The 143,375-nt window shown below is 39.2% G+C and overlaps 4 protein-coding genes, 1 long non-coding RNA gene and 1 other non-coding gene across 10 annotated transcripts; 3 read left to right on the top strand and 3 right to left on the bottom strand.

The window, feature by feature from the left end:
* Positions 1 to 5,480: 5,480 nt before the first annotated feature.
* Positions 5,481 to 10,364, bottom strand: snapin (SNAP associated protein). Its single transcript, XM_077590459.1, has 4 exons — positions 10,198 to 10,364; positions 9,987 to 10,033; positions 9,334 to 9,452; positions 5,481 to 6,192 (listed from the first exon to the last, which is right to left on the bottom strand). The coding sequence occupies exons 1-4, from the start codon at positions 10,317 to 10,319 to the stop codon at positions 6,085 to 6,087; spliced, it is 396 nt and encodes a 131-aa protein (XP_077446585.1). The 5' UTR covers positions 10,320 to 10,364; the 3' UTR covers positions 5,481 to 6,084.
* A 20-nt stretch (positions 10,365 to 10,384) lies between these two features.
* chtopa (chromatin target of PRMT1a) lies at positions 10,385 to 20,569 on the top strand. Its single transcript, XM_077590458.1, has 6 exons — positions 10,385 to 10,681; positions 11,806 to 11,895; positions 12,829 to 12,979; positions 16,251 to 16,422; positions 16,507 to 16,653; positions 19,965 to 20,569. The coding sequence occupies exons 1-6, from the start codon at positions 10,668 to 10,670 to the stop codon at positions 20,153 to 20,155; spliced, it is 765 nt and encodes a 254-aa protein (XP_077446584.1). The 5' UTR covers positions 10,385 to 10,667; the 3' UTR covers positions 20,156 to 20,569.
* Positions 20,570 to 22,539: 1,970 nt separating this feature from the next.
* On the top strand, positions 22,540 to 30,029 carry LOC144067304 (uncharacterized). 5 transcript variants are annotated; one of them, XR_013297902.1, is made up of 10 exons: positions 22,540 to 22,642; positions 23,312 to 23,361; positions 24,853 to 24,902; positions 26,152 to 26,201; positions 27,471 to 27,818; positions 27,885 to 27,973; positions 28,324 to 28,351; positions 28,527 to 28,578; positions 29,101 to 29,558; positions 29,778 to 30,029. It is a non-coding gene; the product is annotated as an uncharacterized LOC144067304 (long non-coding RNA). The 5 variants fall into 5 exon arrangements; XR_013297899.1 differs by having other exon boundaries at positions 27,471 to 27,973; positions 29,101 to 29,156; positions 29,284 to 29,558; XR_013297901.1 differs by having other exon boundaries at positions 27,471 to 27,973; positions 29,101 to 29,395; positions 29,515 to 29,558.
* LOC144067588 (small nucleolar RNA SNORA8) lies at positions 28,830 to 28,967 on the top strand. Its single transcript, XR_013297997.1, has one exon. It is a non-coding gene; the product is annotated as a small nucleolar RNA SNORA8 (small nucleolar RNA).
* Positions 30,030 to 39,067: 9,038 nt separating the features above from the next.
* On the bottom strand, positions 39,068 to 42,891 carry txnipa (thioredoxin interacting protein a). The gene is made up of 6 exons (XM_077590724.1): positions 42,388 to 42,891; positions 41,767 to 41,842; positions 40,951 to 41,098; positions 40,514 to 40,873; positions 40,082 to 40,366; positions 39,068 to 39,999 (listed from the first exon to the last, which is right to left on the bottom strand). Exons 1-6 carry the CDS (start codon positions 42,638 to 42,640, stop codon positions 39,952 to 39,954), a joined length of 1,170 nt encoding a protein of 389 aa, XP_077446850.1. The 5' UTR covers positions 42,641 to 42,891; the 3' UTR covers positions 39,068 to 39,951.
* Positions 42,892 to 67,212: 24,321 nt separating this feature from the next.
* gatad2b (GATA zinc finger domain containing 2B) lies at positions 67,213 to 139,359 on the bottom strand. Its single transcript, XM_077590358.1, has 11 exons — positions 139,212 to 139,359; positions 100,112 to 100,492; positions 94,282 to 94,411; positions 91,085 to 91,216; positions 81,576 to 81,701; positions 80,162 to 80,320; positions 78,744 to 79,107; positions 77,773 to 77,975; positions 75,789 to 75,896; positions 73,569 to 73,776; positions 67,213 to 69,156 (listed from the first exon to the last, which is right to left on the bottom strand). Exons 2-11 carry the CDS (start codon positions 100,489 to 100,491, stop codon positions 69,020 to 69,022), a joined length of 1,947 nt encoding a protein of 648 aa, XP_077446484.1. The 5' UTR covers position 100,492; positions 139,212 to 139,359; the 3' UTR covers positions 67,213 to 69,019.
* Between the last annotated feature and the right edge of the window lie 4,016 nt (positions 139,360 to 143,375).

Genomic DNA, 143,375 nt, shown 5'->3' with positions numbered 1-143,375 from the left:
TGTGTCGTGTAGTTTTGACTTTCAAACCTGCTATGTAGTATATATTAATTTAGTATGTTATTAATAATTCATTAATTCATTTTCCGTACCGCTCATACTCACAAGGGTCACGGGGGCTGCTGGAGCCTATCCCAGCAACCTATGGTAGGCGGGGGACACCCTGAATCGCAGAAGACGTGAACCAATTCATTTTCTGATGGCCATTACTCGACATTACTTTTTTTAGTCTCGTCGCCACCCGAATTGGTTTGCTGAACGTCTATCTCTTTTTTTAATACTGGATAAGAGACAATAATATCGTCAATATTGCCATGGATCATCTTCAGATGTTGTTTTTCAGGGAACATTTATTATTTAGCATTGAGCTACTGTGCCGTCTAAAGTGGAAGATCGTCTAGTGTAAGTTTTATTACACATCAACAAACACTGCTGAATCAGGTGAGTGGAAATTTTTGAGTTTTCAGGAATCGGCTCAGAGTTTCGGAAAAATTGGACAAATCTTTAAAAATAGGTCACTTCCTACTATTTCGGGGCATTTCTGATTCACTTCCTGCTAAAATGGGGCATTGTGGGTCAGTTCCTATTATTGTCAGGCATTTCTGAGTTACTTCCCATTGCGTTCCGGGCAACTCTCTCCTAAAATATTGAAATCAAGCTGAATACCCAGAAAATTATTCAAATTTTGCTGTCTGACAACAACTTAAAAAGTGCCCTACAAAGGGTTAAAAGCGAACTTGTACACGCCACATGAAAAGGTTGGGACCCACTGGGGATTGATCCTTTGATCTCAGAACTGTGAGGCAGACGTGCCGACCAGTCTTTCACCAGAATGCCCTTATATAATTTTTAAAAATATTAATCATTATAATTTTCGTGTCTAAATAAAATTAGACATTTTCTACAGGTACTCCGGTTTCCTCCCACATCCCAAAAGACTTGCAGGGTAGGCTGGTTGAACACTCTAAATTGCCCCTCGCTAGGAGTGTGAGCGTGAATGGTTGTTCTTGTCCATCTCCTTGTCTCCTCCAATTGGTTGGCCATCAATTGAGAGTGTCCAATGACTAGTGCCCATAGTTTGCTGGGATACGCTCCAGCATCACCGGTGATCCCGCAGTATGGAAAATGAATGAATGAACAAAAACAGACCGGCCCAGACGGTCCCAGCTCTGGGGTCCTGGGTTGAAATCCAGGCCGGTCCACCTGTGGGAAGTTTGTATGTTCTGCCTCGGCCTGCGTGGGTTTTCTTCTGGTTCCCTCCCACATTCCAAAGACATGCAGGGTAGGCTGATTGAACACTCAAAATTGCCCATAAGTAAGAGTGTAAGTGTGAATGGTTGACTGTCTCCATGTGCCCTGCAATTGACAGCCCACCAATTCAGGGTGTCCCCCTCCTCTTGCCCGATGTCAGCTGGGAGAGGAGGATAAAGCGGTTCAAAAAATAAATGAATGTTTGTCATCATCATCGCCATGCAATGCACGTTTTAGCAAACAGATGGCCTCTAATTTGTGCTGCCTTGCTCGATTTGGGGATTTTATATGCTTTAGTAATACCACCAACATCTGAAGTTATTTTAGTTGTCCAATAAAGCAAGAAACACTGATAAAGAGAGACTCCAGGTGTATTCGTTCATTTATTCATTCATTTTCTGGACCGCTTTATCCTCCCGAGGGTTGCGGGGGGTGCTGGAGCCCATCCCAGCTGACTTCGGCTAGAGGCGGGAGGCACCCTGTATCGGTGGCCAGCCGATCCAAGGACAAGACGGACAACCATTCGCACTCATACCCATACCTAGGGGCAATTTAGAGTGTCCACTCAGCCTACCAGGCATGTCTTTGGAATGTGGGAGGAAAATGGAGTACGCGGAGAAAACCCACACAGGTCCAGGGAGACCATGCAAACTCCACACAGGTTGACTGACCTGGATTTGAACCCAGGACCCCAGAGCTGTGAGGGCAAAAACTCAAACCGCCAGGCCGCCACTCCAGGTGTACCCAATCAGATTGTAGAGTCTAAACACGTGATGTTTAATTTTTTCACAGCTCATTGACTTATTTGCAATAAAATCCCTCACAATTTCTGCAACAGCCCAATTCTGAGCTCAAAGACTAAAACCCATAGCTAAAGCAATGACAAAGCCAAACATAGCCAGGGTGGCCATTATGCGGCCTGAGCACTTGATTTTACTTGAGATCACGCAGAATCCTCGTACTAATCGCAGCCTCAAGGGAGGAGGAGAGTTCCATGGATAGCCATCAAATGCTGTAAATCCATATAATACACAAGCTTCATCTTATCTCATTTATCTTCACTAGGGTCACGGGGGGGGGGGGGGGGGGGGGGGGGTGCTGGAGCCTATCCCAGCTGACTTCAGGCCAGAGGCGGGGGACACCCTGTATTGGTGGCCAGCCAATCGCAAGGCATAAGGAGACGGACAACCATTCACGCTCACACTCATACATAGTGGCAATTTAGAGTGTCCAATCAGCCTACCATGCATGTCTTTGGAATATGGGCGGAAAACGTAGTACCCAGAGAAAACTCACGCAGGCCCGGGGAGAACATGCAAACTCCACACACGTCGAGCGACCTGGATTTCAAACCAGGTCCCCCACTGTGAGGCTAACGCGCTAACCACTTAGCCGCCGGGTCGACAATATACACATGTTACTAATTGTCATATTTTGTTATTTGACATGTTATTATTGACAGATTTAGAAAGAATTTGTAATGTATTGTTCAACGACAAAAAGATATCTGATACTGTCTTCCATAGTATTGTTTATTTATTGACTTGGAAATTAATTAATTTGTTCGTTCATCCGTCCCTCCATCCATTTGTTCATTCGTTCATTCGTTCAGCCATTCATTCATTCATTCATTCAGAAAGGGGGGTGCCAGAGCCTATCCCAGCTGACTTCGGGCACGGGGCGTGGGACACCCTCAATTGGTGGCCAGCCAACCGCAGGGGACAAGGAGACGGATAACAATTCACACTGACACTAATACCTAGGGGCAATTTAGAGTGTTCAACCATCCTACCATGATTGTTTTTGGAATGTGGGAGCAAACCTTATTAGACACAGAACATGCAAACTACACACAGTAGGACCAAGCTGGGATTCGACCCAAGAACTGTGAGACCAACTCACTAACCACTCATCTGCCTTACTGACACCTTTGATCAATAAAATCACTTGTTTTAACATTAAATGTGTTGGAAAAAGTGTCAGAAAATGAACATTGGGACTGCTGAATATATTTTGGGGTTAATCATAGGGACCTTAAATGATGTCAGGCGTTCGCTAACCGATTAAACATTTTAGATGTGATTGCTTACAACTGAACTTCAAAAAGTGTGAAACCCCAACATCCCAGTTTTGTATTTTCAAAGTGGGAATGTTTTAAAATGATGTATCTTGTCTTCATATATTGTAGGTAACAAAAATTTATCATTTAAACAGGTGTGTAGACTTTTTATCTTCACCATGTCATCCTCAATATCCGACCACATGTTGGGTCAAGGCTGGAGTTCATTGTCGTATTGCAGATGTCTGGAGTCGACACACAAGATAGCGAGAGAGAGAGAGAGCGATGACTTTTTCCAGTCAGCAACCTGAAAGTGCATCTAGATCAGATGGATGTCGAATGGTCAATATAGTAACAAAATGATGATTTGATGAATGATGAAACGATTTAGACGACATCTTATGACGAGTAAAATAAATGAACTACGTTTTCCCTGAACGTGGATCACATGGGCCCCATTCAGGACCCAGGCCTGGAGGCAAAAAAGAAGTTCAGAGTATCCACCCTTTTTGGATTCCCTGGAAAGGGTGCAGGCGAGTGCCTCTCCTGGGGACTCGCTAGTTCTGCTGGGGGAATTCAATGCTCACATGGGCAATTACTATGAGATGACAGTGAGACCTGGAGGGGCATGATTTGGAAGAACGTCTCTCCTGATCTGAACCCGACAGGTGTTCTATTGCATAACGGTGTCCATATGTGGACTTGGCAACAGGACACCCTAGGCCGCAGTGCGATGATCAACTTTGTAGTCATGTCATCGGATTTGCAGACGCATGTCTTGGGCATTCGGGTGAAGAGAGGGGCGGAACTGTCAACCGATCACCACCTGATACTGAGTTGACACCAATGGTAGGGGAGGATGCCGGTCCAGCCCGGCAGACCTAAACATTTCCTTCTGGGACTTCCAACCAACCTTCTACATGTGTTTTGCGGGCTTGGAAAAGGTGTTCGGCTAAGTTCCCTGGGGAGTCTTGTGGGGTGTCTGACCGGTGTCAGACTCTGGTCCCCATAGTAAGTCGGATCCATTTGCACTGGGGGTTGGACTATGACAAGGCTGCACTATGTTGAGCCGTTGAGGGGCTCCAGTTTGATGGCCTCAGTATTACATCCCTGCTTTTTGCAGATGATGTGGTTCTGTTGGCTACATCTCCAACTCTCACTGGAACCATTTGCAACCGGGTATGGAGTAGTTAGGATGAGAATCAGCACCTCCAAATCTGAGACCATGGTCCTCAGTCGGAAAAAGGTGGCATCCCCACCCTAGGCCACAGATGAAGTACTTCCTCAAGTGGAAGAGTTTAAGTTTTTTGGGGTCTTGTCCATGAGTGAGGGAAAAATGGAGCGGGAGATTGACATGTGAACCGGTGCGGTTTCTGGAGTGATGCAGACTCTGCATTGGTCCATCGTGGCGAAGAAGGAGCTGAGCCGTAAATTGAAGCTCTCTATTTACCCGTCAATCTACGTTTCTTCCCTCATCTATGGTCACTAGCTGTGGGTTGTGACGGAAAGAACAAGATCCAAGCGGATACAAGCGGCTGAAATGAGTTTCCTCTGCAGGATATTCGAACTCTCCCGAAGACATAAGTTGAGAAGCTCAGTCATCTGGGAGGGTTGCTGCTCCGCTGCTCCTCCGGATCGAGAGGAGTCAGATGAGTTGGCTCGAGCATCTGATTAGGATGCCTCCTAGATGCTTCCCTAGTGGGGTGTTGCAGGCACTATGTTGAGCCGTTGAGGGGCTCCAGTTTGGTGGCGCCTCTGATTGGAATGATCACTGCCAGCCTCTTCCAATCACAATCGATTGGGCGTCAAACACTGTCAATGACACTAAAAGATGAGTATTCACATCTAGTCCACACAATGTAAATTAATTGGACGTTATGACTGTCAATGGAAGGCAAAGCATTATTTTTTAAAACGTTTTTTGGGGGAGGGTTCTCATACCCAAGAATGTATTCCTGGTAAGGTGTTCCAGGCACGCCTCACCAGGAGGAGGACACAGGGCTGACCCAGGACATGCCGGGGGGATTATGTCTCCCGGCTTGCTTGGGAACGCCTTGGGATTCTCCTGGAAGAGCTGGATGAAGTGGCTCGGGAGAGGTAAGACTGGGCTTCCCTGCTGAAGCTGCTGACCCTGCGACCTTACTTCATACAAAGAGGAAGATGACAGATGGGCGCATAATCATTAATACTTTATTTGTACTTGCATCAAAGGTAAACATTACAACCTTTCATTGAAAAACAATATTTATTTGTCTAATTATTTTGCCCATGTACATCCCAAATGTGGATTTGAATTAAACAATCAACATGGAATTGACTATGTAGGCCCAATTAATGATTTGGGCATAAAAAAAATCAATTAACAAATCAACAAAAACAATTTTAAAGAGTGATCATGCCTTTTAAAAGAATGCGGCAAACACAAATATCAAAAGTATTTCTCTTTAAAATGTCTCGTCTTTTGCAGCATCACAAAATGAGGAAAAAAATTGAGGCCCTACTTAATAGTCACCTTGGTCTTAATATCCAATTCTGCAGTGTGTAAGGGTGAATCACAAATACTCCAAGTATTTAGCCCTAATAATTTATCAAATTGTTATTAACATGCAATCAGGATTGTTCGAAATGCTTTCTCGTGAGACATAACTCATACAATAATGCAGTGCAGTACATCAATATATCAGCAAATAGCAGGCTTCGGGTCATTGGAAGATTGATCTTTTATATGTATAGGTATTTGAGTTCTTGTTGATTGAAGCAATCCAAAATTCTGAAATTTAAGGTTTACTGGGAGAGCGTGAGGTGAACACTCCAGAGGCCTCCAACATGGTTTTTCTTCGTGCAGTCTCTTTGGCTACATTATGGTTTAATCTTCTTAGACGTTCCTGAGGACAAAATAACATGGGTATTTCAATGCTTACTTTACTTTTTTTGCAGTTGTTTCATCTGGTTGTCATTTCTATACATTTAAACCTTTATGAGGCACTCATTTAACTCATGGACTGCCATTAATGGCACAAGACAATCCACGGTGATTGTTCATTAAGAAATTTATTGTGGACTGACAGGGAATGATCACTGCCAGCCTCTTCCAATCACAATCGATTGGGCGTCAAACATTGTCAATGACACTAAAAGATGAGTATTGACATCTAGTCCACACAATGTAAATTAATTGGACATTATGACTGTCAATGGTAGGCAAAGCATTATTTTTAAAAACGTTTTTGGGGGGGTTCTCATACCCAAGAATGTATATTCCTGTTTTAATTTTTTTTCTATAGCAGCCCAGCAGGGGAGTGGTTTGCGCCTCAGCCTTACAGTTCTGGGATCGAGAGTTCAATCCCAGGTTGGGATCTTCCTGAGTTGGGTTTGCATGTTCTCCCCGGGCTTGGCTTAGCTAGACTTGGAGACAAAACATTAATATTGGGGTATAAATAAACCCAAATGTGATGTCCTCATATGTAAACTCCAGGTAAGTCTTTGTGGATTTTTTTATTTATTTTTTAAATGACCCAAAATATTCACATGCCCTGTATCGGGTTAAAAGATCCTTCAACAGTTAGAAATCACAACATACTTCAGTTGTTAAAAAGCTTTCGTGAAATGTAGAATTATCATCAAAATGAAATGTCAAATGGTCATACGAAACCTAACTTTATAATTTAAAAAAGTTTTGGGGCATGATGAACTAAACTAAAATAAACTTACCCATGTTGACTACTTCTTAATTATGTTGACCATTTATTTATCTATTACTATTTATTGATTATTTATTTATCATGACTATATATATTGATTATCTGTGTTTCTTTGTTTGTTTGTTGTGGAGTCCATAGAACTGAACAACTCAAACACCATGGAACTCATCCTAGACTTCAGATGGAACAAGGCCGCTCCGTTCTGCTGATCTCTCTTGGACTACCGAATTTATTCGAGTATAAAGCGCAACATTTTGTACCAAAAAACTGAAGCAAAGTTTGGGTGCGCATTATACACGAATCCCGGTGAAACACTGCCCTCCGCCAGTGAAAAAGTCCCCTCAGCAGGCGTTATAATGGGAGACGTACAACCTGTATTTGTCCGCCAGATGGGGCGCGAGAGCCCGTTCTATTGGCCGGTGCTCAACACTTAAAAAAAGAACTCAAGACTGGAATCAATTGTTTGGTGAGTCCGATGATGATGAATCAGACTTTGAAAAAAATTAAATATTATAATGATGAATTAGACTTTAAGGATTTAAAATTCTAAATTCCATTTGAGATGTGTGTTCATATTGGTAGTAGTTTGTTTTACCAACTTTCGTACCATACGTTGTGTATAAATATTTTGTCATGGCGATGTGTTCAACATTTGCCAGTTACCAGTACCCGTGCAATCCTTGGTGAGTTGAGAAAAAGTGAAAAAATTATATATAATAAAATATAACAACTTTTAGTCACAAATTATGGGTGCGCGTTTTACACGTGTGTGGGTTATACAGTCATACCTCGTCATACGGCCGCTCGTCATACGAAATTTTCGTGGTACGACGAAAATTTCGATTGAATAATTCGCTCGCGATACAATTAAAATTTCGAGATGCGACCAAGCCAGGTGGCCATGACATGAGAGGCTGTTTATCATTGTAGCGCACTGTCTTTTTTGCCGCATGTCTTTCGTGTATAACAATATCTACGAGCACTGGACGATTAATTCAGACGAGTTTCTCCTACGCATCGACCAGGAAACGCACAACGCGCATGCGCGGGCAAAAAGAGGGCTTTCTGGGTAATTAAGTATATTCGTGCACAACGCCGATAGGCAATGGCACTCTTTCTCAGAATAAAACTTCATTACCCACAATCAATACGTGGGTAAGCTCAGCTGTTGCATTTCCTGTTATTATTATCTAATACGAGGAGTATTATATTACTTTCCGTTCGCTGCTCATAAGAACATCCAGCGGCACTGGCTCGCAATTCCCTCTTTGTAATATTTCTGGTCGCAACTCTCTCTCATAGGCGCCGTTCAAAGTGGTTGCGAACAGAGCTATTACAACGAGGGAGTTGCGAGCCGGTCCCCCTGATGTTCTTATGAGCAGCGGAGCGATCGCTAATATGTACTACAAGACTATTTCTCGTTGGCAAGTGGTCGTGGGTTATCCTATTGTGAGGACATTTGTGTGCATCATTTTCGGAATATTTTGAAGGGAATACGTAGTACTGCAGCAAACAGCCCATCGATAGCGAACGTGAGGGTGGAGGCGTGGCAAACAACTAACCCGAAGAGAATGAAGGTAAAAAAAAAAGATTAAAACAAAATTAGAATTCAGTTTTGTGTAGTTATATTAAACGTATGTTTGAGTGTGTCTGTATATATTAATCCAAGTTAATTTAAATTTGTTTGTTCCGTTAACGAGTGCGCTGTCGTGGGGAAAAAAACGCACCCCCCCCCCCCCACACCCCCAAACATCTGTCTCCCGTCGGCGAAATCTGCCCAATTTTAGTTAGATTAAACACATTTTATTACTATTAAACCACTAGTTATGTGTTACTTTGTTAATAGATGGCGCATTAGAAGAAATAAAACATTTTTTCCAATCTAATATCCTGATTTTGGTGTTTTTTCAGAGGGTTGGAACGAATTAATTTGTTTTCAATTCATTTCAATGGGAAACGTCCGCTCGAGTTACGAAAAGCTCGTCATACGATCTCAGACTCGGAACGGATTACGATCGTATGTCAAGGTACCACTGTATAATGACATTAAAAGCATTCAATTCAATAAACTCAAATGTATTTATACAGTGGTTTCAGAACAACTGCAGCTGAAAATCTGGAATGCCATAAAAGACAAACATAATACAATCAATGTAACACTTAATTTTCTTCATCTTCATGTGTATGATTTGAAGTCCCTTTTTAACAAATAATAAAAAATATGTCAGTGGTGGCAGTGTGCATGACGTCACTCATCTACAAGAAGATAAATGTCCTGTTTTGTCCTTTCAAGCTGTTAATATTTCAAAATCACACAGCACTAACCTGAGCATTCTGCAGTATGTTGTTGACAAGTACCACTCTTCGTCTTGCATTGAGAAGTTTCTTTACATATGGATCCAGATCTAGCACTACCTTTTGATGTTCATTTATTCTGAGTAATTCTGTAGACAAAGCAGATCAAACAACAATAATATGAATATGCATTCAGTGTATATTTTATAATAGATGTAAATGTAGACTTTTGGTAAAGCAAAATCTGTTGACTGTTTATAGTTCGTGTTTTTTAAATTTGTGAGTCGTGGATGAGGGGAGCCCGGTGTCTGAGTGGTTAGCGCGTCGGCCTCACAGTGGGGGACCTGGGTTCAAATCCAGGTTGGTCCACCTGTGTGGAGTTTGCATGCGTGGGTTTTCTCCGGGTACTCCAGTTTCCTCCCACATTCCAAAAACATGCATGGTAGGCCGATTGGACACTAAATTGCCCCTAGTTATGAGTGTGAGCGTGAATGGTTGTTTGTCTCCTTGTGCCCTGTGATTGGCTGGCCACCAATTCAGAGTGTCCCCCGCCTCTGGCCCAGAGTCATCTGGAATAGGCTACAGCACCCCCCGCGACCCTAGTGAGGATAAAGCGGTTCAGAATATGAAATGAGATGCGTCGTGGATGAGACATTCAGCAAATTTAAAATGACAATAACTACCTGTGGCAAGATTATCTATGTGCTCCCTTAGTTCGACTTGACTCTCTCTGTAGAGAAGAAAAAAATGCCATTCAAAAAAAATCTGCTTTCGTCGAATATCAAACATTCTTGGGAGACACGAGATGTGTCACGAGACCATTGATTAACAGCAATGTGGGAGTTATTACGTTTTAATAAAGTAAAATGAAATGAATAATTTTCGTGTATATACCTGACAGAGTGCACATGTAGGTCGAGCTGGTGAATGGCTGGTTCTAAGAGGTCGAGCATCCCCTCAGCAATTGCATCTTTGCCCGAGGAACTGTCAACAACAACCGCGGAAGCCATTTTCATTGTCAATGAAGAAAAAAACACGAGGAAAACCTACAACGGAAGTGACGTCGTCGTGACGTAGGTTATAAAGCTTCTCCATTTTCTCCCAGTGATACGTTCAGCTTCATAGGGCATAGGCAGTACCATTTTATAAATTCACTCCTTCTGAGGTCCTGTTCCACTTTTCCGTTTCGTTGTAGATAGTAAACCTGACGTCAATCCATACTTGTTTTTTTGTGGCGCTAAATTTGGTGGAAAATTGTTTTTCGTCGATCTAAAGGGACAAAACCCAACACCTCTCTCGGCCTGGTAGTGTTGGTTCAAGCTAGCTCTTGAAGCTAAATTGAGCCTACTAGCTTTTCCTGACCAATGCAACATTCATTGTAAGTCAATTATTCAATTCTTTTTCACTAAATGTCGTATAGTCACTTACGCTACATTTAAAAGTGCGTGATTTGTTTATACAACTTGTATGTAGTATATTTTTTTATAACAGATGAGTGAGTAATCAAAGCCTAATGTGCTAATGTGTGGGAGTGGTGGGGGTTATCTGTTGTAGTCTTTAAGAGAGCCAATTGAATGACTTAAACAGGTGATATTTAACCAAACCTTTATAGGCCGAGTGACACTTTTTTAAAACAACAGAGAAAATGGAAAAAGGAATAACTTAACCTTATAAAAGAGACCCTGCGTCCACATTCGTGAAAATCACATTTTGCGTAATGTACTGTAAAGTTAATATCTTGTGTGTGGCCAATATGCTGCCAAGGTCTAATTATTTTTTAAATGTATTTTTTTAATTCATTTATAATTGAAATGTCATGTTCTCCAATAGTGTGTGGAAACACACTAATAGTTAAGAGTTTATTAGTATTTAACTCACTGCCTGCTATTGACAAAAATAGATGTGCCATTCATTTAAACTGGCAGCTCAGGCTGTGAATTCTCATGTTGTAGTGCCATTGATGACAGAGGGCGCCTCCGTCGACCCCATTTCAGGAGTGCCCTTGTCCCATTTCCGGGGGATTTCCGGAGTGAATGCGATTCACGCCAAATCGATATAACATGTAAAAAAATAAATAATAATAACATAGGGCAATTTCAATCAAAATGTTATCATGTTTTTACATTAATTGAAATATTGTGTTTTTGCCAACTATTGAAAAAGTACACATAATGAAAATATATTTATTTTTGTGTTTGGGTCCTATGTGCGTTTTACAGTCAGTAATTCCACCATATGTTACGCTGAAGTCGCACTTGCAAGTTGTCCAATGTGCAAATGTCGGTCCTTTTGGAGACTGCTTTAACATGGGATATTTCGTTGTATACGGGGGGGGGGGGGCTTCGAAATTTCGGAGAGGTTGCCAGCTCTGTGATTGAGTGACGGAGTGCGTCATAGAGGATTAACTGACTCTGTTTATCTTTTCGTAATGTTGCCGTCCAACTTTCCGTTTATTTTTTTGCAACCCAATTGAATGTCTCTGTATTCAATTTTTTTTTCCAGGAGCCTGCAACAGAATTCATTAAAAATGAGTGCTGCATCATCTCAAAAAGTGGTCCTGAAGAGCACCACCAAAGTGTCCCTGAATGAGCGGTGAGACGCCATGCACCCTGTCTCCAGTTTATCACCAGACCCAAGGGCCATCCTTGTTATTTTGGAGGTCTTTGTGCTCTCTGAAGAAGGCCACTGTCAGGGAGCTGTCTCAAAATGGATGCCGTTTAGAATGTCCCTGTCTGTGTACTGCTCACTCAGCTTCGTTGGACCTGTGAAACATTTTGGCTGCATAAAATCGATTAAGAAGGTAGCAAGCCACTAAACATGTTATCCAGTCCACGTTGTGTGTGAGCAGTACACAAAAGGCCTGGAAGTGGTACTTGCTAGACCTACAATGGCCTTGAACATTGTCCTGAAAATTCCATGGCACTTGCACTCCCTGTAATGTACATGGTACTGTGTACATAAAGTATAACCCATAAAAGGGAGTGGATATGCACTTTAATAGTCTAAAAAGGTTTCTCTCTCAAACCAGCCAAAGTTGAGCACTTCTTGTCTTTCTAATCTGTTTCTTTCACTTCGTCTATACACGGTACTTAGTCCTAGCTTGGACGTGACAAAGCAGCCTTCCCTGCTGCGCTTCATCTGTGTCATGGTCCTTGCTGTAAGAGGCCAAGTTGCCAAATAGTCCATGGCCTCTGCGACTGCAGGACGACCCAATGAACCAGTCAGCTTGGGGCCAGTAAGAGGCAATTCTACTCTATCTCTCTTCCTGTTGAATTCACATCTTTGGCTCTTCTTTCTCCCTCAGTCTACTTTGCTCCTTGTCTTTGGTTTTGAATAAAATGTTTTGACATTCCAAAGAGAGAAATTAGTGCCTGCAAATGGAATATAAATCACATACGAGCCATGGCAGTAAGTGTGGCCACATCCATGACGTGAGAAATGACTTGATGTGGAATCCTGCTTCCTCCTCTTCTGTGTGCCCTGTCCTCGTATTTTACGTCCTCTTTTCCCTTCCACCTTCTAAAGCTTCACTAACATGCTGAAGAACAAGCAGCCCACTGCGCTTAGCATTCGAGCCACCATGCAACAGCAGCATATGGCCAGTGCTCGCAATCGCCGGTTGGCCCAGCAGATGGAGAATCGACCGTCAGTGCAAGCTGCCCTGAGTCACAAACAGGTACGTGTCCCTAGGGTCGTTGGACTTTTATAAAATCATTTGTATTATATTTTGTCGTGTTGGGAATGTATGGCCCGTGAGCAATGTTCCCTCTAATTTTTCGTTGGTCTGAGCAGAAAGTCAACCTCCCTGAGCGCACTGAGTACCAGTGTGAGCGACATCATCGGTACTCGGATGATTCGCCTAAAGACGTTTCGCCGACGGACGTTTGACAGACGGGCAGGTCGCCGAATGGACGTTCCGCCGAACGTTCATTCGGCCGAACGGAGGTTTCGCCGAAACGGGATTCGCGCGCTCGCCCCGCCCCCGGATCGTGTGTGTACAAGTTTTTCAACCTCGGCCCGCGGGCCATATACGGCCCGTTAGGATTTTTAATCCGGCCCGCCGCCGGTGTTGTCCAAATTATAGTAAAAATCAATGTTAGTCTACCATCAATGGCAGCCCGGGAATAAACACTCTTGGGCGGGCAGATGTAGCAGAACCGAGCCGTAAAATGACAGCAATCGGGTCAAATCCATCCTAAAACAGCATTTAATGATTAAATACAAATACTGGAGCTCTTTGGACATTAGAACCGAGCCCAGGGAAGTGAATTCCTCGGTAAAATGTCGCGATGATGTCGCGATGGAGGCAAAAAAATGTCCATATACGTCCATTCGCCAAACGGCTTAAAATGCTCTCAAATTCGGTCAAATCCAGCTGAAAACAGCGTTTAATGATTAAATACAAATACTAGTATTTGTATTTAATCATTAAACGCTGTTTGAACGAACGTTCATTCGGAGACCTGTCCGTCTGTCAAACGTCCGTCGGCAAAACGTCTTTAGGCGAATCATCCGGTCACGACATCATCATTGCTCGCTATGGGCACACCAGTATCACACATAAGTGGACAGAGCTACTGCCACTGGCTGCTGCTTAAACGGCGCCATCATGAAGAAAGGGGTAAAAAAAAAAAAAAAAAAAAAAAAAAAAAAAAAAAAAAAAAAAAAAAAAAAAAATATCAGTTTTTTTTTTTTTTACTGCGCGCCATAGGATTGCTGCTGCGCAGAGGAGACGAGAGTAGTGCGCAATTGCGCACGCGCGCAGCTTAGAGGGAACAGTGCCCGTGAGCCATGTTTGGCTCCGTTGATGAGCACCTCTTGCTCTCAGACCGCATCGCATCCGACATTTTAAGTGGGGAACTGGTTGGCTGGCTTGACATAAGAGTTTTGACAATCCGCCTGTTTATTGACACATTATCTTGGACACTTGAAATGTGTGCCTTAAGCATACGTACGCTTACATAAGCATGCAGTCTTTTGCATACCTCAATAGTAACGAAAGGTTGAGTTACTGTTGCCTTTCTATCACCTCAAACCAATCTAACCTTAAGCATCAACAAGGCATTTTTGTCCTGAGGACTGCCACTGACTGGCATTTTTTCAGCTCATTCTTTTTAAACTCGAGATATTTGAGAATGAGGCTCTAAGTAGATCAGTAGTTTCTGAAGAAAATACTGAGATCAGCCCATCTGGGACCAACAACCATGTCATGTTCGATCACTATATGTTCCAACTGGAACATCCAGTTTAGCACCGTTGTTCAACACGTTTTTAACAATAGAAGATGGTCTTGACAATGTCTAGAATAGACCATGAATCATGCGTGGATTTATTATTTATGCTTTTGTCGGATTGTTTTATATTGATGAAAATCATGTATTTATGTGTTACGGATCCCACACATTCCCATTGATTATTATTCCCGTAAACATCGCAATCTTGGATTAATAAAATTTTGATTCCCATCCCACAGGAATCCGGTTACGCCTGGGATTTCACAAAATAATTCATGTTGTAGTCAAGATGCCTAAATGGATTGATTTGCTGTCATGTGTTTAGCAATTGGAAATGGTGTTAACAAGCCATTGGATGTGTGCCTCATGAAGCGGCTGAGGAATGTATGCGGTACAGTAGTATAGTAACCCTTCGAATATCGCGGATAATGTAGACCAGATATGGCTGCCATAATCGGTTAATTAGCATGAAGTGTATTTATTAAATATGACAGCTATAAGCATATGAAAAGACTAATGTATTAATATATAAATGTAATCTATATATAAAAAAAATTAAATGCTTTAAATACTGTACTCGCAGCTAAAATAGTTCCTCTCCGCTTGATATAAATAAATAAAAAACAGGTTAATGGGAGTTTTAGTCCAAATCCATTATACTTGTGTAATGACAATAAAGGAATTCTAGTCCTCCTGCACTGCAGTAGAAGGAGGACCTTGAAGGGCAGCCCCCTTTCAGCGAGGTACAGTGTCATGTTCAGGATGAAATAGTTTAAGAACCAGTCTTTTGTGAAGGATTTCATGATTTAGGCTTTTCTGTTGCTCATCCAGTAGACGGGCATCAAGGCTTTGTTCTTGTCTTTAAGCATGAGGACGGTCGAACTTCTCGATTAAGACTGGCTTTACCATCATTCCCACACGATGATCCTTATGTTCAGTTCATCTTTGAATAAGAATGCCCATGAAGGCATCCTCATTCATGTTAAAAACTCGTTCTCGGCGTAGAGTTTTGCTGCCTCCTGGTCTCCCAAGGAGACACTGGAACGAGGCTGAAGTTCATCTTCGTTGTCTTCGTCAGGAGCTAAGCTATCGTAAAAGTTCTTTGGTTTGGTTCTAATCATGTTAGTATCCAGAGGAATCATCTCGCAATAGGCCATTTTCCATCTTAACGATGATTTTATTCCTAGTGGTTACCCAATGTTCGCTCCTTCTTTCTTGATGTAATGCACTGTCCATTCATTTATGATGCATTAGATGACACAGGACACTTAAGAGGCATTTTCAACCCTGATTCAAAATCCATACAGTGCTAAAAGAGGCTCGGCATAGTATAGGTGTGAAAATACGGTGTGTGTGTGTGCATACCACAAATATTCCGACTTGAAATTGTAGCTGGACATTGTATAATCTACAAGCTATAATTCACTGTTTTTATTCAAACTGTTTAAAATCAAGGTGTTTCTGCCATGTTTTGGATGTTTACTTGTTTAAAATCAAGGTGTTTTCCAAGCCTGGAAAAGAAGCACAGGAGGGAGACAATTAAATCATGCAATAGCTGACAGTACACACTAAAGCATCTCATTTTTCTAGTCACCTTCATGAGTTTTCAAGCCACTGTCTTGCTGCTTGCCTTCCTGAATCCTGAATTTTGATCAGTGCTATTTGAGAGGCACATTAAACAAAAGTCCTCACATTTTTTAAATGATTTGTCAGAGCCTGAAGCAACGACTGGGAAAGAGCAACATCCAAGCCAGGTTGGGTCGTCCAATTGGCGTGGGGATGCGCGGTGGGGCCATTGGTGGTAGAGGAGGAATGCGTGGGATGAGCAGAGGACTCCGAGGAAGAGGCAGAGGAGCAATGATGAGAGGTGCTCTTTCCCTGAGAGGTGCGTATTCAGATCTTGTGTTCTCCAAATCTAAGCATCATTTCCACAGTTTGGGCTTTTATTTTTGTATATTTTTATATGTAGGAAAGCGGATGGCTCCTGGTTTTCCCATGCGCGGCCGTGGATTTGCTGGTCGTATAGCGATGCGTAGAGGTGGCCGCCAACGTGGAGGAATTCCTGGACGAGGAGGAGCAATGGGGAGAGGAGCACCCCGTGGAGGAATAGTCAGAGGTACACTTATTTCAGTGTTGCTCAATTACCATCATTGGTGCACAAATTCTCTAGTGCAGGGGTGGTGAACATGTGACTCTTGAGCTGCATGGGGCTCCTGGCCAAAATGAATGTGGCTCTTGGCTTCTTGTCATATTATTTTTATTCTCGCTTAAAACAGTCAAATTTCTCAAAAACATAATAAATTATAGTGATTTGTAAAGTTTGCCTAAATTAAATGATTAAATATCAAGTTACAAAATATTCACATTTAATGGTTTAGAATGATTTCATTTTAAATATGAAATCTTGTTTCATTAAACAAGATTTTTTTTTCGTATGTAGAATAGTAGAGATCAAAGTAGATAAAAGTCAATTTCCCGGAATTATAGAAATAATCAATTTTGTCAGACTTTTAAATGAATTTCCTATTTTGTAAGTTTTCTTCTGGTCACGACGTGTAATGGTTCAATGCAGCGCTATAATGAATACATTTGAGTCCATTTCGTTACCGTAATATCTTAATAGTAAACTGCTATTCTCCACTGATCTGAACCCTGGAGTTATAATCCATTGCTGCTTAGTCCTGACTTTTTACAGGTTAATGCACTGCATGTATTTAGGGGTAAATGGCCCATATATTACAATATGGGTGTCTGCGGTTGAGACATGTGAGGAAAGAGTTTCCTTGTTAAATTCCGTTGCCGGTCGACTCTCACTGAAGATGGAGGGAGGCAGCTGAGACCCGTCTCATTAGCAACAAAGGGCGCTGAATTGAAGCATAATCGCGGGAAGTGTCTTTGTTAAAGATAAAAGATCCCTTAACGACCAGGTCTTTTACTATCAGCGTGGATGTGAATTGTGCATGACACAGCAGGCAGGAGAAAGAGAAGAGAAGCGTGGCTGCATCTGAGCTGAAATAACCCAGTTTTAAATCGGGTTGAAAAAAAGCCAATATACATCAAAATCCCAAATATTGGTGTCATCATAGATCCGTCGCCAATTTTACTGTGGTTCAAGTGTTCTTTCATCACAATGGAAACCCTCCATTTTATAATTAACGCAAATTTTGTTTCATCATTCTGCAATGCTATGTTTCAGAATGAAGCTATCATCCATTTAAAATTTGTGGCTGGTCAGTTGAATCTCAATTCAGTAATTAAATTACTGTGGAGAAGCTGAAAAAGTAGAATAGTTTTTCACCAAATACATTTATTGTGGCCAATTCATATCGTGATATAAAATGGCCGACATTGTGGTAGTTTTTTTCTTTGTCGGACAGCACTAATAATTGTTTGTCTTTAATTTCTCATTATGTTGATCACAGTGTAAACTAGCAGCCTCAACAATATCTTTTTTTTAAACCAGAGGTGCCCAATTCTTGTCCTCGAGGGACCCTAACCAGTCTGTTATCCATGTCTTGCTACACCAACACACCTGAATCAAATATTCAGGATCGTTGTTAATCTTTTGGACAGCTTGCTGGTGAGTTGATCATTTGATTCCGGTGTAGTAGAGGAGGGGGATTTGGAAAACTGACTGGATAGGGGCCCTCAAGGACCGGATTTGGGCACCTCTGCCTTAAACCATGATGTTGGTCTTTTTCCTTCACATCATTTGAGACCTGTTTTGAGGCATCTACGCTGCCACTCTTTGTTGAAGATTGAAAGAAAAGCACAACAAGCAATTCGCCACCTCAAATTTTCTCATTGTTTTTTTCCCTCCGTTAGGTCGAAAGCATGATAAGGTCACACCAATTTTGGTTTTCAATTCTCCAGTGCTGAAAAGTTGCAGGTTTACACAGTGTCTCCCAATTTTTGCCCTTGTGTACTGTATTTACTCGCATATAAGCTACATTTGTCGGACAAAAAATGACTGTTTCAAGGGTACGGCTTTTTTGCGCATAAACAGACGACAAGCAAGGAGACAGACGAAACGCCATAACGCAAGACAATGCGGATGATACGGTCATTTATTTTGCAATAGAGAAAACAAACAGATAAAACGCTAAACTTTATTTTGATGTCTATGAATTAAATTCAAGGGAAAAAACTTTTGCATAAAAGGTGAAATACCTCACTTGTGCCTGTCACTGCTCGCTAAGGGCGTTGCCATCTTACATAGGGCACCGCCTAGTTAAATGTGCTCTGACTGGCCAGACGCGAGTAGCCTTGATGAATGCGTTTGTAGCGTTTACCATGTCAGCACATCCCAATAGTTGTTAAGGCTGATCGAAGATCTTGCGGTCGATCATTAAAATATCAGCCTTGATACCTGCGTTATGTGTATCTCATGCTATTATTGCACCCAAAGACTTGGTGAACACTATACCGCTACAGACACACTTCCTAGTTGTGCTTACGTTACTTCCTTTTTGAAAGGAAATGATTGTACCTTTGTGGTTATGAAATAAAACAAAATTCCGCATTGCTTTTTATTTTTTGTTCGAAAGTGACAACTATTGCAGTAATATGAACCATCGGGGAAAAAAAAAGAGATTAAGACATAAGAAGCAATTTGCCCACCACAGCATCTTAAACTTCTGGTAAGAAAATTGTAATTTCTGTCATTAAAAAGCATCAGGATCTCATCAATATAGACTTTTTTTTTTTTTTTTTTTTTTTCAAATTAAATATTTTGATATTTTGCATTTACAAAGACCGGCATATTAACTTCCTTTACTGTATTGACCCTAATGTGCTTTTGATTCATATAGTATCTCAGAAATACCATGTGCGATGATTTTTCTTATGATTTTCCCTTCAAGTAACACATTTGTACTTCCTATTAAAACTATGAATATGGATGTGAAATTTGTGAATCGGGGTGGCTTCTATGCGATAAAATTGTAAAATTCAACATTTTAAGGCAATTTTAAGGGTGCGGCTTCTACACAGAGGCGGCTTATATGCGGGTAAATATGGCGGATCTGTTTTAATGCACACTAAACATCTGTTCTTCCGATAAATCTTTTAATTCTGATTACTTTGTCCATTTTTATTTATGTTTTTATATCAAAATGAAATTGCTGATTATACTATTGTACTCGTTTCAAGTGTATTAGCAAGCGGTATCATTTTTCGGAATACGATTTTCTCCATTATGACAAGTCTGAACAAATGCGGTATTTGCATACCTTATATACTTGGAGCATTTTTTATTGTCATTCAAACTAGGTCTTGCCTTTTCCTTAAATGTGTTGACATCGCACTCTCAAAACTTGAGTTTAAACTGGAGCTTAACAAAAAAAAGCACAGAAATTGGCTACAGTTTTCTTAACATAAGGTTCTACTTCCAATTAATCTTTCCACCTTGTATTGTTTTGTGCACAGGGCGGGGTGGTCTGCGTGGACGAGGTGGATTTGCTGGAAGACGGGGCCGTGGCAGAGGTGTCGGCCGACCTTCGATGACTCGCGAGCAACTGGACAACCAGCTAGATGCCTACATGTCAAAGACCAAAGGTCACCTAGATGCTGAATTGGATGCCTACATGGCCCAGGCAGACCCAGAAAGTATGGAGTGACACTGGCCTTAAGTTAATGCAAGAACTGTACAGATCCTTTTAAGACATACTGTGTAGTGTTATCGACTTGTTCTTAGTAAATGGGCTCATTGGTTTTGATGAGAGAATAAACAGTCCTGGACTCTTTCGACAAGCAGAAAATCACTAACGCTGAATGTGCTTTCATCCTACATGTAATTTCTACAGCTTTTCCTATGAAGCCCCTTTTAGTTATACTTAACAGTTTAAAAGGACTTTTATAAATCTTGACTGTTTTTAATTGTCCTTTTAGAATAAGTTCAAGGTTTATCACTGTTGGAAATTACGTTTAAGTCACCTTTTGACACAGAATTTGTTCCACGTTCATTTTTTTGTTTGAAATGTTTCATAAGTTCTGTAAAAAAAAAAGTGAAAACAAATCTTTCTTTGTAGCAATCCATTTATTGTTTTTTTTATGTGTGGATTTTAAGACCTTTTGAGGAGCTGAAAACATTTCCAGCTCAATTTCAATACACTTGAGATTTGACATTTTTTATTTTATTTGGAAAAAGAAAAACTTATTATTTTCAGTTCAATTTCAATGTCATCCAAACATTATCAGCAGAAAAGCAAGTTAGTACGTACATGTGATCATCTCATCCGTGAAGTCAAAATGGTCTTGGGAAAACGTGAGCAAAAGATCCTTAACTGTAAGCATAACATAGAATAACAATTGTTGGCCAATGCGAGAATAAGAAGTTATAAAGATTAAGTCCAGCCTTTTCTTGTTTAACGGGAGAAAATTAGAAATAGTCATCTCAGGAAACAGGTTCTCTGAAATTAAGGCAGACATTTTGTCGGTGCACATGCCGTTGTAACCAATGTTCCCTCTAATTTTTTGTTTGTCTGGGCAGAAAGACAACCTCCCTGAGCACACTGAGTACCGGTGTGAGCAACATCATTGCTCGCTATGGGCACACACCAGTATCACACCTGCCATAAGCAGGTGTATGTCTACTACACATTAATGATTTAGTAATAATAAAATGTAATGATTAATATCTATGAATGGGCGGCCCGGCGGATGAGTGGTTCGCGCGTCCACCTCACAGCTAAAAAAAAAAAAGGGATTTTATTTTGTGCGCTCCATATGATTTGCTGTGCGAAGAGAAGACGAAAGTAGTGCGCAATTGTGCACGCGCAGATTAGAGGGAACATTGTAACCAATCATTCATTTAAAAACTACCTTCTTAAGCATGTTCATGTACTGCAAGACAACACCTAGTAGAAATCAAAATTCTATTTAAAAGACTCAAGGTCTATTTAAAAAATGTAAACGGAAAAAAAAATAACAGTTTATGGGCATAGCTGTTTGTGATGTTAGTGAAACAAGGAAGGATGAAAAATTTGGGATATGTAATCACATTCGATTAGTTGAGACAGGGCAGCCCAGCCTCACGATCTGAGATCCAGGGTTCAGACCTTCCTATGTGGATTTTGTATGTTCTCTCCGGTACTCTGGTTTCCTCACACATCCCCAAAACATGCGTGGTAGCCTGGCTCAACACTGAATTGCCCCTAAATATGACTATGACTGAATGGTTGTCCATCTTCTTGTGCCTTGCGATTGGTTGGCCACCGATTCAGGGTGTTCCCTGGCTGATTCTCATAGTTGACTGGGATAGATTCCAGTCCCCCATGACCCTCATGAGGCTAAGCAGTTCAGAAAATGAATATTAAAATAAACTGTTGATAATTATTGTAGGGGTGGTCCGGCGGATGAGTGGTTAACACGTCGGCCTCACAGTGGGGGTCCTGGGTTCAAATCCAGGTCAGTCCACCTGTGTGGAGTTTGCATCTTCTCCCCGGGTCTCCGTGGGTTTCCTTTGGGTACTCCGGTTTTCTCCCACATTGCAAAAACATGCATGGTAGGCTGATTGGACACTCTAAAATTTAGAGTCTAAATGGTCTCTAGGTATGGGTGTGAGTGCGAATGGTTGTTCGTCTGCTTGTGCCCTGTCTCTGGCCCGAAGTCAGCTGGGATAGGCTCCAGCACCCCCACGACCCTAATCAGGATAAAGCTGTTCAGAAAATGTTATGTAAAAAAACTATTAGTTTTTCCATGTGCTGATATCATACAAATATGCACCTAATTGGTTCAGGTTTGAGTTAGATAATTTAAAAAATAAATAACCGGCCAGCCCTACCTAGTGGTAAATATTACTACTACTCGTATAACTGGTCACCATGGTAACTACAAGCGTTTTAATAAATTGTTCATAATTGGGATGGAGACACTTCAAATAACACTATAAATCCAATGCAGCGGACTAAAAACTCATTTAAAGTAGTAACGTAAATCATATAATATATTAGGATCGAAGAAAAGAACAATTGCGCATTTAACGTAAAGTACTTCTAATTGTCGCAACACACAGTATAAAAAGCTTTGCAACACTGCCAGTCATTCTTTTCGAGTTCGACTCGACGCTGTCTACACCACCTCTGTGTTACAAAGATAGTAGCAAAGTAAGTACCGACCGAGGAGCAAACGCCTTAGCTTTAATGTTATTTTGGCTGTTTGAATGTATATATTACGGTGAACAAAATTGTTTTGATTACGTTTTTTCACGTTTCCAGTGCCAATGTTGTTCGCCACTAATGCTTCCCATCAACTAGCCTAGTCGTTAGCTTACAACGGAAGTTTAAGCCGCATTGATTGGTAGAGAAGTTTAACTACATCCACAGAGTTAAACTTGCAATGTGTTTGCATGTTATTGTTCATTTATTTGAGGGAATGCTGAAATAGTTGGGTCGGAAGTTGCGGCCTTTTACACACGTGTTTCATTGCTTGCTAGGGACCCAATTGGACACGCTTTCAATGTTACTCAAATTAACCCACGTTGGATCTCAAATTAACAGTTTGTAGGCAAACTCAAATAATTCCGCAATAAACATTTAATTTCCCATTTAACTGCCACATAATTTTTCCAATTTTCGGACTGTCCTGTTCAGTGGGTTTTTCCCGTGGTTAATGTGGCCATATTACATCAGGTTTTTGCTTGCATCGCTGCACTACTGGTTGCTGAAAGGTGTCAATGAGGCCTGATACATCAAAATACAATGTTAGCAAAACATTTTTGAAAGTATTTCCCAAACTTTGCTATATCAAAACCTTAAAATGACGTTTTCTTGCAGATTGTGGTCTTGTTACTTCTGCGACTGGCTGTTGATCATAACCTTTTGAGGTAAGTAGCTTACGTATGTTACAGTAATACCTTGAATGAGTGCCCCAAAATACTAGGGGTTTGAAATGAGTAAAATTCCGAGAAAGTATTTGCCTTGAGATACAAGCATACAAAACAGCCTGGTGACTCGTTGGGCTGCTTATGATTTCAGCGCACTCTTTCTTGCCACATCTACCTCGTGCAAAGATCTCTACGAACACTGGGCGGAGCGATGCATTGTTTTTTTTTTGCGTTTTTATTCATTGATTTACATTTTGTGCTAGTCAATGCAGAATTAAGAGAAACTCAATGGGTCTAAAGCAAGCTGTTTCAATGAAGGGTAGTGTGGAGAAAAGGCAAAGGAAGACAATCAATATTAAGCACGAAATAATGGGGAAAAAAACATGAGTAGTGTACACGTGATTGAGCTGAGTTGCCAATATGTATAGAGAAGTTGGAAGTTTGCCTCGAAAGCCGCGGTTCACTACATTAACCTCTTTGCCTTGGTTATTGCACAAGGTTTAAATTTAGTGTGCTGAAGACTAAAACTTTAACTTTTTTAAGTGTGCAGGAATTTAAGTTTACTAAGTTAAGTTTAAAGTTCATGCTATGGGTGCATCCCTCAAGTCTCTCCCATCCGCAAAAAAATCCATTGTAATATCCAGTTATTTTTGAGGGGGTGAGACCAAATTAATTTGTATTTGGTTCTTTTTTATGGGAAACATTGATTTGAGATGAGCAAATCGACATACAAGCTCAGTCCTGGAATGCATTAAGCTAGTATCTCAAGGCATGACTATTCTTTTGGGTATATTGGTGCCCACTATTGTTAAAATGGGAATATGTATGCTGGAAGTTTCTTTTTGGCACAGCAGAGGCAAAATGGTCCGGTTTGGTGGGCCACCAAGCAATTGCAGTGCAAAGAGCAACTCATTCTCTTGCAACCACTGCAGTGCACTCTTCTCTGTAGTGTTACTAGGATGAATGACATGTGTTATATTTCCTTTTTTTCACCCTTTTTAAATCAATAATTGCCGTTTTTATTCCATTTCTTTTGTTCAAAATGCATTTTGTAAAATCGAAAAATAAAATCTTTAATATAATAATGAAATATTTCTTTTTTCCACTTTAATGTTGATCAGGATTAAAAAATCTATTTTGTTTCCTCTTGAAATGGAAAGCAAATGATAGACTTCCCTTATGATTAAAAAAAGATCAAATCAACATTGTTGTACATCTATAAAAAAAACTAGGGCTTTTGATCTGGTTCTTTTAATCTGATGGGGAAAAAAATTAAATATCTGAAATCATCTAGCTCACATGGAATCGAGTTGATGAATTACCCTGCGAACATATTGCATCAGGTTTTGCTTGCACCGCTGCACTACTGGTTGCTGAAAGGTGCCAATGAGGCCTGATGCATTAAAATACAATGTTAGCAAAACATTTTTGAAAGTATTTCCCAAACTATTTCATTTTATATCAAAACCTGAACATGACGTTTTCCTGCAGAGTGTGGTCTCGTTACTTCTGCGAATGGGTGTTGATCATGACCTTTTAAGGTAAGTATCTTGGGTGTGTTACAGTAATACCTTGACATTAGTGCCCCAAAATACTAGGGAATTGAGATGAGTAAAATTCCAAGAAAGTATGTGCCTTGAGATATGAGCATACACAACAGCCAGGTGGGCGAGACGCGACAGGCTGCTTATGATTTCCGCGCACTGTTTTGGACGCATCTCCCTGGAAAGATTTCTCCGAGCACTGGGCAGAGCATTACATTTTTTGTATTAAGTTTGTTTAAGTTTATGCTAGGAGTGCATCCCTCAAGTCTCTCCCATCCACAAACTCCACGTTGTACTGAATAAACTCATTTTAGTATTGAACATCATAACCACTAGTTATTTGTCACCTTGTTAGATGGCAAATTACAACCAATTAAAAAAAATCCATTGTTATATCCTGTTATATTTCAGGGGTTGAGAACAAATTAATTTGTATTTGATTCATTTCTATGGGAAACATTGATTTGAGATAAGAGCAAATCGACATACCAGCTCAGTCCTGGAACGCATTAAGCTTGTATCTCAAGGCATGACTATTCTTTTGGATATAGTGGCGCCCACTATTGTTAAAATGGGAATATATGTATACTGGAAATTTCTTTTTGGCACAGCAGAGGCAAAATGGTCCGGTTTGGTGGGCCACCAAGCAATTGTAGTGCAAAGAGCAACTCATTCTCCTGTACACCACTGCAGTGCACTCTTCTCTGTAGTGTTACTAAGACGAATGACATTTGCTATATTTACTGGTTTTCCCCGTTTTTATATCAATAATTGCCATTTTTATTCCATTTCTTTTGTTCAAAATGCATTTTTTTTAAATCCAAAAGTGAAATATTTAATATAATGAAATATTTTCTTTATCCACTTTAATGATCATGATTTTAAAAAATGTATTTTGTTTCCTCTTGGAATGAAAACCAAATGATAAAGACTTTCCTTACGATGAAAAAAAGATCAAATCAACATTGTTGTATGTCTATAATAAAATAACTAGGGCTTTTTATCTGGTTCTTTTAATCTGATTGGAAAAAAAATCTGAAATCGTCTAGCTCACATGGAATCGAGTAGATAAATGACCCCGCGAACATATTACATCAGGTTTTGCTTGCACCGCTGCACTACTGGTTGCTGAAAGGTGCCAATGAGGCCTGATACATTCAAATACAATGTTAGCAAAACATTTTTGAAAGTATTTCCCAAACTATTTCATTTTATATCAAAACCTGAACATGACGTTTTCTTGCAGATTGTGGTCTCGTTACTTCTGCGACTGGCTGTTGATCATAACCTTTTGAGGTAAGTAGCTTAAGTATGTTACAGTAATACCTTGACATGAGTGCCCCAAAATAATAGGGGTTTGAGATGAGTCAAATTCTGAGAAAGTATTTGCCTTGAGATACGAGCATACAAAATAGCCAGGTGGCTGAGACGCGACAGGCTGCTTATGATTTCCACGCACTTTTTTTTGCTGCATCTCCCTCGTGCAAAGATCTCTGCGAGCACTGGGCAGAGCGTTGCATTGTTTTTTTGTGCAAGTTCATTTAAGTTAAATTTAAAGCTTATGCCAGGAGTGCATCCCTCAAGTGTTTCCATCCGCAAACTCCGTGTTGTACTGAATCTCTCATTTTAGTATTAAACATCATAACCACTAGTTATTTGTCACCTTGTTAGATGGTGAATTACAACCAATAAAAAAATCCATTGTACATAGTTATTTTTTAGGGAGTGAGAATAAATTAATTTATTTTTGGTTCATTTCTATGGGAAACATTTTCAGATGAAAGAAAATCGACACATGCAAGCTCAGTCCTGGAACGCATTAAGCACGTATTTCAAGACAGGACTATACTTTTGGATATAGTGGTGCCCACTATTGTTAAAATGGGAATATATGTATACAGTGGTACCTCGTCATACAACTGCCCCTCATACAATATTCTTGTCTTACAACGGAAATTTCGATCGAATAATTCGCCCGTGATGCGGTCAAAATTTCGTGATGCGACAAAGCCAGGTGGCCATGGCACTGTCTTTTTTGCATATCTTTCGTGTATAAAATGTCTACGAGCACTGGGCGGACTTAATAATTCCACACCCGTTTTTTTCCCCCCACTTAGTCTACATTTACATACCAGGTAAACAACAATGGATCGGTAGAGTTTTGCAAAGAAAAGATCTGGAATATAATATAGACTCGGTAATCAGACACGGAAGCGGCAAGTTCCAAACAACTCTTGATGCGTTTTGAAGGCTCCGGCGGAACGTCAGGGAGGGGTCAACCCGTTACAAAGGTAAAAAAGATTCAAACTAAATTAGAATTCAGTTTTGTGAAGTTTCATTAAACGTTGAGTGTGTATATATTAGTTTAAGTTTGTTCGTTTACGGGTGCCGTGGATAAAGTCCCCCCGAACACCTCGCCCCGCCTCCGTGTGTATGTCGCTGTCGATATCCCCGGCGAAATGCGTCTAATTTTACTTCTATTAAACACTTTATTACTATTAAACCACTCGTTATTTATTACTTTGTCAATACATGACCTTTTACACGTGTTTCATTGTTTGCTAGGGACCCAATTGGCCACGGAAATTGTGGCCAGCTTCCGCTGAAAGAGAATTTGGAACAGCGGCCCCTGCTGCATATGATGAACTAATGGATGATATCATGTCACTTGGAAATTCTTTGGGGCTGGAGGTTGATGAGGCAGATGTGAATGACCTAATCGCCGAGCACCACGAAGAACTCATGACACAGGATTTAATCAACCTACAGGAGAGTGAACATTTGTTGCCGGAACTCAGTAGCGCTGAGGCGGTGGAGGAGGTGGGGCCCCTGGCTACAAAAGATATTAAAGACATGCTCGCGAAGTGGCAAGAGGTTTCGGATTTTGTAGAAAAGACTCACCCTGACCAGCTGGCAAGTGGTCGCGCATCATCGTATATTGATGACATTTGTATGCGACATTATCGAAATATTTTGAAGGGGAGACAAAAACAAACAACTCTTGATGCATTCGTTTTGAAGACTTCGGCGGAGCGGCCAGGTGGTGTCAACCCATAGAACTACGTAAGGTAAAAAAGATTACAACAAATTTAGAATTCGATTTTGTTTGAAGTTACATTAAATGTTGAGTGTCTGTATATAGTTATCTCGTCATACGATCTCAGTCCCGGAACGGATTAAGATTATGTCGAGGTACCACTGTACTGGAAGTTTCTTTTTGGCACAGCAGAGGCAAAATGGTCCTGTTTGGTGGGCCACCAAGCAATTGCAGTGCAAAGAGTAACTCCTTCTCCTGCAAGACGCTGCAGTGCACTCTTCTCTGTAGTGTTACAAGGACGACTGACATGTGCTATACGTGTGCATTTTTTGGGTCACTTGATCAACTTGTATGCTAACGTTCTCCCAATCCATTATACAGGCACAAAGGCAAACTCCCAGCCACCTGGGTAAGTTTTTCCTCATTAAAGTTATTACTTGATACTTGATTTGTATGATGATTGGCTAAAAATGTTCAACTGCTCTGACTTGTGATGATATGTGCCTATCTGAACAATATTGGGTATTCTTGACTCCTGAATATGGTTGTTTCAAAGCTTCACCCTCACCTTTTTGCTTTTACAGGGGCCTGTGCTGGAGTATGCCCTCCTGACCTTCACATGTGATGCAATTAAATGTAATTACAATTCTTATTTAAGAAGCCAAATTGTCAGCATTACTTGGGCAACAAAAGGTTGGCTCAAAATTTCCAGGAAGTGGCTCAGTTATATTGGCAATGGTGGTACTGTTTTTACCAATCAAGGGTTGGTATCCCAAATAACCCACCCTTCCTCGTAGCACAATTCTTCACCTGTGAGTTTATATTGGGGTTGGGAACTGGCTTCATACAGAAATTACTGTTTGAAATGTCACTTGTTTCAAAAGAACTGCACCGTATGGTATCTGCAGCCAGCTGCTTCATCAGCAGGCCTGTTCAAAAGCTGGTGCGAGAGCAAAAGTCAGCATGTAGCATCGTTGGTCACCACACTTTGTGTGTGGAGTCCTGGTATGATTGCTGACATGTTGCCCCTTTTTAAGGCTTCCTAGTTTTAATTGTTTCAGGCATAGGGATTGGCATTAATTTCAGAAATGAAAGTGATTAAAATGAGCAGTGAAATATATTGTAACTCCTTTACATGGTCTGTATTTTTTGTCTTAGGTTGCACTGAATCTGCGTCCTAACTGGTACTCTCCATCAGGGATATCGTCACCAGGGTGAATAAACTGAAATGTTCCTTTGATTTGAATGATCTCTAATTATAGTGATAACTTTTGGGTGTAGTTTCAGATAAACGGTAATCATGAACTAAATTGTTGGTATCTATTTCTTGTATTCAATCAGCACTTATGGGTTTCTGCAGCTTGCTGTTTAATCGGCAGGCATGTTAAAATTGAGTGCGAAAGCAAAATCAACGTGGCCTCGTTGGTCTCCTCACTGTGTGTTTGAAGATCTGGTATGGCTGTTGATACATGCTCATCCTCCACACTCTATCATATTGTGGAAAAACCAAATTAAATTCTCTATTCTTGTGCTCAAATGACCATTGTTTGATTCTGTATTTTGGTCTTGCAGGCAACTGATTTTGTCCTGGGCATTGTGCTGACATGGCTTAAAAGGTATGCAGTTCCTGGATTTCTTTTTATACATTGTGTGCATTGGTCATATACCAAGGCTTTCAGGTAGTTCTGTTCCTGACTTGCTGTGGACTTGACCAAAAATTAAAAAAATCCAATGGACTTCTACAGCAGTCTGTGCTGAGTTGATCCATTGGGAACATGTTTTCTGCATCTCATATTTTCTAGTTTTATAAGTCTTATTTTCCCCCCCTTGCTCAGCATCTGTAATTGAAGAGGCCTTTAAGTTGTTGCTGGAACAAAGAATTGACCCATCACTGCAGAACTTTTCAAGCATTGGCTTAAAAGGAGTTTTGCATGGCTGTAAAAAAAATAATTTAAAAAAAAATTATAGTAGTTGGCACAATGTCAGCAGAGGTTTTGGAATTGTAAGGATTGCCTTGTTTGTCAGTGTTGTGGGTAGAAGCCCAATATATTACTTGGAAGTAAATAAATTTGAGTGAGTTATTTAAACCGTGTCTTTGTCTTAATTAACAGGAGTGCAGTGATAAAGATTTGTGGTACTCTATTTTCCTTGGAAACATTTGTCTGGTCCACAATGAACATTTGGGGTTGAACACAAGTAAGCATGCCAAGTCAGATGAGTGAGATTTTGACACTTCTGCTGGAGTAGTGCATGGGGGAAGAACGGACAGTAACTTTAAGACTCCGGTCAATCTTTGGCTGTTTACGTTCTCCAATATCCGACTACTTTGTGCATCAACAGTTCAATTAGGTCAAGATTACGTGACATGCAAAGTCTCAACGATAAAGATGCAGGGCTGTGGTACAGATGAAAGAAAGCTCTGATGCGGATGAAGGTTGTGACAATTATTGAAAGCTATGACACGTATTGAAATATTCCTTTTATTTTTCTTAAGATTATTTCACAACATTTTTAAAGGTTTTTTTTTCTCGAATATTTTTTTACAGATACTATTCAAGCTGATGTAGTACATTATTCTGTCCAGCGTGTGGCGGTGCATGGTAATGGTGGCATTCTAACCCATTCATATAATTTCTGTATATTAAGGGCTTGCTTTTTAGACGGGTGAGATTTTTAGGCAAGGGGTTGACAGCCATAGATCCTGGAGTTACCAACGGCTCTTTAGCACTGTCCTAGTGACTGCTGGGAGCTTTTTCAAAACTAGAAAATGGAGATAAATTTTTTTTGTTCTGATATGGTTTTTGTAGGAAGGACAAATATGTTTTCCAATACTATAAGAATGTTAAGAATTTTAAATTTCAAAAGTTTTCAATGGAGATATGCCTTAAACTGCAATGCATTACTATTAGGAGGGTGGGATGCTAGGCAGGTGCCTATTGTAGAAAAAAAAAACTGGCAACTGATTTGCTATGTATCTCAAGTGGTAAAGAGAAAAATAATGGAGGAAAACGGAATTAATGTTTCTTGGGTTGAACATCAGCATTCATTGACAATGCAGAAAAAATCCGTTGATGTTTGCTGTGTACAATCATGGCCTAAAGTTTTCAGAATGGCAATACATTTTCACAAAGGCTGTTCTTTCAAGATCTTTAGGTGTTGGCCAGTTGTTTCTATGGTATGATGACATATAATTAGAAGCATTTCACAAGTATCAAAAGCTTTTGAGACTCATGCAATAGGTAAATATTTGCAGTGTTGGCCTTTTCCCCCCTCAAGACTTCTGCAATTCTCCCTGGCATGCTGTCAATCAACTTGTGAATCAAATCCTGACATGTCTGTCCATTCTTGCATATTCAATGGTTGGAGTTTGTCAGAATTTGTGGGTTTTTTGTTCTCCCCCTGCCTCTTGAAGATTCTCAACAGGATGAAGATCTGGAGAGTTTCCTGGCCAAAGGCCCCAAATCTTAATATTTTGTTCCCTAAACCATTTTGTTATGACCTTTACTTTATGGCAAGGTACTATGATTGGATTGGATAATCCAACGGAAACATCCCGTATTTGGGACATTTCATTGTGACAATAGCAAGAGGGTTATTAGACAGAACAACAAAGCCAAAGTACAAAGCAAATCACAGTAAATGGGATAATTAAGAATCACCAAGTCAAATCATTAAGACAGAAAAGCAGCGAAAACACAAAACGAACAAGAGTGGATGGAGCTACCGCTGCTGGCTGCCACTTGAACAGCGCCATCTTGGTTGAGGTAGCTAAAATGGATACAGACTCAAAAAGATGTAAAGTTGGACAAAAACTGGAACCACACACAGGAAGTCTTCCACAAGATAGGGAACTTCTGCAGACTGACCGAGGTAGAGAATATGCAGAGTCACTCTTCCAAGCTTATCCACACAGTTCCTCAGTAGTCTGGAGCTGAAGACAACAGCAGCAGAGCAGAACTCCTCGACTCCGCTTCTGGCCTGGTAAGTGCCAACAGCTCTTCCATTTATCCAATGATGGAATGGTTGGTCAGAAGCGTTGCTTCTTCTCCCGGCACTTTTGTCCAGCTCCGAATTTCCAGCTGGATTGAAGTGTTGCTCCTGCTGCGTATTGTAACAGCTAGTCCCATGTGTATGAGACCTTGGGCATGGCTGAATGGTTCCAAAAAAGAAGTGGCAGAAAGAAGCTAGGCTAACAGAACAAAGAAAGTTGTAAAAACAAGGGCTGTAAAACACGAAAAACAAATAAGAGTGGGCAGAGCTACTGCCACAGGCTTCCGCGTGACGGTGCCATCTTGGGGAAAAAAAACATGATGACTTTACCCCAGTCCTTCTAATTAATGTATAATATTCTGTCCCTGATGTTTTTGCTGGAGAGGAGTGGTTTCTGTGCTGCCCTTGTTGACACCAGGCCTTCCTCCAAAAGTATTCACCTTACTGAGCATGCAGATGCACTCTCGCCTGCTTGCTGCCATTTCTGAGCAAGGTCTGTACTGGTGGTGGTCCGATCCCGTAGCTGAAACAACTTCAGGAGATAGTCCTGCAGCTTGCTGGACTTCCTTGGACCCCTTGTAGCCTGTTTGGCACCAATTCAACCTCTCTCCCAACCATGCAGAGGCAATTTGGTGATGAAGAATGCCTTTAACAGCATGATGGAGCACCTTGCCATTAAGCAAAGGTCATAACAAAATTACTTGGGGAACAAAACATTAAGATTTTGGGCCCTTGGCCAGGAAACTCTCCAGATCTTAGTCCCATTGTGAGCTTGTGGTCAATCCTCAAGATGTGGGTGGACAATCAAGAATGCACAGATTCTGAAAAATTCCAAGCATTGATTATGCAAAGATCGATGGCCATCAGTCAGGTTTTGGTTACGAATTTGGTTAACAGCATGCCAGGGAGAATTGCAGAGGACTTGAAAAAGAGGGGTTAACACAGCAAATATTGACCTATTGCATGTAAATCTCAAAAGAAGCTTTTGATACTTGTAAAATTCTTCTAATTGTATGTCATCATACCATAGAAACATCTGGCAAACACCTAAAAGCCTTGAAGGAACAGACTTTGTGAAAATGTAATGCGTATTTGTGACATTCTCAAAACTTTTGGCCATGACTGCAGTGTGAAGATGTCAAAAACAGCCATGTGGAAAGACATTTCCAGGTAAGGCATGCTTCATTTGCAAACGAGTACACCGTTGGGAAAGGTAGTGTGATTGCATTTCTTTAGAGGATCACAAAGAGATTTATGAAGTGGATTGCATCTCCAAACTCCACTACTGTTGCAACCCTGGAGGTGAAGCGTAAACAACCATTCCCAGTTGGCCAAAGGGCACATTATGCCCGTTCCAGTTTCTTGTGGTTTTGTCAAATCTTCAAAATAGCATTAAAAATCAGATAAATATTTTTTGCGTTTAATTTCATCAAAGCAATAAAACTAATTAATATTGTCATAAAGTTACACTTGAAGTGCCGTTCTGTACAGAATGCAATACATACAGGGAAGATAAACATTTAATCATGAATGCCCATCATTTGTAGCCAACTTAGTCATTTGATAGTAGCAGACAGAATTTGTTGCCTGCATTTGGCTATTAATTTTTTTCAGGCTCCAGACTTTTTTTTTTCATTTACTTTGGGTTCTCGACACCAGGAATGCGAAGGCGACATGGAGGTTGTGGGCATTTAGGTTTTCCAAGTCATTTTTTTCCCAAATATCAATTTGACTCATTAAAAATAATGGGTCAAAGGTCAGATGAGCTTGTGGGCCTTCATTTCAAAGCATGTTTTAGCAAATATTTAAAAGTTGCTGACCCTTACCTTAGCGATTTATTGATTCGCTTTAAAGGAAACAACAAGATACAATTGGATATACCTTCTCAAATCTCTTCTGTAGCATTACCTTGATTCAAAAACACAACTATTGTGACAGGCTTAATTGCTTCGGAGTTGTCCGACCTTTATTAATAATGTCCAGCTTTTTTCCTTGAAAAGTCTGTCTTGAAAATGGTTTTGACAGTAAATCTGCAAACAAATCCATTTCTTCTTCAGCCATTGGGGGTTGACAAAACCGCTATTAAATCAACAAAACAATATATTTGCTTGTGCAGCTCGCTCCAGATACAGTTTGGTAGCTCTGGCTAGTCCACTCTATCACTAGCCAATCATAGTTGGTGAAAGCGATGACGTATCTCTACGCCTGCGAGAAGCCAATGACGTATCCCTACGCCGACGAGAAGGCATTGGTGTCGCCAACTCAAAATCTGATTGGTTAAAGCAACAGTTTTATCAACGCTTGTTTTATGCACCAGAGCCTGCAGAACTGATTGTGAAGGCCTCAAGGTCGATTTCTGACCCTGGCAACAAATAATAGCTGAAATGTGATGCTTAAATATGAAAATACAGCGCAACCAAGGGAATAGCAATGAAAGGAAGCTAACAGACAATTTGGAATTATTAATAAGTATTCATGGACAAAACATAATTAACATCAGTCTGTGATTCAGATTTTTTTTAGGCCAGCAGAGAAGGCCTTCCAGGCCCTGACGGTCCACCACTGCTGTATTCAAAAACAAAACTAAAAACTCAACAAAGTAATCTAACCACTTACAGTCACGCAAAGTTCACAGAATGACCACATTTTTTCCTTTTCTCAAGGCAGGACTTCTGCTTATGGAAAGTTGCAACACATGACACTGGCCAGTTCTTACTCAAGTGTCATTTACACTCAATGTAACCAGTATATCATAAACATGTTTAGGCAGCAGTTTAAGCTGTTCCAAATATATTTGGTTAACTTATTTGTCCTGCTCCCTAGTGGTCACAGACAGTAGGCTGCTTTTTTGTAAAAAAAAAAATTTTTAGAAAAGAGTGACAGTCCGCTTGACCACCACGTCAACATGCTTGCATTCAAGTGGCATTTCCCCCCACGCTTTTATACAAAAATAACGATCCCGCTCCCCGCCACTCCCATTTACGCTTGCACGTCTCTCACGATTGTCAGATTTCATGTAGATGTATAAATGGATATACAGTTAGTTCCTTTGTTTTTTTGTTATATATGCCGAAGACATTTAGATTTCAGATAGAAAGATGAAATGACAAAGGGGTCCGGAGTTCTAGTTTTCGTTTTGTGGTTGTTGCATCGGGATGTGTTGGGCCACCCAGGAAAGATGAGCTGTCAAGGTAGTCAGACACAATAGCGAGTGTGAAATAATTGTTCTCACTTTTAGTTTCTGTCATTCAATTTTGCGCAAACAGATGTTGTTGTTTTTACATTCACAACTGCGCACTGCACGTATCATTTCAGAAGCGGAGGACATTTTATGCACATCCTTCAAATACTAAATAATCATACAAAATACTGAATACATGCACTTTTTGAGTAAATTTACTCTATCCTTAACTTTTGTCTAAATTAAGAGAGAGCTTGAAAATCGATTCTGAATACAGTGATACCTCGAGATACGAGGTTAATTCGTTCCGGCACTGAGCTCTTATGTCGATTTACTCGTAACTCAAATGAACGTTTCCCATAGAAATGAACTAAAAACAAATTAATTTGTTCCGACCCTCTGAAAAAACACCCAAAACAGGATATTGGATTGGAAAAACATTTTTCTTTGTTCCAATTCGCCATCTATTAACAAAGTAACAAGTACTCAAATGTGTTTAATATTACTAAAATTAGACGGATTTTGCGGAGGGGAGCGAGACGGGCGGGGGCGGGCGGTTTGCGCGGCAACGCGCTCGTAACATAACAAATAAATTTAAATGAAATTGGATTACAATGCAGATGCACGAAGTAATATATACTCCTCGCGATCGCTCCGCCATTCGCACTGTCTAACGGAAGAAAAAAAAAAACGAAAAAAAAATGCAACGCTCCGCCCAGTGCTCGTAGAAGCATTACACGAGGGAGTTGCGACCAGAAAGATAGTGCCCATGATGTTTTTATGACCAGCCTCTCGCGTCCACTGTATGCTCGTATATCAGAATTTGTCTCGTATCTCAAGATAAATATTTGCCTGAAATTTTATCTCAAATTGATCGTATGTCGAGGTACCACTGTATATATATTTTTTTACCTCAGTGCTCAGTTCAAGTATCAAGCGGAGGACAGGGGAGTGGCTCCTGCTTGCGAGTTTCACCGTGGATTTTCACATTTTTATGAACTTACAAAAAAATATATTAAAAAAAACATGAATCAATCCAACCCTCAAAAACTATTTTATGGCTATAAAACCTCTACTGCAGCTATAGCTGCGACACATAAAAAAGCATCAATCATAACCTCATACAATTGAAATATTATTTAGGAATATAGCCATATTTTACTCACCAAAAATCCTTTTTACCTGTACACAATACCCATCGTCCTTTCTTTCCTCCTTTTTTATCGCAATCTAAGCTAATGCTGAAAGTCGAGCCTGTCCTGTCGTATTTCTGGCATAAGTTTTTATTCGATTTAGTGCTGGAAATGTTCATTCCCGGTTGTGACAGGCTTGCTTGCTTCGGAGTTGTCCGACCTTTCTTAATAATGTCCAGCTTTTTTCCTTGAAAAGTCCGTCTTGAAAATTGCTTTGACAGTAAATCTGCAAACAAATCCACTTCTTCTCCTGCAGCCATTGCGGGTTGACAAAACCGCTATTAAATCAACACAACAATATATTTGCTTGTGCAGCTCGCTCCAGATACAGTTTGGTAGCTCTGGCTAGTCCACTCTATCACTAGCCAATCATAGTTGGTGAAAGCGATGACGTATCTCTACGCCTGCGAGAAGCCAATGACGTATCCCTACGCCGACAAGAAGGCATTGGTGTCGCCAACTCGAAATCTGATTGGTTAAAGCAACAGTTTTATTTAACGCTTGTTTTATGCAGCAGAGCCTGCAGAACTGATTGTGAAGGCCTCAAGGCAGATTTCTGACCCTGGCAACAAAAAATAGCTGAAATGTGATGCTTAAATATGAAAACACAGCGCAACCAAGGGAATAGCAATGAAACGAAGCTAACAGACAATTTGGAATTATTAATAAGTATTCATGGACAAAACATAATTAACATCAGTCTGTGATTCAGATTTTTTTTTTAGGCCAGCAGAGAAGGCCTTGCAGGCCCTGATGGTCCACCACTGCTGTATTGTGTTATGTACTTTTAAATAGCAGTGCCACTAATAAAAGCCTAAATTTGGATTTGAGCCTGGCATCCAATGCTAGTGTTTCTTGGAAAGCGGATACATGGCCTATGCACTGATTCTCCACTGACCCAACAAGGTCTATCCTCAAACCCACAACCTTTCACCTAATTCACTACACCTGTTTTGTGTGCTCCACATTACATAACATTATGTTAAAGAACCAAAACATTGTAAATGCCATTTATGTCAGAGTTTGTCAGCCAGAATCCAAACTCAAAAAGTGAAGAGATCTTCTTTCCATGTTCCATTCCGCCTTAAGAGTCAAGGGTAACTTGAGTCGATCCTATCTTACTTAACAAGACCTTGGACTGGTTGCCAGTCAACCACAGGGAACATATAGAAAAACAGACTGTGAAAAATTTGGACTTGGTCTGAAGCATATTTTTGGAAGGTGGCAGGACACTGGAGTGGGAACAACTGTAAACCTAAAAGTAAACAGTATTGAAAATGGGAAAATGGATGGATCACTGCGTTGCTAAATCAACAGTTACTGGTGAAAGAGGTAGAGACAGCCATGTTTCAGTCATTTACGAAAACCACCATGCAAGATATCTAAAAAAAAAGTCAGAAATACCTAACCTACCTAACCTACCTAATGATGTATCTACACTGCGTGTTATCTGTGTTATGGTATCCATTAAACATTTTCTTACCTAGGTCTACAATGTCTTCTGTGTCTGTGCTTGCTACTGTCTTGCTACTGCAACCAAGGGAATTTCCCAAATACAGGATGAAATAAAGTTCGAATCTAGTCTAAAGTGGGGCGGCCCGGTGGCTGAGTGGTTAGCATGTCGGCCTCACAATGGGGGATCTGAGTTCAAATCCAGGTTGGTCCACCTGTGTGGAGTTGCACATTCTCCCCAGGCCTTCGTGTTTTTTTTTCTCCAGGTACTCCGGTTTCCTCCCACATTCCAAAGACATGCATGGTTGGCTGATTGGACACTCTAAATATAAAGTTGAAGGTCAAGCAATTATACAATAATTGTAACATTTGAAAGTGCCTTATTGCTTATCTTTTTGAAACCACTAGATAAAAACAACCATGGAATTTCCCCACCTCGGTACAACTTGTATCGTGGAGTTGGAGTGCGGATGGTTGTTTGTCTCCTTGTGCCCTGCGATTCGCTGGCCACCAATTCAAGGTGTCCCCCGCCTCTGGCCCAAAGTCAGCTGGGATAGGCTCCAGCACCCCCCGAGACACTATTGAGGATAAAGCGGTTCAGAAAATGAGATGAGACTATTGGAATCATTACAGAGCATGGCAAAAATGTTACCGTTAGCCAATCTATAAAAGGCGAAGTGCTTCAGCTCTATCTTAAAACAACTCCGTCACCCCCCACCAAGTCGGAGCATACTTCTCTTTCTTGCAGTTTACAGTGTTTCAGCATTAATGAGCAGACACAGATAAACAGCTGCCTTATCTGGCGTGCAGCAAAATAGAAAGACGTCAGGAGTGCACAGCAGGAATTCGTAACCCTCTTTAGGGTTTAGCAAGTAAAAAATGCTCTTCAATATTAATTACATTACATCTAAACCTGTACTTTGTAGTACTCATGCTTTTAATGTCTCAGGAAACTCATTTTTAATTCTAGTAGGGAATAGAGGAGAGAATAAATTGATATGGTCATATATCGCTATATTTTGTTTCCCAACAGGTTTTCATCATGTTCGTGCCATGAATTGATCATAATAAAAGATGTCACTTTATAATAAGAGAACCAACAAGTTGCTTCCAAAATTTTCCACTATAGTGTCTATGTTAACGTGTTGGATTTCAGTGTTCAAATCCACTACTAAAAGTTAAAACGAATTACTTCTATCGTCGTCAATGGCAGGTAATAAGTTTGGAAAGATACTCAAGATGTGTTTTTGACAAAAACATTTTGATCAATGTAATGATGAAATGTTAGGAAATCAGTCAGAAATAGATGGATTTTTTGATAACTTTTTTTATTATAAAACATACAAAAATATCAAAGAAGCATTCCAAACACAATTTCTTCTTTTAACAAATCAGTCTTGGTTTTGTCTTGAAGACAGCAAGATGCAAAAAGTATCAACAACCTCAAGGTGAAATGTTGTCTTGGACAACAGAAACAGGTAAATTGTCTTTTTTTCGTCTTCTATTAACCCGACATTTAATTACCCAAATGTTAAATGGAATATATGGCAAATCGATCAAAAAGTTAATGATCTTTCAATATTGTGTTTGGCACTGATGGGGTAGAGAAAAGTGCATGCGGTTTTGCAAAGGTAACATAGGTTCCACACGTCTTGACCTACATAAAATTCCACATCAGATTAAAACAAAAGCGCTTTAGGTCAAAAAAAAAAACATCAAAAAAGTGCGACAACTTTCAAGAACAAACCTCTTCAAACAAGACATGTTAGAATATGTTCATGAAGACAAAGAAACTAACAATGAGGTTTTATCATCATCCAGACAGGTTAAATCCACCATTAACAACTTTCCTTCCCAAACAAATGCTAACGGTAAAATAAAAGGAGGGTTTTGTTTACTGATGACCCTGGAATGACTAAAGCAAAGTGAGGAAATCAACCCTCCCGAATCGAACAGAAGACAGTCGGGGCTGCCCTCGCGCCCAAGCATTGAAGTGAGCCCCCGACGAAGACAATTTGGACAGCTTATTCAGAAGAGTTGGCGTGCCCCTCGGTCGATCAAGTGCACAGAGAACAGCTCACACGGCAGGCAAGCTCGCTTCTCGCCCAACGCATCTCTTGATGCTTGGGAGTTTCTGTTTCCATTAGCCTGTGTTGAACAGTCTGAACTAAACCAAAAAAAAAAAAACGCACTTCAACACACTGGCAACATGTGAGCATTCAGGTTGAACTCTTCCTCCGTCTGTAAATGAAGGAAAGTCTTGATTAAAACAGGTCCAATTATTTGCGGATTGGATTGTTTGTTAAAGGCTAAAAACGCAAACCTCTGAGTAAACGGGAGGAGGCGGGAAACAGAACGTGGGCGGGTTCATGAAGATCGGGCTGTCGTCGCCGTCAAAAGAATCGAGGAGCGGCGTGAGCGGCTGATCCATTCGGATGTCGCGGGTGATGTCGTTGTAGCTGGGAAGCTCGGGCATGTTGAGTGATACCCAGCTTACTGAACCTTCCTGGCTGCTGACGCTGCTGCTACGGCTGCCCAAACCGGCGGTCCCGATAACCAATGGCAACTCCAGGATTAGCTTTTCACTCCCGGGGATGTGGACATAAATCTTGATTAAAAAAAAAAAAGAAAAACATTGATTATTATGACTCTCTGGGGTTCGTGTCAGATAAAGTGTATGTGTGTGGGGCTCAAAAACGTAGCAATCCGTCAGTTATTTGTGTATTTTAAACATACTCTTTCAAAAGAATCTTACCATTAATGCGTACTCCATCCGGATGAAGTCACAGTCCAGTTTTGATGGCTTGATCTTTGGAACTCGGATGCTTTTACCCTGCCAGGCGTCGCACATTCCTGAGATGATGTGATTCCCTCGTACCGACGAGAGCTTCTGGCGGAAGACTTTGGTCCGGCCATTGGCCTGGTAAGTGTGCTTGGCGATGATGGCGGCCTTGGGAACCACGATACGCGAGCACGTGTTCTCGAACTTGGCATTGATGCAAATGTCCTCGCCCTCGCAGAACCCGCGTCGGTCTATTTTGGCATTGAGCGACACCTGACCGTCTGGGATGAACATGCAGGTGACTTTCTTCTCTTTCATACCACCGGTGGGACACTGCAGAGACACGTTAGGGGTTTAAAAAAAAGGCAATGTTGCTGGCTCATTTTTCTGATTTTGATTAGTGAATTTACCAGCAGGTCTGGTGTGTTGACATCGAGGGGTTCTTCTACTTCAAAGTGTTTCTTGCATTCAATAGTGGGCTGCTGAGGTCTTTCCAGTTTAGCCTTTACAAAATAGTGGACATAGCCAAACTTTCCTTTGTAAGATGACACAAGTTTCCTATAAAAATACAGACATGACAGTTAAACATGAATGTTATGACAGTCTGATATCACAATTTGACAAACGTAATCAGTGTATAACCCTTCATAAGGCCCATGATTAGCAGCCATTGACGGTGCTAGGTGTCCAAACTATTTTAACTGGGAGGTTTGAAGGCAATCTATCATTGTCAGTGGCAGGAAATGAAGTAACCACAAAAAAAAATTCACCTCAAAGTTTTCCTGGTTTTAGTCATTATATTTTGTTTAATTTTCTGTTTATTAACATTAATAATTTGTAATTGTATTGATAAAAGGAAAAATTAATCCAAGAATGGCTTATATTGACAAAAAAATAATTATAATTCAGAGCTGACATCTGTTTTGAGTCTTGTTTACCAGATGTTAACGCATTGTTGGCATTGACGGCCCTATACGGTCTTCAAATGGTTAATTGAAGTTTCTATGTTGATCCAAAATTGAGTTAATTAGTATAGAAAGGGTTCTGTGTCCACCTGCTGTCTTTCATGACAACAACCAGGTAGGCTCACATTGCAGACTGCATCGTCAAACACGTGAATAATTCAAGAGATGTTGGTTATAGATCATTTCGTGAATTTGATGTGACATAACTGGATAACACTAGTGAACTATGTTAGCGTCAACGACAACACAAAAATAACTTACCCGTGTTGGGGGAGCTCGAAACTGAAGTTGTAATCATATTTGTTCCCAGGTCTCAAAACAAAGGAGCCATCAGAGTCTGAAAAGAAGAAAAAATAATGTGGATAAGCATCAGTTATATCAAACCTAGTTTACTAATAAGAAATATAGCGCATTTTCTCGCATAGGAGCCATATTTGTAACTAAAAAAATGATGACTGAATCAAGGGTACGGCTTATATGCGCACAAGACTTCAGCGTTGCTATACTTTTTCCCCAGTAGATGTCGGCAAATTAACATTTACTATCTGTTGGTTCTGTTTTGCAGTAAGAAAACAACAATTACTGGATGAATTACTAACTTCCTTGTGATAATGTGCTTTTGATTTATACAGTATCTCAGAAATAACACTTCTAAGTAACACATTTGTCCTCCCCATTAAACCATGAATATGGAGGTGAAAATTGTGAATCAGGGGGTACTTATACACGAGAAATCGTACAATTAAACAATTTTAAGGTGCTTATATGCGAGAAAATACAGTTCAAAACGGCTGTTTTCTTAGCTAATGTCAATGAAAGTATACAGTAGATCTTTTTAAAAAACATGCACAGTGCATTAAAGCGTAAAAGTGTTGTCAGTACCTGTAGGTTGATCCTGAAGAGATAAAACTGCTTCATGTCTGAGGTATTCGGCCTCCTGTCGACAACGTTGCTTCCCTTTAGCGTATTCCACTTTGGCGCATCCCAAACCGAGCAGCCTAATTGCGGACACTCGGGTCACTTCGTTCACTTCCACTTCTACTCGACCGGACAGCGTGTCCCCGCCGCAATAAAAAGTCTTTGTGTCAGACAAAACAATCTGGAACAATTTCACTCGCTTCAGCATCGCCACCATGTTTAGTCGTTAGGATAGCTGACGAGAAAAAGATGGGAGTAGCGTTTCTAGCAGAGCACCGCAACGTAGCAGTAGACTTGTCTTTTGAGCGTGGTGTAAACAAGGCTTGCAGGTTTGTAATCACTCGCCCCAGCTGTCCATGCGGAGCGAGCGTGAACACGCGTGTACAGCGCTGTAATTGGTGCAAATACAGTGTTTTCCCTCGGTTCAGCCAATCAGCGGCCGGCGTCGACGCGTGAACAACGCGTGCTCTGATGATGGCCGAGGCGTGCTCAGCTCATGAGCACAGGAAGTTGACGAGGGTTGCCAGATACCGAAAGTACATTCGAAGTAAACAGAGATGGGGCAGTCGCTGTGTTTGATCGATGACGCATCAAAGGCATTATTGCCAACTGGAATAAAGGTTACAGGGAACTGTTGTTGCGCCTTGTTAATTGACTTACAGGAAAATAAAAACATTTCATCGCTTTATAACAGAACCGCAGTGAGAAGCAGTACAAAATGAGTTAGCCCTTTCAAGGACAGTGTTCAGCTATTTAAACAGCCATACTTAAGACATTTATAGAGCAAGTGACTACTTTTGGTATTAAAAAAAATGGGGGCACACTTAAGACCTTTAACCGAGGGTGTCCAAATTATACAGCCCCCTGCCTGGTTTTTATTGACCTGCAGCATATCATGAAAATATTATTGAACATTCAACCCCACAATAAGCTTAAGTTCAGCCTACACCTGTTGCACGTCTCAGTTTTAAAACTACATGGAGCTGGGTCAAAACCTGACATTTTGAAGTAGCTCAAGGAAAGAGTAAAATTTTAGAATTTTGATTTATATATAGTTACATTAAAAATCCAATTTGATCATTTGAGCTGTCTTGATTGGGATTTGTTGATGTTATGCTTACCACTGCAATTTCTCTTTCTGCAACGTTTTTCTTTCAGTAGTATAAATATAAAAACTGCATATATTTTTCAATATTCCTATACCTCTAGATTACCGTATTTTCTCGCACATAAGCTGCATTTGTAACAAAAAAAACGAGGACTGATTCGAGGGTACACGGTGCACAAGACTTACAGCTTTGCTATACTCTTTTTCATCAGTAGCAAATTAACATTTACTGTTTGTTGGTTATTTTCTGTTTTACAGTAAGAAAACAACCATTACTGGATGAATTCCTAACCTCCTTATGATATTGACCCTAATAATGTGGTTTTGATTCATACAGTATCTCAGAAATACCACGTGTGATGATTTTTCTTAGGATTTTCCCTTCAAAGTAAAACATTTGTACTCCCTATTAAAACCATAAATATTGGATTGGATTGGATAACTTTATTCATCCCGTATTCGGGAAATTTCATTGTGACAGTAGCAAGAAAAGGCATAGTTAAGTACAGTCGCAAAGGCCGCACAACAACAAAGCAAAAGCAAAAAGCACAAAGTACAAAGCAAATCAAAGTCAATGGGATCATTAAGAATCACCAAATCATTAACACAGAAAAGCAGCAAAAACACAAAACGAGCAACAAGTTTTGGTAGCAAAAACGGATAGGCTCAAAAAGACGTAAAGTTGCACAAAAACTGGAACCACACACAGGAAGTCTTCCACGAGATGGGGAACTTCTGCAGGGAGGTGAAAATTGTGAATCTTATACACGATAAATTGTAAAACTAAACGATTTTAAGGCAATTTTAAGAGTGCGGCTTATACTCGGGGGGCGGCTTATGTGCGAGAAAATACAATATTTTAATTACTTGCTGCTGTTGACAGTTATGGACATCAAAACAATTTCAACTGCAAAGGCTAGCTTAAATGTTTTGATTACATTCATATAGGATAGGGGTCTCAAACTCTCGGCCCAGGAGCCAATTTGGACCCACCGGATATTTTGCGGCAAAATTTCTAATCCAATTATAGCATTAGAATTGCCTGCATGTGTTTTACAATGTACGATAAAAAATATCAAAATAATTTTAAATGAAATGAGTGAATTAATCAAGGGATCAATTTTGTGGCGGGGAAAGAACATTAAATTAAAAAAAACAATTAAAAACATATAAAAACCAAGAGTAATAAAAATCTAAATTAATGAAATTAATTTAAAAAAAATAAAATAAAACAAATAGTAAGAAACTGAAAAAGGAATAAAGACGAATTCAAACAACTGTTTATTTATGTTGTTTTGTTTTGTCTTGTGTATATCACGACCTCACGTATCTTAATTCTTTGGCTGCCTTGATGAAAATAGACGTCCAAACCAATATAACCGAAAGGGGCTGGAGGAAATTGAATGATCACAGAGTATGTGTTGTGATAGTTAGCAAAATTGATATTTGAAATACCAACTGACCTTTAAATGAATGTTCATTTATCGTTCCCAGTTAAATATTATTGGACATCCAGCGCTGTCAATGGCACCAAATGAGTGCTCTGCGAGGGTTAAAACCCCCCAAAACAAAACATCATTTGTGCATGAAAGGGTTAAATATTGCTAAACAAGATTGTTATTTGTACTCAATTTTTAGAGAGTCCACACCACCAGTCTAAGTTATTCGGAACTATTAATGTTTTCATTCCTGACTAAAGCAGCTGACAAAACTGCCCCAGCACAAGGTCAGCTTACAGGCATGTTGTGACTCTTATTTTGGCCGTAACTGTGCTTCTCAATGAAGATATCTGTTGGCTCATGGAAAACCCAATGTTCAGGGACTATACCAGTAAAATGACTTTCACTTGGAATTTCTAGCCACAAGAGACTGTTATGAATTATTTTCTACAAGCAGCTGCTTGTTTAGAACCAAAAGACAATTGTTGCGCTATTAAAAAAAATTCTCTTTTGAAAAATGGTTATTTAACAAATAAAAGATTGAGTTTACACACTTGGAGACGGTGAAGAAATTCAATCGGTTCCGACAGCCGTTTCTGGCCACCCCCCAAAAAACAATTCAACTGTATAGGTTGCACGGTTTGGACAAAGATAGCGAGAGAATCTTAACATACACACACACTCACACACCCATAAATCACGCTTTATAAGGATTATGGACAATGTTCCCTCTAAGCTGCGCGCGTGCGCAATTGCGCACTACTCTCGTCTTCTCTGCGCACAGCAAATCATATGGAGCGCACAAAATAAAATCCCAATTTTTTTTTTTATAAAAAAATTTGCCCAGACAAACAAAAAATTAGAGGGAACATTGATTATAGATAAAAAATTAACTTAAGGGCGGCCCGGCGGAAAAAGTGATGAGCTGATTGAGCAGTGAACCAGCTTGTTAGTATTCTGTTGTTTTGATCAAAACATTGAAATTAACACTGCTTTGACCAAATTACAAAGGAGGAGTTTCAATAGTAGTTAACAATAACATTGGAAGAGAATCAACAAAGGATTTGGCTGGCGTTGTTGGCCAAAAGTGAACCAGTAAAAAAACTTATTTTTTCTCTCTGTTATGGTAATGTAATTCTGCCTTTAGTTTGAACCTGTTTGGAAATATCTCCCCGAATCCAGAATAATTTTCTTCAGGACTTAATTTCTCGAGTTTTGTATTACAACTTGTCGCACGATAAGGACCAGTTAGGACAACTGTTTTCCATTACAAGTCCATACGTTTGACAATGTCATTGATTTCTACTATGCAGAGGCAACCGTTACATAAATTATTTTTTGTACAATTTCTTTAGTTATGGATCTGTCTGAATCTTTATACTAATTTTATTTTTTAAATACTTTAACAAGATTCTACGATGGAAAAACTTGTGACCCTAAAACCTATTTAGATTGTTGAAATAGTTTTAACAAACAAACAAAAATACAAAGCAGGGGCAATGGCAAAGAGCTGGAAGGTTTTTTGGACCAAAAAAATGTAGCCATCTTTCAAACTTGTTGTTAAAATGTGGTTAAAATTTGGATACTTTTAACACTTGGCAATAAACACCAGGCTAATAAAGCTTTGCGGGAAACCTTGATCTGAACTCATTCAACAATTATTTGTGTGGGAAATGAGGAAACCATGCGATAAATGACTGGAATAAACAAACATAGATAATGTCATGTTTGTAGACTTAACAGCTCTGTCCTAATAATAATTGACCAAAGGTAAAGACATAATAGAATGTTTGTGAACTGTTCATTTTTTGGCAATACTAGAAGAAAAACATTGCATTATATTCTGCCTGTTGACATTTAAAAGGAGCCAAATATTAGAAAAGTTTGAGTAGATTGCTTGGAAGCGATTAAATTCAATATTGCATTTAGATGGGCCAGAAATAAAACCTCTCAGATAACCTTTCCCCGACTGACCTCCTTTTTAAATGTTGCGTTCAGTATCCTTTTCAGGCACGTTAGAGGAATTTACTGACACTGTCTCTTTACTAAATGGGAATAATGTTCTTTGCAGTTTTTGCTTCATCCGCATTTAGCCGGTTATTATTTTTAATCATACGTTTAATGTTCGCTTCTTTTAATATCTATCAACAGTTGTAAAAAATACTAATGGTGACATCACACCGGCATGTTTCGCCTGCTCTATGATTGGCTAAGACTGCCTGTGCATGCGGATCCTTTTTAGGCGAAGCTGTTGTTCACACAAGGTTGCATTCAATGGTTGCATGGCCACTCCCCAGGCAATTATTTTCCTTCCTGCCTATAATGACTTCCGGTCTTTGTTATCCTGATGATGATTCGTCATGGGTACAAGCCTGATCACGAACCTTAAGTTCCCAACACACGAGTCCAGTCAATGAAAAATCCACATGACTCATGCTTTTCATTTTTTCGGGACAGACTGTATTCTCGAGGTTAGTCATGAATTCCGGTTATGTGCTGTTGATGGAATTTTAGAAACATTTTAGAGAAAAATACAGTGAACTGCGTAAACATTGTTTGGATTGCGCTGGCAAATAAAACATCGATATAAACCTGGTGTCTTTGGTGGGTGAGAAGGAAATTAGTATTAGCTCCTAAATACCGTATTTATTCGAGCATAATGAGTATATTTTGTACCAAAACACTGAAGCAAAGTTCTGCCACCCCCTGCATGAGTCTGTGGAGTCCCTCAGAAGCTCTTTTAGCAATAGACTGCAGCACCCTCATTGCAGGAAGGAGCGCTTCCGCAGATCCTTCCTCCCATCAGCTGTCAGGCTCTTTAACAAAAAAATGGCTGCGTGTTAAGACCTACCATATGCATGCATGTACATCTATGTGTATGTACATATATATGTGCTTATATATGTGTATGTATATGTATAGGTATAGGTGTATGTACACGTATGTGTATGTGTACACATTCTTCAGAGACACGCTTATTTATATATATATATATATATATATATATATATATATATATATATATATATATATATATATATATATATATATATATATATATATATATATATATATATATATATATATATATATATATATTCATGTATTTATTTATTAACTTACTTATTACCTATCTATTTATGTCTGAAATGCCTTTCCTATTTCTGCTCCAAATACAGTTTGATAGCTGTCTCGTAGTTAGCGCACTGAAAATGGCGCACACACGCTTTTCCCGGCTGTAACAGGCTTGCTAGCTTCAGAGTTGACCGCCCTTTCTTAATGATGTCCATTTTTTCTGGAAAAGTCCGTCTGGAAAATAGCTTTGTGAGCAAACCTGCAACCAAATCTATTTGTTTTCCTCTGTCGGCCATTGTGGGTGGAGTTTGCGATCTCTGGCTGCCTCATTCTGGCTTTGGCCCGCCTACTCTCTATAGCTAGCCAATAATAGTTGGTGAAAGCAATGATGTATCCCAGCCAGCAAAATGGCAATGCCTGCGAAAAAGCATTGTGGGGTTGCCAACTCGAAATCTGATTGGTTAAAAGCAACAGTCTTGTTTAATGCAGCAGAGCCCGCAGAATTGATTGTGAAGGCTTTGAGGCAGATTTCTGATCCTGGCAACAAATAATGGCTGAAATGTGATTGGTTAAATGCTTCAATATGAAAACACACATCTGGAAGCAGTGCAACCAGGGGGAAAAACAATGAAAGGAAGCTAACAGACCATTTGGAATAATAAGTATTGATGGACAAAATATAATATGATTCAGATATTTCTTAGGCCAGCAGAGAAGGCCTTGAAGGCCCTGATGGCCCGCCACTGCATAACATGGACATGAGCATGACAAATGAAGACGATCTGATACAGACTGACAAACACAGGGTTTAAACAGACAGACATGGGTTGACGAGACAATCGGAAACATCTGGGTCACACAAACAAGAGGAAGCAAGTGAACTCAATGAGCAATCACAGGAACTGGTCACATGGGAGAAAAAGACAACAAAACCAATCTCTAACACATAATTTGAATGCACCATACTGTACTGCTTTCGGGGTATGCTGTAATTTAATAGTCAATGCTTTCATTCTTGTTGGATTTACAGCAGGTTATGCCCTCAGGTGTCTTTTTACGTGTGGTTTGGGCGCATATTTCTCTATCTTCACATTCTTCTCAAGACTACGCTTTCAAATGACGTAGAGACATGTCTAATTATTTTACTTTCCAACTTCTTGCATCAGATAAGATGAAAGTAAAGATAAGAGAAGAATTTGAGTTAGCCAAGGTTGGACAGGGTACACAAAACCTGTTTAACCATTTGACGAAAGCACAATCTCAACTTGAATCAAGAAAGTATGTTGAGAGTGAAGTCGACCACAAAAAAAGAATAGAAAAATAGCATAAAGAAAAATGTCCAAAAATATTGTAAAACTGCAAATTAAAAAACAAAGTCCTTTCAAGCATAAAACGTTTACCGGTGTGGAGTATGAATAATTTTAGGCTTAATTAGAGTGTAGCATGTTTCGGTCCACGGCTCTATCTTTTCAAGACCACCTATCCTTGGCGAGGTCACGTGGTGAAGGAGCCTATACTAGCCGACTTCAGGTGGGCAGCAGAATACAATTTATGGACAATGTAGATATACTAACAGAAATCACACATTGGCTTTGCTCGTAAGCGGTGCCATTCATTTTTATTTTCAATTTCCATGATCAACGGTCTATGATACTTTGCATAATTATTTCATAAATGAGATATGTCTGTTTTTCCAAATAGTGCCACTCTGGATAATAATTTGATGCTCTCGTATCATTCAGTTTTACTACTACACAAAATAAAAAAAAATAAAAACAATGTAACAAGTTTTAGATAAAATTAATGAATTTCTGAAGGATCCATTATGGGTAAAAAGTTATTTATTTAAATAGTAATAAGTAAAAAAAAACAATGTTTAAAAAAGTCATCTATAATCCATATACAGTTGTGGTCAAAAGTTTACATACACTCGTGAAGAACATAATGTCATGGCTCTCTTGAGTTTCCAGTTATTTCTACAACTCAGATTTTTCTCTGATAGAGTGATTGGAACATATACTTCTTTGTCACAAAAACATTCATGAAGTTTGGTTCTTTTATGACTTTATTATGGGTGAACAGAAAAAGTGATCAAATCTGCTGGGTCAAAAATATACATACAGCAACACGAATTAGCAATTTTGGTGACTTAGAAAGTTGTGTCAGTGAAATGAGCTTCATAGCATGGCCTCTTAACTTCTTGTAAATTTTAAATTTTAAATTGACCGTCAGTTTTCCTTACTTTTTCCTGTAATTGACTGAAATGTTCTAACCCATTTTTCCCCAATTTTTTTTTATAGTGCAACAACTGTCTTTTGGTTCCAAACAAGTAAGGGCACGTGCTTGTGAGTAATAAAATACATATCTAAATATAATTAATTCAAAAAAATAACTATTTCAAACATGCATTTAAAGCAATTGTAATAAAAATCGGCGTGCGTTGGGGGATTATAAATTCAAAGCCGGTTTCCTCCCACTTCCCAAAAACATGCAGGGTAGGCTGATTGAACACTCTAAATTGCCCCAAAGTACGTATGAGTGCGAGTGTGAATGGTTGTCTGTCTCCTTGTACCCTGCGATTGGATGGCCACCGATTCAGGGCGTGTGCGGTCGATTGGTCGTCGGTCTTTTGGTCGCCGTCTTTTGCTCGCCGTCTTTTGCTCGCCGGTCTTTTGGTCGTGGTCTTTTGGTCGCGGTCTTTTGGTCGACCCGACCGCGACAATGGGCGACCAAAAGACCAGCGACCAAAAGACCGGCAACCAAAAGACCGGCGACCAAAAGACCGACGACCAAAAGACCGGCGACAAAACAAGGTAAAACAACACGGTCTACGCATCGATAAAAGCCAACAATGGCCATGAGCAGTTTCACTGAGTGTATGAGTTTGTATGTATTGTCCCTTTAAGAAGCTACGTCAGTCAGGGTCTTAACAAGTTCTCCAACAAAAAACAATAAAAGTCCGGGAAATTTGGAGCTTTTCTTTAGCCTAATAATTACTAGGGCGTTAAGTAGGACTAAATAGTAATTCGCAGTTTTTATTTAGGGAATTTGAGCAACGATTTAAATGGTAATGATCACTTACCTTCCAGGCGACCAAAAGATCGGCGACCAAAAGACCGGCGACCAATCGACCGTGTACCGATTCAGGGTGTCCCCCACCTGGTGCCCGTTGTTACCTGTGACAGGATCCAGCATCCCCCGCAACCCTTGTGAGGATAAACGGTTCAGAGAATGAATGAATGAGTTTTAGGTTCTTAAATGACTGACAAAATATACTGGACATTTATGCAAGATTAGTACGTCTAGTATAAATTTTATTAAATTGTGTTAAATCCCACTTTCAATTTCACACTAAGTACATAAAACTGTTGTGCCCTCATTTAGCTATATTTACTGAAAGCACTTGGAAGACATAACTACTTTGGAGCTTCTCTCTGTGAGGGAAAACACATTATGCAATTGCTGTGTCGGTCACGCTTAGTTCTAAGAATCGTGTTCCGTACTACGAAACAATGTGTTACCAAGAGGTGTGGCTTGGAACATGATGCCTGTTTACCACAGGTCTATGTGAAGGACATGTTGTGGACAATTTTAGACATGCATGGCAAAATGCCCTGAGAAACTTTTGTATATTCTCAGTCTGTTCAGTCAATGTGGACTTGGTCACAAAACTATATTCAAAAAGTTATGGTCATCAGTTTTACAGGCAGTCAGGGCTCTCTAGTGATTCCAGGCCATTTTATTCTGATTCAATTAAAAGTTCACTTCAAGTTGACATAGCCTCTATGGAATTACAGTGTGTTCAAACACAACATAGTGGTATCAATACAATGAGACAAACAACAGAGTGGTTGGAAGGAAGGGCAAAAACTGAGGTCAAATGGGGGTTGTTCTTTGGGCAAGGTGGAACTTGTTTTGGTAGTCTGTTTGTGGAAGGTACCGCAGGACATTTTGCACTCCCTTTGTTGATACCACGCTTTCGCACTGGCACATACGCTGGCTGACTGCACGTACACACTTGTTCAAGATCCACACAGGGTTATCAACAATCTTTGAATCTGAAGTATGATGGCTACGTCATTTTGTTTGGTTTGTGTTTTGAGGTGATGAAAATGTGCAAAAGTGACTTTGTGCTCAGTTTTGGGGAATTAAGCCTAATGTGCATGCTTGAGAAGTAATGTAATGGTATGAAAATATTAATGTTGCACACATACAGGTACCAAAAGGGGCCCCGACTAGGGATTAGGGTTATATAAAATTGTATCGATGAAACATTACATTTTCATCTAATTTCTCAGCTCATTTACTGAACCGCTTTATCCTCACTCGGGACATGGGGGGTGCTGGAGGGTACACGGTCGATTGGTTGCCGGTCTTTTGGTCGCGGACTTTTGGTCGCGGTCTTTTGGTCGCCGGTCTTTTGGTCGCCGGTCTTTTGGTCGCCGGTCTTTTGGTCGCCCAAATGATCGGCTACTGCCATCTACTGTCAATTTATTAAAAAGAAGACAAAGCAAATTCACAGACGGTGTTTTTATTGAAGCAGTAAAACTTACAAATTCTAGCAACCTTCATTCTCTCTGGGAGAACTAAGAGCACTAATTTAACACATTGGCTGCTGCCATCGACTGTCATAGGCGTCCAATGAACTCAGAGGACTATGGAAACCCGGATCGATTCGCGAACAATGTAGTGTACCTGCAAGTCATTGCATACAATTTGTAATAAAAACTCCCATCTGTGAATTCCCTTTGTACATAATTCATTAGTTTGTAGTTGTAATTTTTGTACATAATTTGTAAGTTTTACTGCTAGAATTTGTAAGTTTTACTGCTTCAATAAAAACACCATCTGTGAATTTGCTTTGTCTTCTTTTTTAATAAATTGACAGTAGATGGCAGCAGCCGATCATTTGGGCGACCAAACCGCGACCAAAAGACCGGCGACCAAAAAGACCGGCGACCAAAAGACCGGCGACCAAAAGACCGGCGACCAAAAGACCGGGCGAGCAAAAGACCGGCGACCAAAAGACCGGGCGAGCAAAAGACCGGCGAGCAAAAGACCGGCAAGCAAAAGACCGGCGACCAAAAGACCGGCGACCAATTGACCGCACACGTGCTGGGTACACGGTCGGACCAAAATACTGGCGACCAATCGACCGCACACGTGCTGGGTACACGGTCGGACCAAAAGACCGCGACCAAAAGACCGGCGACCAATCGACCACACACGTGCTGGGAGCCTATCCCAGCTGACTTCGAGCCAGAGGCGGGGGACACCCTGAATTGGTGGCCAGCCAATCGCAGGGCACAAGGAGACAAACGACCAGTCATGCTCACACTCGTACCTAGGGAGAATTTAGCGTGTCCAATTAGCCCACCATGCATGTCTTTGGAATGTGGAAGGAAACCGGAATACCCGGAGAAAACCCACACAAGAACATGCAAACTCCACACAGGTGGACCGACCTGAATTTGAACCCAGATCCCCCACTGTGAGGCCAACGTGCTAACCACTCAGCCGCCTGGCCACTCACATTAAATATTATACAAAACGGGGGGTGCAGGAGCCTATCCCAGCTGACTTCGGGCCGGAGGCGGTGGACACCCTGAATTGGTGGCCAGCCAATCGCAGGGCACAAGGAAACAAACAACTATCCACGCTCACACTCATACCTAGGGGCAATTTAGACTGTCCAATGTGGGATGTTCTTTTCTTTGTTCTGAACAGTGGCGGTCCGTGCATTTTGGGGTGGCGCCTTCTGCTATCGGAATCAATCCAATCCTCAAAAACTATTTTATGCCTATAAAACCTCTACAGCAGCTACAGCTGCGACACATAAAAAAATCATCAATAATAACCTCATACAATTGATATATTATTTAGGAATATAGCCATATTTTACTCACCAAAAATCCTTTTTAACTGTACACAATATCCATCCTCCTTTCTTTCCTCCTTTTCTATCGGCATCGAAGCTAATGCTGAAAGTCGAGCCTGTCCTGTCGTGTTTCTGACATAGTCCGTCTTGAAAATGGCTTTAAATCAACACAACAATATATTTGCTTGTGCAGCTTGCTCCAAATACAGTTTGGTAGCTATTTGTAGTTAGCGCACTGAAACTGGCGCACACACCCTTTTCCCGGCTGTAACAGGCTTGCTAGCTTCGGAGTTGACCGCCCTTTCTTAATGATGTCCATTTTTTTCTGGAAAAGTCCGTCTGGAAAATAGCTTTATGAGCAAATCTGCAACCAAATCCATTTGTTTCCTAAGTCGGCCATTGTGGGTGGAGTTTGCGATCTCTGGCTGCCTCACTCTGGCTTTGGCCCACCTACTCTCTATAGCTAGCCAATCATAGTTGGTGAAAGCAATGACGTATCCCAGCCAGCAAAATGGCAATGCCTCTGAAAAAGCATTGTGGTCTTGCCAACTCGAAATCTGATTGGTTAAAAGCAACAGTCTTGTTTAATGCAGCAGAGCCCGCAGAACTGATTGTGAAGGCTTTGAGGCAGATTTTTGATCCTGGCAACAAATAATGGCTGAAATGTGATTGGTTAAATGCTTCTATATGAAAACACACATCTGGAAGCAGTACAACCAGGGGGAAATCAATGAAAGGAAGCTAACAGACCATTTGGAATAATAAGTATTGATGGACAAAATATATAATTCAGATATTTCTTAGGCCAGCAGAGAAGACCTTGAAGGCCCTGACGGCCCGCCACTGGTTCTGAAAGATCTGGTGAAACAAGAGGTAACAAAAATATAGGCAAGACATTATTGAAGCTTCCATGACCAGTTCGCTTTATTGGCTCAAGAAAAGACGAGATTCTCGTTATTCTGACTCCATTTTTAAAGCCTTCATTGCCTCCCCCCAAAGTGGGCGTTGCCTTAAACATTTGTTGAGGATGTCAAGACAGGTCAGGAATGATCAAATTAGTAAAAGCTTCACAACTGTCAGAACACAGCTAAATTGTTTATACAGCAAACACCCAAAGTTACCTGCTGTTTTTCACACACATTGTTGTGAAGACTCCGCCCAGTCACAATGATCAAATTAGTGACTATCACTTTGGTACACAAACCTTTTAAGTTAATTTTTATACCAAATAATTCATAACAATCAGCCTACCATGCATGTCTTTGGAATGTGGGAAGAAACTGGAGTACCCGGAGAAAACCCACACAGAACATGCAAACTACACACAGGTGGACCAACCTGGATTTGAACCTAGGTCCCCCACTGTGAGGGCGACACGCTAACCACTCATCCGCCGAGCCCCCCTCTTTGTCGACAATCTATCTTTTAATCCGTGTTTATAAACTCATGATGATATATTATGGACATTTGGGAAATGAAGGGCGAAAACTGGACTGATGCTCATTGTTTGGTGGTTGAAGGAAATGACATCATGGTCAGGAAATGGTGATTAGAGAGCAATGTTCCCTCTAATTTTTTGTTTGTCTGGGCAGAAAGACTACCTCCCTGAGCACACTGAATACCGGTGTGAGCAACATCATCATTGCTCGCTATGGGCACACACCAGTATCACACCTGCCATAAGCAGGTGTGTGTCTACTAGACATAAATGATTTAGTAATAATAAAATGTAATGATTAATATCTATGAATGGGCGGCCCGGCGGATGAGTGGTTCGCGTGTCGGCCTCACAGCTAAAAAAATAAATTAAAAAAATAGGATTTTATTTTGTGCGCTCCATATGATTTGCTGTGCGCAGAGAAGACGAGAGTAGTGCGCACGCGCGCAGTTTAGAGGGAACATTGTTAGAGAGTAATGACGACAAATCCTGCCAAGTCACCAAATAATCCAGATGAGGAGCCAAACTATGATCCAAGGCTAGAATTAGCAGGGTTTGTTTATCTGTAAATTTTGTCTATGCCTAAAAAGGCATAATAACTTAGAGACACTAGGGCGTGTTGCGTTTCCCTCTGTCTCCTGTCTTTTGGAGTGAGACTCAGGGGGGACCCTCCAAGATCGCATGATACTGGATTGATTGTAAGCACTAAAATCCAGAGATAAAAATTGTTCTTAATATTATTCAAATCATTTTTTAATGCTTTTAAAATCCTGCAATTGGCTGTCCACCAAATCAGGGTGTTCTTTGCTTGGTGCCCATAGTTGGTTGGGTTAGGCTCCAGCACCCTCTGTGACCCTTGTGAGAAAAAGCGGCCTGGAGAATGAACAAATTGCCTTTTACATTCCAGAACAACTTACAAAATGAGTGTGACATTTACAAATAGAAGTCAGAAGAGCAGCCAATGCACACACAGTGCCAGGGGAAAAACACAAACCACACATGCACACACCCAAACACGCAGGCATAAGTACACGCACGCACACTCACAAACAGAGGTGCATGTAATATTGGTAGTGGTTAGCGCAGGGTTGGGCAAACTATTCGGTCCGGGGGCCACATTGACTTTAAAAATTTGACAGGCAGGCCGGGTCAGCACAAGATACGATACATATTAAAAACTGCATCCGTTAACAGTACATATGAAACATAGCCAGAAAAAAGGACTAAAGTATGAACATACTTATCACTCATCTGGGATTTATGGGGTGCTTTCTTGGTTTTCATCAGACTAAAGGTCTGTCCACACACATATGTAGAGCCAAATAACACCAGAAACCTCTGTGCCATCTTCTGGATGTTTGGAAATTTGGCTGCACTTAATGAAGCCTAAAACTCAGAGACTTGACATCAGGGAGTTGAACTTGTCACATTGGAGATCAAATCCGTGCGTCGGCTCTACGAGATGACGTAAAATCCGTGCGTCAAAGTGAGTTTGACAATGCTTTTTTCGATCGAAAATTTGTAATTTATTTTATTCAATTCAATTTCAATTCAATTTATTTGGCAAGAAAAAGCACCAGGCTAAGGGCCATGTAACAAGACACAAAAAACAAAAAAAAAACAAAAATTAGTTATTGATTATAACACGCACCCCCAACTATTGGAATTAATTATATAGCAAAAATCTGCGTGTTATATTCGAGTAATTACGGTATATATATATATATATATATATATATATATATATATATATATATATATATATATATATATATATATATATATATATATATATATATATATAAAAATAAATAATAATTTGGACAACGTCGGCGGGCCGGATTAAAAGGCCTAACGGGCCGTATATGGCCGTAGTTTGCCCATGTCTGGGTTAGCGTGTCGGCCCTGACAGTGTGGGACCTGGGTTCAATCCAGGTCAGTCCACCTGTGTGGAGTTTGCATGTTCTCCCCCGCCTGCGTTGGGGTACTCCGATTTCCTCCCACATTCCAAAGACATGCACTCTAAATTGCCCCTAGGTGAGTGTGATCGTGAGTGGTTGTTTGTCTCCTTGTGCCCTGCGATTGGCTGGGCACCAATTCAGGGTGTTCCCTGCCTCTGGCCCGAGGTCAGCTGGGATAGGCTCCAGCCCCCCTGCCAGCCTAGCAGTGGCGGGCCGTCAGGGCCTTCTCTGCTGGCGTAAGAAATATCTGAATCATATATTGTATTTTGTCCATCAATACTTATTAAATAATTCCAAATTGTCTGTTAGCTTCCTTTCATTGCTTTTCCCCCTGGTTGCACTGCTTCCAGATGTGTGTTTGTATATTGAAGCATTTAACCAATCACATTTCAGCCATTATTTGTTGCCAGGGTCAGAAATCTGCCTCAAGGCCTTCACAATCAGTTCTGCAGGCTCTGCTGCATTAAACAAGCGTCGATAAGACTGTTGCTTTAACCAATCAGATTTTGAGTTGGCAACACCACAATGCCTTGTCGCAGGCGTAGGGATACGTCATTGCCTTCTCGCAGGCGTACGGATACGTCATCGCGTTCACCAACTATGATTGGCTAGTCATAGAGTAGATCAGCCAGAGCTACCAACCTGTATCTGGAGCGAGCTGCACAAGCAAATATATTTTTGTGTTGATTTAAAGCCATTTTCAAGATGGACTTTTCAAGAAAAAAAAGCTGGACATCACTAAGAAAGGTCAGACACCTCCAAAGCAAGCAAGCTTGTCGCAACCGGGAACGAACATTTTCAGCACTAAATCGAATAAAAAAAGTATGCCAGAAATACGAAAGGACAGGCTCAACTTTCAGCATTAGCTTCGATGGCGATAGAAAAGGAGGAAAGAAAGATGGATGGATATTGTGTACAGTTAAAAAGGATTTTTGGTGAATAAAATATGGCTATATTCCTAAATAATATTTCAATTGTATGAGGTTATTATTGATGACTTTTTATGTGTCACAGCTGTAGCTGCAGTAGAGGTTTTTTTAGCCATAAAATTGTTTTTGAGGGTTAGATTGATTCCGATAGAAGGTGCTACTAGAAAATGCACGGACCGCCACGGCAGCCTAGTGAGGATAAAGCGGTTCGGTTAAATGAGGTGAGATTAAACATTATATTGTATGATCACAGAAACAGGGATGCAAATTAGTACTAATATTCGCATTTTGTCAGGAGTAGTTTATTTAGATGTTTACCTTTGTGAGGATAAGCGGTTGAAAAAATGAATGAATGACCTGTATGCTCTCATGATGTTTTTCATTTACGACCATAGGACAATTTAGGACGACATATCGTATGTACTTGTGTCCTTGATAAGATGGACAGGTCCCAGCCTGCCATCTAGCTGCATTGAAGTAAAGAGAAACACTTGCAAAATGATAAACTATGCAGGTGTAGACACAATAGCATTGCCAAAGTTATCCGTTTTTGTTATTTTTACACCCAAATCATTCTAAAGAACAGCAGATATCCAAACCGTGTATTATTGGCTGATCTGTTTTTTTTTTTAATAATCTCTTTCACAGAAGTCATTAAGGGCAATTAAGACTACTTTTAATAGCAGTAATTAGGAAACTAGTTTCAGCATTTATGTCACTCTGGTTTCAATATAACCAACCAACAGTATAAATCACAGTGCTACTTCAAATGTAAAAAAAAAAATCATTGCTTGAACCATCACTTGAAGAGAAATGATAGTAAGAAATACAAATTTAGAAATAAAGAATGATGATCAATTTCAGAACATTTTTAGGTCACAGTTTGGATGCTAAGATAAGATATTTCTTCTATTCCGGTTTGTAGTATTGCTACTACAATTCTCAAACATTATCCACACATAACAGTGAAAATTTGAAGTCAAACTTGGAAGCAAATTGTTTCAACCTTTATTAAACATAGCTTGCAAGATAAATATTACAAAGTTATTTCCTCCAAAATTAGCTTATTTTTTTTAATCAATGCATAATTGTCAATCAATTGGCAGTATTCAAACAGCATTTATTTTCATTGACTTTTTTGTTTTTTGAAGACCGTTAAATATCAAGTATGTGCAAAAGGTCAGGATTGATGTCAGCAAACAAACAACAACAAAAAAAGGACGTAAAATAACCTCTGCTTCATGTCGTAATTTGTCTCACTTCCCAGATGTTTTGCAGCAATACAATTTGATTAAGAAATAAATTTGAACCCAAAATTTCCCTGAAAGTGAGTTAAAACTTGGGTCATGAATAAAAAAGATGAGTTCCGGTAGAGTTCAATTTTAGCAACAAGTACATGCATGGTTGGCTATGGTGCAAAGTTCGCAAAAACACCATTTCTGAAGCTTTAGAAGCACAATTTAACGCCTGCAGGCTCATATTAGGGTGCCTTGGCACATTCACAACAAATCCTGACAAATCTTTACACTTTAAAATAAATTTGTTAGTCATTTTATTAAAGGGATAAACAAAACAGGCAGCAATATCTGAATATTTACTTCATATCTACACCGTATAAACAGTGATGTAATACAGTTAGAATTGGTTCCCATCGTTTTAGATAGAAGACAACGTACTACCAATTTCCAATGTTATTTGATTATATTTGATTCGATTAAAATTTTATTTCAATTTCGTATTTGGGAAATTTCCTTGGTTGCAGTAGCAAGACAGACACAGAAGACATTGTAGAGCTAGGTAAAAAAAAATGGAGCCACAGGGTGGGGGACCTTCTGCAGACTGAGGGAGGTTAAATATGCAAAATCACTCTTTCAAGCTGATCCGCACACATCAAGTTTTGGAATTAAGTAAAAAAAAAAAAGCCTAAATGCACTAAGTGCTCAAAGATAGGAAACTTGTGAAAATTAAAATAAGCATTCGGTGTGTCGTTCACAGATATTTTAAACCAACGTATTTCAAGAATTGCCGCTTCAAGAAATAAAGTATAAGAGTTAGTGTTAGTCTAAGCCAGGGGTCACCAACTCGTTCTTGGGGGGGTCCCTATTCAGTCTGTTTTTCATATCTGAGATATGAAAATGATCAACTCATCAGCAAGCTGTCCAGAAGCCTGGAAATGAGCCTGATTTGATTTTGGTGTGTTTGAGGAGAGAGACGAGGGAAAACAGGCTCGATAGGTACCCTCGAGGAGTTGGTGACCCCCGGTTGAAACTACTGAGCACCTTCCTGCTAACCCAGACATGGGCAAACTACGGCCCGCGGGCCATATATGACCCGTTAGACCTTTTAATCCGGCCCGCCGACGTTGTCCAAATTATTATATATTTTTTTTATGCGGTCAAAATACAGGAAATCATTGGATGACCTGCATGAGCAATTCTGCCGTCGGTTTTGTGATTTTGGAAAAATTGACAGCTGGTGTCATGTCCTTTCTCACAAGACGCGGAAACGGTTCAACAGGAGTTGCAGTTGGAACTGATTGATCTCCAAATGTGACAAGTTCAACTCCCTGAAAGTCTCTGAGCTTTAGGCTTCATTAAGTGCAGCCAAATTTCCAAACATCCAGAAGATGGCACAGAGGATTCTGGTGTTATTTGGCTCTACATATGTGTGTGAACAGACCTTTAGTCTGATGAAAACCAAGAAAGCACCCCATAAATCCCAGATGAGTGATGAGTATGTTCATACTTTAGTCCTTTTTTCTGTTTATGTTTCATATGTACTGTTAACGGATGCAGTTTTTTTTTTATATGTATCGTATCTTGTGCTGACCCGTCTGTCAAATTGTTTAAGTCAATGTGGCCCTCGGGCCGAAAAGTTTGCCCAACCCTGTGCTAACCGGATGAAAAAAAGAAGAAGAATCAAATACACCCAGGAAGTCCATTTTGAGAAGCAGAGGTAAAATTTGGGAGTGTATAAAAAAAAATCCGAAACATTTTGCACATTTGTTACACAATAATACACAGTGATCACAAAACGAAATGACAAGCTTCACAATATTCATGGCTTTTTGTTTGCTTTTCTACACAATATACAACCATTTAATTTTTTTTCAGTACAAGGGAGGAAAATGCTTATGTACAATAAGTCATTATTACGTCAACCTAGCAAATATCGTGTCATTTATCTCATAGTCATTTGTTTATTTTTTTTTAGAATGGCAACAGAAAGTAAAGAGAACTCAGAAGAGCAATTCAGTCGCCAGAAATAAAGACTTTTGGAGGGAAAAAAAGACATTCAAAATAATCTGCAGTCAAAATACAAAGGTGTGGATGCAAAGAAAGAGAAATCCAGAGAGAGACAGGAGCTTCTTTTCAGTATTATAAATTTCGCTTGCATGAAAATAATTTCCAAACCAAACAGCGGGTGAAATTAAGACGAACTCCAAATTGAGGAAAAAAAGAAAACGCGAAACATTGGAAATTTTGGGGGCAAAATTTAAAAAAAAAGTGTCTAAATGTAAACTTGAGTTTACATTGCTTCTTTTAGGTAGTTTCGGAGTCTTGGCCTAAGACTTTCCTCGGCGTGGATTGTTCAAGCATCATGTTCATTATTTTAATCATCATCATTGTCACCCCCACATCCTTCTGGTTACTATTTTGACTGGAAAAACTCAAAGAACTGGCAACCATAATGACACATGGAGACCAATGGAAATGTGTAGAACTTAGGGATGGGCATAATGAAGGGTTGAGTGCCTTTAATATCGAAAGCAACTGTAAAAATATACATGAAAAAAAAATTCAAGGATTTTCTTTAGTATTTATGCATGTAAAATAAAATATATTCAAAAAATCAGTTCATTGATGCGTAATTTAAACAAAGAGGGGCATTTAGTCATTTGTGCATCCCTAGTAAACACTGCTTGTTACGTTATTATTTGTTGAAATCTGGCTGAGGCAGGCAAAAGAGGCTGTTGCAGTATAATTCACTTTTGTTAGGTCAACATAAACCAAGTTGGAGCAACAATTATTTAAGCACTTTTGCATTCACACGAAGTTAAATTGTACGGAAAACCCCGTGGACATTAAATGTCAAGTCATGACAATGAAAGCGAAAGCGTAAGCAATTTTCTGTGGGTTGCTCATTAAAATTAAACGGTAGCTATGATACTTTGGGAGAAGCATACACATCACAGTGTTATGGATTATATTTTTTCAATTTAGCCTGTATGAAATCTCGAAAAAAAATGATTCGAAAGCATCATTTTATGATTTAGCTTGGCTAAATCGGCTATTACACGCTTATGACTCTCTAGCTTAAATAAAAAAACATTATGACTGCAGAGCACTGCATACACAAGGAAAAAAAGTGCTCAATTTTTTTTCTTCTTGTTTAAATGAAACAAGAAATATTTAGCTCTTTACAACAAAAGTTTGAAAGTAGTGCTTTATTTAGCTAAGCTTCAACTGCAAGCCTTCTATAAAAAGATGGCTTCTTGAATGTTTGCATATGCTTAGTGCCTCTGTCTATATTCCTCCAATTTATTAAAACAAATCCTAATTATTTCTTTAGAAATGTTTAGTGCTTTAGTTTTACTTTCTAATAACCAGCACAAGGAGGAAAGTTTTAATTAATTGCTACTTAAATAATTAAAAAGATTTTCATAATTTGTTTCAATCAATCATGTACAATATGAAACTACTTCTGAGCCTCACAATTTAAGAAACGCACCAGCATAATATGTTTTTATGTCCCCAGACACTAATGTGTTCACACATGACAGGGTTTGGTTGCATTTAAAATTAAATCTGATATGATAATTACAGACTTTGCGGTTTGTTTAATAAGGTGTGTCTGGCATGTTCTCTGAACAAATTAATTGTTGGATGAGACTTGTCTAGGATGGCTTGAGATAGAGAAACAAATTTTGAAATGTTCCCCAAACACAAACTAAAGAGCAATGCACAGGCAAGATGCAAAACTGTTGTGAGTTTATTGCTGCGTTCAGACAGGCTGCAATTTTGTTCTCGCTGCGCCATGTGTTTGCATACAAAGTCGATGAAACTGTCCGTGGAAGGGCGAGAGGCGTGGCAGATGTGATGTGTTAAAATTTTGCAACAGAGGTTTTCGCCATAATCGGAAGCTTCCTCAAAATCCAGTCAACAAAAGTCCAAAGAAGAAAAAGATAGGATTACAAAAGAAGTCATATGTTGTAAAGATACAAGAGAAAAATCTAAATATAACGAGATTTAAGTCCTTAGTCGCGAAATTAGTCATGGTGTTAAGACTACTCGTTGTTTTGTTGCTTATTTTTACTTAATGGAACTCAGGTCTGAATCAACAAACAGGTCTTTTGGTTTAGTATTCACGAGATTTAAGTCAGGAAAAAGAAGTAATCAAATTATGAGATTAAAGTTCTCATAATAATTGTTTTTACTTTGTGGGCAAACTTCGACTTTTGGCGACCAAAAAGTTTGGTGTGAACCAATGTTCCCTCTAAACTGCGCTTGTGCGCAATTGCGAACTATTCTCGTGTTACCTGCGCACAGCAAACATGGAGTGCACAAAATAAAATCCAACCTCAACTGTACAGAAAATAAACATTACAATTTTTTTCTGTGCCATTTTGCAACGCAACTCAAAAGAGTGGAAGCCTGTCACTGACAAACGACAAGAAACGGGTAAATTATGACTAATGATATGACGCAATTTACATCACATGAGCAAATGTTAATGACATTGATTGGCTGCATTAGTTACGCGTCTGATTTGCAGGTTAGCATATAGCTAACGCTTCGGTGGAGATGCTGCCAAGCCTTTACCATGGTGAAACGAGCCAAAGTAAAAAAGAAATGTGGTTCTTTTTAGATGGAATGGCGGTCGGAGTATGTGCAAATAGAAGAACAAGTGGTGAAATTGGGTGAGAAAAACATGCAGCGAAGCTAAAGTCGTAAGCGAGTGGAAAAATATTGCATACAAATGGAAGCTTGACTATTTCAAGTGACACATTCAGCAGAAAAGAACATTTAAACGAGAATGAGAAGGATCAATGTGAAAAATAAGATAAAATTTGAGTCAGATTTGTGCATAATTCTAATGTCATTTACATACCTGTCAACTTATACGTTTTTTGATCATTTCAAATTATATACGCCGTATATAAAATTTTTATGGGATAGTAATTTTTTTTGTAAAACCCATCTCTTTTTACCCATTTCGGCTCTAATCCGGATCATCTTGGTCACTGGTATTAGATGAAAACGTCATTGTTGGTTTTTTAGCAAGATCGCGCACGCGCATTGCCCTTTAACCCCTCCGCCTTTTCACAGTCAGCAAGCAATTTACCCAGACTGTCAGCGTCATACCACGACATCTATCGAATCTTGAATTTAGTGCATACTGATTGGGCACTCTATCTACCTTGTAGAAAATTTTAGACTTCCAAGTGTGGCCCATGTGAGTAAATATGTGCTGCGTTGCATTTGTACGTTTTTTAATCGCATAATAAAGGGAATTGCAATCATTAATAAGGGGAGCAATTGGCCAAGGTTGACAGGTATGCATTTATCAAGATGTTTTATTCATAGATATTAATCATTATATTTTATTATGACTAGATAATATATATGGGTAGTTGACATGCATCTGCTTATGGCAGGTGTGATACTGGTGTGTGCCCATAGCGAGCATTTATGATATTGCTCACACTGGTCCTCTGTGTGCTCAGGGAGGTTGTCTGTATACCCAGAAATATGAAAAATTAGAGGGAACATTGGTGTGAACACAAAACAGTTTTGGCAAATGGCTTCGTGCGAGCGAAGGAATGAAAGGAACGAATAAACACTAGTTTTCGCCTTTTATCAAGACTAGAATATCAATTAAATGTGTGAAAACAGCCCAAGTACTAGTTCAAAAAAAAAATCGAATAGTCAGATTAGTTCAAATTAGCTCGCCACAGCGGATCGTATGTCACCAAGATGAACACTAACAGTCAAGAAGTCAATGTAGGTCATCCAGCAGTTTGTATTTGCTGTTCTTAGAGGAAGCTTTGTACTCTAGTTCCCACAAAAGTGACCATAGTCACATAGGGCAATATGTCCGGCGTCACTTCTTAAGGTACCGTAGCAGTGTTGGTGCTATAGAAAGTTATTTTTGTGCTCTGAAAATGCTTTGGAGAAAAAAATGTGCATAATGTACATAATCAAAGCAAACCGATAAAACGGACTACGTCTTGCCATATAACGAAACACCCCTTTCAATCTCATTTGTCACATCTGCTCAAGCCTGAAGGTAGACGTTGTTGAAAGTTCAGCATTGTCTCTCTTGGTAACAAACTCGTCTTGTTTTCCCCACTAAAACTCTGCTGTTTCTGGTTGATATATCAATAGGAACTTGTCTAATATCAATACAACCTTTGTTGAATATTAGCTTTGGATCACAAAACTAAAGGAACTCTTAAAAGTTCCAGTGAAATGTGGCTGGCCCCCACCGAGAACTGTCATTCCCCTGATACATAACACCTCAACCTAATTGTATCCCAAGAAGAATACTGCTGTTTGTCTGAACACTGATTGCAATGCTACTGTACCATAAAGTTCTTTCTATTCTTTCTAAAGATCAGTGAGTACATGGTAAATGAGTAATATGCCAATATAAAAGATTTAGAGCAACTTCCCAAACCTGAAGACCACACAACAGTGTGGGTAGTCAACAATGTAAGTTCTATATAACATATAGTACTATGTATTGTTGGCCTGAGGGAATCATAAAACAAAATTTGTTGAGGTCTGAAGAGTTTGAATATTTTTAACACAAGCAATTATCAGTAAGACAGGTGTCGGAGTTCAGAATGCGCTGCCTCGGAAAAGCCTACTTAAACTGCGGTAACTGGTCTAGCCTTCTAGAGACCGACCCTTATTCTCTTTGACAATGATGTTTGATGGTTGAATATTTTTGCGTAAGTTTTACAGTTTTGACCTAGATGTCGGATGACTGAACATCAAATACAGTTCAAATTGAAATTCACTCTTTGTATACGTTCAGATGACTGCTTGTTCAAAAAAGAGAAAACAATAGCTTCAAGTTTGTGTGTAGTACATGTACATGGAGGCGGATTTGAATAAGTGAAAATGAATACTAAACAAAAAACTTATTGGTGTCGCAGTTGTTCCTGATCATTCATTCATTCATTTTCTGAACCGCGTATTCTCACGAGGGCTGCGGGGAGTGCTGGAGCCTATCCTAGCTAACTATGGGCACCAGGAGGTTGACATCCTGAATCAGTGGCCAGCCAATCGCAGGGCACAAGGAGAAGGACATCCATACAGGCTCACATTCACAGTTAGGGGCTATATAGAGTGTCCAACGAGCCTACTAAGCATGTTTTTGGGATGTGGGAGGAAACCGCAGTACCCAGAGAAAACCCATGCAAGCCCAGGGAGAACAAACTCCACAGTCAGAACTGACCTGGGATCGAACCCTCGCTCCAATAACTGTGAGGCTAACGTGCTAACCACTCGTCCACCGGGCCACATTGTTCCAGAAATTAAGTCACTAATTTCACAAAGCCTTTTCAGTAGCATGCTATGCTAACAGCTCGAGATACTCGCCAATATAATTGCCTCAGCAATTCATGTTCAAAGCCTGCTAAAGCAATACCAGTAAAAAACTTTGAAGCTGAAATGGACCCATTTTAACTAGCTAAGAAAATGTTAGTATAGCTGAGGCATGTTAGTTGAAAAGAGACACTGTGTGGATTCTCGCAAGCCAAACTCAACTTTTGCGATACCATGAAATTTCGAATCGATTCTTATTGTGGATCAGCTTTGGTCTAGGGTCCGTAGAATTGGACTCGGATAGATTTGGGCGAGTGTACACATGCTTCTAACTTAGCTCAAAGTAGCTTTCCCGTAGGCGGGGTCTACCACACCTCAACAGGGCATGCAACTTGAGGTCCAACATTCCAAGAACAACATCACCAAAGAACAGTAGAAGTAAACCATAATACCTGTGACTCTGATAGGCCCTAAGCCAGCTTCCAGACCTTAAGAGACTCTTAATTGTAACATTCCTCCCCTCTTTTTTCTTTTCTATTTTGTAAAAAAAAACAAAAAACAAAAAAACAAACAAAAAGAAAATTTCCAATTGGAAATATGCAAAGTGCTCCTCTGGAGTGAGGCAACTTGTGCGCACAACATGCACACAATGATTGATCCATGTCTCTCCCATAAAAGATATAATCCACATCCTTTGTTTTGTCCCTCTGGCGCTAGGTATCTATACATAATCCTTACAGATATTTTTTTTGTTTTTGTTTTTAGCTTTGATGATTATTATCGTCTCCCGAAGGCTAATACCTCTCAGGTTCGCCAACGTTTCAAGAAGAGACGCCGCAAAAAAAGAAGAAAAAAAAAGGGAATACAGGTCTGGGAAAGGTTTCGGGTTGGCGGGGGGATAAGAATCCGAAAATATAATCCCAAACATAAGTAAATGAACCAGAATTCAAGATTTGTAAGTACAGACTCTGGTTTGAGTGCACAAAATGTGCTTCCACTTTCAAGAGTGAAGTCCTTTTCACATTGATAGAACATGTGATGTGAAACAAGAGTTGCTGGGTACAAAGGGTCCAGTCTGTGCATAACAAAAGGTAGTTAAGGGTGATGGAATTGGGTGGGATGGAAGTAGGAGAGTCATCACATTCGCTTTTGTAAAGCCTTGTTCCTTCTTCGGAATCCTGAATACGATTCTTGCTGATATCCTCTGGTAGAGTTGCAAAGATGGCCAAGCTGACAGCCCTCTCCTCTCTGGAGTAAATTGTTCTGCCAGAGCTGCGTTGCTCAGTCCTGATTTGTAGAACTAGCGTGTGTACATCCATTAAGACTGGAGTAGGAGACAGCCGTGGAACTCGGGAATAAGCAAAGCGGAGACGCGTGACGGGGGATAATGGCAGAAGCCGATGAGCAAAGGAAAATGTTTGATCAGGTTGGATTTTCTTTTCGAGAGGCCAGCACCCTTCTGTCAGTCATTTCCTGTTCATTAGCTTTTATGTGGGACAGGGGGGGTTGTAATACTTGTGATGCCCTTAACTATGTCACTTGGATGAAATGATGACAACATGGAGGCTCTGTCCGCAGTGTCATGTGCCCCTAAAATAATACTCTTTTAAGAGTAGACTCCTCATCTTCTTTTGAAGAACAACTTTTGAAGAAATTGTCCGGGTCAGTTTTTTTCCTCTTTAAAATTTCCAGAGAGCATTTGCTGCAAATTCTGAAAGTTGCATAGTAACCAGAACACGCACCCGATTGATCTTCTGTTACTAGCAATACTTCAACTTAAGCGTTATATATGAGAGAACTTAAAAAAAATGTCTAAAGTGACGCAACAATAACTTATTACCTGTCACTTCTTTGAGTAAAGGAATGACCGTAGAGAAACATTAAATGATATTTTTTGAAAAAAATAATAGTACCAGAGGCAAAAAAAGGTAGTTGGATTTAAAATATAGTGACTATAATGGGAATTAGAATTATCAACAATGCTAATTCAATTTGAGATGGTCTGACATTTTATTGTCTTTGTGTGACTTGATGGTTTTTCAACAGATCAGTTTAAGGGAGGCACATGGACAGGCACTGCATGCGATGGGTGGGGTCTCGGGGGGGAGGGGCGGGGCTTATATTGGCTGGTTTTTTTGGAGTGCTTCATGTGGGGTAGGACATTAGGCCCCAGCGTGGGGTGTCTTCAGATGGGCCATAGGGCTATTCAGACCTCATTTCTGCCCGGTGATGGACTGCGATATGGATCGGGGCGGGATCATGTCCAACAGGTACTCTCTCTGCCGATCTGCTAAGCTGGAGCTCTTATGGGTGCCAACTGCCGCTGGGTTCAAATAGGCAATATTTAACCCTGTGGGGAAAGGTAGATAGATACATTAATGTACATGAAAACAAATCGATTTACCTTGAGTCTTTGAAGTGTGAATACAGTGGTCAAACGACCTCGACATACGAGTGCCCCGACATACGAGCAATTTGAGATACGAGTAAAATTTCAGGCAAATATTTATCTTGAGATACGAGACAAATTTTGATATAGTGGTACCTCTACATACAAGCTTAATTCGTTCCGGGACTGAGCTCGTATGTCGATATTCTCGTAACTCGAACGAACGTTTCCCATTGAAATGAACTAAAAACCAATTAATTCGTTCCAACCCTCTGAAAAAACACCAAAAACAGGATATTGGATTGGAAAAAATGTTTATTTCTTCTAATTTCCCATCTTTTAACAAAGTAACACATAATTAGTGGTTTAATAGTAATAAAATGTGTTTAATAGAACTAAAATTAGACGGATTTCGCGGAGGGTAGAGAGGGGGTGACTTTCCACGGCAACGCACTCGTAACAAAACAAACAAATTTAAATTAACTTGGATTAATATATACAGACACTCAAACATACGTTTAATGTAAATTTACACAAAACTGAATTCTATTTTTTTTTTTAAACCTTTATTTTCCGAGTTGACTCCACCCGGACGTTCAGCGGGAGTTTTTAAAAGGAACGCATCAAGGGTTGTTTGTTTTTGCCTTCCCTTCAAAATATTTTGAAAATGACGCACACAAATGTCCTCACAATACGATAACGCACGACCACTTGCCAGCTTGTCAGGGTGCCTCTTTTCTACAAAATCCGAAAACTCTTGCCACTTCGCTAGCATGTCTTTGATATCCTTTGTAGCCAGGCGGTACCTTCTTCCACCTCCTCCTTGCTACTGAGTTCCCGCAACACCTCCAAATGTTCACTCTCCTGGAGCTCGTTTAAATCCTATGTCATCAGTTCTTCGTGGTGCTCGGCGATTAGATCATTCACCAGATGTGACTCGTTAACCTCCAGCCCCAAGGAATTTCCAAGTGACATATCATCCATGACAACGAGCAAACTCTGTGACACGTACCCCACTCTCATATTTTTCAATTATTTCCCGCTTAATATTGATTGTCAATGTTCGCCTTTTCTTTGCACAACTCTTCATTCCAACTGTCTGCTTTTGATCCATTGTTGTTCACTTTGTATTATGCATTGACTAACGGGGGAAAAACACGGGAAAATGCAAGCTACGCCCAGTGCTCGTAGATATCTGTTATACACGAAAGAGATGCGGCAAAAAAGACAGTGCGCTACAATGATAAACAGCCTGTCATGTCTTGGCCACCTGGCTTTCTCGCATCTCGAAAATTTTCTCGTATCTAGATATAATTATTTGCTCGAAATTTTACTCGTATCTCGAAATGCTTGTATGTAGGGGTGCTCATATGTAGAGGTACCACTGTACGAGCATACAGCGGACGCAAGAGGCTGCTCATAAGAACATCATGGGCACTGTCTTTCTGGTCGCAATTCTCTCGTGTAATGTCTCTACGAGCACTGGGCAGAGCGGTGTATTTTTTCAGTCTTTTTTTTCTCCGTTTGTCAGTGCGAATGGCATATATACTACTTCTCGTAGGCAAGTGGTCGTGCGTTATCCTATTGTGAGGACATTATTGTGCATCATTTTTGGAATATTTTGAAGGGAATACAAAAGCAAACAACCCTCGATAGGTTGCATCTGAAAGTCAGGGTGGAGGCGGGGCAAATAGAGCCAACCCGGGAGAAGAATGGTATCAAAATTTAAAACAAAATTAGAATTAAGTTTAGTGTAAGGTTAGATTAAACCTATTTTTGAGTGTGTCTGCATCGTAATCCAAGTTCATTTAAATTTATTTATGTTATGTTACGAGCGCGTTGCCGTGCAAAAAGTCCCACCCCCTCTCTGTCCGTCTCTCTCTCCCCTCCGCAAAAGCTGTCTAATTTTAGTACTATTAAACACATTTTAGTACTATTAACCACTAGTTATTTGTTACTTTGTTAATAGATGGCGAATTAGAACAAATAAAAATGTTTTTCCGATTCCAATATCCTGTTTTGGGTGTTTTTTCAGAGGGTTGGAAAGAATTAATTTGTTTTTAGTTCATTTCTATGGGAAACATTCATTTGAGTTACGAGTAAATCAACATACGGGCTCAGTCCTGGAACGAATTAAGCTCGTATCTCGAGGTACCACTGTACCTGCAAGACGCTATGCCAGGAATGGCCAACTCTGGTCCTCGAGAGCCGCTATCCGGTCTGTTTTCCATATCTCCCTCCTCTACCACATCAATTGATCAACTGATCAGCAAGCTGTCCAGAAGCTTGATACTAATCTCGATTATTTGATTCAGGTGTGTTGGTGGAGGGAGATATGGGAAACAAAAAACTAGTGGTTTAGTCAGCCTTGGTAATACTTCCCTTATGAAATAAAAAAAACTAAAACGAAAATGTTTAAGCGATAGGGGTTGCTTATGCAATCGATTCTGAATCGATTGCCACACTGAAGTTGCACAAGACGAATCATTTGTCAAAACTTGTAACTCGGAGGATTCACAATGCACTCGTGTTACCGAATTCACTCTGTTCACCCGCATTTAAATTGGAAAATTCGTAGTTTTCCGAAATGGTTGCTTCAAAAAAAAATTAAGGGACAATTTGGGGGGATTTCCGAAATTTAGGGAGCCTGTCCGGAGTCCCGGAGTTTGCCTTACTTGTCCGGGTAAACTCCGGAAATTCCGGAGAAGTTTGCAGCTCTGCTGTATAAACATTCAGGTATGCTTCTGTGACAAAGCATGGTTATCTGAGAGGACACCGACCATTCCGAAGAAAGTGGGGATTCCTGCTGTTACAAACAGGCTTTCTGAGACTCGCTTAGTTAATGGCAAATTCTAGTGACAATTTGTTTGTAATTGACAAAATAATTTCAAGTTAATTAATTGTTTCCCCCTCAAATTTTCATTGAAACAAAATAAAAGTGGGGCTTTTAATTACTTCAATTACATAATCCACACATTTTAAGGTTCTCTCCAAATCTTCAGGTCTTTGGACGTTAATGTGTTTACATAGTGGAAGTCTTCAATTTATGTTTCATTCATGTTTGTGTCCTTTTGCCACCTAACCTACCTTTATTAAGTACTCGGTGTAAAAGGTTTGCATAAGTAACGTTGTTCCAGAGAATGTGTAAAAATAAGCAGTGTTTATACAATTACTAACAAATTCAGGTGAATTTGGAATTAGCACAAACAATTTCAAGCACCCTCAATAAGTTATCCCTTTCAATTAATTCAAAGCTGATGAACTTCTTGCATTGAGATGGCTGTGAAACAGAGGAGCTCGTATACAAGCAGTGTGGGTTGCCAATTCAGCCATTTGGTTTCTATATTTAGTGACTATTACAGTGCTTGAAGGTCTCCCACTTCACTCCTAAAAAGGTGGATATTGACATAAGCTCCTGCTAAGAAAAAGAAAACACGAGAAACTATTTTAAGATAGTTTTCCGCATGATAAGAAAAGATTTGGAAGAAATTGAGAGAAAGACAACACAAGAAAAGACTTTAAACGGGCTGGCAACAGAAATATAAACCTGCCATAAAATCAAGTTTTATTTCATTTTAATGTGTAAAACTGTTGAACTTTTAAAATTTTATTATATAAAGTATTGTGCTTATTTTATGTTATAGCAAAAGGCAAATTCTTCCCAAGGGGAAAGAGTGATTTCTTCATTACAGTATAACCTTGAGATATGAGCTTAATGCGTTCCGGGACCGAGCTCGTATGTCAATTTACCCATAGCTCAAATCATATTTTCCCATCAAAAACAACTGAAAACAAATTAATCCGTTCCCACCGCCTGAAAAAAACACCCAAAACAGGATATTACAATGGGAAAAAACATCTTTTTATTTGTTCTAATTCACCACCTACTCACAAAGTAACAAATACCTATCTAGTGGTTATGATCTTCAATACTAAACTGTGACATTTTTCAGTGGCCAGATGGTAGCGTCTTAACGCGGACGAGAGAGAAAAAAGACAGGAGAGAGACTTGACGGCAATGTGCTCGCAACATAATAAACTTCAAATTCAACTTAAATTAACGTAGATTACTATACACGTACAGTAAAAGTACAGTATTACCTCGACATACGAGTTTCCCGACACACGAGCAATTTGAGATACGAGTACAATTTTGAGCAAATATCCTGTTTTGGGTGTTTTTTCAGAGGGTTGGAACGAATTAATTTGTTTTTAGTTCATTTCTATGGGAAACGTTCATTTGAGTTACGAGTAAATCGACATACGAGCTCAGTCCCGGAACGAATTAAGCTCGTATCTCGAGGTACCACTGTAGTGGAAATTTTCCAGCCCTATGAAATCCTAAGTAGAAGGCCAATATGTGGTTAAAGTACCTGGGATGTTGTAGATCTGGCGACGGCTATCATGCTGCAGTCTGCCGCTGCTACTGCTGCCGCCTCCACTGCTGCCACAATGCTTAGCACCGCTCATCCCCATGAGGCTGCTGGCCACTGACAGCTGTGAAGCCTGGGCAAAGTTAGACAGGACACCCCGCGCAGAGTTCGACAGACCTCTCTGCATAGAAGCCTGAGGTTGAGGAGCCTGAGAAGAAATTAAATTGCTCGGCGTAACTACGATGATGAAAGAGGGCAATAACCTTAAGCTTAACTCAGGTAAATGTAGTGTAGAGTAATTCATCTACTTTTTTCTCCCAACCTTTAATATGACCAATACAGTAATCCCTCAAATATTGCGGCTTCAACTATCGCGGTTTCACTACATCACGTTTTTTTTCTTTCTGGGGAAATTCATAAAAATCTGAAAATCCACGCTGAAACTTGCAAGTGGAAGCCACTCCCCTGTCCTTCGCTTGCTACTAGAACTCAGCACTGAAGTAAAAAAAATAAAATAAAAAAAACGTATTTTCACGACCATAAGGCGCACATAAAAGTCTAAAATTTTCTCCAAAATAGACAGGGCACCGTATAATCCAATGCGCTTTATATATGGACCAATACTAAAATTGTTATCACGATAAAATAAAATAAATCAGTCGATAGGACAACTACGCCAAGCAGCCCCAGACTACTATTTCCCGTAGATAAAGTACTGTGCAGTGACTGCTGGGATATAGAGTTCTTAATACACCCAGTTCTTCAATACACTTAGTATGACGGCGAGCACACTAATTTGGTGCTCGCCGTCATTTCGGGTGTATTTACAAAAGAAATCCTGCCGCTAGATGTTGGCTTCAACGGTAGACTGCGAACTATATATATATATATAATAACTCGGAGCTTGCCGTCATTCCCGGAGGCTTAAGAACTACAACCGCGGGACCCGGCGTTTTGGAAGACTCATTTGGGCAATTGTTTAATTCGGACACAGAAAATGAGGACTTTTTGATGGATTTGTGGGTGATGATGACGTGAGTAAGTTGTAAAATGTCTAAATAAAGTACAACCGAACTCAGTTTTGCTTCCGTTGCCTTTTTAAAAACGTGTTTTTAGCGTGTGGGTGTAGCGTGCAAGAACTATATTTCCCAGCAGTCACTGCGCACTGGAACCCGGAAATAGGCTACTTCCGGTAGCCAGCGCTATTGCGTTTCGATGTTCATCCATATATAATATATATGCGTCTAAAAAAAACGGTGCGTGCTTTGTGTGTTTAAAATACAGAAATAGCACTCGTTACTGACACTGCGGCTAAAAATACGATGCGCCGAATAGTCGTGAAAATATGGTATATACATTTTTTTTTTACGTTGGGGTGACCCTACTTCGTGACCCCTATAATAACTACCTTTTTTTCAGTGCTGAGTCCTAGTAGCAAGTTGAAGACAGGGGAGTGGCTTCCGCTTGCGAGTTTAAGAATGGATTTTCACATTTTTATGAACTTAAAAATAGATAAATAAATAATAGCAGGAAAAAATAAAAATAAAATAATAGCAGGAAAAAAAAATCACGCAATTCACGATAATCGAGGGAAGACTAAACCGTTTATAGAATTTATATCATAATTGAAATCGCCTGCTCTGTTCCCCTAGGCTTCAGTTTTTCAATTGCCCAAGTTGGTTCAAAAATAAATCACATGCTTTGCGAAATGGCTTCGCGATGACTAACTGTCATAACACATCTAACTTGCTCAGGTTAGAATAAACCGGAGTAAAGTGCCTTCTCTGTTGCCTCAGGCTTCCCCAATACAAACAGCATTGTGACATTCCCTTTGACTTGCTCAGGTGAGTTTAAACCAGACGAAACCGCCTACTCGGCTGTCCCGGGTGTTACGATGACTAACAGTTCTCTAACATAACACTGAACCTGTTCAAGTGAGTACAAACTGGATCTAACCAGCCAAGCCGCAATGACGTGAATCAAAATTGTTTTAGTAAAAGCTCATCCAGCATATTCTCTTAGATGCTGTTGGCGCGGACGTTCGGATAAATATAAAACATCCGTTGAGAAGGGAAGTTGTGGTTTTGAACCAGAGACATTAAGCAGTTATAATGTGAGTGATCTTATAAAAGATACCTACATTCCACTTGAGAATTAAGTTTTAAGGTTAGTTTTTGCAATAGTCAAAAAGCCAAGGGTTTACGATTTATAGTTGTGTACCTGGCGCAAAGCATGATGTCGGATCAAAGAGTCAGTCTTGGAGGCGTTGGGGCCGCTGGGGGCTGAGCTTGGCGAAAGGGCTGCCTGTTGCAGCCTCTGCTCAATCTCCTGAAATGGAAACAGTCACCTTAGGGAGCACGTAGCATACTACAATCGCTCTTTAAACCATGTGCAAACCTGTGATAACCAAATTTAGCATCTGTGGCATGTGAAAATACGTGGACCCCTCTGTACGACTACTTAATAATTATGCTTAAATGTTTAGTTCCTATTATTATTTAAAATACCATGTAAGTTTTCACAATACAGAAAGGAAAAAAAACTAGGAAGAAGAAGAACAGGTTGAGTTTTAAAATGGAGTTCATTGGTTCTCAAGCTACAGTATTTTCAGCAATTTAATTTGGTGTAAAAATCTCAAATGAAAAAAAGGATCACTATTTGAAAAGCTATGTATTCACTGTACTTGGAAATGCAGGGTTTGTACTTGACAATGAAGACGTAATAGGTGGAAATTCAATTTATAAATTGGAACCACCAGGAGGAATTTTTGACCATTTATTATTATAGACAATGTGTTACTGTGATGTTAAGAGATACTCATACTGTGCCTTTTGTACTACAACAACTCTAGCTATTCTGGGAAGCTTTCCTCCAAGTTTTAGAGGTCTGTTTATGTGAACTGTTTCACCCAGAAGCAATTTGTGATGTTACAAATGTTGAATGAGTTTGAATGAGCCTGAGTTTTCAATTTGTGCTTTAATTTGTATCAAACAAAGCTCTGTCATCTTAAGGCCAGGATCTTACATGCAAGGTAATTTCCCTGCGGTGACGTAGCATTTACTCGCATACAAGTCGCTCGCGCGTATAAGCCGCACTCTGAAAGTTGCCCTGAAATGTTTGAATTTTACAATTTCTCGCGTATAAGCCACCCCCCCCTGATTCCCAATTTTCACCTCCATATTCATGGTTTTAATAGGGAGTACAAATGTGTTACTTTGAAGGGAAAATCTTAAGAAAAATCATCATGTTATTTCTGAGATACTGTATGAATCAAAAGCACATTATTAGGGTCAATATGCCTGTCTTTGTAAATGCAAAATATCAAATTATTCAATTTGAAAAAAGAAAGTCTATCTTTGATGCTTTCTAATTCTAAAGAAATGACAATTTTCTTACCAGACGTTTAAGATGTGGTGGCAGCCATATTGCTTCTAATTTCAAAATATCTCCATTCTTTCGATGGTTCATATTACTCCAATATTTGTCACTTTCGAACAAGAAATACAACGAAAAAAATGAAGGTGGAATTTTATTTTATTTCAAAATCAAGGTTACTCGCGTCTCGCCAGTCACAGCACGTTTAACTAGGTTTAGACGTCAGCGCTCTAGTTAAGATGGCTGCCCTGGGACCTAGGTAAGACGGCTGTTCCCCGAGCGAGCAGTGACGGGAACGTGTTTTTTTTCACGTTTTATGCAAGATACGTACGTTTTTTTTCTTGAATTTCATTCATAGACGTCAAAATACATTTTGTTTAGCATTTTATCAGTTTGTCTTTTCTCTATTTTGAAATAAATGACCGTATCGGCATTCGCTTGCGTCATGACGTCATAGCGCATGCAATGGCGCCATTTTGTCATGACGTCATCGTGTCATGGCAACTTGCAGTATTTTTGCATGTCGTGTTTTTATGCGCATATAAGCCGTACCCTGGATTCAGTCATCATTTTTTTGTCCGACAAAAGCGGCTTATATGCGAGTAAATACGGTACTTGCATTTAACATTTTTGCAAAATCACAATTCAACTCTGTTGGGCTATCATCAAACCGCTTGCTTGTTTTGCAGCAAGTTTTATTTTATCTGTCTTGGGTCAACAATAGCATTAAAATAACTACATCCGAAACAACCATACATCAAACAGTCACTATAGCAGGAAGACTTTTACGTATAATTAGGAATGTCTTAGAAAACGCTCTGACACTGACCTGCTCCTGCTGCAGGGCCTTCACAAAGGCATTCTTCAGCCTGTTAGTATGTTCTGCCTTAAGAGCTTTTTTCTGATTGGACATCATGCACTGCTCACACAGGATTCGCCCACTCTTCTCCTGCTTCCAGTGTGGTGTAAAATCAGTTCTGCACTGAGCACAGAAGAAAGGCTCCATACGGGAAAGCGTGCCTCGTAGTTTACCTGTCGATCAAAGAGGAGGAAAGTGACTTTCAGACTGATACCAATATTCACTGCATCATTTTTTCTATATTCTACAGGTGGGTAATATTCATCTTGAATTTCTGTCATCTGACTAGTGGAAATCTTAAAATTTCAGTGACATAATCTGGGTAACATGCAAAATGTATCTTGGGTTTATATAGCAGTAGTTAACCTCGGTAAGAATAAAGAATAAATATCAAACCTATAATTAACCACAAAGGCTGACAGAAAAAAAACTACAATTTAGTTTAAAACAACTACAAAAAAATATTCAATATAGATAACTATGGTTACTAGCAATGCGGTTTTTAAAGTTTAAACTTTGTTTAAAAACTGATCAGTGATAGTTTTGGGGCAGCACTTTGTCAAGTTAAACCAAACCGTCATGACAATAACCAAACAAATCAAGACGAGAATAAAGTCACAAAAAAATATTTCATTTTATGAAGGCCAGACCTAAAAATTCTACCCAAACTAGGTTCTTTTTTTTGGACAGAAGATGATTGAACTTACTTTCTCAATAGGTTATTTCAAGGTGAGTGACAATTTTCCAAATCCACAATAGATGTCAGACTGCCTTGGAATGTATGTATAAAACTATCACATGTCCTACCTACAGTGTTTGTGTAACTATCTGGACATAAACAATCACTCAGTTAATGTATTGTCATTTTTCTTTTGAAGCCTGTACAATCGCTTAAATTGATAAATTTTTAAACATCCAGATTTGGGGATGCGTATGCTTACCCTGACTGTCCAGAACGCTCTGTACCACCTCCTCAAGGCCCACCATGTAAATGAACTCGCTGTTTGCAGCTGATGGCAGAAAGTGGAGGAGTGGGGCAGGGGGTTTGGGCGGGGGAATCTCCAACAAGGTTTTCTCCAGCTGCTTTCTCAGGGCAAGCTTTGCTGCAGCTTGGCTGCTGGCTTGGTCCGCAATGGAGTTCACGCCGCCGCTGGCTGAGCCGGACAGAGTGGATGGGCTGACGGCTGAGGCGCCACCCAAGCTGCCTGCCACGCCGCTGGCTCCTGCAGCTGCCTGCATGTGGGCAAGGTTCATGTACATGGCACTGGAGCCTGATCGCTGGGAAGCCGCCACCTGCTGGCTCGCCTGTGTATAAGAATTCTTTTTGTTAGTCCAGTTGACCAGGAAAGTTGTTGTTTTGATAGCATAAAAGGCTTAGGCAATACCAGTTATTAGTACCAAATGCTATATTTTTTTCTACTCAACTGGTGAAAACCAAGAGTCTAAATAATTCTTGCCTTTTCTTCTTGTTTTAACTTGTATTGTGATTGAAAATGTAAAAACAGCTCTGAAAATAAGCAATCTATAATCCTTATAAAGCGTTAATTATGGATGTGTGTGTGTGGGTATGTTAGGATTCTCTCACTACGTTTGTCCAAACCGTGCATCGTAGAGAGTTGAATTTTTTTTTATGGTGGCCAGAAACGGCTGCCGGATCCTAATAATGATTAAATTTCTTCACCTTGTGTGTAAATTCAATCTTTTATTTGTTAAAGCTGAAAGCAGAGTTGATATGTGCTATGCGTGTAACTGAAATTTTCCTTTCTCATCTAACCAATTTTTCAAAAGAGAATTTCTTTATAGACAACAACTATCTTTTGGTTCTAAACAAGCTTGTGCATTAATACATTAACTATATATTACAACCCAGACAGGATTTTTTTTTTAAAAATGCTGGGTTTTGAACTAATATATACATAGTGTATTCATATATACATATATTTAATTATGCTTGTTAAAGCGCTGCACACACAAGGAAAAATGGAAGGACACAATTTATAACTTGCTCTGTTTTATCCGGTCACAGTAACTTACCTATATAACTTTAGTGAAGAGACTAAAATTTCACGTAAACACAAAACTGTCATCGACAAATGTTACAGCAGTAATGATAATTTAGACGTGTATATTATTTCTTTTTTTACCTGACCATTATATGGAGGCAAAAAGCATCCTATTTCTCCAAACATTTTCCGCCTCACTCAAGGTATCCACTTGCCTCCTTGTTTCAAATTGAGGGATCAAGGACACAGGAGCTCACAAATAACAGACATGCTTTGAGGGCTTATATCAAATTGATAACCGGATCTCTGTGCAATTTAAAAAAACAATTTGTTGAGATCTTAAATTTCAAAATTACCTGCTGGTAGCTTACAGCGTTGCCCATGCTGGAGCGAGCCATTCCAGGTTTGGAGAGTCGTTGGCCTTGCAATGTGGCGGGATTGGGGGCTATAACCCGCTGGGACATGAGCATGGGTGGCAGGTTGGCGTTGGCTCCTGACCTGATAACAGTGTGACCCTGCAGAGATCGAGGAAAAAGCACAGGGGTTTAAATAATGTTAATTCTAAATATGCTTATCAAAAATATACATCATAGACTAGCAGAGCTGCCAACTACTCCGGAATTTCAGGAGTTTACCCGGAAATGCAACGCAAACTCCCATATCTCCCTCCACCAACACACCTGAATTAAATAATCGGGATGAGTTAGTTGATCATTTGATTGAGGTGTGATGAAGGATAGCGGCTCTTTAGGACTGGAGTTGGCCACCCCTGGACTAGTTTGTGAATAACATTGAATCAATTGACATACATCAAATTGAATGGCAATTAGTGGTTTTGAGGGTCTACTAGTGCAGGCAATACGATGATAAATATCGTCAAAGGGCTTGATATAGAGAAGGAGGATAATCTTGGAGTTTGTCATCTATTTCTTAATAATCCTGAAATTTGAATGAAGTAAGATTGTACTAGAGCTTGATGTACATTTGTATTACTTTAAGTTTATTTACTGAAAAAGCTAAATATACTGTATAACTTGACACTTTCACACGTCCGCCATTTCACTATATAAATATAGCGTGTCAGCAAGCAATGTACCCAGACAGTCAAGCTACCATCGTCATACAGCGACATCTACAGAATCTTGAATTTAGTGCATACTGATTGGGCACCTCGTCTACCTTGGAGAAAATTTGACTTTTAAGTCCGCCCTATGTGAATAAACATGCTGCATTGCATTTGTACGTTTTTTTAATTGATTAATAAGGGGAGCAGTTGGCTGAGGTTGACAGGTTTGCAATATCAGTGATGGTTGACTAGACAGAGGAACAAATGTTTTTAATTTGTTATAAGGTGGTGCTATATTCAAAAACACCAGCAGAGGGAAGTCGAGGGTTAGTGCATCAACTAACAAACCAGCAGTGCATTTCAGTTAATACAGAATGAGGCGAAAAGACGGCATCCCCCATCCCGACAACCACACACACATATACACACACACACACTGAATATTTAATACAATCCCAACATGTAATGGCGGAGAAGAGCTACATATTACAAGAACAAAGGCTTCTTAAAGGAGATAGGCTCATTAGCTCTCTCACAGGAATGTATTATAAGTCTAAAGCTGACACACAATTATATTTCTATCTGCTGTGATTAAAAAGCAGTACAGTTTTGAACGTGCTCTTGTTGAAAGTTCATGCTATGAATGTGGTAAAATGAACATAACCCCAAAACATAAAATTCCAGCGTACACAATATGTACCAACCTGTGCAGTCCGGAGGTTCTGGGGCTCCGGGTTATGCATGCCTGGCCTTACTGGGAGCTTCCCCAATCCAGGGGAGCCATGGATGGAAGGTTGCCCAGAAGAGGCAGCATTCTGAACCACTGATACCTGCACACATTTTAAATGACAAAAATGAGACCTCTAGTGAGAAGTGGTTACATGCCTGTATAGGTATCACAAGACATACCTACATAACTGTAGGTGTCAGGATTAGCAAGTACCAGAGCTGTGCGATAAAACGATAACGATAATTGTCGTGAAATATTTTCTGTCAAGAATAATATTTTTTTTGATAAAAATTAGATAATTTTAAACTGCAAATACACCACCCGACAACCACAGAGAACGGGGGCGCTGGTGCGAGATGAACGCTAGTTCCAGACCAGGGGTCCGGAACCTTTTTGACAGAGAGAGCCATAAACAATTCATATTTTCAAATATTATTCCTTGAGAGCCATACTCATAATTTAACATACATGAAAAATGTGCGCCTTTTTAAAAACTAATTTCACCCCTTTGAAAGTACAAAAACTCCCTGAATTCTTTTGCCAACATTGTTACGCTGTTGCTTATCACTGTACGCATAAAGAGTCGTCTAATTAAAAGAATAATAATTAAAGCGGCGCTAGATGTAGCGTCAATGCCACAGACTTGATGCTCGTATTGGTGCATTGAGAACTCCATACATTAACTGACAGGTTATCTGGGAGCCATATGCACCAACCAAAAGAGCCACATAAGGCTACCGAGCCATAGGTTCCCTACCCCTGTTCCAGACCAACGCTCAGGCGAAGGAGAGGATGATGAGGAAATGTGTTTTTAGCATGTTAGCAATAGAAGCTAACATGGAGCTTTAAAGCAAAAGGACAATAATACGGCCAAAATAAAGCGATTATGAGATGCGGGACAACACCGAGCTGACCCACTAAAAGATCCAAGAGAATTCTCCCTGGCGTTTTTTTTAAATGCCTCGTAAATACCTGTGCGCAAAGAGAACCCTGATTAAAAATGTCTTTAACCCACTGTCCTCATTTGAGGACATTCTGTAATATTTTTCTTGCTTGATATCAAGGTGTTTCCCCATTTTATGTAAATGTTCTGAAAACGTTGCAAAAATGTAAAACTTGTTATCTTGGGTTGAAATGGGTTAAGCTCGTCCACCCTTTTTATTTTTTATAAACGGCCTCTAAACGGTTTCTTTTTGTGAGGCTGAAAATAGTCTGCTTGCCAATGGTGATAATGTCTTCTTCAATTGAGAATTTTATTTATTTCATATTGCACAATAACTTGTGGTTTGAAGGAAAATTGATAAAAATAAGACGCCTGTCAAAATTTCTGCAGGTTTTATTCTTTTATTTTCATAGTGTAAGGAGGATGTTGTGTAATTTTATTGCACAACAGAACAACAAAAATATTTTTTTAAATCATCATATTTAATATTCTATTTTCTTATAAAGTAAGGTAACATAGTTACTTTCATATTTGAATGAGGAGGAAAGTAGTTTATTTACTTATTCACAGAAGTTTGAAGTTTCAAATTTGAAATAAAAAAGATGTGCTAATTATCATGATAATTAACGATAGACAGATTTTTATTTTTGATAACAATTTTTGTCACATTGCCCGGCTCTAGCAAGCACACGGTCAAATTTAGGATGTCTTAACACTAGTACTGCTTGCGCACTCTCTTCCCTCTTGCTGTTATTGGTTAGAAGGGTAGTAATAATCAAGTTTTCAATGCTTCCTATATCTACTTAGAATATAGAATACATTAAATCATATTTCTGTCTCCTTATTTCTCTCTCTCCTTCTCTCTAAACACTTTTCTATGCAGCTACATTTGTGAATACCATACAACAGACACCCTAGAAACAACCACAGGGGTGCACCAAACTCTGAACACATTTAAGGCACTAACATTTGCAGGCATAATAAATATAATAAGAATAAATAAATAAATAACACTTAAGTTAAAAGTCATATCAAATTTAGCTTCACTCCAACAATCTTAGTCTAAAACCAATTTGTATTGTTTGAACAATGCTTCCTTCACAACATTGGCAATGTCTGTTGCGCCCTCTTGTGGAATGTATCATTTGAATAATTATTCCATAACACCCAAGGCAAAGGCATTGTGCCGTGACATCATGTTGCGCCATCTTTTAGTGATACCGAAAGACCGCAGGAGAGTGAAGATGAGAATACATTTTACAGGATATTATGAAAAAAAAAATGAAATAAGGGTTTAAACCCTGAATCGGTGGCCAGCCAATCGCAGGGCACAAGGAGACAAACAACCATTCACGCTCACACTCATACCTGGGGGCAATTTAGTGTCTCCAATCAGCCTACCATGCAAGGTTTTGGAATGTGGGAGGAAACCGGAGTACTCGGAGAAAACCCACGCAGGCCCGGGGAGAACATGCAAACTCCACACAGGTGGACTGACCTGGATTTAAACCCAGGACCCCAGTGCTGTGAGGCCAACGCGCTAACCACTTAATGCGCCGGGCCTTCCCCAGTGTCAATGTTTAATTAAATTACAATTGATTAATTGATTAGCATCATAAAATTCCAACAAAGGGTTTGGATTATTATACCAACCCAAAATGTACGAGAAATTTATTTTCTTAATTTACAGTTGACAGTTAGTTAACATCAGAGTTTGATAGACAAATAAATGACACCAAGCATTTATTTTTCCAGATACACCTTTTCTTTTACCAATAAAAATGGAAATAAACTATTCGAATGGAATGATTCAAATCAAGTGATTCAAGAAATAGACTTAGGCCCCCGACTTTTTGGTTTACTTGATTGCCCATGCAAACAGATGGGGAAGCTCATCGACTCCCGTGATCTCCTAGCGCAGGGGTAGGGAACCTATGGCTCGAGAGCCACATGTGGCTCTATGGAAACCGGTGGTGAGAGAGCTGAGTCCCGAATGCACCAATAGGAACTTCACGTCGGCACTGTGGCATTGACTTTTTTTCTTTCATTAAAGTCTTCTGCATCTATTCTCTCATTGATAATCATTGATTAGCAACAGCGTAACAATGTTGTCAAAAGAATTGAACGACTTTTTGTACTTTAAAAGTGGTAAAATGACTAAAAAAATGGCAAATTTTCATTTTTATTTTGACTTTTAAATTGTGAGTATGGCTCTCAAGGAATAACATTTGAAAATAGGAATTGTTTATGGCTCTTTCTTTCAAAAAGGTTCCCACTTGTTGCCCACTTGATTTGCAGATTCAGTGAGGACTATATTCAAATAGATTAATTTAGCACACGTAATGTGATTAATCAAATCTGAGACCAATTGCGGTGGCTGATTTGGCATCTTTAAATACCATGCCTGAATGGCAGGCATAGAGGCAAAGAGAGACGCGGCAGGAATAATGGATCTTTTCTGCTCGTGTATTTTTGAAACACCTAGAACAAAAATAAAAATGACATTCTCCTCAATAACCGGATTTTATAGATTCTGAATGAAATAAGGAAGTGGTTCTTGTTGAAGGTACTGAACTTTAAACATTACATTGGAGGACAATTTACATTCTACTATTCAAATTTTCAATATTCCCCCTAAAAAATCCTAAAACTGCAGTTTCTGAATCAATTTACTCTCACTGAGTCAAAATAATAATAATAATAAAACAAACCTAAGAAAAACTACTTCAAAATAAAAGAACCCTAAAAGCCTTTAAATGCCCAGTAGGCTGGGTGAACACCCAAATTGCCCTTATGTATAATAAGTGTGCATGAATGATTGTTCATCTCATGGTCCCCTGCAATTGGCTGGCAAACAATTCAGCGTGTCCCCCATTTACTGGTCACAGTTGGCTGGGATAAGCTCCAGCACCCTTTGACCATTTTGAGGATAAGCAGCACAGCATAAGAATGAATGAATGAATGAATTTGTAAACTGTGCACATGCATACAAACCAGTGACTATAACCTGTTTATGATGAGAAGAAAGCAGTGAAAAACATATCTTTGACCAGACATCATCACACAATTTCCCAAAAGACTCAGAAGAGCAAATTTAAGTATTTTTGTATATTTTTCATATTTTGATAAAATAGTTAGCCTTGATTAATGTGGATCAATTTAGCATATGCAACCATTTTGTTTATATCATCAGAATAAGACCATTTATTATTATTAATAATAATAATATCATGAGGATTATGATTATTATTATTATTATCACTATCATTACCATTATTATCATTATTGCTATTATTATTATTACTATTATCATCATCATTATTATTACCATTATTATCATTATGCTATTGTTATTATTACTATTATCATCATTATTATTATACTTATTATTATCATTAATAATAATATTATCATGAGAATTATGATTATTTTTATGATTATTATTATCACTATAATTACCATTATCATTATTGCTATTGTTATTATTACTATTATCATCATCATTATTATTACCATTATTATCATTATGCTATTGTTATTATTACTATTATTATTATCATCATCATTATTATTATACTTATTATCATTAATAATAATAATATTATCATGAGAATTATTATTATGATTATGATTATTATTATTATCACTATCATTACCATTATTATCATTATTGCTATTGTTATTATTACTATTATCATCATTATTATTACCATTATTATCATTATGCTATTGTTATTATTACTATAATTATTATCATCATCATTATTATTATAATTATGATTATTATCATTAACAATAATATTATCATTAGAATTATGATTATTATTATGATTATTATTATCACTATCATTACCATTATTGCTATTGTTATTATTACTATTATCATCATCATTATTATTACTATTATTATTATCATCATCATCATCATTATTATTATCATTAATAATAATATTATCATGACAATTATGGTTATTATTATGATTATTATCATCACTATCATTACCATTATTATCATTATTGCTATTGTTATTATTACTATTATCATCATCATCATCATCATCATTATTATTACCATTATTATCATTATACTATTGTTATTATTACTATTATTATCATCATCATCATCATTATTATTATACTTATTATTTCTTATTTATTTACAGTAATTTAACCGCCAATGGTCAGCGCGTCAACCTCACAGTTCTGGGGTTTCTTCGGGTACTCCAGCCACACCCCAAAAACATGAATGGTAGGCTGGTTGAACACTCTATTTTGTCCCTAGGTATGAGTGTGAATTGTTGTTCGACATAAAGGTCAGTCTAAACACAAAACGGCATTTGGCGGCGGGCATTGTGTGAGCGACCTGCTGTCGCGCGACAAAGCCGGGCCGGTCTGAACGCAGCATTATTTCTCAGGTGTACTGCCACAATTATTAACAGCAAAGTTACGGAGGATGCGCAGGTAATCCAAATCCCCATGTCAAATTTCATTGAACAAAACTTGGCTTTTATTTGTTTGCTGTCATGCAAAATTTACCTTGGTTATTACTCTTCCTTTACTGATTTTGTTTGTCTCTTCCACTAAACCTCCTCACCTCAAAATCCAGCACTTGAAATTCAATTTGAGGTGCTCCCTCAAATTTCCCATGAAGAAAAAAACCCCAATCAGTGTTACAGAAAATACAAAACCCTCTCTTAAATTATTCACTCCCAGTCATTTTTAACAAGACATCCCCTTCTTTCAAGCACCAAAGAAGATTGTGTTCTATGAACAGAGAACATTCAAAAAAAAGAATGAAGGCAGCACGGCAGCAGAGTGGTTATCGCATCGGCTTCACAGTTCTGGGGTCGAGGGTTTGATCCCAGGTGGGTCCTCACTGTGTGGAATTTGCATGTTCTCAACGGGCTTGCGTGGGTTTTCTCCAGGTACTCCGGTTTCCTCTCACATACCAAAAACATGTAGGATAAGCTGGTTGAACACTCTAAATTGCCCCTAGGTAGGAGTGTGCCAATGAATGTTTGTCTCTCCTTATGCCCTGCGATTGGTTGGCCATAGACTCAGACTGTTCCTTGCCTGGTGCCCGTAGTTAGCTGGGATAGATTCCAGCACACCCCAAGACCCATGAGGGGATAAGCGGTTCAGAAAATGTATGTCTCATCTCATTTTCTGAATGGCTTTATCCTCATTAGGGTCGCGGGGGTGCTGGACCTCGGTCACAGTCCCAGCTGACTCCGGGCCAGAGGCGGGGGACACCCTGAATCGGTGGCCAGACGATCGCAGGGCACAAGGGGACGGACAACCATACACAATCACACCCATACCTAAGGGCAATTTAGAGTGTCCAATCAGCCTACCATGCATGTTTTTGGAATGTGGGAGGAAACCGGAGTACCCGGAGGAAACCCACGTAGGGCAGGGGAGAACATGCTAACTCCACACAGGTGGATGTGACCTGGATTTGAACACAGGACCCCAGAGCTGTGAGGCCGACGTGCTAACCACTCGCTCCACCGGGTCGCGCCTCTATGTATGGATGTAAAAAAAAAAAAAGAATGATTAGATTTTCAATATTTATCATAAAAAGGCATGTTTCCACTCTTTGTTTGTTCTTTTCTTATGAGTTGAACATCATAAACAAACATTGTTTATACATCGTTTGTAGTGAATAAGTTATAAATGATCAGCAACAATTTAAGACCGTACCTTTAGTACTAATTCAGTCCAAGAGCTTGAAACCTAGTTGGGGTGCAAAATACAGTAATCCCTCGAATATCTTGGTTTATGTAGACCAGACATGGCCTCGATAACGGGAAAACCGCGAAGAAGGATCACCCCAATTATTAATACCACAATACATGTTTTCGTGCCTATAAGAAATACAAGTACAATTCTCAAAAAGTGTATATTTATTAAATATTACAGCTATAAGAATATAAAAAAATCCAATGTATTATAATATCTAAATATAATCTAAATATATAAAAATGAAAATACTTTAAATACTTTAACTCACTGTGAAAATAGTTTCTCGTCGCTTGATATAAATAAATTTAAAATAAAACAGGTTAATGGGAGTTTTAGTCCAAGTCCTTGAAGGCGAGGTACAGCTTCGCGTTCGGGATGAAACAGTTTGTGAAGGCTTTTCGGTTTTTCATCTAGTATACAGGGAGCAAGGCTTTGTTCTTACTTGTAGTTCTTGTACTTCCAAGATGGCGCTGTACACGCGGGAGCCAGTGGCAGTAGCTCTGTACACTCATGTTTTTTGTGTTTTACAGCCCTTTTATCTTTTTTTTTAAATTACATTTGAATATTTCTTAATACATTCCTTTTTACTTTACTTTGTACTTTATACTTTAATGTTTTTACAACTTTCCTTGTTCTGTTAGCCTGGCTTCTTTCGGCGACTTCTTTTTTGGAACCATTCAGCCATGCCTATGCTGTCACACACATGGGACTAGCTGTTACAATACGCAGCAGAAGGAGCAACACCTCGGTGCCGCCAGAGATTCGGAGCTGGACAAAAGTGCCAGGAGAAGAGGCAACGCTTCTGACCAACCATTCCATCATGGGATAAGATGGAAGAGCTGTCGAGGCTTACCAGCAACGGAGTCGAGGGGCTCTACTCTGCTACTGTTGTCTTCAGCTCCAGACTACTGAGGAACTGTGCGTATAAGCTTGGAAGAGTGACTCTGCATATTCTCTACCTCGGTCACAGTCTGCAGAAGTTCCCCATCTTGTGGAAGACTTCCTGTGTGTGGTTCCAGTTTTTGTCCAACTTTACAATGTCTTTTTGAGTCTGTATCCGTTTTAGCTACCGCAACCAAGATGGCGCCGTTCAAGTGGCAGCCGGCTGCGGTAGCTCCGTCCACTCTTGCTCGTTTTGTGTTTTTGCTGCTTTTCTGTCTTAATGATTTTATTTGGTGATTCTCAATGATCCCATTTACTTTGATTTGCTTTGTACTTTTGCTTTGTTGTTCTGCGGCTTTTGCGACGGTATTGTCTAACTTATAACTATGCCTTTTTCTTGCTACTGTCACAATGAAATTTCTCGAATACGGGATGAATAAAGTTATCCAATCCAATCCAATTAAGTTTATTTTGTTTTCTTGTGGCCATGTCTGGTCTACATTATCCGCGATATTCGAGGAAATATTCTGCTCGCCTAATGGAAACGCCTAATGTCAGGTAACAAAACGACCTAGAAAACACTATTGTCTGTTCTGAACAAATCAGTCAAACATTAGCTTTGTTATTTTTTAAAGCATGAGGATGGTCGAACTTGTTGATTAAAGCTGGCTTTACCATAAAGCCAGGCAGCAGCATTCCCACACATGATGATCCGCACATTCAGTTAATCTTTGAATAAAAATGTTCGGGAAGGCCTGTTCTGGCCGGGGGCGGGTCACGGGGCAGACCTCGCTCGCTGCCGGCATACAACGCAGGATTGCCGGCCGACGCAACCGGCATGCGCCGCCGGATGGCCGGCCGACGCGGCTGGCATGCCTCACCGGCTGGGAAATGAAACTTCCACTTCGCTACTCCGTGCCGTCCAACTGTCAATTAGCTGTCCAGCGAGCTCTATTTTTGGATAAGTGCAACGATGTCAGCCCACTGCCCGGACTTAAATGCAATCTCAACTTCCACCGCGGCGTCCCGCCATCCTCGGCAGCCAAAGTGCTCTATTTTCGAACAAGGCCGATGGCGTTGGGCCGTAACGTTGTCCGGAGCTTGCACTTTTGCACATTCCACATTTCTGAGACATTCCACCGTCAGCCCCACTACTACAAGGCTCCCAGAGTCCGCTGAGCGAGGTCTATTTTTGCTTTAGTTGTCTTTATGGCATCTGCCATAACGTCGCCCGGGGCTCGCATTTCTGAAAAAAATCTTCGTTTGCCGATGCTTTCTGCTGTCCAATTCGCAAGTTCTATTTTCAAATAAGCGCCACGAAGTAAGGTCGCATGGGGCTCGCATTTCTGATAAAAAATCACCCTCACATAGGCCCAGAAAGCGCAATTTTTGGATAAAAATGACAGCCGCCGCCCACCATTTTATCATTTGGTGATGAGTGACAGACCTCAGTCCTATGCCATTTTCTTAGTGGCAAGCTGAAGACAGGGGAGGGGCTTCTGCTTGCGAGTTTCAGCGTGGATTTTCGGATTTTTATGGACTTTTTTCCAGAAAAAAAATCTGCGATATAGTGAAGCCGCGAAAGGATCACAGTAGTTCAGTGATTCGTCTCAGCCTTAATATACGCCACCTACCTACATTATTAGAACCAGCAGCAAGAACAAAAATACCAAGAAAACTAATAATTTCCTAATATGCTAATTGGGTTTATAGTTAATGTACTCATGTAGCTGCTGCACATGCTTCAAAATATTAGTAGCATTACAGAGCAAACTTTCACAACATTTTCTACAGTTTCGTATCATCTTTTGTTTGACGGAGCAAGTAGACAATTTTGTGGTCCACCCTGAACTAGTGTGATTCACAAGTACAAATATTTGCAAAAATGAATCTCTCACTCCAAAACTACTGACCTTCTGCACAACATTCTCCTTCTGCATTTGACTCTGTCGCAGCTTCTTGAGCAGAACCAGCCGAGCTTCTTCCAAACGCAGCTCCTCTCTCAGGGCTTTGATCATCTGCTGTCTCTCTTCTCCAGTCTTACCCTACAACAAACAAACACAAGTGAACATTACGTTAAGCAGAAATTATAAAGATGATAATGATTGATGCCCTGTATTGTCCAGAGTACAAGTCAAACCTACAAAACCACTTTCAGACATAATAATCAGCAACATTATCGTGTGATGTGACATACAATCTACCCAGAACGTGGCTTTCAGAATTGAATTGAATTATTTTATTGTCATTATACAAGTATAATGAGATTTACCGCTTCACCACAAATTGCACAAATAACAACAACAAAGAAACAAATGAACAACGAATAAATAGTAATAATCAATAAATAAGTAGTCAACAAAATAAGTAGTTTAAAACCAAGAAGTAGTTTTACAAACTCAGCGACTTTCAGCAGCATAAGACTTGGCCACGACGTCATGCCTGTTAACTTTTTTAGATTTTACATTATTTTAACGCACTGTACCGATCTGGCCACCTGATACTTTAGTGGTTCACTCGCCTGACTTCCGTGCGGGCAAGCGCGGGCTCGATTCTTGCTGGTGGCGGTATATTTGTGAGTGAGAATGGTTGTTTGTGTCTCTGTGTACCCTATGGCTGACTGGCAACCAATCTAGGGTGTAGTCTGCCTTTCGCCCGAAGTCAGCTGGGATAGGCTCCAGCAACCCCCGCAACCCTTATGAGGATGCGTGGTTTGGAAGATGAATGAATGGACGGATTTGACAATTGTAACAGACCAGACTAAACAACGACATGTTCGCAATCACAAAATTATTTTTTAAAAATGAAGAAATACTCTAACTGCCTGTGGAGCGAGTGGTTAGCGCGTGGGCCTCACAACTCTGGGGTCCCGGGTTGAAACCTGCGTGAGTTTTCCTCCGGGTACAGATTCATGTTCGGGATGAAACAGTTTAACAATCGGTCCTTTGTGAAGGTTTTCATGGTTGCTCATCCAGTAGACGGGGAGCAAGGCTTTGTTCTTGTTTTTTAAACCATGAGGACGCGGTCAAACTTGTAGATTAAAGCTTGCTTTACCATGAAGCTAGCAGCATTCCGCATGTTCAGTTTATCTTTCAATAAGAATGTCCATGAAGGCATCCTCTTAAAAAAAGGCCAGTCTCATCAATGTTAAAAACTTGCTCCGGAATATAACAAACCATTCTCCTGAATTATGTGAGGGAAATCTTCCTTGACATAGCGCTTCGCTGCCTCCCAGTCTCCCGAGGAGGCTCACTCGCGGCAATGGAACGAGGCTGAGGTTCATCTTTATCGTCTTCGTCAAGAGCTGAGCTATCGTAAAAGGTCTTGGCATTGGTTCTAATCCTATTGCTATCCAGAGCAATCATCTTCTCCATCTAAACAATGATTTTATTCCTCGTGCTTAGCAAATGTTCGCTTCTTCCTTCTTGATGTAACACATGCTCAATTCATTAATGATGCATTTGATGACGCAGGACGTTTAAGAGGCATTTTTAACGGCAATTCAAAATCCATACAATGCTAGGAAAGGCTCGCCGTTGTCTTTCTGTATGCGATGCAAAATGTATGTAATGTAATCCGAAGAAAAGGCCTGACGTCTTTCTCGGCTGTTTGTATTATCGGCGCGTCATTCTTCTTCTACAGTGAGATTTAGGGTTGTGTGCCACCCATTTCGTTGCCGAAGAAGAAGCAGTGCCCTGACTTGTGCCATTTTTCATCTTCTGTCTTCCTCTGTATTTTGACATAAAGTTTTTTTTTAATGCATAAGATAAAATCCGCGATGTACTGAAGCCGCGAACGATGAAGCCGCGAAGTGGTGAAGCCGCAAAGTGGTGAAGGAGTAAATCACATTTTGGGGGAAATTCATTCTATCAGAGACCAAGAATTAACATTATACATTCTAGTAATAGTAATGGTAAAATGGAAAAACATCAGACTAACCCGCCTGTTTGCCATTTTAACAGATATTACGATAATTAAAGCCTGCACATCAAAACATAACTGATAAATGCTCGACAGAGCTGCCCACTAATGCGGAATTTCAGGAGTTTACCTGGAAATGCAATTCCAACTCCGCCACTCCGGACAACCTTTCTAAACTCCGGAAATCCCAAAAATTGTCACTTAAATTTTTTTTGAAGCAATCATTTGGGAAAAGTACCAAATTTCCAATTTAAATGCCTCGAAATTCACACCATCACTACGGCTTTCGCCATCTTGATTCAACTTCACAGTAAACCGGAAGAATTCAACAACACGAGTGCATTGTGAATCATCCGAGTTACAAGTTCTGACGAATGATTCGTCTTGTGCGACTTCAGCGCATATCGATTTTGCGTGAATCGCATTCCCCCCCGACGGAGGTTGGCAGCTCTGGCTCGATCTCAGTCCAAGTCAGTTGCAAATCTATTAAAATACAATACTTCATAAGAACTTTGCCAACCTTAGAAGGGATGCCTAAAACATCCTCCTTCTGGCTGTTAGTGTGAAATGAACTCATAAGATCCTGCCCAAAAAGTGAATTTGTAGTTTGAAAAATTTGCTAATATGTAATTAAAGCACAAATTATACATATTAATCCAAAATAATTAAGTCAGAACTTCTTACAGCGCCCCCAATTACATGTATATTAGGGGTTGAAACCGATGTGCAACACAAACTACATTACTAATTGGCTGAATGTTAAGACCAACCATATGTATACATGTACATCTGTGTATGTATGTATATATAGATTTATATATATATATATATATATATATATATATATATATATATATATATATATATATATATATATATACACATATATATATATATATATATATATATATATATATACATATATTTCAGCAACATGCTTATTTATTTATATATTTGTTTAATTATTAATTAAGTTATTTATTACCTATTTATTTGTCTAAAATGTCTTTTCCTGTGTCTGCATTCTCACCCTTTTGCTACCGTGACAATGAAATTTCCCGAATACGGGATGAATAAAGTGATCTAATCTAATCTAATCTAATCTAATCTAATCTAATCTAATCTAATTAGCCAATGAACATTCTGCATGCTAAGAGGGTCCTCTGTTCATGTGAGAGAAGTATTTTACCTTGAACATGTCCAGGTTTGCATGGTTCAGGCGCTCTTCTGGGCGAGGTGTTGTTCTCGGACTAGTTGCCTCATTGTCTGACAGAATAATGACATCCGGAGATGGTGTTCGTCTATCGTGGTCTGTGTCACTGAAAGGGTAAAAAATATATATATATACACACAACTTGACTTAGTGTTACATGCTAGGAAAACTTGGAAGGTACATTCAAGAGGCGACATGTTAAATGTTTGACGGACTCAAATACTGAAGACAGAAAGTAGAGTACAGTAGTTGGTTGGTGGTTTGCTTATTCAAAATACAGGAGTCCAAAAGACATGAATTAAAATCCAATTTGACCACATTATGTCAAAATATATGCCTCAAAGGGTGCAGAAGAATTTGGAACATTCTGGTTTCTTGCCAGGAATTGAATGCGGCAGGCTTAAAAGTCAGTGAAGTCATAGGTAATCTTAGCGTCTTCTTTCTTGTGCGGTAGAAACAAAGAATAAGCGGCGTGAATCCAATACACGAACCAGATGGTAGTGAAAGAAAAAAAACATGGAATGCTGGGACCGATATGTGAAGTTCCATTGAGTCATTATGTAATTAATTACCTGTTTGGTGGAAACCTTGCTGTTGTGTCAACGCATCTAAAAACAAGACCCCATAGGTTCTGTGTCCAAGAGAAAGTCTGAGTCTGATAAATACCTGAGGTACACCTACGGACAAGGGTTTTGAGACACTTCACCATTGAGTAGGATTAGAAAGAGCGTCAAAACCTTTGACCGTGGGCGTAGTTTTACTCTTCAGTATGGTTGTTTGTGAAAAGACTGCGCAATATAGGCTTATTATGATTTCCAGCACAGTGGTACCTCGACATATGAGTGCCCCGGCAATTTGAGATACGAGTAAAATTTCGAGCAAATATTTATCTTGAGATACGAGACAAATTTTGATATAGGAGGATACAACGGAAGCGAGAGGCTGCTCATAAGAACATCATGGGCACTGTCTTTCTGGTTGCAACTCCCTCGTGTAATGTCTCTACGAACACTGGGCGGAGCGTTGCATTTTTTTTCAGTGTTTTTCCCCCCGTTAGTCTGTACGAATGGCGGAGCGATCGCGAATATGAGAGGAGTATACGCTAATTCTCGTTGGCAAGTGGTCGTGCGTGCGAGGACATTTGTGTGCATCATTTTCTGAATATTTTGAAGGGAATACAAAAACGCTCGATAGGTTGCATCTGAGAGTCAGGGTGGAGGCGGGGCAAATAGGGCCAACCCGGGAGAAGAAAGGCATCAAAATTTTAAAAAAAATTAGAATTAAGTTTAGTGTAAGGTTAGATTAAACTTATTTTTGAGTGTGTCTGCATCATAATCCAAGTTCATTTAAATTTGTTTATGTTATGTTACGAGTGCGTTGCCGTGTAAAAAGTCCCCCCCTCTCTCTCTGTCCGTCTCTCTCTCCCCTCCGCAAAAGCTGTCTAATTTTAGTACTATTAAACACATTTTAGTACTATTAACCACTAGTTATTTGTTACTTTGTTAATAGATGGTGAATTAGAACAAATAAAAATGTTTTTCCAATCCAATACCCTGTTTTGGGTGTTTTTTCGGAGGGTTGGAACAAATAAATTTGTTTTTAGTTCATTTCTATGGGAAACGTTCATTTGAGTTACGAGTAAATCAATATACGAGTTCAGTCCTAAAACGAATTAAGCTCGTATCTCGAGGTACCACTGTATTCACGATTGATTGCTAATATTTTACACCTGTCACAAAACTGTAGAAATTGCGATTACAGTTACAGTTTGACTTATTTTTAAGTTTTTAAAAGACTGTTTTAAAATCCGTCCAAATTAGTGTCCTGGACCAGATTGTGTTAGCTACTAAACCAATTGAGTGGCTGTACTCCTGTTTACTGTGTTACATTCATCTTTTTAGAGTTTATTGGCGAGTTTCAGTGTGTTACGCTAGTATGATGTCATGCTATTTATATAACTGATGCAGCCGTGGTGGGTTTTATTACTTCGTGACTTCAATTAAAAGTTGCATTCTATCTGAGAGGTTATAATTCCAGTTTCGGCTCGTCTACCAGAGACTAAATCTGAAGCAGCATCTTTATAGAACTGCTCAATTAAAACTAATCTCTAGATTTTAGGAATTGTAGTTTGATAGGAGGCCTGGATGAGGTTATGTTTGAACCACAATATTGTGATGTACGCATGCGTAATACTCGGATCGTAGGACGTGCGATCCTTTTTTAATTTTTTTAAATTAAAGACCATTGTGAGTGAGACATATCTGGCTCTTTTAATGAGCACCTCAGGCACACTACTGACAACTTCTTAAGGCCGCCTTGCCTGACAAACGAGTGGTGATAGCTGCTCGTTAAGTGATACAATGATCTTGGACAATTTAAATGTGTGCCGCAATTATATGCTCCAATTCGGTCCCCTTTGGTGGTGATGGGATGGGAGGTGTCATCGACTCAGTCCCAAACTTGGATTAAACCGCATTATATGAATAAATGTGGTCAAGGTGGGTCAACCAAAGTCTCTCCAAAAAGAACCATTCAAGTCATTTGGTGAATAATCTTTGATTTCTAATATCGCAAACACACACATTTTTTTTTCAATATAACTAATAATAGTTGATATTTTGCAGGTCAGTAAATTTAAATATTTGCTGTAACTGCTATATTATCATTACTTGCATATTATTACAACGCATACTATAAAAAGAGGACCCAATCTCATGCACAAAAAACCTTTAAAATGTATGACCATTATGCTTTAGAAATGTAAAATAATGTAAGGAGGACTTTGTAGTGCAACAGCGTGGTGAATGTGTCTCTGAGAATCAATCTTTGTGGTTGTCAGCAAATGACCATCAAGTGGCAGGACGGCGCGTATTCAGAAAAGTAAAATTATAATTTGATAGTTCAAATGCATTAAAACTAATATAGAGTAATGAAAAGAATATGCAATCCTAACTAATTTTTAGCTTGATGCTATAGATTTCGAATACATTTTTCCTACAAGAAATAACACTAATAGAATAGTGTGGAATAAAAATAAAGCAACAACAACGAAATAACATTGTATCAGCAAAACAAAAAATACACACTGAATAATGTTACTGGCGACGTTATGGCAGACGCCGTTGGATTAATGTAATTTGATTCTTTTATTTGTATGTTTTTACCATAAAAATCTGTGAAGTGTTGAGGACTTGAAGATGAGATGAAATTTATAAGTTATATGATTTTTCTTCTCTTTATGGGTGCAACTTTCATTTCCATAAAATATTCAGTACACACTAAAAAGGACAGCTTTTGTTTTTCTGTCCACATACCACATGGACAAGATTTTGTTGTTTTGTTACCTCATTGCTGTATGGAAGTGTCAAATTCAAAGCACAAGGGCCAAATCCAGCCTGCCACATCATATTGTATGGCCTGTATAACTAAGTCAGTTTCATGTTTCAAGGTTAAATAACATTTACAATTTACATAACAATTTTATTTAGTTCCCAATGAAAGGTCAAGGACCAAAGAATTCAGATTATAATGACATCTTTTGCTTAATTTAAACAAAAATAAGCATTTTTAAAATAAAAAATATCAATTAATATTTAATGTTTCCATTTTAGATTTTTAATGAAAAATTGAAGAAAAAGTTAAATTAAAAGGCGAATATTAACCATTTTCAACTTTTTTTTTTAGATGTTTTCAAATTGTATTTTTTCCGAGTTTCTTATATTCTGTTTTTGATGAATAACAGGGCCTGCTTATTCATTTTTCGCACCAAAAATTCCAAATAAAGAACTCTGTGATGACAAATGGTGGGCAAAAAGAATTGTTGTTGTAAGTTGAGGGAGGCTACAAGTGGAAGTAAAGCAGGCCGCAATGTTACTGGGACAATTTTAAAATAAAATAATGGACACAGGAAATGCATTTACATTTTGGGGGATTTTGTAACTTGAATCTGTTGAGACGGTCATTTGCATATTAAAGGGTGTCGTAACCTGAAAATTTCGACCTGGCATTTGTAAGTAGAGGTAAGACTGTACCCTAAAATGACAAGGAAGTGACGCAAAGTGAACTCATTGCCTGCCAATGACACGATGGATGTCCAACTCAATGGCTGTGGATGCTCATCTTTCAATGGCATTGACACCACTAGATCTTCAATCCATAATGACTGGGAATGAGTGCATGTTAGCACCATAAATAATCGGCAGCAAGTTACGTTTTTATCTTCCATAGCGCTTATCCTCACAAGCGTTGCGGGGGGTGCTGGAGCTTATCCAAGCCAACCATGGGCAATGAATTGGTTGCCAGCAAATCACAGGGCACAATGAAACAGACAACCACACATGCTCAAAATCGTTCTGCCACCGAGTGGGAATCGAACGCTGACTGCCCGCACCAAAGTCAGGCGGAAGAACCACTGTACCATCGGGTGGGCCCGTAAATTAAGATAAGGCCGAATATAATCTAAGATCTAGTTGGCATGAATGTGGCATACGAACTGGGAATCCCCAAATTTGCATGCCACTGTTCTAAGTCAGTACAGTAATACCTCGACATACGAGCAATTTGAGATAAGAGTAAAATTTCGAGCAAATATTTATCTTGAGATACGAGACAAATTTTGATATACAAGCATGCAACGGACGTGAGAGGCTGCTCATAAGAACATCATGGGCACTGTCTTTCTGATCGCAACTCCCTCGAGTAATGTCTCTACGAGCACTGGGCAGAGCGTTGCATTCTTTTCAGTGTTTTCCCCCCCGTTAGTCAGTGCAGAATGGCGGAGGAGCTTGCTCAATAATACGAGAGGAGCATATACTACTTCTTGTTGGCAAGTGGTCGTGCGTTATCCTATTGTGAGGACATTTGTGTGCATCATTTTCGGAATATTTTGAAGGGAAGACAAAAAACAAAAAACCCTCGATACGTTGCACCTGAAAGTCAGGGTGGAGGCGGGGCAAATAGAGCCAACCCGGGAGAAGAAAGGTATCAAAATTTCAAACAAAATTAGAATTAAGTTTAGTGTAAGGTTAGATTAAATTTATTTTTTAGTGTCTGCATCATAATCCAAGTTCATTTAAATTTGTTTATGTTATGTTACGAGTGCGTTGCCGTGCAACAAGTCTCCCCCCTCTCTCTCCCCTCCGCCTAATCCATCTAATTTTAGTAGTACAGTGGCACCTCGACATACGAGTGGCCCAACATACGAGAAATTTGAGATACGAGTAAAATATTTGTCTTGAGATACAAGACAAACGGGGCAAACAGAGCCAACCCGGCCGGGAGAAGAAAGGTATAAAAATGTAAAACAAAATTAGAAGTTTAGTGTAAGGTTAGATTGAATTTATTTTTGAGTGTGTCTGCATCGTAATCCAAGTTCATTTAAATTTGTTTATGTTATATTACGAGGGCATTGCGGTGCAAAAAGTCCCCCCCCTCTGTCCCTCTCGCTCTAGCCTCCGTGAAATCTGTCTAATTTTAGTTATATTAAACAAATTTTAGTATACTATTAAACCACTAGTTATTTGATACTTTGTTAATAGATGGCGAATTAGAACAAATAAAACATTTTTTTCCAATCCAATATCCTGTATTTGGTGTTTTTTTCAGAGGGTCGGAATGAATTAATTTGTTTTTAGTTCATTTCAATGGGAAACGTTCGTTTGAGTTACGAGAATATCGACATACGAGCTCAGTCCCGGAACGAATTAAGCTCGTATCTCGAGGTACCACTGTACTGCAAAAAAATTGAGTTAGAAACACAATTCCAACATTAATACATTGGATACTATCCTAATAAAATTGAACTTACCACCTCCGTCCTGCACTCATGTCTACCGGCTCATCCAGGATGTTCTCCTTCCCATTCTTACTGGAACCAACATGGCCACCATGTCCTCCCAGTCTGAGACTTCCATTTAGCTTTTCCTCATAAGCAGACCCCATTAGGCTCTGATGGTGGAGTGCGCTAGCGCTGGGGCCCTTTCCGTCTCCTATTGGACCGGCGACCTCCAGGGCCGCAAGGTCAGCGAGATCTTTGCGTTTCAGGAGCGCCAACATCTTAAGTCGCTCCATGGCCTCGTGGCCCTCCATTTTGAGACGTTTTGCCAAGGCCTCCTCTCGCTCGTTGGGCGACTCCAGACCCCGCTTCAGCAAGTTAAGCCTCAGCGCCTCCTCAGACATCTGCTCCATCCTGGAGTCAAGAGAAAAAAAATGTTAGATTATAGTTTGATGTGGTGTTACTTTTAATATTGGTGACATTCGCCATCTTAGTACTTTGCTATTGGATACTACAATCAACCAGAGATGCTTAAAAATGCATCCATGACTCAATCACATTTACACACATTTGGTGACATGTTCCATCTCATTTTACACCCACACACAGTGATTATGTGCCAGAAATACTCACACCAAAGATGGATGAATATGCTGATGAAAAAATCGTCAAATAAAAGGATTAATTAACCTTGTATTTGAACAACAAGTAATTAGTCATTTTAACAAATTACAGACTTGAAAGGTGAATTTTACATATCGAATATTTCAGTGACACTTCTAATTCCAGTATCACAAAGTGCAGTAAAAATCATGGCTAATCAGACAACAGGAACATCTGATCATTCAGACAGAAGTGGGTTAAATAAAGCGGGCTAATAATAGCTTGAAACTCTGAACTCGACAGTGATGAATATTGGGATTTCCGCTGTGAGGGTAAACGTGACTTGTGATGCTCTACCAATACATGTAGAAAGCGATCAAAATCTATGAAGCTATGGCCAAAAGAATTTGTTTAATTAAAAATTATGTTATTTCAAAGATTATATTTGAAACAGTTAGTAAGAATGGCAGCAAGCTGAGTCTTATGACTGAATTGGATGCGTCATGTGACTAGCTGCAGAACTGAGGTGGAAATGCTGGTGGATAGAATCATGACAAATCCCTCACAGCATACTTTGACCACTTCAAGACTGACAATGACTGATTTAATTGTTTAAATGGAAGTACTTGGTGATAACAGTACAGCAGCGACCCAATGCATTGCGGTACCTTTTTAACAGCCAGTAGTAGGAACAAAATGTTTAGGTAATATAGGAGCTAGCATACCGCATACTACAATAGTATACTATTGAATGTCAATAAAACTTTAATGTACTGTCTAATATAACATTTTTCTTTCTCTGTGTTAAATGTCATACATGACAACCAAAAGCACCATGTGATATCAAATGACCATTCAAAACAAAAACATTTCCAGGTAGAAATGGAGATAAAAACTTGCTGCGATGGAGTGTTTTTTTTGGGCGTCATTATATATCTAATCTAGATCTAATCTAGATCTAATCTAGATCTAATCTAGATCTAATCTAGATCTAATCTATATCGAATCTATATCGAATCTATATCGAATCTATATCGAATCTATATCGAATCTATATCGAATCTATATCGAATCTAATCTATATCGAATCTATATCGAATCTATATCGAATCTATATCGAATCTAATCTATATCGAATCTAATCTATATCGAATCTATATCGAATCTATATCGAATCTATATCGAATCTATATCGAATCTATATCGAATCTATATCGAATCTATATCTAATCTATATCTAATCTATATCTAATCTATATCTAATCTATATCTAATCTATATCTAATCTATATCTAATCTATATCTAATCTATATCTAATCTATATCTACACACAGCGCATCTAACCCTCAAAAACACTCAATAGTCAAAGAAACAACACCTTATAGCTAGAGCTGGGCTATATGACAAAAATTGTTATCACGCAAAAAAGAAAATATCAGTCGATATCGATAACTATCACATCTTTTTTTCAAATTTTTAACTTCAAACTTCTGGGAAAAAAAAGTTAATATGAAAGTATTTTTGTTGTTCTGTTGTGCAATAGAGATGAGACAACTCCTTCCTTGCACTATGAAAAGTAAAGAATAAAACCAGCAAAAACTTTGACAGGCGTCTTTATTTTTATAAATTTGCCTTCAAACCAAAAGTTGCTGTGCAATATAAAATAAATAAAATAATCAACACCATTGGCAAGAAGACTATTTTCAGCCTCATAAAAGTGTAAATTTACCTCTCATATGGCCATTTACAAAAAATAAAATTAAAAAGTTGGATGAACTTAACCCATTTTAACCCAAGAAAACAAGTTTTCAATTTTTGCAACGTTTTCAGAACATTTACATAAAATGGGGAAACACCTTGATATCAGGTAAGAAAAGATATTACAGGCTGTCCTCAAATGAGTACAGTGGGTTAAGGACATTTTCAATGAGGCATTTAAACAAAAAAGAAAGAAAACATCAGTGAGAATTAACTTTGATCTTTTAGTGGGTCGGCTTGGGGTTGTCCTGCATCTCATAATCGTTTATTTTGGCCATGTCATTGTCCTTTTGCATTAATGCTCCGTGTTAGCCTCTATTGCTAACATGCTAAAAACATGTTTCCTCTTCATCTTCTTCTTAGCGTTGGTCTGGAACTAGTATTCATCTCACAACAGCGCCCCCGTTCTCTCTGGTGGTCGCGTGGTGTAATTGCAGTTTAATATTATCGTATTTTTATCGAAAACTTGTATTATTATTGTTGACAAAAATATTTCATGATAATTATTGTTATCGTTTTATTGCCCAGCTCTACTTATAGCAATACAGAGGAAACACCTTACGTGAATAACAACAGAATTTGGGTGTGAACGCTTGGAAGATGGACTCAGGCCATGGGTCTAACAGGAAAGAACAGCCGGGAGAAGCAGCGTTGCGAACGGCTTGGGGGTGATGGATGTCGCATGGGAAACATCGTAGTTCCATACAAAGACTGGCAGGCAGCGATGCACGAGTTACGTGACGATTTGGAATGGATTGTCGATACCCGAGCTAAAGTGCCGGCGAGCACCGTAGTCTGAGCTTTCGTCAAAGCTGGACACACAATTAAGAAACCCCACCGCGACAACTCTGACCCTGACAATGAGATCGAACCCCGCATTGTTAGCGAACCCACCCACTTAGCCAAACTCTATGTCGGATACAGAAGATGAGGACTTTGACAGATTTGTAGATGTTTGAATGCTTTGACCAATATTATCGTAAATACATATTACGTCAATAAACTAAAACTAAACTCAGTTTTGCTCCAGTTGCCTTTTTTAACAGATAAGCTAGCATGCATGCATGAAATTGCACCCGCAACTAAGACAGCACCCTTTCAGTCGGTGTGCCTGAAAGGTGTGAAAATACGATATACGCATTTGCTGCTTCTTTCAATGACAGTATTATCAATACATCCCATTTTCTATCATTTTCACCCAAACACAATCTCTTGTTCTTTCCATGTGTCCTCATCTGATAGCCTAGTACCTTTTCCACATTAGCATTATCCTCTTTTGCACAGATGGTTGTTTTAATGATTATACAACAAAGCGTTTCCTGTTAATACTTTGTAACTAATTAATTTGTGACGCAGTGATGGAGTGGAGTGGTCGCCTCCATTTGCTTGGAGAAAACACAAGAAGCTCCAGCTCTGCTGAGCCTCCACCTTTAATGAGCCAGAGAGCGCCACTGAAAATGGTGCTGATGAACCAATCAGAGACGACCTTGTGTTAAACGTCAGTAGCTGGCACCCCTTTCCCTCCATCCTCCTCCTCGCGGCCATCGCCACCGACTGCTTTTACATAATATAATAACTGTTTCAGTCAGCTGCTACACAAGCCACAATCTTTCTCCTGTTTCTCCTCAACCCCACCCCATCCAGTCTCATAATCCCTCCCACCGCCATCTACTCACCCCACCCCTTCAGCGTTGGGCACGGTGCCAGGCCAAGGCAATAAAGGAAAAGAAAGGAGACACCGCTAGTAAGAAAAGTAAAAAGATTTGATGGAGGGGGGACATGGTGACACTTTTTCATCTTCTCATAAATCACAGGTCCAGGCTGCCCAGGTAGACATCTCCATCTTCAAAATGGACTGCTTAGAGCCGCAACAGAGAATGGAGACATGAAGAAGGTCACCATCTTAAAATGGCAGAGAAAAAAACTCCAGACTTCCACGCACTGCACAACATTCCAGAAGAAGGCAGCATTTTGTAAACCCTTCTCCTGTTCCAACTGTCTAGTACCACAAAGAAACCCCTCCCTGCTCCTCTACCCTCCCCCAATTCCTCAAACCGGTCGTCTTTTCCTCCCCCTCTCTTTCAATGTAAAAATAAACACATGCTTACTTTCAGGGCCCCTTACATGTAGCCAAGGCTCAGGGCTTCATTTGTTCATTTTACACGGGCCAATCAGGAGTGAGTGTGGGGTCTGTGTCGACATGTGTGCACAGGCATGTGTGGTACACCGTGTTGGGATAAAAGGGAGGGAGAGATTTGGTGGTGGTGGCGGGGGCTTTATTAAAAATTATAAAAGCAAGACACTGCCACAATGCACAGAAGAGTTTCTTTTCCCCTTCAGCTCATGGTGTCCTCATACGGCTTTGTGTGCGAGCAAGAGCGAGCACAGGGGGAAAAAGGAGACAGGGATGGCAGCCCTCTTCTGACATAATGCCAAATCTTAATTCCCTCCTACCATCCCCCCACACAAATTCACACACACCGCGTTCTTTATGCATAGAGCTGACTGTTGATCAGATGTCTCCTGCTAAAATGTCTGCACACATGAACCAGGCGCCCATCCTCAGACACGACCGTAAACAAACAGCAAAGATCACCTTCCTGTCCTGGTCTGTTGTACCTCGAAACCATGGTCAATGCTGTTTGCAAACAGGCAGTGTGCCAGCTGACTGATTGTATTAGTAATAAGGCCATTTGCAACTGCAATGTGGAATCTGCTGCTCATTTCACGCATGGTCTGCATCATGACAATTTATTTGGCTGATGCAACTCCAATTCTTCTAGTTCGCCTTCTGACTCTCCACCACCTCTATCGTTGGTTATTCATACGCCATTAAGAAAGCGGTTTCACTTTTTTTAATGGGCTGGCACACCTGCTTATTACTTAAGTGCAGAGGTCAGATGTATCACACTCGACTTTCGACCATGCTGCCAAAAATAAAAACTTTTAAATGCAACTACTGATCCATTGTTGCTAATGTCACACTGTCCCCATTCATGCAATTGGTCCTCCATTCAAAGCAATTGACAATTCACATAATACAAACAAACATCCTCCATTTGATAGACAGCGACCACTTCACTCACGTGGACTGAAACGTTTTATTAAACATTGTTTCTACATGTAAAAATGTGAACTTAAAAATGAATTTTGAAGTGCACATTTTTACATGCACAAACAATGTTATGATATAGTAAAGGTAGGCCTAAAGTAAATGCATGTATTTCTTTCAACATAAGATTCTGTAATTATGAATTAAAACAAATATGCCTGACAGAGAGGACCTGATTAGAATTCCAGGCAAATTGATAACAGCCTGCAGGCCACCAGATTGACTGACACGTCGGCGAAAGCTTTATTCCTGACTGTTTTGAAGACTTATTACATATACTGTATTTTCACGACTATATGGCGCATCATATTTTTAGCCGCAGTGTCAGTAACGAGTGCTATTTCTGTATTTTAAACACACAAAGCATGCACCATTTTTTAGACGCATATATATTATATATAAATATCGAACTGCAATAACGCTGGCTACCGGAAGCAGCCCCAGACTCTATTTCCGGTTTCCGGTGCGCAGTGACTGCTGGGATATATAGTTCTTGCACGCTACACCCACACGCTAAAACACATTTTTAAAAAGGCAACGGAAGCAAAACTGAGTTCGGTTGTACTTTATTTAGCCATTTTACAACTTACTCACGTCATCATCACCCACAAATCCATCAAAGTCCTCATTTTCTGTGTCCGAATTGAACAATTGTCCAAATTAGTCAGCGAAAACGCTGAGTTTTATACGTTCGTCCAGGCGGCCACAATCCATTCGCAAATAGTAGTTAGCTAGTAGGTAGCGTAACTATTCCGGGGCTGTGTTCCATGCTTCGCAAGGCTGTTGATGCCGATCGCCAGGCCACAATCCATTCGCAAATAGTAGCTAGCTAGTAGCTAGCGTAACTTTTCCAACGGTGCTTTCCATGCTTCGTCAAGCTGTATTGATGTCGATGTATACAGGCCACAATCCATTGGGTGTATTGACAAAAGAACTACTACATATCCCAGCAGTCACTGCGCAGTACTTTGTCTACGGGAAAATAGTAGAGTCGGGTGTACCCTATCAACTGATTCATTTTATTTTATCGTGATAACAATTTTAGTATTGGTCCATATATAAAGCGCACTGGATTATAAGGCGCCCTGTCTATTTTGGAGAAAATTTAAGACTTTTATGTGCTCCTTATAGTCGTGAAAATACGGTACCTAATTTGTAAAAAATTAGTGGGCTTGTTAACTGCAGTGGGGCGGCCTGGTGGAACGAGTGGTTAGTGCGTCGGCCTCACAGCTCTGGGGCGCTGGGTTTGAATCCAGGTCACGTCCACCTGTGTGGAGTTTGCATGTTCTCCCCTGCGTGGGTTTCCTCCGGGTACTCCGGTTTCCTCCCACATTCCAAAAACATGCATGATAGGCTGATTGGACACTCTAAATTGCCCCTAGATATGGGTGTGAGTGTGCATTGTTGTCTGTCTCCTTGTGCCCTGCGATCAGCTGGGCACCGATTCAGGGTGTCCCTCGCCTCTGGCCAGGAGACATCTGGGATTGGCTCCAGCACCCCCCATGACCCTAATGAGGATAAAGCGTTTCAGAAAATGAGACGGGAGATGAGGTGAGATGAACTACAGTTTTTTTGGCCTAACAATTTTTTTAATTGATGTTGACTTCCATTTGAGCAAGACCTTTAAAGATGACAAATTTGACTGCGGCGATATGTACAAAATGGCTGCTACAGTATAATCCAATCCAAGTAAAATCCCTTGATATGCTCCAAGCCTCTGATTAACAGTCAGCATCATATAGACCAGCACGAAAGCCACATTCTCTACTCTTACTTTAGGCATATAGGTCATGCTCAACTGTGGTAGCACAGGGCTTTAGGTGGCGTGTACAATCAGGCTTTGAGGTCAAATTGGGTGAGCAGCAAGATGCTGTGCACAATCTTACCATTTCTTTTTCTGTGCAAAACATTTGCACATTCTGAGAAAAAAAATGGATCTACAACTATAAGTGATACGGTGTCTCTTTGTGCGGGGGCATCGCTTGACGTCTTATCCCATTGCAAACAAGCAATGTGCCAAAGTAATGGTAGTAATAGTATGTTTGAAGGAGTTTTCTAAGTGTTGTGTTAATGCTGATGTTCTGTCTTTTATTTAATTCTTCCATTTAAGATGAAACGGCATGCCAATATAAAGTAAACACTACTAAATAGTTATGTCCTCAATCTGATCATGTCATTTTCAGAGGATCGGACTGAAATTGTATTTTATTATTTTTTATTTATTTTACTTTCAAGTATTAAATCTTTAGCTGCAATTGACAGCGAGAGACGTCCAATCTATTTTGACTGAGAGGGCTGCACAATGGATTTGTGAAAAAAAGGGATTTGTGATTTTATTTTTTCGATTTGTTAAAATGACCCTGTTATATCATAATAGCTTTGTTTGGGAGAAAGAAATACATTTAGATAGATTTTGTTCCCTTCTTAATACATTTCCAAGGGATTAGACCGGGACTTCATATGGCCAGGAACATCCCTAACGCCAAATGTAATCTTTGCAAAACTAAAACAATGTAAATTCTACGATTAGAGAAATATCAAAATACTTATTTAACAACCTATAGTTATTTGGTGACTAAGGACACATTTGAACTAAACATAACATGCTGTGCCTGGGCACTCTTGACATTTGAAATTAGGCTCGTTTGACTAGTGCGAGCATTGCATGCTGCAGTGTACACTAAAACCCCTGAAAGGTGAGCCCGAGTAGTACTGTTCAATCGGTGTTGCATAAGCATATGCAACCATCAAACCATGATGTTTTGTATGGTCCTGTGATCTTTCCTCAAACTTATAACATTTGCAAAATTGAAATTGGATTGGATAACTTTATTCATCCCGTATTTGGGAAATTTCATTGTGTCAGTAGCAAGAGGGTGAATAGACAGAACAAAGCAAAAGCACAAAGTACAAAGCAAATCAAAGTAAATGGGATCATTGAGAATCACCAAATCAAACCATTATGACCGAAAAGCAGCAAAAACAAAACGAGCAAGAGAGGACGGAGCTACCGCCGCCGGCTTCCACTTGAATGGCGCCATCTTGGTTGCGGTAGCTAAAACGGATACAGACTCAAAAAGACGTTGCAAAGTTGGACAAAAAACGGAAATAATCAGATACATGTCCAAAAGGTCCTAAACGGCCTTATTGGAATATTTTTTAGGTGTGTAAAAATGGACACAAACTTTTATGCATTCAAACCGATGTGGAAGTCAATTTACAAAATAAAGGTGTTCATGACTGTCAAAAGTGCAAAATTTCCACACAGTTCATGTTCAAATGCAACTCTTTCGATAAAACGTAAGACAAACTGTTATGGATAAAAAAATATTTTAAAAAATACATTCTGAATCGCCAGTGCTATGCTGCACAGAATTATATTAAATATAAAAATAAGGGGTGGCAGCAAGAACATTTTTGCTCATGCAAACATTTTTGAAATTTCATAAAATCCACGTCTGGGTCATTTCATCCTGCTGGTTCAATTGGGGCAGGTTCTTTCTCACTTTTCCTGATGTGCTGTCCCAATTTCTAAAGAAAAAGTTTCAAAGTATGGGAACACATGGGATATGTTGTATCACACAAGGTGCGGCTTTTATGTGGTTGCTGGTTTACACCAAATTATTATTGCAAGCGATGCATTTTCTGTAACTCAGTAATAGTTATTTGCCTCTTCTACGTAGTATTCCAATCAGCGTTGTTTTCGTTAACAATGACAAAAACTAATTTATTCACGGCACTTTTTTCCAGTGATGACTATTGCATGGATGTTTGCCAGATTATGGTTGATGAGATGACATGCAAATCTTAAGTAGGTTCGGTCAGAGTATTTTTGTTAAAAAGGTAACGGTTAAAACAAAAAAGACTGTCATAAACAACACAGATTTTTGAATCATGTGTCATGGCGGAAAGATTCAGTGACGCAAAGCGGAAAACCCTCTGTCAAATACAGTGATCTCAACCAACCACTTTTACACCTGTTGCCACCAACGTCTGTTAGAGTGACTGAACACACAATTTAAGTGCCCGCTATTTAGGTTCTTAATAAATCAGGGAGTAAGTGATGACATATCGAAAGTGCTGAATTGTGTACTGTGTGTCCCAGCAAGCTCAGAGGAGAGGAAGGTGTCACTGTGCTGAGGCCAGTATGATAAAACTGACACATTTCAAGTGCACTATACAGTAGAAGGTATAACTATTGTCAAAAGGTTCCAAAATATTCCACCCAGAGAGCCCCATTCTACCCTAAAAAAAAATTCAACCCAGTCCGATCCTCTGAAAATGACATGATCAGATCGAGGACATAACTATTTAGTAGTGTTTACTTTCCTGGTACCAGACACAGAAGTATAGTCATACCTTGAGATACGAGCTTAATGCGTTCCGGGGACTGAGCTCGTATATCGATTTATTCGTATCTCAAATCAACGCTTCCCATAGAAATCAACTAAATACAAATTAATTTGTTCCCACACTCTGAAAAAACACACACCAAAAAAACAGGATATTACAATGGAAAAACATTTTTATTATATATTCACCATCTACTAACAGAGTAACAAATAACTAGTTTGAATGATGTTTAATAATAGAATGAGGCATTATTCAATCTATATATATATATAGATATCTATTTAGATATTTATATCTATATTGGTATGTATGTATGTATGCATGCATATATATGTATGTATGCATGCATATATATGTATGCATGCATATATATGTATGCATGCATATATATGTATGCATGCATATATATATATATATATATATGTATGCATGCATGCATATATATATATATATATATATATATATATATATATATATATATATATATATACATATACACACACACACACACACACACACACATACACATAGGCGCTTTTATGGAAACCTTTTTAAACTTTGGTTGAATTTATGTGGAAAGACCCAGTTAGAGGGAAGTGGAAAGGTGCCTTTGAAAAATGTGGTGATGATGTTCCATCTGTAATTATTACGTTTGTTATTTATTTAAAGCCGAAGATCCACTAAGAATACAGTAACCTACAATTAACTAAATTACATTCCATAGTGAGTGGCAAGACAGCAAATATTTTGTCATTGACTTGACCCACTGTTTAAATTTGAGTTTGCCTTTGCTTAGCTTCAAAATGCTTGGATGTTTTCAATATTTTTATTTTATTTATTTTTTACAACCCTTATTCTGATTTCTGTATGATGCTATGGGTCATGGGTGTTTTAACATGCAACATCCTCAACCTTTTGGCGATTTCTTTTAATGCATCCTTGTGCAGGCGTGCTTTTTTTGCTGACTGGCTCTGTGCTAATTTAGATTTTTTTGAACAAACATGAGCTTTTTTTAAAATTCATATTCAACACCTAAATATCATCTACTCTTTCCAAGATCTTGAGCTAAATTTAATTTTCAATAATTTAGATGTAAAATTTCTTCTTCCTTTCACGGGCTGGCTTTCTAATTTTCCCACTATTTAAAAAAATACAAGTTTTAAAAACAATCAATCTATTTGCCCTCAACATTCTTCATTTGTAGTTTTAAACATTTTGTAGTGTAGTATGCCATAGTAAGTATACATTTTAAGAAGAAAGTCAACTTTTTATAAGAGAACACATACAGGTGCATTCATTTATGTGTACATTAGTTTTGCTTAGCTTATTGCAATTGAGCAGCAGGCAAAAACACACTAATTGTTAACTATCAAAAATCATCTGTTAATGAAAGTCTAAGGACAAAGCAGTCAAGGAGCCCAAGTGTGAAAGTGGGTAAGAGTGAGTGAGTGAAAACGCAGAACCTTTGTGACCTTCGATCCTAAAGCAATACCACCTTAAAAGCCATCATGAGCCTATTAAGGATACAATTGGGTGCATTAATACTTTGTAAAGTGCATTAACAGTTGGTTATTTGCTCTATGTACAAAGGCAAGGCTTTACCAGAGTGAAAACTACATGCCCAACAACTTAAGATGGTGCGTACTCTATTGTCAAAGGCTTTAAATACAAATAATGTTTAAAGATTGCCATATTTTTGTCAATACAGTAATTTTAACAGTGCAATCATGGAAGAAAAATACAGTGGTACCTCGACATACGAGTGACCTGACATACGAGCAATTTGAGATACGAGTAAAATTTCGGGCAAATATTTATCTTGAGATACGAGACAAATTGTGATATACGACCATACAGCGGATGCGAGAGGCTGCTCTGTCTTTCTGGTCGCAACTCCCTCGTGTAATGTCTCTATGAGAACTGGGCGGAGCGTTGCATTTTTTTCAGTGTTTTTTTTTCCCCGTTAGCCCGTTAGCTCCCGTTGGCGGAGCGATCGCTAATACGAGACTACTTCTCGTTGGCAATTGGCCGTGCGTTATCCTATTGTGAGGACATTTGTGTGCATCATTTTCGGAATATTTTGAAGGGAAGACAAAAGCAAACAACCCTTGATAGGTTGCATCTGAAAGTCAGGGTGGAGGCGGGGCTAATAGAGCCAACCCAGGAGAAGAATGGTATCAAAATTTAAAACAAAATTAGAATTAAGTAAGAGTTAAGTTACAACAGGTAAACTCAATAACAACAATAAGTTACTCTGTCATGGAAGCTTAAAATTAGGTAACAGCATCACCTAGGCATGAGATATTGGCTGTTTATAGGTAATAGTACTACATTAGCGACCAGAAGTTCCAATTTTCATTTTAATTCGGGTAAACCTGAGTTAAGAGAACAAAAAAAATGAACCAAAGCTTGCCTGAACATCATACTGACAAAAATCCAACAGTCACACCAGCTTTCTGCTTCATTGATGCTGGATATTTTTGTGACTCAGCAACAGAGCACAGCTAAAAGGCCAGTGGTCAGGTGTGACGGTGGGCTGCCGCAGTGTGAAAAACCCTTGTCACTCATCAGTACACAATCTATCAGGAAAAACAGCACAAACAGCTGCTGCCTTACTTCTTTAGACGGTGATTGAAAACTTGGAATGGGGTAGATATAAACCTATTCCAGTGGGCCAAAAAGGTGCGGTGGCTTCGCCCACCGGTCGAACATCTGGAAAAGCATCTCCAGGGCAAATACCGGGACGCACGGACATTTACACACATCCCCTTACGCAGCCACCTAGGCGGAGACGGAGGTTGAGGACACGGCTGTTACGAATATGACCAATATTATACATTTGCATAGGCCTAGTACTTGACACTAATGAGGGCGATCAGAATGGCGCCCATAGCAACAAGGGCAGCAACGGACTGTGTGATGCAGCTTGGAGTTGATGATTGTGATGCAGCTTTAGAGCCAATGAGTGTTGAGAAGTGTTTTCCTGTTGCCCAAAGCGATCAGAGAGTTGGTGCCATACATAAGTCACATCCAGCAGAACTGCTGCAAGATAATTACCTCTAACTTCAGCAGCCATTGATGAATACACACGGGCATACATACGCAGTAAGGAAAGCAGTCTGTGCCCATGCACACATACACACACACACACACACACACACACACACCCACACACACATGCACACACCTTCCACCTACTGCTCAGACACAACGATGCTCTTTATTTAACTAGACAACAGCTCATTGTGGGCGTTGCTATGACAACTAGTCATCTATTTTTAAGCGGTGCCACTAATCAATTCCTGCTCTGCTGTCGCCTGAGGGGTGGGGGCGTGCATGCATGTGAGGTTGCTGATGGGGGAAGGGGGGTAGTGGCTAAAGGGGAGGAGGGAAGGTGGGAAGGAGGAGGGGTAATGGTGAAGTTGGAGACAAAGAGCAGAGGAAGTGAAAGAAACCGAGCGTCTGGGATTTATCTCATACCGACACACAGCAGAGGTCTTCATCCGCATAGCAATCCGACACAGCTGAAATAATTCAGTCTATGAATCAATTGGTCGCAGCCGTTAATCTGATGGCCATTTTGATCGCATTCACAGACACTCCGCTCCAAATGAGTTTTGATCGCGCCAACGTAATTTCCTGCATCTCGTCTTTGTTGTTCCTTGTTTACTCAAAGACTGATCAAGTGACAAACTGCTCGGTATTTAAATTATTCATTCACTGCGGACCGAAAAGAAAATGCCAAATGAAGCTCTCTTTAGCCAGTTAAATTGCACTTTTTGCTATCATGCATAGCATCATTTTAGCATACCTATACTGTACATGTGCAATCTCTAGAACAATAATACCTCGACATACGAGCAATTTGAGATACAAGTAAAATTTCGAGCAAATATTTATCTTGAGATACGAGACAAATTTTGATATACGAGCATACAGCGGAACATCATGGGCACTTTCTAGTCGCAACTCCCTCGTGTTATGTCTCTACGAGCACTGGGCGGAGCGTTGCATTTCCCCCCCCCCCCGTTAGTCAGTGCGAAGCGGAGCTTGTTCGCTAATATGAGAGGAGTACTACTTCCCGGGCAAGTTAGCAAGTAGTCGTGCGTTATCCTATTGTGAGGACATTTTTGTGCATCATTTTCGGAATATTTTGAAGGGTAGACAGAAGCAAACAACCCGTGATAGGTTGCATCTGAAAGTCAGGGTGGAGGCGGGGCTAATAGAGCCAAGAGAAGAAAGGTATAAAAATGTCTAACAAAATTAGAATTAAGTTTAGTGTAAGGTTAGATTAAATTTATTTTTGAGTGTGTCTCCATCGTAATCCAAGTTCATTTAAATTTATTTATGTTATGTTACGTGCGCGTTGCCATGCTCCCTCTCCCCTCTGCGAAATCCGTCTAATTTTAGTACTATTAAAAACATTTTAGTACTATTAAACCACTAGTTATTTGTTACTCTGTTAATAGATGGCAAATTAGAACAAATTAAAAAAAATCCAATCCAATATCCTGTTTTTGGTGTTTTTTCAGAGGGTTGGAACGAATTAATTTGTTTTTAGTTCATTTCTATGGGAAACGTTCATTTGAGTTACGAGTAAATCGACATACGAGCTCAATCCCGGAACGCATTAAGCTCGTATCTCGAGGTACTGTATTTAACTACAAACAGAAAGTTTGTGTCAATCACTCAGCTCAGGCTTGCATTTAGAACGAAGCTAACACCGTCCATGTTCAGGTGAATCCTGGCACAAGCACATCAGATCTTGATCAGAAAATGAGTGTCCTGTTCCAGAAAAAAGCAGAGGTCTTTGAACTACAATTAAAACTGAGGAAATATATTATCAGGGATACTTTTAGGTTGACTAAACGGCAGATGGCTCTAATCAGCTTTGCACTAAATCAAGTCGAAATAACAGCAGAATCCGCGCTTAGAACTTAACGGCGTGAGGTACCAATATATTTGACAGCTGTGTATTCATAGTCTCGCAGGAAAAACAGCAAATATTACCCTTAAAAAAAGACTTTTTGTAAAAAAAAGAAACTAAAACAACATTATATATATATATATATATATATATATATATATATATATATATATATATATATATATATATATATATATATATATATATATATATATATAAATATTCGTGTTCAATGTGTTGTCCCTTCATTCAGTTCAGCTGCCAGTGAATAATAAGGCTTCTACGTTCTCTGGGGGAGCCACTCTTGATTTTAATTTTAGAGAGCTAAAATAATACATTACAGTCTCAACTATTTTGCACACGAAGCAGAGAGCAAAATCCAATTCACCAAAATGATGAACAAGGCGGAGCTTTTGCGCAATGAGACAGACCAACCCATATTCATTTGCGAATGTTTTTTTAATCCTCTCTAACAATTGTGTCTCTGTCCACACTGTGAATGTTGACTTAGCAATAAGTTTAGCTAACTACGTACTTGAAACTAAACCCACATTTGAAATATGAACCTGGTCTTGTCTATTAATTTTTTTTATCATATATATATATATATATATATATATATATATATATATATATATATATATCTATATCTATATATATATCTATATATATATGATTCTTAGGTTGGCAGCCCGTTAGTAAGTGGTTAGCATGCCCGCTTCACAGTTCTGAGATCGAGGGTTAAATCCCAAGTGGGGTTTACCCCTTCCTGCATGGAGTTTTGCATGTTCTTCCCAGACCTGCGTGGGTATTCTCTGTGTACTCTGGTTTCCTTGCACATCCAAAAAAACATGCATGGTAGGCTGGTTGAACACTCTAAATTGCTCCTAAGTGTGAGTGAATAGTCGCCTTATCTCCTTGTGGACAGCAATTGACAGTTCAGGCTGTCTCCCCACCTGTAGTCCATAGTAGTTGGCTGGGATAGGCTCCAACACATCCTGCGACCTTTGCAAGGATGTAAGAATACAGAAATATCTTGAGATTCGAGCCTAATTGCTTCCAGGACCGAGCTTGTATATCGATTTACTCGTACGTCAAATCAACTTTTCCCATAGAAATGAACTAAATACAAATGAATTTGTTCCCACCCTCTGAAAAAACACCCAAAAACAGGATATTATAATGGCAAAATAATCTTTTTATTGGTTCTAATTCACCAGCTACTCACAATGTACCAAATACCTAACTAGTGGTTATGATAGTCAATACTAAAATGTGCCATTGCTCAGTACAGACAGACGGTAACTGGACGGTAAGTGCACGGACGAGAGAGAGAAAGGACAGGAGAGAGAGACTTGATGGACGTGCTCGTAATATAACAAACTTAAAATTTAACTTAAATTAACTTATATTACTATACACTTAAATATAAATTTTAATCTTATGTTACACTAAATTTAAACCTTCTTGTGCAATAACAAAGGAAAATATGTTAATGTATTCCATTCGAAGCGTAACTTCCTGCTTCTCCATGAGTCAGAACCAAGTGTTCGTTTCGTCCACTTAGTTTATTTTAAATTATCAAACCAGTCACGACTCGAAGTGTTTTGCTGGTGTTTTTTTTTCCTGATGAGTCCATGTAGATTCTGCAGGCTTTTTTGCAGATTAACGACTCGTTAACGCTATCTCCAGTAAAAAATGCAACCTGTACGCTCAGTGGTAGTAGATATCTTTACGCGAGGGAGATGCGGTGAGAAGGACAGTGTGCTCTTATCATAAGCAGCCTCTCGTGGACTCGGATACCTGGCTGTACTGTATGCTCGTATCTCAAAATTGTCTCGTAGGTTGGGGCACTCGTATGTCAAGGTATTACTGTAATTCAAATATTTAGGTGGGTGTTTTATTATTTTTTTCATCATTCACTTATTCAGTCTCTCCTGAAAGAATTCTTCATATTAAGTCTAACTCTTCACAAAACAAAGGCATCATACTCAATTCAATCCCAGTGTACTTAGTCAATTACCACAACAACTTGTCTTGCACACCCACATTACCTCACTACTAAATGTGCGAGCCCTGCTCCCCTGACAGTCATGTGCTGTGCTCACTGCAGTTTCTACTGGTCTTTAGAGAGCTCTTTCGGCTGAAAATGCCCAGGTGAAAAATAGGACCACATATATTGAATTTACACTTACAACAAACCTTCACAATTTACGGACGGAAAACATGTGATACACTGATTCTATTGTACAGAGTCAACATGTAATTTCCATAAATCGGACAAAGATATGCAGAACTTTGATTGCAAATGTCAAAAGTAATCTGAGGAGAAACCAATAAATATTGGAAAATCATTATTCATCGTGTATATACAGTAAAAATTGGAGAGGATATCGTTAGGTTTTAAACATAAAAACAAGAAACTCGTAAAGAAAGTTCTACAAGAACTATAGATTGCCAGTAGGTCTGGGTGATGAATTGATTCATTCAAGGTTGATTTCATTGATCAGCTGTGACATTTTAACAATGAAATGCGGTGGAACCATCTGCCAATGTCCAGTTCTTTTAATAGTATTAGAAAATTAAAGCCTGCAATCTGTCTTTGACTCTGAAAAATATATTTGAGCTAACTATTTGACACGAGTACAAAAATACATTTAGATTAGTGTTTGAATTATAAATGTAATATGTAATAATGTAGGGAAAATCTAAAGGCTGAGGTTATAAGGTCTTATGAACGCAAGTTTAATTTTTGCGATGACAAATCCATTCCTGTTCACACTAGCGAGGGGACGTCACGTTCCACAAAAAAAAGTACTGGCACCTCGTGCAAAGTTACTGTACTTAAAGCAGGCACCGCTCAAATACCAACTGTTAATCAACCAACGCTACTTGTTGAAAATGATTGATACTTTAACTAACTTATTGCCTATGCCTACGCAAAAAATATCTTCCATGCCAACGAGGCTTTCTTGGCGAGTTCGGTGGAAGAAGCATGACTTTCTAAGCCACACATTTTCGACACGCCCGACTCCCACCTCCATGCCACAGGGGCTTTGTGAACGTTTGCTTCGGAAGAACCACTTCTCTCGACCACATTTTCCACACATCTTGCTAGTACCTCTGCAATTCAAGTTTGGATAATCAGCATAGTGCTTGCTAATTCAGTGATATAATGGTTGGTAAATGTGCTTTGTAAAAGAAAACATAACTCACAACTGTGTGACCGTCAAGCACTTCCACCTAAGCATTGGCAGATGTTGCCTACTCGGCAATTCAGCGGGCATTTGGCGGAATGTGATCGACTGTGAAGTCTCTAGTGTCAGCCAATGCTGTTGCTATAAACATGTTACCTCAGGTCAAGAATAAAAATACTTTACACTAAAATAAAATGAATCTCTCATATCTTTAGATTTGTTGCCGTGTTTTGAGTACAACATCACAGAAAGATTTCACACCAAGTGAAAACCAGCATGTCCATCTTTATTAAATACTAGTGAGCAGCAGTCCACGCTGCAAGATTTCTAGTTAAGAACTTGCATTTAATATCAACATATGCTTTATTGTGGTACACATTTTTTGTATAGACACTAAAGTAATATAGTAATTACTGTGATGCGTTTGGATGTTCTCCCCAGGCCTATGTGGCTTTTCTCCGGGTACTTTGGTTTTCATCCACATCCACAAAACTTACATGGTTGGCTGGTTGGACAGTGTAAATTGCCCCTCGGTATGAGTGTGTGATTGATTATTGTGCCCTGCAATTGGCTGTCATCCAACTCAAGCTGGCACCCCTCTACTGCCCATAGTTACCTGAGATAGGCTCCAGTACCCCTGCAACCCTTATACGGGAAGCGGTACGGAAAATGAATGAATAAAAAAAATCATAATCCCATATGCAGTATTCTCAAAGTTTAGAAAAGACACTGTTGCATACTTCTTAACGTTTGTCCATTCATGAGTGACGTCTACCTTTTTCATCATTTAAAAAGATGACTACAATAATCCCTCGAATATCGCGGATAATGTAGACCAGAGATGTCCACAATATTCGCGAAACCACGACGTAGGATCACCTCTATTATTAGTATCATACTACATGTTTTCGCGCCTATACACAAATACAAGTACAATTATCAAGACTAATGAATTCATATCTAAATATACCGTATTTATTCGAGTATAACGCGCAAAACTTTGTACCAAAAAACTGAAGCAAAGTTCAGTGCGCACTATACACGAATCCCAGTGAAACACTGCCCCTGCCGGTGAAAAGGTGCCCGCCACAGCCGTTATGTATAATGGGAGACATAAAACCTGTCTTTGTCCATCAGATGGTGAAAATCTACCTTCTTTTACAAAAGCCAGCCCTCTCTAAATAGCCTTTGGCAGGTTTATTGGGTAATAGTAGGGGTAAAAATAAAAAAGTTTCTCCAGGGAAAAGAGTCCGCCCAGTGAGCGCTATCCCCGCTCAAGAAGAATGGAATCAATTGTTTGGTGAATCTGATGATGATGAATCAGACTTAGAAAAATATTACGATAATGAATTAGACTAAGGATTTAAAATTATAAATTCCATTTGAGAATTGTGTTCATATTGGTAGTACGTACTTTGTTTTACCAGGTTTCCGTACCATAGGTTGTGAATAAATGTTGTCATGTGGACATGTGTTCAGCATCAAATTATGGGTACACGTTATACTCGAATAAATATGGTAATCTATGAATAAAAAATGTAAATACTTTTAGTACTGTACTCAGTGAAAATAGTTCCTCTCTGCTTGATTTAAATAATTTTAAAAAATCTTTAGTCCAAGTCCTCTTCGTTAGATTCGAGACGCATTGGATCATCAATGGAATATTCAAGGGGCGCCGTCAGAGCAACAGGTGGAGCTTCTTTCTGCGAGAGTTTTTTGGCACACAAGGAATGCCAAATTCAATGGCTCCAACCATGTTGTCATCAATCGACTGTACTTATTGTTGCAAATTTTGTGCCATATTTAACATCTCCTGCAGATGTCTTAAAGGAAGACCACATTCTTCATCGTCATCCTCAAGTGAACAAAGTATTATTTGTTGATCATGTATTGGCAAATTCAAAATTCCACAACTTTTTTTCAGCTGGTCCCTAAACGGCACTTGCATGTTGTGCAATATGCAAATGTCGGTCCTTTTGGAGACAGCGTCAACATGGGATATTTCGTCGAAGAAGCAATAAAGTTTCATCCAAATTGCAATCCATTTTGCGCTAATTCTGAGGAGGCATATTGATAAACTTACCAGTGCGGTGTACTACTTCCTTTAAAAATTATAGTGTTTTTTTTCAAAACAAAAGACTGGTGTTTTTAGTCAGCCTTAATAATATTTACTTCCCTTATGGAAAAAACGAAAATGTTAAAATTATAGAGGCTACCTACCTATGCAATCAATTCCGAATAGATTGCCACAATGAAGTCGCACAAGACAAATCATTCGTCAGAACTTGTAACTCGGACGATTCACAATGCACAATGTTACCGAATTCATCCGGTTTACAGTGCAGTTGAATCAAGATGGCGGAAGCCGTAGCGATGGTGTGAATTTCGAGGCATTTATAAATTGGAAATTTGGTGTTTTCCCGAAATGGTTGCTTAAAAAAATTTAAGTGACATTTTTTGGGGATTTCCGGAGTTTAGGGAGGTTGTCAGGAGTCCCAGAGAAGTTGGCAGCTATGTATTTGTATAGCAAAAATCTCAATATAATCAATATTATCGAGTAAATGTGTGATGTTACACCTCAAGAATTCATAGTGTTAAATTTTGTACTTTACATCATTCTTTGGTCTGGTTTCCTGATGGTTCGGCATTTAACGAAAAAAAATAAATTGTCCAAATATAAACATTGACTTGTAAAAACACTTCATAATCCATTTTGGTGATAATACCTTACAAAAAATTGCTCAACAATGGATGAATTATGCAACTCAGTGTCACATCGTTTACCACATACCAATTACTACTTGTAATGAGTTAGAGGGAAACAAATCCCGAAACAAATGTAACAACAGGCTAATGTAAGCAATTTGAATAGCGAACACAAAAAATGTTCTCATACATAAAATCCATAAAGGTTTAGCTTGCTACAATCAATTACCTTTATGAAAAACAGCCAGGAGTACACATAGTTGTTACATTGTCAGACAATAGAGGTATGTGTGGCAAGACTATCATATTGCCTCAAGGAGGGGCATACAGATGTAATTTTTTTTTAAACAATTTATTTGGTTTTGCCTAGAGACAGAGAGTGCAGTCAAAACGCACTGAACCAGTTTGAGCCGGTTTGTAACCTCAGGGTATGGAATCATCTCTTAATACGTAGCTGTTAGTGGTCAGGTCGTCACACAGAACGGAGAGTGGGGGCCGGGTGGGCAAAGGGGAGGAGTTTTCATAGCAGAAAGGAAAATATCTTCCTTGACGAGCTGGCATTTTGACATAGGAGGGAGAGCAGTACTTCAGACCATAGGGTGGGGCATTCACTGTTTCACCAGCCAAATGAGGGGAAAAAAGAAAAGCAGCCGCAACATGAGACATTTAGTCAGAGCGAGGCCCTCTAAGGTAGCATAGATATCTTTAAATAAGGAGGAATGCATTGGTTAATAGGACTATCAATATCTTGTAGAGATAGATATATCCCGTCGGTATTTCTAGTAGAAGAAAACAATACTTGTCACATACCAAAGTCATCTTTGATAGTGAGTTTTGTTGTATGTTTACATGTTGGACAGGAAACAACATTTCTGTGGATTTCTTTTTTAGCAAAATGCAGCAACCAAAACAATGGATAAAAATAAATAGAACCAGAGTGGAAAAAGTTCTCTTTTCTCCAGAAGGGTGAGACAATACATCTATAACGTCAATTATGACAATAATATAAACTACATCTGAGTCTAAAGTCACCTACATCCGGATAGTGGGTATAAAAAGTCTACACACCCTTGTTTAAATACCAAAATTGTGCGATATGAACATGACAAGGAATTAACTACGTAAGTTGAGAAAAAAAATAGACGATAACGATAACTATCACATCACTTTTCTTTCGAATTTGAAACTTCAAACTTCTGTGAATAAGTAAATAAATGACTTTCTTCATTATTCAATAATGAAAGTAACTGTTTCCGTACTTTATAAGAAACGAGAATATTAAATATGATTTTTGAAAGGTATTTTTCTTGTTCTGTTGTGCAATAAAGATAAGACAACTCCCTCCTTACACTATGAAAAGTAAAGAATAAAAGTTGCTCAGCAAGCCTCTATCAAATAACCATGAAACCAATCAATATTAGGCCTGTAAAATCTTAGGGATTTCTCCCCAAAGAAGTTGACATCATTTATAAACTCATGAATTTAGTTGACTTCAGCAGCTGTGCCTTCTCTCGTGACATGAGTGAATATGTACTGAGAGTAAAATGGACTGGTACTTGCATTATAAAACGCCATGAGACATCACATTGTTACCATTGTCAAATCTGCTCCTTTGCACAGGAGATTGATTTACAAGAGATTTCAATGAATTTACATGCTACATTGAACAGAAAGTTAATCTAAGTCACACACTAATTTTCGCCTAATTTATGGACAAAACATTAAATCGTGTATTCATTTTCTGAACCGCTTTATTCTCAACAGAGTCGCGACGGGGGACACCTCATATCGGTAGCCAGCCGATCGCAGGGCACAAGCAGACGGACAATCATTCACACTCACACCCGTACCTCGAGGCAATTTAGAATGTGGGAGGAAACTGGAGTACCCGCAGAAAACCCATGCAGGGCCAGGGAGAACATGCAAATCCACACAGGTGGACCGACCTGGATTTCAACCCAGGACCCCAGAGTTGTGAGGCCGATGCGCTAACCACTCAAGTCGCCGGGACGCCAATGGACAAAACAGTGAGGAGCAAAGATGGAATTCCGTGGGAGGTTACCTTTAAAACGAGTGTTAATGTGATTGAATACAGACAGCTCTCCCTTTGCAAGAGCGTAGGCACACTTGTGCAACCACCTCATCTCAGTTGTCTATTTTTAGTTCCATTTTCAAAAATATTTTCCTCCAATTGAAATGTACAGGGGCGGCCGGGTGGAACGAGTGGTTAGCGCATCGGCCTCACAGCTCTGGGGTCCTGGGTTCAAGTCCAGGTTGGTCAACCTGTGTGGAGTTTGCATGTTCTCCCTGGGCCTGCGTGGGTTTCCTCCGGGTACTACAGTTTCCTCCCATATGCATGGTAGGCTGGTTGGACACTCTAAATTGCCCCTAGGTATGAGTGTGGGCGTGAATGGTTGTTTGTCTCCTTGTGCGCTGCGATTGGCTGGCCACCGATTCAGGGTGTTGTCCCCCGCCTCTGGCCCAGAGACAGCTGGGATAGGCTCCAGCATCCCCCGTGACCCTAATGAGGATAAAGCGGTTCAGAAAATGAAATGTACAGTGATAGATGGACAATGGATGGAACAATGGAAAAGGTATTGAAATTATTATTTTCGTACCAAAAATGTAAAAACAGTTAAATAGGTTGAAAACAAATAAACAATGTTTATTTTTTATTATATTATTATATTACTTTTTATTACATTATTTATTTGTTTTTTTATTAAAAAGTCAAAAGAGGAAACTCTTGTTCAGTCATGTTGACATTTCCTAATTTGTTCCATAAGCACAAAATATTACCAAGATAAAATAATTTCTTTGAAGGCCAAACAGTAAAATATTTTAGTAATTTATACTAGAGCTGGGCGATAAAATGATAACGATAATCAGTCTTCATTTTTTTTGTTACAAATACGGCGTATATGCGAGAAAATACGGTATATATATAATAATATAATGCGGTGAACGAGTAAGATGTAGTTTTGTATTCGTGGATAAGAAAAATGGTGGGTTAACATAGTTTTATTTATATTTAGGGTTTTGGTGAGTTTGTGAGTCATGTTCCTGACAGGCACATTACATAATTTTCTTGCTTTTCGACCTGCGTGTGTGACTCAACTGAGTGTATAGTTTAGAAACAATCCTCCATGTTCACTATTCCATTCTATGCAACCAGAAATATAATGAACTTATCCCTTTCTGATTAAATATAAATAATTTGAACAATCATGGAGAATCTGGAGAGTCCATCATATTTACAAAAGCCTGGAGACAAAAAGCCTTCCAATTTAATGTTCCTGTCACAGTTGTACTGGTGTCTTCCAGTGTTTCAAGGGAGTATTAGGAGGATTCGATTGATGCAAGTTCACTTAGGTCACCTTGCGCGCTACCTGGTTAAATGCTGCACAGCAATGCAGCAATGATCTGCACCCTACTTATTCACTGACTGGATTAGTCTTAGCAGCACTGCTGCTGACTGCTGAACCATTTCTACAACAAAAAAAGCCCATGAGCAAGCTCTTCCTCACTCGTCATTTTGCCAGAGTTAGAATCCACACCGATCCATGCCTGATAGCTTTACATTAATATCATACAAAACAGTTAATGAAAATTAACCGGTATTGTTCTTACTAATCTGAAATAAACTGGTGAGCTCAGCATGAAATCAAACTACATTGTGATGCAGCAAAAGCCCCCCACCCCCCCAAAAATGAATTAATAAAGACATAAGACATATGGGTCAACTGAATATTTTATTTCTTTAATCCATAATGAAAACACAAAAAAAAACAGAGTAGTCTAAACTCTATTTGGAAGGTGAAAGGTGCTGCTCATTGTGATGAACAAAAAGAGATTTAGCCAATGTTAGTGAGCTTTTTAAGGCTCACTGAGAAAGCTGTTCAGCAAGTACATCCCACACATTGTGCTCTCTCAACACTCGCTAGTCAAGCACCCAAGTGCAGATATACAACTATTTCTTTTACATTGGGCTTGCCCAATGATCCTGTAAAAGGGAATCCATACTAAAGCCCCCTTCCTTGTTAACAAAAATATGGTTAGGTTACAGAAAAAACAACAACAAAAACATGTCATACTTGACCAAACCTTCCTTATATCCGCTACAAATAGATCAATTTAGGCAAGATCCAATTGAGACCTTCAAAAAAAATATACGGTTGCTGACTGGAAGACGACTCTAATCGTCACGCAAATTGGCTTTTAGCAATGTTCTTTGCTCCTCTTTTAATGAAGAAATTAGATGTATTTCAGAAAAAAACCTGAGACTGGTCATCTCTAAGAAAAGAAAAAAAACTGGTTAATGGGATTTCTAGTCCAAGTTGTCCTGCACAGTCCAGACCTTGAAGTGCAACTCCCCCTTCAGCGAGGTTCGGGATGAAAACAGTTTAGGAACCAGTCCTTTGTGAATGCTTTCGTAATCCAGGCTTTCCGGTTACTCATCGAGTAGACAGGCAGCAAGGCTTTATTCTTGTTTTTTAAAGCATGAGGACGGTCGAACTTGTAGATTAGGCTGGCTTTACCATGAAGCCAGCCAGCAGCATCCTCACACATGATGGACGTTAGGCAATCCATGTGAACCCCGGCGCTTTTAGTTCATCTTTGAATAAGAATGTCCTCTTCCAAAAAAAAGATCATCCATGTTTAAAAACTAGCTCCATAAGATAACCAAACATTCTGTTGAATTATGTGAAGGAACTCTTCCTTGTCGTACCTTTTCACTGCCTCCCGATCTAACGAGGAGGCTGAGGTTCATCTTCATTGTCTTCGTCAGGAGTTAAGCTATTGTAAAAGGTCTTGGCTTCAGTTCTAATCATGTCGGTATCCAGAGGAATCATCTTCTCCCCATAGGGCATTCTACATCTTAACGATAATTTTATTTTTCGTGGTTAACGAAGGTTCGCTTCTTCTTCTTGATGTAACGCATGGTAGATTGATTTATGATGCATTAGATGCCACAGGACGTTTAAGAGGCATTTTCAACGCCGATTCAAAAATCATTACAATGCTGAAAGACGCTCGGCGTAGTCTGTGCGTGATGCAAAATATATGTAATGTAATCCGAATTAAAGCCACGACGCTGTTTGTACTATCGGCGTGTCATTCTTCTACGGTGAAATTTCGCTTCTTCTACTGCGCCGAGTGCCACCCATTCCAACGTCGAAGACGGACTGCCCTGACTTTCGCCATTTTCATATATTATCACATATTTCATAATTATCACGATAACTATCATCTTTTTTCTTTCTCATTTGAAACTTCAAACCACTGTGAATTAGTAAGTAAATTACTTTCCTCCTTATTCAATTATGAAAGTAACTATGTTACCTTACTTTATAAGAAAAGAAAATTTAAAATATGATTTTAAAAAGTATTTTAGTTGTTCTGTTGTGCAATAAAAATAAGACAACTCCATCCTTCATTATGAAAAGTAAAGAATAAAACCTGCAGAAACTGACAGGCATCTTTATTTTTATAAATTTGCCTTTAAACCAAAAGTTGCTGAGCAATATGTAATTAATAAAATAATCAACTGAAGACATCATCACAATTGGCAAGCAGACTATTTTCAGCCTCACAAAAAGAAAGTGTACATTTACCTCACATATGGCCATTTACAAAAAATAAAATAAAAAACTTAACCCATTTGAACCCAAGATAATAGTTTTTTTGCAAAGTTTTTTGGACTACAGTCATACCTCGACCTGAGTGCCTCGACATACGAGCAATTTGAGATGCGAGTAAAATTTTGGGTAAATATCTATCTTGAGATACGAGACAATTTTTGATATACGAGCATACAGCGGACGCGAGAGGCTGCTCATGAGAACATCATCAACTTTCTGGTCGCAACTCCCTCGTGTAATGTCTCTACGAGCACTGGGCGGAGCATTGCATTTTTCAGAGATTTTTTCCCGTTAGTCAGTGAGAATGGCGGAGCGATCGTTAATAGGAGGAGTATATACTACTTCTCGTTGGCAAGTGGTCTTGCGTTATCCTATTGTGAGGACATTTGCGTGCATCATTTTGGGAATATTTTGAATGGAAGACAAAAGCAAACAACCCTCGATAGGTTGCATCTGAATGTCAGGGTGGAGGCGGGGCAAATAGAGCCAAATAGAGAAGAAAGGTATCAAAATTTAAAGCAAAATTAGAATTAAGTTTAGTGTAAGGTTAGATTAAACTTATTTTTGAGTATGTCTGCATCATAATCCAAGTTCATTTAAATTAGTTTGTTATGTTACGAGCGCGTTGCCGTGCAAAAAGTCCCCCCTCTCTCTGTCACTCTCTCTCCCCTCCACAAAATCTGTCTAATTGTAATACTATTAAACCATTAGTTATTTGTTACTTTGTTAATAGATGGCGAATTAGAACAAATAAAAATGCCAATCCAATATTCTGTTTTTAGTGTTTTTTTTTCAGATGGTTGGAACTAATTAATTTGTTCTTAGTTCATTCCTATGGGAAACGTTCATTTGAGTAATGAGTAAATCGACATACGAGCTCAGTCCCAACGAATTAAGCTCGTATCTCGAGGTACCACTATCTTAGCAACCACTTTTTTTCTTCCCTTTGGGACCATATAGCTTTAATAACAAAGCATCTCATTTACAGATTTTTGTGAGCAAATTGGCATCCTGCTTAGTTGTTGAGACGCAAACGGAACCTTCATCTATTCTGAAACACCATGGTTATGGTTGCTACTAGCAGCACAATTCTCACGGGCAATGATCCCTTTTTGTTCCAAAATTTACTTCTACGTAAATCTATTTAAATTTTTGAGTTATTTGTGTGACCACTTAGGGGTTGTATTGCTTTAAAAGATTTTTAAGGTTTAATTAACAATAAAATGAAATAATAATACAATCACCCCATACGTTAACTGTACTTGTGTGTTTTGGCGACAGAGACTCTCCATGCTTTGTGTTTTGGAAGCCGCCAGGTGCATTTAGCTTAATACAACAAAACGTTTGCTTGTGAATGCTCTTGAGAAACAGCATGACATTTTTGACAGGCCCCATCCATCTGTGACATTGGAACACCATTTACCTGCAATTAACATTTGGAATTGCATCGACAATAAAAGCATTAAGCTCGTATCTAAAGGCATGACTGTATTCAATTTGAAAATGTCTATCTTAATGAGAACCTGATGCTTTTTAATGAATTACAATTTTCTTATCAGAAGTTTAAGATGTTGTGGCGGCCAAATTGCTTCTAAGGTCGAAATATCTCTATTTTTTTTTCCTCGATGGTTCATATTATTACAATAGTTGTCACTTTCGAACAAGAACTAAAAAGAAAAAAAAATCAAAGCAGAATTTTGTTTTATTTCATAATCACAAATTAACAATTTCCTTTCAAAAAGTAAGTAATGTAAGCACAAACAGGAAGTGTCCGTACCAGTATGGTGTTCACCAAGTCTCTGGGTGCAATAATAGCATGAGATACACAATAGGCAGGTATCAAGGCTGATATTTTGACAATCGACCGCAAGACATTTGATCAGCCTTAAATACAGACGCTCCCCTACTTACGAACGAGTTAGGTTCCGAGCGATTGTTCATAAGTTGAATTTGTTTGTAAGTTGATTCAGTGGTATATTTTGTATTATAATTTATGTTTGAGGCCTATATAAGTATATTGAAGGTTTATATAAGTGCATTTGTATGTTTAAGGCTTGTATAAGTAACACACATTGGTTTGTACTGAAAAAAACATTAATAAAAATAATAATCGGACATTATTATTTTAATAATAATAATCGGACATAGGCCCCTGTTGTCGTTATCACAACACAAAAAGCCTACTTGTCATCACACGCAGAAACTGCGTGTGACGAAATTGATGGTGCTTCTCCATAAGCTACGTTTACTCGGCAAAAGACCTAAATCTACGTTTACTCGGCAAAATGGCATTCTGCTATTGTGGATACAGGTCGCTTACCTCTCTCTTACCTCTCACTGTCTTCCACTTACCTTACTTCAGTCAGCTAGTAGGAGGCAGATCACCACCCAAACCTCTTTTTATATTACCGCAGAAGGGAATGTGTGTTATGTTACCGCGAGTTTAGATTTCTGATGGATGTGGGGAAAAAACTGTCCTTAAGCCTATTTGTCCGTGCTTTGTGGGACCTATAGCGCCTGCCAGAGGGCAGCAGCTGGAACAGATTGTGACCAGGGTGGTAAGGGTCCCCTATGATGTTCTTGGCTCTGCTGAGGTAACGAGGGCTGGCAATGTCTTCCAGTGAGGGCAGAGAGCAGCCGACAATCCTCTGGGCAGTGTTAATCACTTTCTGCATGGCCTTTATGTCTGCCGCCGTGCTTCCAGCGTACCACACTGTGATGCCGTACGCCAGGATGCTCTCTACAGTGGTTTTATAGAAGGTTATCAGAAGCTTGGTGGCCAAGTTGTTCTTCCTAAAACATTTAATAAAATGGAGAGAATATGTACAGTACTGTATAGAGAGAGATTTATGTATTAGAAACTGGCCGAAAGAAGCGATCTAACGACGATTGCACAGTTTTCTTCTTTTTTTCATCATAAATGATGCGGTAGCACTGTATGGCATCATTCAATTGATTTGCAAACTTTGTGCAACGTTCAATATTTGGGTCCTGCTGCTCGATCTTTCTGTTTATAAATGGTACTGACGGTTGAACGATTCAAGTTGTATATGTGCAACGCTCACCACTCTCACGCGCATCAAGCTTCGTTATTCTTGCCACTCGTTTCAAATGAAACGGCTTGCCTCTTCCTTGCAACTCCCTCAATAGAAGCCTTTCGCTTTTTACCAACCATATTCAATAATGGATGCACGAGATATTTAATGATACAAATGAAAAAGGTTCTTTGCGCACTGGAGATACGTTCACGCACTTCCGCATTGCAACGAATTGGACAGAAGGTAGATGCTGGGTGAGCTGATCTCTCACAGCGCCAGGCGTCGGTTTTAGCGGCGGAAAGAAGCACTACAGGGAAAAAATACAAAATCGAACTTACGAACATTTTTCGACATAAACGCAATTTGCAGACATGTTCGTATGTACCGTTGTTCGTAAGTCGTATGTTCGTAAGTAGGGGAGCGTCTGTATTATTGGGATGTGCTGACATGGTAAATGCTAAGAACACATCTGTCAAAGCTACTTGCGTCTGGCCAGTCAGAGCACGTTTATAACTGCGGTGGGCTGGCGACGCCATGAGCGAGCGGTGGCAAGCACAAGTGAGTTTTTTCACTTTTTATGCAAGATAATTTTTCTTCTTGAATTTCATTCATAGGTGTTAAAATAAATTTAGTTTTGCGTATTATCGGTTTAGCTTTTTTCTATTTTGAAATAAATGACAATTTGGGCCGCATTGTCTTGCGTCATGGTGTTTCGTCTTTGTCACCTTGCAGTTTCATGCATGTCGTCTTTTTATGTGCATATAAACTGTACCCTCGACTCAGTCATTTTTTGTCCAACAAATGTGGCTTATATGCGAGTAAATACGGTAATATAGGCACAAAAACAAATATGGATACATAAAAACGTTTTAAAGAAATTTATCGTAAAGGTTGTTTTCTTGTGGCAAAACAGAAAATAACCAACAAATGGTAAATGTTAATTTGCCAACATCTACTGGTAAAAAGAGTATAGCAACACTAAGTGTTGTGTTTCGAGTTTTATCTGTTTATCTTTTCTCTATTTTGAACTAAATGACCGTATCGGTTGCATTGTCTTGCGTAATGGCATCATGGCGCAATGGCGTTTTGGTGTTATGGTGTTTTGTCTTTGTCACCATGCAGTTTCGCGCATGTTGTCTTTTATGCGTATAAGCCGTACCCTCGATTCAGTCATCATTTTTTGTCCCAAAAAAATGTGGCTTATTTGCGAGTACTTTTATTTTTCTTATGTAGAAGCAGTTGACACTGCTTGCTTGGATGAGAAGGTGCTTTGACAGGTACAGTAATACCTTGAGATGCAAGCTTAATGCGTTCCTGGACTGAGCTCGCATGTCAATTTACTCGTATCTCAAATCAACGTTTCCCATATAAAATAACAAAATACAAATCAATCTGTTCCAACCCTCTGAAAAAAAACACCTAAAAATAGGATATTACAATGGAAAACATGTTCTTAATTGTTGTAATTCACCACCTCTTCTCACAAAGTAACAAATACCTATCTAGTGGTTATGATCTGCAATAAAATGTGACATTATAATGTACGATACTGTATGGAGTTCTTACTTTCCAGACAGACAGTAGCGGCTAACGGTGTCTGTGCAACTACACGTTCAATTTGCTTCACATTTGTGACGTCATAACATAACAAACTTTAAATTTAACTTAAATGAACTTCCACTACTATACACACACAAGTTTTAATCTTTACATTGGCTATAATTTCATGATTAATAACGATTGTCATCATACGCTTTTTTTTCCTCACTACCCTTCATTGCACCGGCTTGCTTTGGACCCATTGTTTTTCACTTAATTCTGGACTGATTGTCGCAAAAAAACGTTGCAAACTGTACGGGCGATGCTCGGAGATATCTTTACATGAGGGAGATGCGGCGAGAAAGACAGAGCGATGCTATTCTCATAAGCAGTCTCTCGCATAATCGGTCACCTGGCGGCTGCATCCGCAACCGTCTCTCGTATGCTTGAATCTCAAATTAGTCACCTCTCTTAAGGGCAAAAATTTTCTCGGAATTTTCCTCGTCTCTTAAATTTTTCGTATGTTGGGACACTCGTATGTCAAGGTATAACTAACTGTATAGATATCAAACTTCATTGATGCTACCGTTGTAAGAGATGCTCTTACCCTGCTATCTGGCCCATTAATTCGGACTCTGCCTGGCTCAAAATAAGATGAACATGTTCCAACATCCCCCTCTCTATAGTACCCTTTGTCTCACAAAATCTGTCTCCAAATGCCCAAAAATGTCCTTTTTTCTTTCATTTTTGTTTTTTAAAAATAGTGAAGTTATATGTGTAAAACATAACTTTATGCATATGAAGGTTACATTTTATATGATATACTTTATTATAAAATGATAGATTACCTTGGATTCTATTCTATATAAATATATTTTCAGAAAGCATTGACAATACATTCGCTGTAAACCTCAGCTAAACTATGAGCCTGCCAACAAACACCTACTAACAACAAAGAAAAAAAATACTATTTGTTCCTTGTGGTTAATAAAAGCAGCATCCCTTAAAAATTGACTAGTGGTAGTTTCAGCAGGACACCTGGGGACAATCTTGCAGCTATTGGAACACTGCCTGAAACAAATAAATCACTAGGCACCAAAGGTGGTACAATTTCCATTTGTTCCTGATATATTTACTTTAGAATTGGTTTGCCTTTAAAAAGCATAAAAATTGGATTACATTGGGATAACTAGGTAATCAACAGTTTAACAGTTTGCACTGAACTGGTTGAATGCTACGCGACCACAAATTTGTGTGTTCGTCCAATTTTTAGAGACAAGATTGGACAGCAGCAAAATACACGCCAATTTGAAGATAAATGATTAGTCAGAAGTGGCAGAAGCCTGTATCTTATCGCCACGTTAAGAAAACAAATTTTATTTTAAACGTGAAAGAAGGGATTTGGATTTATGCCTGGTCATGGGCTGGTATTAAGATTCTGACAGTATACCTTGAACATAAATGTTGGATCAAAAACAACTTTATTTACAATCCAGAATATTTGGTTAGAGTAAGAAACATCAGTTTTATGTCAAGTTCAAAAAAAAAATACAGTAAATTCTTAAATCACAATTTCCCAGGATTGGGAGCTATTTAAAGAACAGAGATGGATTCGTTATGTGGTCCTCGAGGGGTGCTTGATGCATGCGGGCACCTTGTTGGTAATCTCTGGTGCTTTTGTGTTATAAAAATTAAAATATAAAACAAAATACCACAATTAAAATCACTCTTGAATTATAACAAGCCAGCAATTGCTTATGTTTCAAAGACAAAATGCATAAAATCACTGCAAAACAGCAACAGTTTAGCTTGTCTCTTCACTCGGTGCACAAATATGGCGACTGTTGTGTAGCGTGGTTACACCGCCGGTAATTTGACAGCGAGAGAAAATTTTGAGGAATGTGTCTTTAAGGAATTAGTAAAAGATGATATCCCTTTCAGGCAATGAGGACATAAATATTAATTGTTGTATGACATTTTGACACTTTACAAAAAGAAGTGGGTGAGTTTCCATGCATTACCCTTCACCACTGTGATACATTCGGAGTAAAGGGGAATGGATTTCAATGTGACATTAAAAAAAATAAAAATCCAGCTTGATATGTGTTCTACTGTTAAGGCAGTAACACTTAATAGAAAGACTGTGTTTGGAAAAACGGCACACATACATATTCCCATAACACACAATTCGGGATTTCCCCCCTACATTTTGCTCTCTTTGTAAAGACAAAGAGCACAAAATGGAGCTCCAAGAGATTAGTTGACTGGCGCCAACTCCCTGAGTCGCACGACACGACCCATTTGGGGCGTTTACGGGCCCTTATGGAATAGAATACATTTTGGGGTCCACCACTACTTCTCCTTTTTGTCACCTCCGAGAGGAAATAATTTTCGGTTGGGGAAATGCATGGAAACCCGTTCACTTCTTTATTGTAATGACATAAAGAAACACAGCAACAAATCATAATGTTGAAGTCTTATAAGAATTGTTTAAAATCTTGCTGTTAAATTACTGGCGTTTTGACCAGGAGGAATAGTGCGCCCAAACGGGTCAGCAGTCGCCATTTGTGGACTTGTGTGCTGTGATCCAAAAACAAGAACCAAAATGGGTGAGGTAGCATTTATTGACTACCGTATTTTCACGACTATATGGCGCATCGTATTTTTAGCCGCAGTGTCAATAACGAGTGCTATTTCTTTATTTTACACACACAAAGGACGCACCGTTTTTTAGACGCATATATATATTATATATGAATATCTAACCGCAATAGCGCTGGCTACCGGAAGCAGCCCCAGACTCTTTTTCCGGTGTCCGGTGCGCAGTGACTGCTGGGATATATAGTTCTTGCACGCTACACCCACACGCTAAAAACACGTTTTTAAAAAGGCAACGGAAGCAAAACTGAGTTCGGTTGTACTTTATTTAGCCATTTTACAACTTACTCACGTCATCATCACCCACAAATCCATCAAAGTCCTCATTTTCCGTGTCCGAATTGAAAAATTGTCCAAATGAGTCATCGAAAACGCTGAGTTTCATACGTTCGTCCAGGTGGCTACAATCCATTCACAAATAGTAGCTAGCTATTAGCTAGCGTAACTATTCCAGCGCTGCCTTCAAAGCTTCGTAAAGCTGTGTTGATGTTGATGTCCAGGCCACTATCCATTCGCAAATAGTAGCTAGCTAGTAGCTAGCTAGTAGCTAGCGTAACTATTCCAACGCTGCTTTCCATGCTTCGTAAAGCTGTGTTGATGTTGATATATACAGGCCACAATCCATTTGCAAATAGTAGCTAGCATAACTTTTCCAACGGTGCTTTCCATGCTTCGTCAAGGTGTATTGATGTCTATGTATACAGGCCACAATCCATTGGGTGTATTGACAAAAGAACTACTACATATCCCAGCAGTCACTGCGCAGTACTTTGTCTACGGGAAAATAGTAGAGTCGGTGTACCCCATCAACTGATTGTTTTTATTTTATCGTGATAACAATTTTAGTATTGGTCCATATATAAACTTTTCACCAATCTGTTCTCTTACAACTGTAATCAGTTGATTGCAGTCAGGTGCTGCTTCTTCCAGAAGATCTCCTCATTGGCCTAACTCTCTGCCTGGTTTCAGGAGGGAGGAAAACCTGCACCCTCTTGGCCCTTTCTGGAATAAGTTTGAATACTGTGGTCTAAAGTGTGCTCAAACCGTACGATCCTTTAAATCAGGACAAAAAATTCTATGGTTTACAACAGCCTAGTAATATCTCTCCATATAATTCAAATTGTTGTTATACAACTTTTGCTTTTCAATCTTTGTTATTTCTTTTCTATTTCTTGGGTCAAATTAATGTTTTTAATAGGTTTGACTATTTGATGTGACTTGTGTAATTTTAATTTTCTTTTATGTTTATATGATAAAGCACTTTGCATCACCTTGTGTTGAATTGCACTATTCAATAAATGTATCTTGCTTTGCCTAGTCAATAGTAAATATTGGTATTGAATAGAGGTGGGCGATATGACAAAAATTGTTATCACGATAAAAAAAAAATTAGTCGATATCGATCATTATCATCGTTATAATTATCTTATCTTTTTTCTTTCAAATTTGAAACTTCAAACTTCTGTGAATAAATTACTTTCCTCCTTATTCAATTATGAAAGTTTGACTTTGATTTATTTAATAAGTGAGAGCACATATTAATGAACAAATTCATGTTAATGAACATATATATGTAGATATATTTATTTCTTTGTGTAGGTTGAAGGTAAACGATGACACATACATACATACACACCCTTACTTAATAAGAAAAGAGAATATAAAATATGATTTTAAAAAGTATTTTTGATGTTCTCTTGTGCAATAAAAATAAGACATCTCACAATATGAAAATTAAAGAATAAAACCTGCAGAAATTATTAGCAGATAAGTGTCTTTATTTTTAAAAATTTGCCTTCAAACCAAAAGTTGCTAAGCAATATGAAATAAACAAAATAATCAACTGGAGACATCAACTTTGGCAAGCAGACTATTTTCAGCCTCACAAAAAGAACGTGTAAATTTACCTTACATACGGCCATTTACTAAAAAATAAAATAAAAAAGGGGGATGAACTTGACCCATTTTTACCCATGATAAAACGTTTTTGATGTTTGCAATGTTTTCATTTACTTAGAACGGGGAAATATCTTGATATCAAGTAAGAAAAATATCTCCAATGAGGACAGTGTGTTAAGGAGATTTTCAATAAATTATGAGGCATTTAAATAAAAAGTAAAAAAACGCCAGGGAAAATTCACTTGGATCTGTTAGTGAATCAGATCTGTGTTGTCTTGCATCTCATAATTGCTCATTTTGGCCGTTTGTCCTTTTACGTTCATGCTCTATGTTAGCCTCTATTGCTAACATGCTAAAAACACATTTCCTCTTCTCCTGATCATTGGTCTGGAACTAGCATTCATCTTGCAACAGCGCCCTTGCTCTCTGTGGTGGTCGGGTGGTGTAATTGCAGTTTAAAATTATCATTTTTTTAAATCTAAAGTTATTAATATCATTGACAAAAAAAAATCACGATAATTATCGTTATTGTTTTATCGCCCAGCGCTAGTATTGAGAAAGAGCAAACGGCTAACCCTAAAACGTCCCTATACTGCTGCAGCACGGCTTGTTGAGTGTAGGTTGTGAGTCACCAAGGACAACCTACAAAAATATCTTGTTACCAAATTTGCGGCAAGTTTCAGTGACATCTGGTACTTTGATGTTTTAAAACCACGGGACACCTTAAAACTGGCAATCGGTCTATGCCTAGCATAACTAAGTCACAAAAAAATTCAAAAGGGATTTCAAAACATCTCTCTTAGCTTGTTTGACCGACAGACCAAACAGGCATGCAACGGATTATACACAATTCAGCAAACGTTAATATTTAATACTGTACTTCCTAATGGTTTGAGCTCCGAATTCAAACCAAAAGAAAAAGGCACCCACAGTAAGGAAATGAGTAAGAAGAAAGTACCTAGTTTTTTTTCCAGTGGTTTTGTTGACAATAAAATGCAGAAGAATAGACCATCCACAATGCTAAAAACATGACGGTAGGCAATATCTTTTCATCCACAAAAAATGAGAATAGAAGAATTTGGGGTCAGTGTGGTTTTTAGAATACAGCAGATGGAAAACTAATTCAATGTTATTGGAGAAAACGACAAAAAAAAATCACTGCGAGAAGGGGCAACGCCTCAAACCTTTTGGGTAACATCAACAATTATTCCTTTTCTATAATTTAAAGTAAATTTTTTAACTTGCAGCAATAAAAATACATTCCAGTAATTGTAGTCTACAATTTCTGATGTGAAAATACAACATAGATTTGCTTGTTTTGTATTTCTTGTTTGTAAAAAAAATACTAGCAATATAATGTGTATAAATTGGTAATTTTTAATCATGATGTCGGCCTAGGCTATCTCTAGTGTGGATTGGCAAAGGCAGAAATATTTGTTATTTTATTAATCACTAACACCCTATTAAAATTAGGTTTGGTAAATTATTATTTTTTACTCATAACAAATCATTCTTTCATGGTGTTATATTTCAATAAGAGCGCAGAACATTAATCACAAAAATATGCGCACTGAAATTGCGATACGTTTTCAAATAAAAATCAGAAGCCAGAATATTTGCTTTTTATTTCATGACGACTCTTTCAAAGGTCTAAAAAATGGAGCTCAAATAATCATCATGTACTTAACTAGTACAGCAAGGACTTTTGTACTTTCAAAGGAAGGAGCTGTCTAAACCAGGGGTGTAAATGGGAAGACAACAAGTGAAAAGAAGAATGCAAGAAGACAAGAAATCACAAGGAACAACGTCTGACACTAATGGATGCCAGGGAGCTATGGGCCAGTAGGGTACTATGGAGAGACATCACATACCAGTAGGGGATAGTGGGGAGACATCACATACCAGTAGGGGACAGAGGGGAGACACCACGTACCAGAAGCTGGCCTTAAAAGGACAGTACAAATTTCTTTAAGAATACAATGAAATCAACACAAACCCAACTTCGTCTACTTAAATTCATCCAAGTAAAACAGCAACCCCAGCAGTCAAAAAAACACAAACTATTTACTGTGAAGTGGGCATTAGCAACCTTGAATTTAAGCAGTATTGAAAGACAGTCAAGTCCTAACAGTGGTGCTAACAGCTAAAATTTGGTACTAGTGCTATGCATTGAGTAGTTTGTTATCAAATGTAGTGTTTTGCTTTAAATCTGTTGAATTTATCCCCAGATGAAATTTTGTTGCAAGATTCCACTGTACAAAATGATTGCTCATAGCATATCCATAATGCTATGCAAATGAAAACTAGGGACACGTCACATATTAGTGGTCGTCATTGTTAACTTACCATAAAACAAAATGCTTTGAATACTGCAAAAACTAGGGCGACCAGTGAACCCGGGATTGGAAGAAGGAAGGGGAAAGCCTCCATCATTGAGAATACTACAGTTCATTCACTCCTTTCAACAGCAGGAACCATTCATTCATACAAACCCACTATCACAGTGTGAGCAAAGGACTGAGTTTATCAAGTTCTGGTCGCTTCTATTTCTAGACCTAAGGTTTAGTGACTGCGTTATATTGATAAGAAGGTGACAATTTGTCAAGGAGAGCCTTCAGCTGGTAGGAAATGATAGGCTAATTTCTAAAACAGCGCAAAGGGCACAAGAAGTGACAAAGCAAATGACAATTATCTCCTTCAACTGTCCTGACTTGAACATCAGATGTCCAAAATGTTTACAAAAACACAAATACACTGCCTCAACATACTAATGAATACTCCCAGTGGTGAGTTTAGTTCCCTAAATAAAGTGAGAAAGTTGAATAAAGTGATCCTTACATGTTATAAGCATATATGTGACAGGGGGCAGCAGGAAAGGTTTCGTAATAGCTGCCTTAAACTGCACAATAATGGCTTGTCTACATTTTATATTGATTCCCCTTTCGTCTCTAACGCCACATCTACTATAGTTTATTCTCCACTTTGGGAACAAATCAGCCCCTCAGCCCGAATCATTCATCGCTTGCCCCCTTAGAGTGAGATCTTAGTTACGCTGTCAGGCGCCAGGCAGCCATTTAGGTGCACATGAACCCAGTTGAGTCTCTTCTACGTAAATGGCTGATACATTTGGTATTTTTTCCCCCTCGTTCCTAATTGCTGAGAGCCATCAGCACCCACCGGCCTCCTCCCCAGCGCGTTTAATCCACCACTTCAAGCTGCTTTGCCTCCATAAAACCATTCTAAACACCTCATCTCATCCCGGTGCTCTTTAAACGAGCATTAAGAAGTATTTGCAGAATCCGGGCTCCAGTTAACCCCAAGAGACTCAGCATCAAACAATGAAGAGGACTGGAGGCATTCCGTTTCCATCACAAAGCAATCGACAATTCACTCAAAAACACTTTTACGTTTTTTTCGGACGGATAAAAAAAAACACAACCATACACCGGTGATGTTAAATCTCACAGCCAAAGAGAATCACTACTGAAATCTACGGTTGGCGACGACAACTGCCACACGTCAGAGACAAGCTGCATCAATTAATAGCTAAGCAAAGCCGCTCTATTGTCTATCAGCATAAAGCACCAGTAGCACAACGACACAAAAACAAGCGGTCTGGCAGCCACACGAATCCCGCTGTTGTCATTTGAAAACACTCCGAGTTCGGAACTCAAGGCCGCGTTTGCATCCTCGGTCTCACCTGTGTCTTGCTTTCGCCTTAGTGTGTACCGTCTCCGGGTTCACGGGCCCGTCCTGACGCACTTCTGCGGATACTCACCACCAGTCCCCGGCACCGGCAGGCGGCACTGAGCCGATGATTGGGCCTAGCAGACGATTGCCTCCTCTGTGCATCCCGAGAGAAAACTCATTGGTCAGCCACTCACGCCGTAAAGCCCATACAAGCGTCTGATTGGTTGGCATTTTGAGAAGCGGAATCTGGTAGACAGCTGATTGGCTGTCTGGCGCGTGTCTGTGGCAGCTTTCGGCAATCTGATTGGGTTTTAATTTCCGCGGTGGAGCGAGCGAATCAATTGATTGGCTGATAGTAATGTTGTTGTCTGCGTCTGAACCTCGATTATGGAGCGAATGACAGTGCGTACTATTCGTTGTTAAAATTATTGTAATTATTATTTCATGCGTTTTCGCGTGACCTGCTTCATCAAGATACAAATTTACCGTATTGTGTGGTTGCTGCCATGAGAGCGGGCAATGGTGCAGCATATTTGTTAAAATATTTGTTTATTTATTTCTCCGATGCACGCATGTGCATGACAAAGACCCCTAAAAAGAGACGCACAGGGGCAAGGCTACGTTGCAGATTATCCAAGGGCATTCAAATCTTATTTTTACACTTTTTTTCAATGGAGACCAAGAAGTCCCGTGACATGCACTAACTGGCATCATTTTAGTTTGGTTTATTTGAACATTAAATCCATGCCAAAGCATCATAGCAAATTCTTAATCTTAAAAAATATAGTTGCAGTAGTATTGCCCAACCTCTGGGTAAATAACATTATTTTCGAATATATTTAGCAATACATTTTTTTCTTGTCATACGCCTAATATTTTGTTAAACCACCAAACAAATTTCTGTGGACTTCCCGGCCTACTTTAGACATTGAAATATTTAATTATATTTACAATTAATTTTATTGCCAGTGTGGTATTAAATAGCAGTAGCATTACGTTCAGTAGTTATTCGCCAAACTGCGAATAATATTTTTGTCACAATTTAAAGATAAAACACACACAACGTCTCTTGGGAAGTAACTGACACTGCAACAATGAAACAGGTTGAGAGGATGGCGACCTCGTGTGGACAAAAGTAGCACACGCATTTCCAAATAAACAAAATATGGAGCAACCCAGGACTTGGAAAACAATGACCTCATCTCATTTTCTGACCGCTTTATCCTTACTAGGGTCGCAGGGGGTGCCAGAGCCTATCCCAGCTGACCTCGGGCCAGAGGCAGGGAACACCCTGAATTGGTGGCCAGCCAATCACAGGGCACAAGGAGACAAACAACCACTCACGCTCACACTCATACCTAAGGGCAATTTAGAGTGTCCAATCCACCTACCATGCATGTTTTTGGAATGTGAGAGGAAACCGGAGTACCCGGAGGAAACCCACGTAGGCCCGGAGAGAACATGCTAATTCCACACAGGTGGATGTGACCTGGATTTGAACCCAGGACCCCAGAGCTGTGAGGCCGACGTGCTAACCACTCGCTCCACCGGGCCGCTCCTGTACGTATGGATGTTAAAAAAAGAATGATTAGATTTTCAATATTTATCATAAAAAGGTATTTTTACACTCTTTGTTTGTTCTTTTCTTGAGTTGAACATCATAAACAAACATTGTTTATACATCGTTTGTAGTGAATAAGTTATAAATGATCACCAACAATTTAAGCCCGTGCCTTTAGTACTAATTCAGTCCAAGAGCTTGAAACCTAGTTGGGGTGCAAAATACAGTATTCCCTCGAATATCTTGGTTTATGTAGACCAGACATGGCCTCGATAAAGGGAAAACCGCGAAGAAGGATCACCACAATACATGTTTTCGTGCTTAGAAATACAAGAACAATTATCAAAAAAGTGTATATTTATTAAATATTACAGCTATAAGAATATAAAAAACTCCAATGTATTATATCTAAATATAATCTACATATATAAAAATGAAACTACTTTAAATACTGTACTCACTGAAAATAGTTTCTCGTCAATTGATATAAATAAATTTTAAATAAAACAGGTTAATGGGAGTTGAAGGGGAGGCCTCTTTCAGCGAGGTACAGCTTCGCGTTCGGGATGAAACAGTTTGTGAAGGCTTTTCAGTTTTTCATCTAGTATACAGGCAGCAAGGCTTTGTTCTTACTTGTATTAAGTTTATTTTGTTTTCTTGTGGCCATGTCTGGTCTACATTATCCACGTTATTCGAGGAATTACTCTGCTTGCCAGCCAATCACAGGGCACAAGGAGACAAACAACCACTCACGCTCACACTCATACCTAAGGGCAATTTAGAGTGTCCAATCCGCCTACCATGCTTGTCTTTGGAATGTGTGAGGAAACCAGAGTACCCAGAGAAAACCCACGCAGGGTCAGGGAGAACATGCAACAAAGTGCACACAGGTGGACGGACCTGGATTTAACCCCAGGTCCCCCACTGCGAGGCTGACACGCTAACCACTCACCCACTTGGCCACCCTTGGCAAACAATTATTGGTAAAAAAAAAAATAATTGTGATTAATTGATAAAAAATAATTCATTGCTTACTTTCATAATCTCAATTACCTAATGATAGATTTATTATCAATACACTTTAATCAAAACAGGGAGACATCATTAACATACACTGGCTACAACTTGCAAGGAAAATCACTCCCAACTCGCCCTCGTCCAGGATGATTCTAAAGAAACGGCATCTTCCTCCGTCAATTTAGTCGGCGCATAATCAAAACATTTGAGGTAATCTGATTCAAACAATTGCATAAGCTAACCGAATAACACCATTAAGGTCAAAAAACAACTGACACATCAATCTCATGTTAGATCAGAACCAATCAACCCAATCAATGGGAGTATGCATGCAAAAGAATTTAATGCAAAAAAAATGTTTAAAGCCGCACTAAAGGTAGTGTCGGCGCCACAATGATCAACGTAACGCTCCTATTGATGTATTCAGGACTAAGCCCTCTCAACAGCAATTCCCATATTTTACCTCAGTTTAGCGGAGAGCCATATGGCTCCCGAGCCATAGGTTCCCAAGCCCTGGTCTAGAACTTGCTACAGGGTGCAAAATTCCCCTATATGCCACTTTAAGGAATTAATCAAAATAAACAGTGGTGGTCCGTGAATTTCCTACCGACGCCTTCAGCTGTCTGAATCAATCCAACCCTCAAAAACTATTTTATGGTTATAAAACCTCTACTGCAGCTACAGCTGCGACACAAAAAAGCATCAATAATAACCTCATACAATTAAAATATTATTTAGGAATATAGCCATATCTTACACTCCAAAAATCCTTTTTACCTGTACACAATATCCATCCTCCTTTCTTTCCTCCTTTTCTATCGCCATCGAAGCTAATGCTGAAAGTCGAGCCTGGCCTGTCGTCATATTTCTGGCATATGTTTTTATACAATTTAGTGCTGAAAATGTTTGTTCCCAGTTGTGACAGGCTTGCTTGCTTCGGAGTTGTCCGACCTTTCTTAATGAATATCCAGCTTTTTCTCTTGAAAATGGCTTTGACGGTAGGTAAATCTGCAAACAAATCAATTTCTTCTCCTTCAGCCATTGTTAGTTTATTTAGAAATGCATGTGTTATTGTTCTCTACTTGAGGTCGCCTTCCTCTCGTAAACCATTTCATTGTTGCAGTGTGAAAGCTTTTTTCCTACCACGCTTACAAACCGACAGAAATATTAGAATACAGCAGATGGAAACATATGTAATTATAGACTCTACATTTAAAAAAATGCACTGTGCCCCATATAAGCAAATAATTGGAACATGCAACACATGCATCAAGGCTACAATTCATTCATTTGAAACTCAGGAACATACAAGTGGGTGACAGTCAAATTCAACTTTTTCTCTTTCCCATTTAGTGAAGTGTCTTATTTCTATATTTTGTCATGACTACATGAACTTCATTTCCTCAGTTGAGTTTTGTTCTGTAGCCAGATGTCTCCTTGAATTTCTTGCAATATTGTCATTATCTAAGATTCATAACAAAAGCTTAGTGTATGTAATAGAAAATCCCATTCTTTGCAGTTTCTGTACCACCCTTCTGACAATATAAAGGTGATTGTAAATCTCTAGCCTGCACTCCATCGTGATTGATACAGCCA

This window comes from Stigmatopora argus, chromosome 21 (genome assembly GCF_051989625.1).
Source record: "Stigmatopora argus isolate UIUO_Sarg chromosome 21, RoL_Sarg_1.0, whole genome shotgun sequence".
In the NCBI taxonomy this organism is placed as follows: Eukaryota; Metazoa; Chordata; class Actinopteri; order Syngnathiformes; family Syngnathidae; genus Stigmatopora; species Stigmatopora argus.
This window is presented reverse-complemented; position numbering and strand designations above follow the sequence as displayed.

What these genes read in the sequence shown, in the direction of transcription:
- txnipa (XM_077590724.1), bottom strand. Translation starts at nt 42,640, where the DNA reads ATGGTGGCGATGCTGAAGCGAGTGAAATTGTTCCAGATTGTTTTGTCT. An exon ending in TCTTCAGGATCAACCTACAG is followed by an intron (nt 41,843 to 42,387) that starts GTACTGACAACA and finishes TCTTCTTTTCAG; the next exon opens with ACTCTGATGGCTCCTTTGTT. An exon ending in TCAACACACCAGACCTGCTG is followed by an intron (nt 40,874 to 40,950) that starts GTAAATTCACTA and finishes GTGTCTCTGCAG; the next exon opens with TGTCCCACCGGTGGTATGAA.
- snapin (XM_077590459.1), bottom strand. Translation starts at nt 10,319, where the DNA reads ATGAAAATGGCTTCCGCGGTTGTTGTTGACAGTTCCTCGGGCAAAGAT. An exon ending in CTACATGTGCACTCTGTCAG is followed by an intron (nt 10,034 to 10,197) that starts GTATATACACGA and finishes TCTTCTCTACAG; the next exon opens with AGAGAGTCAAGTCGAACTAA. An exon ending in ACATACTGCAGAATGCTCAG is followed by an intron (nt 6,193 to 9,333) that starts GTTAGTGCTGTG and finishes TTTTGTCCTCAG; the next exon opens with GAACGTCTAAGAAGATTAAA.
- gatad2b (XM_077590358.1), bottom strand. Translation starts at nt 100,491, where the DNA reads ATGGAGCAGATGTCTGAGGAGGCGCTGAGGCTTAACTTGCTGAAGCGG. An exon ending in AGGAGAATGTTGTGCAGAAG is followed by an intron (nt 81,702 to 91,084) that starts GTCAGTAGTTTT and finishes AAATGTGTGCAG; the next exon opens with GTATCAGTGGTTCAGAATGC. An exon ending in GAGCGTTCTGGACAGTCAGG is followed by an intron (nt 77,976 to 78,743) that starts GTAAGCATACGC and finishes TTTGATCGACAG; the next exon opens with GTAAACTACGAGGCACGCTT.
- chtopa (XM_077590458.1), top strand. An exon ending in AAAGTGTCCCTGAATGAGCG is followed by an intron (nt 11,896 to 12,828) that starts GTGAGACGCCAT and finishes CACCTTCTAAAG; the next exon opens with CTTCACTAACATGCTGAAGA. An exon ending in AGGTGCTCTTTCCCTGAGAG is followed by an intron (nt 16,423 to 16,506) that starts GTGCGTATTCAG and finishes TTTTATATGTAG; the next exon opens with GAAAGCGGATGGCTCCTGGT.